This window comes from Odontesthes bonariensis, chromosome 5 (assembly GCF_027942865.1).
Source record: "Odontesthes bonariensis isolate fOdoBon6 chromosome 5, fOdoBon6.hap1, whole genome shotgun sequence".
Classification (NCBI taxonomy): Eukaryota; Metazoa; Chordata; class Actinopteri; order Atheriniformes; family Atherinopsidae; genus Odontesthes; species Odontesthes bonariensis.
The window spans coordinates 35,038,428-35,182,606 of NC_134510.1; the positions used below are offsets into that span (position 1 = coordinate 35,038,428).

The following is a 144,179-nucleotide window of genomic DNA, read 5'->3' on the forward strand; positions in this document are numbered from 1 at the left end:
CTCTTTTTAGGCTGGGAACACATTTAATATGGAAATGGATGATTTCCTTATCAGCATAACATTAACAAAAAAAAACAAGAATTATAAAGTCAGTGATTTAAAAAAGAAAAGAAAAATAATAATTTAAAGAAGAATTAAAAGACATAAAGCACACAGCTGGATGGCGCAGCAAAACTGTATATAATGTGCATAAAAGACTAATTATCAGTGTACCTGATGGCTCAGTTTAAAAGCAGAAACCTGGATATGTGATGCTTTGTAAGTCATGAGTAGAAGGTCTGACTGGATTCTAAGACAGTAGGTTAAAATAAGGGAGAGTGAGATAGCAGAGTTTGGTGAAACAGGTACGTAAGTCCTTAAAGGAATTGACAGGAAGCACCAAAAACTGAGAAAACCTCTTGAGAGTCAGTCCCTATGGGCGGGGTTCTTACATGCAAACAGGATTGGATGTAACTGTGATTGGTAATCACAAGACTGGAGTAAACTTCCTTAAAAAAACAAACAAAAAAAATACTGATAAAATAGATGGTTTTGAGCAGTGGTCCCCAAACCTTTTCTAAAGAGGGCCGGCTCGCTCTGCATGGCTCTTTGAGAGATTTTCCATGTAAATTACAGTAAATATGCCGACTGTATACAACAGATCCATCTTAGCTGAATTTTAGCCCATTCAATGTAAGCTATTGTTATTGTTTATGTTAGGCAACTATTATGTTAAAATAATATAGCATAGTCTTAATCGGGGGGAGGTTCAAGTAAAATATAAAATCAAAACATAACCTTTAAGATGTGCATTAAACAAAGAAAATGCTATTTTTTTAAATTTTATTAAAAGAATCATGTACATAAAATGAGAATCATGTACATTAAAAAAAACTTTTTAGTCAGAAACAACAAAGATTCTTTGTTTCCAGCTGCTCTGGTGGGGGAATTTGGTGCCTTTCTGTAATTTTAAATCTCTAAGATCATTAAATGGGTTTGGACCATTCGCCTTAATTATTGCAAAAATGCATTTTCACAATTTTCTGATTCATTCACCGAATACATCCTATTTCTTATATACAGTATGTTTACACTGTTTAAAATGACTCTTTGGTAAGGATATAAAATGTAATTTGCATGATTTTACAGGCGATGACAATGAGGCCCAGTGTGTGTGTGTGCATTTAAATATTTCAGCTCCTGTGTGGATCAATAACTTCACCTAGCTTGGCCATTCATACTAGACCACTGTTAACATACATAGCATAGAGTCAAGTCAAGTCAAATTTATTTGTATGGCACATTTCATGTACAAAACAATTCAAAGTGCTTTATATAAAATAAAAGTAAACAAATAAAATGATTAAAATGAATTCAAATGATTAAAAACAAGCAGAGAGAGATCCACGACTCGACCCTTAAAAGGCCTTTAAGAAGACAGAAGCTAAAACAACATTTCAGAAGGGATAAAAGTGTGCTCTTTGGCTCCCCCTACATTTGTGCGCTGTAACACCACAATCATATAAACAAATGTCCATGTGAGCCCTGCACATGTACTAGCCTGGCTGAGCGTCCACCATCTCATCGAGATGGTGGTCTGGGAACTAGGTGTGCATTTTCTCATATTTGAGGCGTGGTTTACGAATGCTTAGAGCCATTTATTGGGCGCTACGAATGTCTATCAAATGACGTCAGATTCTTCCCATGCTGCTTTGCGCACGATTGATAGCCAGTTGTATCACTTATACCAGATGACGACAGAAATTCGACGAAGAAGAAGAAGAAAAAAAAGTAAAATAAAAGTAAACTTGCGCTCTAAGTTACTTAAAACACTTTCTAAGGCTGCATTGAACGGTAACGTTGTGTCCGCTGCCATGTTGGATTAACACTCTACAAGCTTCGGTGTAGCGCATAGACGTCGTCAACATCTTGCTGCCCCCCCCCCCCCCCCCCCCCAAACTCAGGCAAAAATAAGGGCGGTGCTTTCCAGGCTGACTTTGCAGTGAGAATGAAATTGCGCGCAAAGCAGCATGGGAATTCCCAGGCTACACATGTACAGCATTTTATATGGATGTATTGTCACATTAAAGAGGCCACAAAGATGCCATCAGAAGCCAACCAAGATTTTTGTTCTTCTGATTGTGGATTTGGGTTATTTTGTCAGTTTGTTTATTCCATTACTCCCCAGCTTTATGCCTTGCAAACATGTAGGAGATGGACTTACTAAAAGTAAGTTCAAAATGATGTTGCTTCTGATGCTGGGAGGGTGGGCGGACAGCAATTCAGCCACGAAGTGGTCGGCCATGTAAAATGACAGAGCGGGGTCAGCGGATGCTGAGGCACACAGTGCGCAGAGGTCGCCGACTTTCTGCAGAGTCAATCGCTGCAGACGTCCAACCTTCATGTGGCCTTCAGATTAGCTCAAGAACAGCGCGTAGAGAGCTTCATGGAATGGGTTTCCATGGCAACTGCATCCAAGCCATACATCACCAAGTGCAATGCAAAGCGTCGGATGCAGCGGTGTAAAGCACGCAGCCGCTGGACTCTAGAGCAGTGGAGACGCGTTCTCTGCAGTGACGAATCACGCTTCTCCATCTGGCAATCTGATGGAGGAGTCTGGGTTTGGCGGTTACCAGGGAAACGGTACTTGTCTGACTGCATTGTGCCAAGTGTGAAGTTTGGTGGAGGGGGATTATGGTGTGGGGTTGTTGTTCAGGAGCTGGGCATGGCCCCTTAGATCCAGTGAAAGGAACTCTGTCTGCCTTCTGTACAGTCCAACATCAGTGTCTGACCTCACAGATGAGCTTCTGGAAGAACGGCCAAAAAATGATAAACACATGCCTAATCATTGTGGAAAGCTTCCCAGAAGAGTTGAAGCTGTTATAGCTGCAAAGGGTGGGCCGGCGTCATATTAAACCCTCTGGATTAAGAATGGGATGTTACTTAAGTTCATCTGCGTGTAAGTCCTTTGCTGCATGCCTTCCCCACACTCTCTGGGCCCTTTAGCGTGTACCTACTGTTGAATGAAAGCTATTTCTGCCCTTAAAGAGAAAGAGAACCTTTGAGGTCAATCTTTGCATATGGAAATAGTGGTAGGAGCAGTGCGCTCCGACTGTACGTCTATTTGCATATGTCTTTCATAATATGAAATTGTGGTTTTGTAGGAGCAAACAAAAGCAAATGAAGAATGAATGGTTCATGTGTCCAACACGTTTGGCTTATTGTGAAAATTTGGAAATATTTGCAAATAGATAGCCATGTAGAAGCTTTACAGCTGGTTTTATGTCACATTGTCTTCTTGTTTGCAGTAAACATAAAAAATGGATGGGTTCATGATGATGATGGCTGCTCTGTTCTTTGGTAAGAGCATTAATGTTTCAGCATTATCGAGGAAATAAATGAGTGTTTCTCTTTTTCAATCATACCACATCGACAGGTGGTGACAGAAGACAGTTTTCTTCTATTGAAACACAGACAAAGGGATAAAAAAACTAACAGTATTATTTCCAGTAAACCGTAACTGACTTTATTCAGTAAACAATAAACTACAACCCTAACCCAAGCCAATCCCGAAAATAAAGTCTCCTATTGGCCCTAAAATTACCTTTTTCCACACAATAATCAGTTTTACAGAGACTGTATTGATCTCTAAGCAGTGGAAGGACAGCCCACAAAAAATAACTTCCCCAAAGGAAAACTTTGCATATGAAAATTACACCAAGAATTTTTTATACAGTTACATCTCTGACTTCACATATATACCAGTTCAATTCATACCGGACTTCAGAACCTCCGGCTGTTGCACTCAGACTTGTAAGTAACTTTAATATTTCCAATGTACTTATCAGATGAATAGAGTATCAAACCTTTACAATGTGACTGAAAGACTCACATGGAGCTAGTTTTTAAATCATACAGTCAACTTTTAGTTGAGTTTCAATTGGTAAAAATCTTCTTTCTCGATGACAAAATCAAAACCTTTGATGGTTTATAGCTGTGAACAAGTACAGACTAAGTTAGTTACTGAGTTTACATATAAATTTGACCATCAGTCAACAGGAAACTAATCAGGCAATATACTAAAAATCATTCATTTCTTTTGGGCTCATCTTCATAAAGAACCACAAACTTTCTTTTGTTGCAATCTGTTTTTTCTTGGTTATTTTAATGATTGTAAGCTGGATAAATTTGAGAATAATTTTGGATTATTCCAGTTTTCAACCAGTAGAGATCTCACTCAGGCAGAATAAAGTCAACAAGTATTTATTTGGAAATATTTGCAAATAAATAGTCATGCAGAAGCTTTACAGCTGGTTTTGTGTCACATTATCTTCTTGTTTGCAGTAAACATCAAAAATGGATGGGTTCATGATGATGATGACTGCTCTCTTCTTTGGTAAGAGCATTAATGTTTCAGCATTATCGATGAAATAAATGAGTGTTTCTCTTTTTCAATCATACCACATCGACAGGTGATGACAGAAGACAGTTTTCTTCTATTGAAACACAGAAAAAGGAGATAAAATCTAACAGTATTTTACCAGTAAACAGTAACTGACTTTATTAATTAAACAAAACAGTGTTTATACCAACATTTTCTGCCCCATAATACAAAAAGAAAAAAGAGTGTTCATATTTGAGCACTCTGATCTAAGCTTTAAAGGAATAATTGCTGCGAGTTTTAAGAACTTCACCATAATTTAGTTTAATTTGTTTAAATGATTCAGTAAACACTAACTACATCCTCCATCTGTATGTAGGACTTGACCTCAGCTCCTGCTCACAGTACCCCGCGCGTCATTACCACTATGTTAACTTACCAATGAATTGGGCCGACGCTCAACAGTACTGCAGAGACAAATACACTGACTTGGCCACCTTCGAAAGCATGGATGATATAAGCAGGCTGAAAGCTGATTTCTCTTATTCCTATGCGTGGATCGGACTCTGGGATGACCCCAAGTCCTGGAAAACTTCCATGGGCAATGACACCAACTCTTGGAGATGGTCAACGACCGGGGAAACGAGCAAAACCGGTTTCCAGATGTGGGATTCTGGTCAACCAGATTACATATGGGCAAAGGAAACGTGTGTAGCGATGGACACCAGAGGACCATGGTTTGATGTGGATTGTTACATGACCAGATACTTTATTTGCTACAATGGTAAGTCATGTTTTATAGATTTAATCCAGTGATTTTTAAAAGATTTTTTAATAAATAGTATTAAAAGGTGTCTCCTCCAGTGCAGCAATGCTTCTCTTTATGCCTCTTACTATGGAAGACCCTGAGTGCCAAGTACATAAAACTTTACGCACGTCTTAGTAACTATAACTATAATAGATTCTATTTAAATAAGCAAACGTATACATTCATATGATGCTCTTTGTATGTGGCAGCAGTCACTAAGCCTTATTATTAGCATACAAAAGGAGTTTATTTTAAAAGCCATGCTGATATTGACATGAAAATGCTACATGAAAGAAAGTTATGATGAAAGTTCAATAGCCATAGCTGTTAACATTAGGGGAAACTTGCATCTTACAGCACATGTCTGAAAAACATCTGAAAGATTCTTGCAACCAAAAACAATGTGGTTCTTTGTTCCCCCTGACTGTTGTGGGAACTAAGATTATTTCTGTGCTGGTAAGGCATCTTTGTCCTTAAATGTGGCAGACCAACTTAATTTTCAGGATATTTTATGGGAAAATGTTACCCATGAAGAAAAACCTAGCTACACTTAGGAGAACCACAAGCTGGCAGGTTTCCAGTAAATAGTTCTTGTTGGCTTCTATCTAAGCACTTGGGAACAGCTGAGCAGTTGTTATCAATATCTTCATCATTGTGCAAAAACAAACTGAAATGCAGCACAAGAGGAATAATTGAACTTCCACTGGTTTATTTTCTGTTGCAGTAACAAAGCAAAACAAGAAAAACTATGTGTACATCTCACAAGGGGAAACATGGAAGTCTGCTCAAGAGTACTGCAGGAAACACTACACGGACTTAGCAATGATTGAAAATGAGGAAGAAAACGCTGAGGCTTTCAGGATAAAACCATCTGGATATGCACTTTGGATCGGTCTGTACAGAGTTCCATGGACTTGGTCCGACAAGAGCAAAAGCTCCTTCACCAACTGGGACCCTGAAGACAATGCTTATAATCAACACTGTGTGTTAGAACATAATTTGCATCAGTGGCATGATGGGGTCTGTAGTTTCAAGTATCCATTTATCTGCCATCAAGGTGATTATTCATAACATTATAAAGAAATACATTTTCTTTTCAGTTAAAATGTGTCCCATTATTTCTGACTCAGTGTTTATGTTCAGTTCCAAGGAGGATCACCACTTTCAAGATAACGACTGAGACTGATGCTGACCTGACTGATCCAGCTGTTTACAGCCAGGTCCTCCAGCAGGTAAAACTTTCTGTCCCCGTTTTTATTTCAGTATAAATTATGGTTATGTCGGTGACTGCTTATTTAATTCCTCTTCAGATGAACGACTTGCTGACACGTCAGGGATTGACTGACTTCAAACTGCGATGGAAGAGTCCACCCAAAAAACTGAAAAAAAAGACTGAGAGGAATTCACAAAACCCAGTGAATTAAATCAGGGAACAATCATGTCCTCAACTGTTCTTAATGCCGTTTTGATTGTCTCTCTTCACTGTGGTGAACTGTACTTAAGCTTTTATGTAGTTTGACTTGAGTGGTATTTGATTTATAACCAAATCACATACGCATATATATTTGTGTGGCTTTTATTCAGCTCCAGCTCTACTTTAGTTGGAACACCAAACCCTGAAGTACATGATGATTTTACCTGTGCACAACTCACATTTTCTAAACAGTATCACGTCTGCAACCGTAATGTCTCACGTGGAGGCTCAGAAACCGACAGCAGCAACTCGAGGACAAAATGAGAGACGGGACTGATAGATTTTTAAGTTTCTTTTTCTTTCTTTTGCTCTAATTTAAGTGACAGATTGAACCAAAGTGACACTTTTACCAACAACTAATCATATGATATGCATTTATAACAGAGCTTCATTAGATAAGGGCCATGATTTCTGTGCTTGTTTGTTGTTTTATTCTTTTTAATAATTACTTAAGTTCAATTAATTTTTTTAAAAACTCTGTGTTTTTATTTCTCACTGAGTGATTTTATTACTGTCATCAGCAGATAAGATAACCTGGAACATATTTTAAGATAAATAAAGATAGTCTGAATAATAATGAGCTTGTTTTCTGATTTTTCAACCAATAAAACTCTGAACATGTCTTTATATTCCCAAGAGATCTCAAAGTTTAAAGCAATGACAGCCGCTGCTTATTATAAAACAATTTCAAATCCATCAGTGTTTTTACTAATGACTTTTCCCTTCAATTTTATGATCATTTGTATTTCTACAAGACATGTTTTCTGCAAAGAGACCATGTCTATACTCAGATTAAACATGTGTCCCTGATTAGTGTCTGTCTGATTATGCCTGTGCAGTTTTATCTGTGCTGCATGTGTATATATTCATGGTAACATTACGTGACCACTGCATCAGCAGCATCTGATGTCATTTTCTATATTCAGATTACACATTCAAGGTTTAAGTTCATCGTTATTGTCACCGGGGGGGCATTTAGTGTGCAGCAGCAGAAACAGTCAGCCAAAAACAGTTGTCTTAAACTTATTTTGATGGTTATTTCTTCATATGATGATTCAGTTACAGAATAAGGCTTTTATCAGTGCAGATAACAGTCTTGTATTGCTTTGATTTGACATGTGGTCTTAATGGGCTGCTTTTAAGTCACAGATTCAGACTCTCTCTCTAACGAAAAATTACCTTTTTCCTCACTATAATCAGTTTTACAGAGACTGTATTGATCTCTAAGCAGTGGAAGGACAGCCCACAAAAAATAACTTCCCCAAAGGAAAATATTGCATATGAAAATTACACCAAGAATTTTTTGATTTTTCCCAAACGAGGGCCGGCTCTCTCTGCATGGCTCTTTGAGAGGGCCGGAGATTTTCCATGTAAATAACAGGAAATATGCCTTCTGCATATTGTGGGGGGGGTTAAAGTAAAATATGAAATCAAAATATAACCTTTTATATGTGCATTTGATAAAGAAAATGCTGTTTTTTTATTAAAAGACTCATGTACATAAAATGAGAACAAAAATAATCTCTTTTGTGGGTCAGAAACCACAAAGATTCTTTGTTTCCAGCTGCTCTGGTGGGAGAATTTGGTGCTTTTCTGTAATTTTAAATCTCTATAATCAATAAATGGGGTTTGGACCCTTAGCCTTAATTATTGCAAAAGGCATTTTCACTATTTTGTGAAAATTCATTCACCAAATACATCTTATTTCTTATATCCAGTATGTGTGCACCATTTAAAATGGCTCTCCTCTTTGGTAAGGACATAAAATGGAATTTGCATGATTTTAAAGGCGATGACTATGAGGCCCAGTGTGTGTGTGCATTTATATGTGCATGCAAACACGCACATTTATTGGCCCATTTGCATGCTTGCTATGCAGTTGCTGTGTTGTCCTGTGGTTTCGGGCCATCTGTATTCACGGTTGTGTTGCATGTGCTTGCTGCTGGTGTTGTTGCTACTTGTGCTTTCTTTTTTCTTTTTTCTTTGTTGTTGTTGTTGTTGTTGTTGTTTTGTTTCTCAGTTTTTTCAACTTACAGGTGCTCATGGTGGTTTTTCCGCCTGGATTCCCCACAGAGGCCACAGGATATCTTCCGTTTGGTTTCTTGTGACATGAACCACCTAATTTGCAATGATAATTATAGCACAAGACTTTTTACTCTGTGCTGTGTGTTCAACCCAGTCTCAAAGCTATTTGTTTGTGTTTAGACACAATTTTCACTGTTTTTATCTGCTATGGGACACAATAACTTCACAGAGGAATGCAGTGTCATATCATTTTGTATAATAGTCACGAAACCATTGATGCATCACATTTAACAGGCAGCAAGGTCCACATTTGGAGGTCGAACAGACTGAACTACCGGAGCTACCGACACACTGTCCAGCAGGAGAGCCATGTTCAATTACCGTCCTATTTTGTTGTTTTACACATTACAAACTACTTGGTTAACCTTTTCCATTAGAAATACATGGTTAGATATAATATAATAATTGTACTGCATCAAAATATCCTTTTCTTGGATTACTGGCTGATGAGTCCTGCTCTCTCAGCTTTTTTTATATAAACATATATTTAACAATCTAATAAAACATATGTCTACTTTCTGTGTTGGTGATCTGATTGATGAGTTAAACCAAGCATCGCCATTGGTTACTCAGCAAGGTGAGGTAAAAAAGTGTGACACAAGTTTTGTCCTTGCAGAATTGACTCGTATCTTCAGACTCAGTGGCGGCTCCTGACAAATTTCTCAGGCCGGGCAATATTAGCGATGATGACTAAAGTGACCCGTTCAATGGGTAAATTAATAAGTAACAAGTCAGTTGTCACTATTTATATTTTTCTGGTCAACTCACATTCTTCTATTGGTCCTGAAATGACTTTTTTCCTCACTATAGTCAGTTTTATAGAGACTGTATTGATCTCTAAGCAGTGGAAGGACAGCCCACAAAAAATAACTTCCCCAAAGGAAAATATTGCATATGAAAATTACACCAAGAATTTCTCAATTTTTCCCAAACGAGGGCCGGCTCTCTCTGCATGGCTCTTTGAGAGGGCCGGAGAATTTCCATGTAAATAACAGGAAATATGCCTACTGCATATTGTGGGGGGGTTAGAGTAAAATATGAAATAAAAACATAACCTTTTAGATGTGCATTTGACAAAGAAAATGCTGTTTTTTATTAAAAGACTCATGTACATAAAATGAGAACAAAAATAATCTCTTTTGTGGGTCAGAAACCACAAAGATTCTTTGTTTCCAGCTGCTCTGGTGGGAGAATTTGGTGCTTTTCTGTAATTTTGAATATCTAAGATCAATAAATGGGGTTTGGACAATAGGCCTTAATTATTGCAAAAGGCATTTTCACTATTTTGTGAAAATTCATTCACCAAGTACATCTTATTTCTTATATCCAGTATGTGTGCACCATTTAAAATGGCTCTCCTCTTTAGTATGGACATAAAATGGAATTTGCATGATTTTAAAGGCTCTGACTATGGGGCCCAGTGTGTGTGTGTGCATTTATATGTGCATGCAAACACGCACATTTATTGGCCCAGTCGCATGCTTGCAATGCAGTTGCTGTGTTGTCCTGTGGTTTCGGGCCATCTGTATCCACGGTTGTGTTGCATGTGCTTGCTGCTGGTGTTGTTGCTACTTGTGCTTTCTTTTTTCTTTGTTGTTGTTGTTTTTTTTCTCAGTTTTTTCAACTTACAGGTGCTCCTTGTGGTTCTCTGCCTGGATTCCCCATAGAGGCCACAGGATATCTTCCGTTTGGTTTCTTGTGACATTAACGACCTAATTTGCAATGATAATTATACCACAAGACGTTTTACTCTGTGCTATGTGTTCAACCCAGTCTCAAAGCTATTGGTTTGTGTTTAGACACAATTTTCACTGTTTTTATCTGCTATGGGACACAATAACTTTAAAGATGAACGCAGTGTCATATCATTTTGTATAATAGTCATGAAACCGCTGATGCATCACATTTAACAGTTAACAAGGTCCAGATTTGGAGGTCGAACAGACTGAACTACCGGAGCTACCGACACACTGTCCAGCAGGACAGCCATGTTCAATTACCGTCCTGTTTTGTTGTTTTACACATTACAAACTACTTGGTTAACCTTTTCCATTAGAAATACATGGTTAGATATAATATAATAATTGTACTGCATCAAAATATCCTTTTCTTGGATTACTGGCTGATGAGTCCTGCTCCCTCAGCTTTTTTTATATAAACATATATTTAACAATCTAATAAAACATATGTCTACTTTCTGTGTTGGTGATCTGATTGATGAGTTAAACCAAGCATCGCCATTGGTTACTCAGCAAGGTGAGGTAAAAAAGTGTGACACAAGTTTTGTCCTTGCAGAATTGACTCGTATCTTCAGACTCAGTGGCGGCTCCTGACAAATTTCTCAGGCCGGGCAATATTAGCGATGATGACTAAAGTGACCCGTTCAATGGGTAAATTAATAAGTAACAAGTCAGTTGTCACTATTTATATTTTTCTGGTCAACTCACATTCTTCTATTGGTCCTGAAATGACTTTTTTCCTCACTATAGTCAGTTTTATAGAGACTGTATTGATCTCTAAGCAGTGGAAGGACAGCCCACAAAAAATAACTTCCCCAAAGGAAAATATTGCATATGAAAATTACACCAAGAATTTCTCAATTTTTCCCAAACTTTTTCTAAAGAAGGCCGGCTCGCTCTGCATGGCTCTTTGAGAGGGCCGGAGAATTTCCATGTAAATAACAGGAAATATGCCTACTGCATATTGTGGGGGGGTTAGAGTAAAATATGAAATAAAAACATAACCTTTTAGATGTGCATTTGACAAAGAAAATGCTGTTTTTTTTTTATTAAAAGACTCATGTACATAAAATGAGAACAAAAATAATCTCTTTTGTGGGTCAGAAACCACAAAGATTCTTTGTTTCCAGCTGCTCTGGTGGGAGAATTTGGTGCTTTTCTGTAATTTTGAATATCTAAGATCAATAAATGGGGTTTGGACCCTTAGCCTTAATTATTGCAAAAGGCATTTTCACTATTTTGTGAAAATTCATTCACCAAATACATCTTATTTCTTAAATCCAGTATGTGTGCACCATTTAAAATGGCTCTCCTCTTTGGTAAGGACATAAAATGGAATTTGCATGATTTTAAAGGTTCTGACTATGGGGCCCAGTGTGTGTGTGTGCATTTATATGTGCATGCAAACACGCACATTTATTGGCCCAGTCGCATGCTTGCAATGCAGTTGCTGTGTTGTCCTGTGGTTTCGGGCCATCTGTATCCACGGTTGTGTTGCATGTGCTTGCTGCTGGTGTTGTTGCTACTTGTGCTTTCTTTTTTCTTTGTTGTTGTTGTTTTGTTTTTTTCTCTGTTTTTTCAAGTTAAAGGTGCTCCTGGTGGTTTTTCCGCCTGGATTCCCCACAGAGGCCACGGGATGTCTTCCGTTTGGTTTCTTGTGACATTAACGACCTAATTTGCAATGATAATTATACCACAAGACGTTTTACTCTGTGCTATGTGTTCAACCCAGTCTCAAAGCTATTGGTTTGTGTTTAGACACAATTTTCACTGTTTTTATCTGCTATGGGACACAATAACTTTAAAGATGAACGCAGTGTCATATCATTTTGTATAATAGTCATGAAACCGCTGATGCATCACATTTAACAGTTAACAAGGTCCAGATTTGGAGGTCGAACAGACTGAACTACCGGAGCTACCGCTACTGCCTGATGAGTCCTGCTCCCTCAGCTTTTTTTTATATATATATATATATATATATATATATATATACACATACACACACATACACAAGTTTTGTCCTTGCAGAATTGACTCGTATCTTCAGACTCAGTGGCGGCTTCTGACAAATTTCTCTGGGCGGGCAATGGTAGCGATATGACTTAAGTGACCCATTCAATGGGTAAATTAATAAGTAACAAGTCAGTTGTCACTATTTATATTTTTCTGGTCAACTCACATTCTTCTATAGGGCTCGGGCACACGCGTTGCATTCTGGGATATGGTCGCCATATTGGAGGCACAATCTCGTAAACAAACCCTGAGGCAAGACGGAGATCAAGGACCAAACAGTGAGAGAAAAGTGAGAGAAAAGCATGTTAAAATCGAAGGAAGGATGTGGGATATACCGGGATACATTACAGAAGGAAGCCAGAGATCGGTACATGCAGAAGATTGGCGTTATAAACGGACTGGACCCTTATGAAATACCGAGCAAGGAATGGATTGTCGACGAAGATTTACTTCCTAAGTTCACCCTTTCGGACATAATTGCGTATATAGTATGTGGTGTCAGTGCTTATACTTTGCAACAGTTTCAATTCTAATGACACTTTACACTTTTGTCATTTTACTCTACTTGTAAATAAATAATGAAACACACACACTTGGCTGTATCTCAAAGCATATTTATTTCAGACGACTTCAACTTTGCACAAGACTCCTGCTCATGGTGGTCAGAGTACAACATACAGACACAATCTTGTCAAAGAATGTTTTGTCTTCACCTTCGCATGGCAAAACTATGTTGATAGGTACTTTTGCTGACAAAAAGGTGTATTGTTTCTGACAGTTCCAATCACCCTTTCCATGTGAATTTGGAGATGGGCAATTTTCCTTGTATTTTCCACATTAAATTAAGATTAAGATCAGATTTATTGTCATGTATACATGCATACACACGAAATTTGTCCTCCGCTTTTAACCCATTGAGACATCCCTTGCTTCCAACTGACAGTGTCCTCTTGTGAAGGCGGGGATCTTTACCTCAGCACACAAAAGTCTGTAACTTACCAGAATGAAAATGCAGAGAACACACTCTCATCGACACCGGGATTGAATGGAAAGTTATGCTTGGTCGTCTTACAGCAGCGATCCATGCTAGTCGACGACGCTTTGTTATCTCGGACACTTGGTCTCCGTGGGTGTGCCTCCAAGCAGGAAACCGTTAAAAAGATAAACCATTTACGATTTCCCCCCCATTCCTGTCACGGCTTACGCTATTGCACCCCACGACACAGCAACGTGCGACCATAGTGGCAAAGACAATAAGTAAAATAGATAAACCAACGAAGAAAGTTCCGAGACCAGGCGGGAGTACGTCTGCTTGCAGTGGAAAACAATGTAAACAAAACAGTTCTGAGCCTCCAGTATGGCCGCCGCTCACGTAGTGACGTCACGTGCCCGAGCCCTATAGGTCCTGAAATGACATCTTTTCCTCACTATAGTCAGTTTTACAGAGACTGTGTTGATCTCTAAGCAGTGGAAGGACAGCCCACAAAAAAAAACTTGCCCAAAGGAAAACTTTGCATATGAAAATTACACCAAGAACTCCTTATACAGTTACACGTCTGACTTTCAGTTTAATTCATACCGGACTTCGTAACCTCCAGACGTTGTACTCAGACTTGTAAGTAACTTTAATATTTCCAATGTACTTATCAGATGAATAGAGTATCAAACCTTTACAATGTGACTGAAAGACTCACATGGAGCTAGTTTTTAAATCATACAGTCAACTTTTAGTTGAGTTTCATTTGGTAAAAATCTTCTTTATCGATGACAAAATCAAAACCTTTGATGGTTTATAGCTGTGAACAAGTACAGACTAAGTTAGTTACTGAGTTTACATATAAATTTGACCATCAGTCAACAGGAAACTAATCAGGCAATATACTAACAATGATAAATTTATTTTGGGCTCATCTTCGTAAAGAACCACAAACTTTCTTTTGTTGCAATCTGTTTTTTCTTGGTTATTTTGTTTGTTTTAATGATTGTAAGCTGGATAAATTTTAGCGTACATAATTTTGGATGATTCAAGTTTTCAACCAGTAGAGATCTCACTCAGGCAGAACAAACCAAGAGTCAACAAGTATTTATTTGGAAATATTTGCAAATAAATAGTCATGCAGAAGCTTTACAGCTGGTTTTATGTCACATTATCTTCTTGTTTGCAGTAAACATCAAAATGGATGGGTTCATGATGATGATGACTGCTCTGTTCTTTGGTAAGAGCATTAATGTTTCAGCATTATCGAGGAAATAAATGAGTGTTTCTCTTTTTCAATCATACCACATCGACAGGTGGTGACAGAAGACAGTTTTCTTCTATTGAAACAGAAAAAGGGGATAAAATCTAACAGTATTTTACCAGTAAACAGTAACTGACTTTGTTAATTAAACAAAACACTGTTTATACCAACATTTTCTGCCCCATAATACAAAAAGAAAAAAGAGTGTTCATATTTGAGCACTCTGATCTAAGCTTTAAAGGAATAATTGCTGTGAGTTTTAAGGACTTCACCATAATTTAGTTTAATTTGTTTAAATGATTCAATAAACACTAACTACATCCTCCATCTGTATGTAGGACTTGACCTCAGCTCCTGCTCACAGTGCCCCGCGCGTCATTACCACTATGTTAACTTACCAATGAATTGGACCGACGCTCAACAGTACTGCAGAGACAAATACACCGACTTGGCCACCTTCGAAAGCATGGATGATATAAGCAGGCTGAAAGCTGATTTCTCTTATTCCTATGCGTGGATCGGACTCTGGGATGACCCCAAGTCCTGGAAAACTTCCATGGGCAATGACACCAACTCTTGGAGATGGTCAACCACCGGGGAAACGAGCAAAACCGGTTTCCAGATGTGGGATTTTTCTCAACCAAATTACGAAGGGGCAAAGGAAACGTGTGGATCGATGGACTATAAAGGAATATGGTTTGATATGGATTGTTCCCAGATCAGAAACTTTATTTGCTACAATGGTAAGTCATGTTTTATAGATTTAATCCAATGATTTTTAAAAGATTTTTTAATAAATAGTAATAAAAGGTGTCTCCTCCGGTGCAGCAATGCTTCTCTTTATGCCTCTTACTATGGAAGACCCTGAGTGCCAAGTATATAAAACTTTACGCACGTCTTACTAACTATAACTATAATAGATTCTATTTAAATGAGAAAACATATACATTCATATGATGCATGTTCAATTTTCAGGAGATTTGAAGAAAAACCTGTCTTCAGTCCTGAATAATTAAACAGTCTGAAATACAGTTAAACTGATACAAAACTTACACTTGTCAATCTCTGCACAATAATCTTGGAACATTCTTATTGTCGAGTTCAAAAATACCAAAATTCAGCCAACTGGAGAACAATGGGCCTCATGCAAGAACATTTTCGAATTTTTATTCTAAATTTCTCTTATTTTTTTCGTCCGAACACGCCATGTCAGACTCAACAAACGCTCTTAAGGCGAGACACTACAGGTGAATAGGGTAATATTTTGAAATAATAGACATCACCATGAAACTTCCTCAGTTGATTACTTATACAAGTATGAAAAAAAATGTATACCAAGTTTTAGAAATTTGTTTAGTTCTGCAAATTAGGCAATATCTCATTAAATATGCGCAAATTTGCATATATTTCCGGAAGCTAGATCTGAACGTATGAGAAAGCCAGGTGAAAAATTATTTTTTCATTTTGTTTACACACAAAATGAAAAGAAAATAACAGAAGGATTTCAGGATATCTGCTTTTATTTCCTAGGAAATCAAAATATACTGTCCATAGCCCAAAAAACATAGATTTTCGCCATACTTTTTATTATAATGTCACATAAATCAGGTCAGGAATTATTTATCAACAAATCCTTCTGTAAATATCTTCAGAATACTGCTAAGTGTACAACTGGAAAGTTTGGTGTCAGTAGGTGCTCCAAAGGCTGAGATATTGATACTGGAAAAATACAAAAAACTGATTTTGAGAAAACGGCATTTAAAGATTCAAATAGGGGAATTCAATATATTTGTAATAGAAACAATTGCTAAAAAACAGAAGAAATGTTCAGGCCCTTAATAATACTAATATTGAATAAAATAGTATTATTAATAAAGAATACAAGCTCAATAAAATACAATAAAAGATCTTTTTCTTTGAAAGTTGTGGTGTTTTGGGGCATTTTCGGAGCGTCAGAGTCCACCACGTGATGCGTCTGAGCGAATCACGTTAGCAGAAACGAGCAGCAGCCAATGAGATTTCGTCATGAGCTATAAATCCGCCTTTAGACATTCACGATTGGTTACTGATAGAAAGGAAGTGCCGTTATTTGGGTGACATATCATTGTGCAGCAGACTCGGAGCTTTCCAAAGATACGGGTCATGACAGACTTCAATATGCGCCAAAACAACAACAAATCTGCTTTAAAGTCTAAAGTGCGACCTTTGTTTACTGAAGAAGCATGGATGCCTTGAGAACTGTGGTTATTATTATTTTGCAGGCGCTGTTTACTGCCTTGATTTTACACGCCCAAGTCGTACTCCCAGAGGAATAGCGTGACAATTTCGCAAGTCCCGGTCCTCACTCCTGTCGCTGTCGGAATTATTACGTCCTCATATCGAGGGGCAGTCCACTGTCATGCGATCACCTGTCAGTGTGCTCAAAAAAGTTGCGTTCACACTTTATTATTTAGTTGACGAGGGCAGATTGCGCAAAAGAGCAAATGCATTTGGGTTGTCAAGACAGGTGAAAACGCAGATGTTCGATAATGTGTGGAAGGTGTTTTTTTCGAAAACGAGGTAATGTGGATACAGATTATTTTATAAACGGAAGGGGGGAAATATTCGGTTTTAAAAATACCCGGCTACGTGTGTACAAAGCCTCAAGTTCTGCTTTCAGAGATCAAAAATGGAAAATATGTCATTTTTAGCAGTGTCAGCAGTGGAATTACGGAACCTGCTAAAGCGAAGAAATGGGAAGTAGTTACGAGTGCTGTTAATTCCGTGTCACCTGTAGATTGTAATGTCACCAAAATAAAGAAGAAATGGTTTGATATGAAAATGGCTTAAAAAAAAAAACGTCTCGCCATGACCGCTCGATGACTGCAACTAAAGCCGTGCAATCAGTTGTTGCCTCATCATGATGGCACTTTGATGGGACGGTCCATGAGGGGGGTCTTCTGGCACCACACCTTCTGGTCTGCCTGGGCTAGTTCAGGTAGTGGGAGACCCTCGTTCATGGCAATATTGTGCAAAATGCAGCATGCCTTCTCTGGGCTATAGAGCAGTTTGCCCCGTGCTGTATAGAGACGCACCCACCTGGCCTTCAGCTTATGGGTGCTTTTATGTGTATATGTGTGCAGTCTTTTACTCCGATTATAAACTGATGATAGTTTTGATGACCAAGGGGAGCGCACGACTCCAATCTCCCTCTGAAAGGTTCCTGTGGCCAAAAATCCAAAGGTGGTGAGGACCTGGACGTGTGGTGGAATTGGGTTTGATGGGCGTGTTTCTCTCTGGAGTTGTGGCTCTAGCAAGCTGCATATTTGCAGCAGCACAGTCCTTGGCAGTCTTAATCGCGATATCAGCCATTTGTCTGTCTCTGCAAGGACATCGACACGTTCTCTTCAAGAGCCTGAGTCTCATCCAAAAGCAACAAGTCAGCCGCTGGTTACACTTCCCATTGACCTTGTTATATACAGAGTCAAATTAACAGAACAGAATAATGTCAGCATCATTATGGGGTATAATATATTGATTTATGTTTGCTTCAAAGTAATTAAATATACAATCTTTTGACCTTTAGTCAAGCAAACTTGATTGGAATAACAGCGGACTATTTTACGAAACTCCTACGACAGGTCTGGATCACTCGTGAATTCTGTTCGTACCTGAAAGAAAACGTAAAATAAGAAAAAATTGGTGAATGCGCAAATTCTTTAAAATCACTCATACGGACAACTTAAGAACAAATCTGTTCGTATGAACGGTTGTTGCATGAGGCCCATTAAGTGAAGAATGCAATGCACCACTGAGAGAACGTTGGAGTCTTTAGTTATCTAAATGTAGAGGGAGCTGCTATTTCATGACCTTGTGCGAATGTTCTCTAAATTATAATTCATGGCTCAACAGGCTACCCTTAGGAGAACCACAAGCTGGCAGGTTTCCAGTAAATAGTTCTTGTTGGCTTCTATCTAAGCACTTGGGAACAGCTGAGCAGTTGTTATCAATATCTTCATCATTGTGCAAAAACAAACTGAAATGCAGCAGAAGAGGAATAATTGAACTTCCACTGGTTTATTTTCTGTTGCAGTTACAAAGCAAAACAAGAAAAACTATGTGTACATCTCACAAGGGGAAACATGGAAGTCTGCTCAAGAGTACTGCAGGAAACACTACACGGACTTAGCAATGATTGAAAATGAGGAAGAAAACACTGAGGCTTTCAGGACAAAACCATCTGCAAATGCACCTTGGATCGGTCTGTACAGAGTTCCATGGACTTGGTCCGACAAGAGCAAAAGCTCCTTCACCAACTGGGACCCTAACAACTCCGCTGGTGATAACGAACACTGTGTGATGGAAAATAATTTGCACAAGTGGCATGATGCGGTCTGTAGTTACAAGAATCCATTCATCTGCCATCAAGGTGATTATTCATTACGTTATAAAGAAATACATTTTCTTTTCAGTTAAAATGTGTCCCATTATTTCTGACTCAGTGTTTATGTTCAGTTTCAAGGATGACCTCCACTTTCAAGATAACGACTGAGACTGATGCTGACCTGACTGATCCAGCTGTTTACAGCCAGGTCCTCCAGCAGGTAAAACTTTCTGTCCCCGTTTTTATTTCAGTATAATTTATGGTTATGTCGGTGACTGCTTATTTAATTCCTCTTCAGATGAACGACTTGCTGACACGTCAGGGATTGACTGACTTCAAACTGCGATGGAAGAGTCCACCCAAAAAACTGAAAAAAAAGACTGAGAGGAATTCACAAAACTCAGTGATTTAAATCAAGGAAACAATCATGTACTCAACTGTTCTTAATGCCGTTTTGATTGTCTCTCTTCACTGTGGTGAACTGTACTTAAGCTTTTATGTAGTTTGACTTGAGTGGTATTTGATTTATAACCAAATCACATACACATATATATTTGTGTGGATAGGGATTTTCACTGGTACAACTTAAAACTGAATGCCATTAGATTTTAGTACCGGGTGATGTGGTAAAAGCCATGGTTACCTTGGCAGCAGCAAGTTTTATTAAGCATCTTATTAAATTATTAGGTCAGTCTAATTAAACATAAGAAGGAATTTAGAAACGTATGCAGATCAGAAGATTCTTTTTCTTTCTTTTGCATGAATATAAGTGACAGATTGAACCAAAGTGGCACTTTTACAAACAACTAATCATATGATATGCATTTTCAACAGAGCTTCGTAAAATAATGACTTAAGTTCAATTCATATTTTTAAACACTGTTCAACTTTGATGTGTTTTTATTTACTGAGTGATTTGACTTTATTACTGTCATCAGCAGATAAGATAACCTGGAACATGTTTTAAGATGAATAAAGATAATCTGAATAATAATGAGCTTGTTTTCTGATTTATCAACAAAAATAGAAAAAAAATATCCCAGCTCATCTGCGCCCAGTTGTGTAGTCCAGGGTATACGCAGGTATACGGCATATACCTACTTATTTGTCAGTCAGCATTGCGTGTACCCACTTCTAAATCCCCCCTGGTGCGGCCGGTACTCGCTGCCAGCGCCTTCACTGATTACAGCAGTTAATTTTAGGCACGAGGACTGGTGAGCTAATCAGTGGGGCGGGAGATGTGCTGGCCACTTCTGGATCCTGATTGGACAACTCAGGTGCCACTCCAGTTGATTGACAGGCATGTCTCTTAGAAAGATGCACGATGCGAATGAGAAACGTGGCGTCTTTGAAATGAGTGGCAGCCCTGTCATGTTGAGTATACCCACTTCTCCAGGAACCACTACACCACTGTCTGCGCTGTACACCTTCGCCTCTCCCTGGAACAAGCGCCGAAGAAAACGAGGGAAACGGGGCGGTGTGCTGGTGAAATCAAGGCTTGCCTGTCATCTTCCTGAGTGTCTGATCCTCGCCTCCTTCGTGAGGGTTTTTGTTATTCCTCTGCTGTCAGATGCTCACTGCAGCTCAGGAGTCCCTGGATATGAGCTGTAGCTCCCAGCCCTCCTGCTGGTGCTTCCGAGCTGACGTTGCCTCCCGGCCCGCAAATGGTATCTGTACCGCTGGCCCTGCCGTCGATGCAGAGCTACTTTTCTCCCGGTCTGAGTCTGGTGCCCAGTCCGCTGCTTCTCCCTGCCGCTTTTCTGGGACCCCTGATGGTTCCTACCTTCCTTGACCTGACGACGGTGACACCACCAAGAGCGCAGAGGTGGCGTTGCACACAGTAACCTCCGCCCGCTGAGACATGCCGCGGCATCGACCACCGGGACTCCCCAATTCACACTGAAGATAGTGTAACGTGGAGCTGGAGGGAAGCTTAGCCACGGATGTTATTAGCATAGTTCCAGCATGAAATAAAGTTGTGAGGCAGGAGACGAAGTGGAGGGACTTTCCACAGTGTACATTCATTCACAAATACGGGCCATGCAAGCCAGGTCTCACGGCATAAACTATAGTTCTCAACAAATAGTACAAGGATAAAAACGTTTGTGGCCTGCAGCCTTCACCAGGGTCCACATTACTGAAGTCAAGGAAGTCGACTTGGGGAGAAGCAAGGGTGATACCACATGACTAAACAAAGGGAGGCACCACCGTGTGGCGTCAACTGGCAATGCTCTGTTATACTCTGGCTGTTACATATCCCCCCCTGGTAATAACAAGGCTTTCCTCAGCCATACACAGTTGAAGAAGCAACCAAGCCACACTTACACCTTGTCATACATGAACTTGATGAAAAGTTAGCCGTTACACACAGAGAAAGACATAATGACCAGCCTAATGATATACATATCAATGAACAGAGTACACAATGAAACAGAAACATCCAGTAAACACATCAGGTGGACGACTACAGTGAAATATCCCATTTTTATAGTTATTAGTTATGTTCTTTATTTATGGTGGTCTATAAAAACCTGAACCACACAGCAAAAATGAGGAGATAAAGACCTTAGAAAGACCCTGCAAGGAAATATGAAGTTTGGCGAAACCTATACCACCAAGGCAGGATACACAATGTAAACAGAAGGTATGCAAAAATATTAAAAATTGCATTGTAACTTAATCTTCAACACATACTCGACATAACAAACCAATTGCCTATTACAGGTCAAGTCTTTCAGTATGTTAAGAGTTTGTCCATCTGCTGGCCGACCAACCAGATGTGATTCTGGGGCGACGACTCGGTCTGAGGTCGTATCGGTCAGTGTTACCATGCCCGTCAAAGCATATGTCTGCAGCAGGGAGGTCAGTCTGGCTGCCCATCTGGATGATGGGCTCATTGTCGTCCAGAGCCCAGGCATCCGTTTGCTCCTCAGCCACAGGCACAGCGCGTCTGCTGGGGGAAACAGAGTCCCAAGTGTGGAAACGTTGCAAGTTAACCACATGAAAGACTCCAGCATCCACACCGGTGTCCAGCCTAGTCAGTCTGTAGTTGACATCCCCCAGCTTCTGACTAACACAGAGCGGGCCTGTGAACAGGGGTGCTGGTTTAGCTGTAAAGTTGGACTGTGCTTCAGACCTAGGATGGGTCTTAACCCTAAGAAGGTCACTAACAGCATAGGAGGCCAGACGACGTCTCAAGTCATAATAGTGCTTTCGTCTGTTGTAGCAGGCTCAGGAACCTGACAAGGGGAGGAAATCACTAAACCCCCTCTTGTCTTCTTTCCCTCCTCCAAAAACAGACCACCTAAAACATATAACCTAAGAATGCCTGTAGAGTAACCCTTTTTCTTTCATGAGGATTATTTAAGACAAAGGTGCCATATACGTGCCCCCAAAGCGGCCTGCTGGGAATATGCAAAGGCTCACCCTTGTTCACCAAAGCGGGGGAGAAACCATCCCAGGACACAGCCCTGTTGTTATCTGTGAGGTGTAAATTAAAACCTGACACCGGCAAGGATGAAAGAATCCAGACTCAAATTCCAACCCCTGGGAATTTAACCAAAAAACTCTCAGCACCCAATTCATATGGATTAATAGAACAGCAACAGACTGGTGTCATAGTTGCTGAACAGTGTGGAAACTCAGTCTTAGGATACTGTGTGTTTCTTCCATTTTCATGCCTACAAGTTGACATTTAGTTGGATTAAAATATACATGTAATCACCAAATTACATCTTGTGCTGATCATTAGAAATGACGTCATGTGAAGAAGACACCTCTTTTAACTCATTGGCTGCCAGCCATTTTCAGTGCAGAGAGACCCATACTGCCAAGTGTTTTACAGTATTTTGACTGATTTTCCAAGACCCACAGAAAAGTGTGTCTTATGACTATGTACACACCGAAATTACCAAAAGAAAGAGTAGACTCTCTTCTTTCATCAGGAAAAAAAAGTTTGTTTCTACCATTTTCAGTCCTTTAGCAATAGACAGTAGAACATAGGTTGGTTTCACCCAAAACAGCTGTTTTTGACCAAAAAATTGAGAAAACAAGCTTTTTTTTGTGCAAAGTGGCACTGCTGCCACCTAGCGGGTAATTTTGCCAGTATATTCTCTGTTTAGTGTTTACAAGCCTAAGATTTAGTGACAAACTCCGCTAGATTGTTCCCCAGCCCGCTACATTAAAAAACGCAATTGACGGAAGCAACCGTCGAAGGCATTGAATGAGTTAAAGGAAGTCTTGTATGTGTATTATAACGTTAAACAGTTTTCCTCTCAAAACTATAAACTGGAAGGTGGTGCCCTGCAAAGGTAAAATTTTGGATTTTTAATTCATTTCACATGTAGAGAACGCTACACTCTGGTCAAGAGTTGCTCTGGCGTGGTTGTGAGCTTCCTGTAGGGAGGCCCTGAGAGTCTCTGGGTATGGCACACCAGGCTTATCCATGCCGTCACTGGAAGGGTTTGTTGTAAGGTTGAGTGGAGTCCTCCCACCGTACTCCCAGGGCTTTTGGGGCGAGATGGGAACCATGAGGCCAGCTGGTCTCCTCTGGTTTAGTGAACTGACAGACCGAGCAGGACATTACAAACCGCTTGACATCTGCTGCCATCTTGGGCCAAAAAAAATCTGAACCGCAGCCTTGCTAATGTCTTTGAAAAACCGAGATGACCTGCAGTAGGGTGGTCATGATAATAGGAGAGCAAAGTGCCAGTGATTGATGTGGGAGCGTAAAGCTTCAATTCTTTCAGAGGATGCAAACCACATCTGGCTTTTGGGTCTGAGTAGAAAAGCAGACTGTCATGAACAACAAACGGGACGCTGTTTTTGTCTGAGTCACTATGCGGATTCGCCTCCAGATCTCTGAGAAGCTGGCCAATGTCTGGGCCTGGATCTGCTAAAAGCACGGGGGGCAAAGCGCGGAGGTCCAAACTGCCGATAACAGCGTACTCGGGCAACAGGTCCATGGGAGCGTCATCGGTCAGAGGCAGAGGGTTGCGAGATAGAGCATCTGGCACAGTGTTGCGAGCAGCAGGCTTATGCACAATTGAGAAGTGAAAGTCTTGGAGTCGTAGTGACCAGCGGGCTTGCCGGTCAGAGGGCTTTGGGTAGGATATGAGCCACCTGTAGTGGTCTGTGAAAATGGTTATGTGGAGGCCCTCTACGTAAGGTCTGAAATGCTCAAGAGCCCAAATTACAGCTAAACACTCTTTTTCTGGGGTGGGGTGGGATATGGCTTTTAGGCTTTGTGAAGAGAGTGACTTGCATAAGCCACAACAATCTCTCACCCGTCCAAGTCTTTCTGCATCAGTGCGGCCACCGAGCCCAAGGTCACAGGCGTCAGTGTGAATGAAAAAAGCTCTTGTGAAGTCAGGGAATCTTAAGACTGGTGCAGATGTGACGCACTCTTTCAAAGTTTTCGTGGATTCCCGACATTTGTCATCCCATCGGAAGACAGCATCTTTCCTTGTGAGTGCATGGAGGGGCTCTGCATGGCAAGCGTAGTTTGGGACAAACCGCCAGTAGTATCCAGTCAGTCCGAGGAACTATCAAACATGTTTTACGGTGGAAGGGGCCTGGAACCCTGTCACTGCCAGTCTCTGTGACGCCTACAGCTTGTGCAAAATGCTGCTGCTCGGCTTTTAACGGGTACAAAGAGACGGGAACATATAACCCCAGTTCTGGCCACTCTGCACTGTCCGCTTCAGAATTGATTTTAAGAGCCTGATGTTTGTTTTTAAAATTTTGAACGGTTTGGCCCCTCAGTTTTTTTTTATCTGAACTCATACATGTTCAAAGACCAATCAGAGCAACAAATGTTGTCTTTGTGTGTCAATTGTTTTTATCTTTTGCTGAAATTGTTTGTTAAATTTATCTGTTGGATTTTATTGCTATTTGTAGCGTAGTCACAGCCACTGCGGGTTCCTCCAGCTGGGAAAGTACGACTGAGATCGTTGGTTAAGTTGTAATACTTTATTTTTATTCACTCTTTCAGTGATCCTTTCAGCTCGGCTTCCCTCCTGCGCTTCCTGCGCTGTCTGCCGGCTTGTTCTCCTCCTCTTCCCTGGTTCCAGCACGCTACTGTGTTTATAAAGGAGAGTGATTAGACAAGTGGATGCTGGTGTACTAATCACTCACCTGGTGCTGCTCCCCTGAGCTCTCTCCACACCTCTCTCCTGCAGCTGATGCACCACGCCCCCTCCACACTATTTATTTATGTAAAGCACTTTGGTCAACCCAGGTTGTTATAAGGTGCTCTATAAATAAATGCAGGGCTCTAAAGTCTCACGCAATGAGCGTGAGACACACGCATTTCAACAAGTTCACACGCTCACACGCCACACATGCCATTTCTCACGCTGAGAAATGATCAAATTCGTCGCACAGAAATTCTAATGGCCTATACTATAAACGAGTCAATGGTAGGTTACTGTGCGCTCGTACAGCAGAACTATAGCTCTGGTACAGTCTTGATTTAGCAACCCATCGGCAAATCACAAAATAGAATTTCTCAGCCAATCAGAAAACAGAATTTCTTGTTGCCGGGCGAGGTCTGAAATAGCTTTCAGCTGCAAGCACGTGTGCAGAAGTTGTAGACGAGCTGGAAGTGGAAGAGAACCGTCAGGATCATCAGCAGGTCATATCTTCATTTATTTGAATCTTTTATTAGTTACTATAGTTTTCCTACTCTTTGTAAAAGACCAATACCTGCCGATTAAAGTGTTCGTTGGAGTAGTAGACCTAAATATTCAGCACACACCCTTTGACATGAGCAACTTAATGAAAAATGAAAAATATGTAGGAGTGTAATTAGGCTTCCGTGGTTCATTTTTTTCCAAGGTGACTGGTATGAGCAGATTCCCAAGGCTTTCTACAATTGCCAGTATTACAATTGTAGTATTACAACTGGTATTAGTTCTGCCACACTGAAATGCTGATGCAGAGAGGGTTTTTTCCATGGTGGGGCTCAATAAAACCAAGACCAGGAACACGTTGGCTCTGAATGGAACTCTGTCATCCATCATGACTGTGAAAATGGCTGACATTGAGCCACAGTGCTTTAAATGGGAACCCCCAATATCAGTCATCAAGCATCAAAATTAAACACTTACAACAACCCTCATAAATTTTTTTTGTTTGTTAAGACTTTGCATACCTAAAACAATTTATTTTAAAATATAGCAGAAACCCCCCTGCGCACACGGCCCGTCCCCTGCCCCGCCCGAATCTCACTCCAAGCAAACTTGAAAACTTGAGAGCCCTGTAAACGTGACCTTGGTTTCGGGCCATCTGCATCCACGGTTGTGTTGTGTGTGCTTGCTGCTGCTGTTGTTGCTGTTTGTGCTTTCTTTTTTCTTTGTTGTTGTTGTTTTGTTTTTTTACTCTGTTTGTCTGCTGACAGGTGCTCATGGTGGTTGCCCGCCTGGATTCCCTACGGAGGCCACAGGATTTCTTCTGTTTGGTTTCTTGTGACATGAACCACCTAATTTGCAATGATAATTATACCACAAGACATTTTACTCTGTGCTGTGTGTTCAACCCAGTCTCAAAGCTATTGGTTTGTGTTCAGACACAATTTTCAATGTTTTTATCTTCTACGGGACACAATAACTTGATAGAGGAATGCAGTGTCATATCATTTTGTATAATAGTCACGAAACCACTGATGCGTTACATTTAACAGGCAACAAGGTCCACATTTGGAGGTCGGACAGACTGAACTACCGGAGCTACCGACACACTGTCCAGCAGGAGAGCCATGTTCAATTACCGTCCTATTTTGTTGTTTTACACATTTCAAACTACTTGGTTAACCTTCTCCATTAGAAATACATGGTTACATATAATATAATAATTGTACTTCATCAAAATATCCTTTTCTTTGATTTCTGCCTGACGAGTCCTGCTCCCTCTGCTTTTTTTTTATGTACATATATTTAACAATCTAATAAAACATTAGATTGTATATGTAAATGTACAATATGAATATATGTATATATTTAACATATATTGTTAAATATATGTTTGTACCTACTGTTGAATGAAGGCTATTACTGCTCAAACTACCCTTAAAGAGAAAGAGAGCTTTTGACGTCAATCTTTGCATATGAAAATAGTGGTAGGAGGAGTAAGCTCCTACTGTGCGTCTATTTTCATATGTTTTTCATATTGAAATTGTGGTTTTGTCGGAGCAAAGGAAGAATGAAGCAGAGATTTAAACTAAAGTTTTTTAAATCTATTTCTTTGATACCAACATACATGAATGCCCTCAGAGTTTTGTCTCTGTGAAGCCTTATCTTCACAAATAATTTTTTTTCATGCCACCCCAGTGATCTATTTCAGTAGGATGAGTGGTTTATGTGTCCAACACATTTAGTTTATTTTGCCATTGTGGTGTGACTCAGCAGTTATAATCCAGGAGAATTATATTTGATGCGATACGTTATTACAGTGTCTGTTTTAATGCAAACCTTAGTCATGTTGTTGATAATATCTAAATCATAACCATGTAGGTGGTAATGTGTCAAACCACATCTTAAAATGCAGGCAAACTTAAAGGGGAATTCCTGTATTTTCAACATTAAGCCTCTTTTCTGAGTCGTCTGCAATGTTTTAGAACCCCCCTCACCGCTTTTTTGATGTTTACTGCTATCTCTGGTATTTGCCTAATTTTGATTCTTTTCAACCTGCTTCAGAACGGCTAGTCATGTGCATGTCTTAAAAGGTCCGTAAAAGCACAATAAATAATGCAATACACCTAGCAGCATTTCTGGTGCGAGAGAACTACAAACATGTCCGCTATCGACGAACATCCAGTCTTCAATACAACTCAATGGGATTTACAATATGTCAAATAAAACACGACAGAAGCAACTTTTCGCTACGAAATTTGATATGGATTACCAGTGCACACCAGTAACCACTCCGGTGAGTTGATGATATTGAAAACGGACGTTTATTGTGCTTTTACGGACCTTTTAAGACATGCACATGACTAGCCGTTCTGAAGCAGGTTGAGAAGAATCAAAATTAGGCAAATACCAGAGACAGCAGTAAACATCAAAAAAGCGGTGAGGGGGGTTCTAAAACATTGCAGACGACTCAGAAAAGAGGCTTAATGTTGAAAATACAGGAATTCCCCTTTAATTAAGCCAAGTACAAATTCAAAAAGTAATTCAAACTTGTACATTTAATGCACAGATGCAATGTTCAAAAGATTAATAAAAGTTTTAAGGATGCTCCAATCAGAACTTTAAGGGTTAATCACAGATCTGTAGCTGCTGAAGAAAAGAACTGATTGATGGCCAGAGGATGGAATGGCCTTCCTGCAGTCCTGACCTCAACCCAGTTATACATGAACAAATCAATCTATCGATCTATATGTGTGGATCGATACATATATATAAAGGCATATGGTCAGAGGTTTGAAATGAAAGGTAAGGGATTTTTTTAATACCTAAAATGGTGAATCGAAATTAAAAATTCTTCTCTTGGTCCTGAAATGACTTTTTTCCTCACTGTAGTCAGTTTGACAGAGACTGTATTGCTCTCTAAGCAGTGGAAGGACAGCCCACAAAAAAGACTTGACTTGAAGGAAAACTTTGCATATGAAAATTACACCAAGAACTGTTTATACAGTAACACGTCTAACTTCACATATATACCAGTTCAATTCATACCGGACTTCAGAACCTCCGGCCGTTGAACTCAGACTTGTAAGTAACTTTAATATTTCCAATGTACTTGTCAGATGAATAGAGTATCAAACCTTTACAATGTGACCAAAAGAGTAAGTAAATAATGACAGGATAAATCTTAAATGTAAACTCTGATGTGTGAAATTTATGAATAATATCAAATGAAAGTGAGCTGGGAGAGGCTGACAGCTTCACATCGAGCTAATTTTTAAATCATACAGTCAACTTTTAGTTAAGTTTCATTTGGTAAAAATCTTTTTTCTCGATGAAAAAATCAAAACCTTTGATGGTTTATAGCTGTGAACAAGTACAGACTAAGTTAGTTACTGAGTTTACATATAAATTTGACCATCAGTCAACAGGAAACTAATCAGGCAATACACAAACAATCATTAATATCTTTTGGGCTCATCGTCGTAAAGAACCACAAACTTTCTTTCGTTGCAATCTGTTTTTTCTTGATTATTTTGTTTGTTTTAATGATTGTAAGCTGGATAAATTTGAGCGTACATCATTTTGGATTATTCCAGTTTTACACCAGTAGAGATCTCACTCAGGCAGAACAAACCAAGAGTCAACAAGTATTTATTTGTTAATATTTGCAAATAAATAGTCATGCAGAAGCTTTACAGCTGGTTTTGTGTCACATTATCTTCTTGTTTGCAGTAAACATCAAAATGGATGGGTTCATGATGATGATGACTGCTCTGTTCTTTGGTAAGAGCATTAATGTTTCAGCATTATCGAGGAAATAAATGAGTGTTTCTCTTTTTTTAATCATACCATATTGACAGGTGATGACAGAAGACAGTTTTCTTCTATTGAAACAGAAAAAGGGGATAAAATCTAACAGTAGTTTACCAGTAAACAGTAACTGACTTTGTTAATTAAACAAAACACTGTTTATACCAACATTTTCTGCCCTGTAGTACAAATTTAGTTTAATTTGTTTAAATGATTCAATAAACACTAACTACATCCTCCATCTATCTGTAGGACTTGACCTCAGCTGCTGCTCACATTACCCCGCGCGTCATTACCACTATGTTAACTTACAAATGAATTGGGCCGACGCTCAACAGTACTGCAGAGACAAATACACCGACTTGGCCACCTTCGAAAGCATGGATGATATAAGCAGGCTGAAAGCTGATTTCTCTTATTCCTTTGCGTGGATCGGACTCTGGGATGACCCCAAGTCCTGGAAAACTTCCATGGGCAATGACACCAACTCTTGGAGATGGTCAACCACCGGGGAAACCAACAAAACCGGTTTCCAGATGTGGGATTCTGGTCAACCAGATTACTATTTGAGAGTGGAAACGTGTGGAGTGATGAACACCGCAGGACTATGGTTTGATACGGATTGTTCCCAGACCAGAGACTTTATTTGCTACAATGGTAAGTCATGTTTTATAGATTTAATCAAATGATTTTTAAAAGATTTTTTAATAAATAGTAATAAAAGGTGTCTCCTCCGGTGGAGCAATGCTTCTCTTTATGCCTCTTACTATGGAAGACCCTGAGTGCCAAGTATATAAAACTTTACGCACGTCTTACTAACTATAACTATAATAGATTCTATTTAAATGAGAAAACATATACATTCATATGATGCACGTTCAATTTTCAGGAGATTTTAAGAAAAACCTGTCTTCAGTCCTGAATAATTAAACAGTCTGAAATACAGTTAAACTGATACAAAACTTAAACTTGTCAATCTCTGCAAAATAATCTTGGAACATTCTTATTGTTGAGTTCAAAAATACCAAAATTCAGCCAACTGGAGAACAATGGGCCTCATGCAAGAACATTTTTGAATTTTTATTCTAAATTTCTCTTATTTTTTTCATACGAACACTCCATGTCAGACTCAACAAACGCTCTTAACTTGGGAAAAAGTGTGTAAACGACCTGCGTAAACGATGAATTCCACCCGTGCGTATTTAAGTGCACGTGGATGAGGATAGTAAATTTGCATACTCCACGCCCATCATAATACCATATAAGGCTGTGCTTCCTCTCTCCTGTGCTAGGAAGTGTTGAGTGTTGAGTCATGAGAATGGCATCAAGGTGCGAAAAGAACAACTTTAGGGGCTCTGAGACTGAAGTTCTGCTTTCAGAGATCAAAAATGGAAAATCTGTCATTTTTAGCGGTGTCAGCAGTGGAATTACGGAACCTGTTAAAGCGGAGAAATGGGAAGTAGTTACGAGTGCTGTTAATTCCGTGTCACCTGTAGATCGTAATGTCACCAAAATAAAGAAGAAATGGTTTGATATGAAATTGGCTTAAAAAAAACGTCTCGCCATGACCGCTCGATGACTGCAACTAAAGCCGTGCAATCAGTTGTTGCCTCATCATGATGGCTCTTTGATGGGACGGTCCATGAGGGGGGTCTTCTGGCACCACACCTTCTGGTCTGCCTGGGCTAGTTCAGGTAGTGGGAGACCCTCGTTCATGGCAATATTGTGCAAAATGCAGCTTATGGGTGCTTTTATGTGTATATGTGTGCAGTCTTTTACTCCGATTATGTTTGGAAGTCCGGTCATGGCATGAAAGTCCCTCTTAATTTGTACTTGTTGGACAGCAGTGTATGGGAATTGGATGTACCATGGGTTATAAACTGATGATAGTTTTGATGACCAAGGGGAGCGCACGACTCCAATCTGCCTCTGAAAGGTTCCTGTGGCCAAAAATCCAAAGGTGGTGAGGACCTGGACGTGTGGTGGAATTGGGTTTGATGGGCGTGTTTCTCTCTGGAGTTGTGGCTCTAGCAAGCTGCATATTTGCAGCAGCACAGTCCTTGGCAGTCTTAATCGCGATATCAGCCATTTGTCTGTCTCTGCAAGGACATCGACACGGTCTCTTCAAGAGCCTGAGTCTCATCCAAAAGCATCAAGTCAGCCGCTGGTTACACTTCCCATTGACCTTGTTATATACAGAGTCAAATTAACATCATTAGTTTATAATTTAAGTCAAACAGAATAATGTCAGCATGATTATGGGGTATAATGTATTTATTTATGTTTGCTTCAAAGTAATTAAAGGGACACTATGTAATAAATTAAGTCATTTATTAGCTCAAATCAACATATTCATTTATAAGTTAGTCCTCATTGGTGTAAAATGATCTCTGTCAAAAATCTCATTTATCCTCCTGAGTGAAGAATAACTAGTCTGTATCTACATAGAGCAGGTAAGCTCTATGGAGGCTGCCATGTCCTTCCGGTCTATGAAAAACGACGAAGGGCCGAGAGGGACATAAAGCACTTCGAATCGCGATTTCCCCACCAGGCCTACAAGCGGAAATGACGTCATTGTGACGTCATTTCCGCCAAATGGCTTGTTACAGCCGCTAATGCTAAATAGATTTTATTCCTTGGCACATATGTCTTTGTGTTCATTAGCTTTCTTTTTGTAAGTGCATCATCTTCTTCTTTTTATTATTATTCCTATGCTCCCCCTGGCTATCTTCTTTTTGGCGTTATGCTCACATTTGTAAACTGTTATTTTGTTGATTTACTAATAAAGTTTAAAAAAAAAAAATGCTAAATAGATTTTATCTCGTAAATGATCCCACTAATAATGCATTGATTGTTACCAAACTTCTGCCGTAGTATACATAGGCTCTTAACTCACAAAACGAGGCATTAGAAAGTTTGTAAGTTTAGCGGGAGTTTATTTACCGCTGCTAATGCTCCTATTGCTAACGCTGCTAATGCTAACGCTGCGTCGACGTCACTTCCGGTAACTCCCGGAATATGACTAATTGCATTGCTTGCACACCAAAGGAGATGTTATGTTATCTGACATGTTTTCTGTCATGTTATCTGTCATCTGTATTCATAGTGTTGTTGTATGTGTGTTATGTAATCCTTTGTACTGTGTGTCTTGATTTCTTTTCGTTTGTATGGACCTTGAGTCTGAAGCTATAGCTTCTTGAATCTTGACACATTCCGCTTGCCGTAGTTCAAGAAGTTGCAGCGCACATTTGAAAACGTGAGGCGCTAGAGAGCAAATTCATTTGACTTTGCAAAATAAAATTGCACCACTAGATGGGGGAAGAAACTACATAATGTCCCTTTAAATATACAATCTTTTGACCTTTAGTCAAGCAAACTTGATTGGAATAACAGCGGACTATTTTACGAAACTCCTACGACAGGTCTGGATCACTCGTAAATTCCGTTCGTACCTGAAAGAAAACGTAAAATGTGAAAAAATTGGTGAATGCGCAAATTCTTTAAAATCACTCATACGCACATCTTGAGAACAAATCTGTTCGTATGAACGGTTGTTGCATGAGGCCCTTTAAGTGAAGAATGCAATGCACCACTGAGAGAACGTTGGAGTCTTTAGTTATCTAAATGTAGAGGGAGCTGCTAATTCATGACCTTGTGTAAACGTCCTCTAAATTATAATTCAAGGCTCAACAAGCTACCCTTAGGAGAACCACAAGCTAGCAGGTTTCCAGTAAATAGTTCTTGTTGGCTTCTATCTAAGCACTTGGGAACAGCTGAGCAGTTGTTATCAATATCATCATCATTGTGCAAAAACAAACTGAAATGCAGCACAAGAGGAATAATTGAACTTCCACTGGTTTATTTTCTGTTGCAGTTACAAAGCAAAACAAGAAAAACTATGTGTACATCTTACATTGGAAAACATGGAAGTCTGCTCAAGAGTACTGCAGGAAACACTACACGGACTTAGCAATGATTGAAAATGAGGAAGAAAACGCTGAGGCTTTCAGGACAAAACCATCTGGAACTACAACTTGGATCGGTCTGTACAGAGTTCCATGGACTTGGTCCGACAAGAGCAAAAGCTCCTTCACCAACTGGGACCCTAATGACTACAGGAACTATGGTGGTAATCAACACTGTGTGTTAGAACATAATTCGCATCAGTGGCATGATGAGTTCTGTAGTTCCAAGTATCCATTCATCTGCCATCAAGGTGCTTATTCATTACGTTATAAAGATATTAATTTTTTTCAGTTAAAATGTGTCCCATTATTTCTGACTCAGTGTTTATGTTCAGTTTCAAGGATGACCTCCACTTTCAAGATAACGACTGAGACTGATGCTGACCTGACTGATCCAGCTATTTACAGCCAGGTCCTCCAGCAGGTAAAACTTTCTGTCCCCGTTTTTATTTCAGTGTAAATTATGGTTATGTCGGTGACTGCTTATTTAATTCCTCCTCAGATGAACGACTTGCTGACACGTCAGGGATTGACTGACTTCAAACTGCGATGGAAGAGTCCACCCAAAAAAACTGAAAAAAAAGACTGAGAGGAATTCACAAAACTCAGTGATTTAAATCAGGGAACAATCATGCACTCAACTGTTCTTAATGCCGTTTTGATTGTCTCTCTTCACTGTGGTGAACTGTACTTAAGCTTTTATGTAGTTTGACTTGAGTGGTATTTGATTTATAACCAAATCACATACGCATATATATTTGTTCGGATAGGGATTTTCACTGGTACAACTTAAAACTGAATGCCATTAGATTTTAGTCCCGGGTGATGTGGTAAAAGCCATGGTTACCTTGGCAGCAGCAAGTTTTATTAAGCATCTTATTCAATTATTAGGTCAGTCCAATTAAACATAAGAAGGAATTTAGAAACGTATGCAGATCAGAAGTTTCTTTTTCTTTCTTTTGCACGAATATAAGTGACAGATTGAACCAAAGTGGCACTTTTACCAACAACTAATCATATGATATGCATTTTCAACAGAGCTTCGTAAAATACGGGCCATGATTTCTGTGCTTGTTAGTTGTTTTATTCTTTTTAATAATTACTTAAGTTCAATTCATATTTTTAAACACTGTTCAACTTTGATGTGTTTTTATTTACTGAGTGATTTGAGTTTTTTTTTACTGTCATCAGCAGATAAGATAACCTGGAACATGTTTTAAGATGAATAAAGATAATCTGAATAATTATGAGCTTGTTTTCTGAAATAGAAAAAAAGATAGAAAAAAATAGATTTCCCTGGTATTGGGAGGGACCTCTGATGGGGGTTTGGTGTTTCTCGGACTCGTGGGGCCCGGGTACGGCACTCGACCTGTGTCTGGTTGGCAGGGACTTGGCAGGGCCGGTGGGCTGTCGCCCCTGATTCCTGGGAGGCCTCTTGTGGTCATGGAGGTTCTGTCCTGGGGCATCCTCAGCAGTCTTTTGGCTGGATGCATGGTTGTCCCTGGGGTGGGCTTCCCGGGTTCTGTGCTCCGTGGGAGCTGCTGGTGGCCTGGGTCTTGGGGTCCTCACTGCCTGCTTCTGATTGCTCGGGGGGAGGGCGGTGGCCTTAATTTTATTTTATTTATTTATCTAATTTTTATTTAACCTTTCTTTAACCAGGAAATGGTCCCATTGAGTTACAATAACTCTTCTTCCAGGGAGTCCTGGCCAAGAAGGCGGCTTAAAAAAGTTAAATTACAATAAAACACAAGAGACTAGACAAAACCACTACTACATCACATCTAAACAGAAGTAAACATATTAAAAACTGAGTATACACTGACACTAAAAAACAGACAGCGAACAAGGTATGAAATTAAAAACAATTGCAGTGGTCAGTTAATGATAATTTTAAAAGGTCTTTAAAAGAATTTATGGATGGAAAAACTTCAAGATTTAGAGTAGCTTGAAGTTCATTCCAAGCTTTTGGTGCATATGATGAAAAGGCTGTTTTCCCAAGTTCAGTTCTTGTAAGTGGAATATGTAAAAGTATTTTTTCTGATGACCTCGTCCTGTAAACACTATTTTGAAAAGAAAACAAATTAAAAATGTACAAAGGTAGTTTACCCATTAGGGCTTTAGGAACAAAAGTCAGCCGAGGGTTTTTCTTCGAATGGAGAGAGAAGACCATTGTACAGTTTTATAAAGAGTGCAGTGATGACACCTGGCTGTAGCACCTGTGATGAAACGTAAGGCTGAGTGGTACAACACATCCAGTTTTTTAAGAAAGAATAACCTGGAGTGCATATACAGTATATCCCCATAATCAAGCACTGACAGGAATGTGCTCTGAACTAACCTTTTCCTTGCAGCATAAGGAAAGCACTTCCTCATTCTAAAGAAAAACCCCAACTTTGTTCCAAGTTTCTTCCAGAGGCTCTCTTTATGGACACCGAGAGACATCTTATCATCCAACCAGATCCCTAAATACTTGTAAGACGATACTCTTTCTATTTCAGTGCCATCTAGTGTTGACACACCAATGTTAGGTGAAGAGTGTGATTGTGTAAAAGACATAATTTTTGTTTTTTTAGCATTCAGTACCAACTTTAAGTCAATAAGAAATGTTTGTACATGATTAAAAGCAGACTGCAATTGTGTAAATGCAGCATTCACTGATGAAGCTGTGGTGTACAAAATAGTGTTGCCTGCATAAAGATGCACTTTTGCTTCCTTCAGGTCCCTACCCAAGTCATTTATATAAATAGAAAATAAAATTGGGCCCAAAACCGACCCTTGTGGGACCCCCTTTCTAACTTCTAATGATGTTGAGGTACAGTTATCAATAACAGTACACTGTGTTCTACCACTGAGGTAGCTTGAAAACCACCTTAATACAGTACCACTAAAACCTATACTTTGTAATCGCTTCAAAGAAGATCATGGTCCACCGTATCAAACGCTATAGAAAGATCAATGAATATTGCAGCACAGGACTTCTTATTATCCAAGGCATTTAAAATATAATTTGTGACTACAGTTACAGCTGTGACTGTGCTATGGCCTTGTCGGAAGCCAGACTGCATTGGGTTTAAAATGGAGTTCTCGGTTAGAAATTGTTTAAGTTGCTCATTTATAAGAGATTCAAAGAGTTTGGCCAGCACTGATAATTTAGAGATTGGGCGATAGTTGTCCAAAATATAAGGGTCTCCATTTTTCAAAAGTGGGAGGACAAAAGCAGACTTCCAAGATTTAGGAATAGAACCACTGTATAAACTAACATTGAAAATGGAGGCAATAGGGTCAGCAATCGAGTTCGCAGCAGTCTTAAGGAAGTAAGGCTCGATCTGGTCAGGGCCAGCAGACTTTTTACAGTCTAGTCCTCGCAAAGCCCTCTGAACTTCATAGGCAGAAACAGAACGGAAATTAAAACTATTTAGACTATTATTTGGATCTGGAACAGTCGTTATACTTTTAGTAAAATTGGTTGGGAGAGTTGACAATTCCAGCACTAATAAAGTGCATGTTAAAAGTATCTACCATATTTTGTTTATCCCTAATTTCTCCCTGGCTAGTTACAATATATTCAGGGATAGTGGGAGGTGGCACATCACCTGATGGTGATTTAATTGCTTTCCAGAATTTCTTAGGGTCATTGAGATTTTCTTTTATTAGATTAAGGTAATGCTCATTTTTTGTACTTTTTATTAATCTTGTACATTTATTTCTTAATACCCTGTAGTTCAACCAGCATGCATCACTATTATTTTTTTTTGCTTTTACCCATGCCTCATTACGTTCTCTAATGGCAGTCGCAATACAATCATTAAACCAGGGATTGTCCCTGTCCCTCACTCTATATCTTCTAAAAGGGGCGTGTTTATCAATGATGGCTAAGAAAGTTTTCTTAAAAATATAGCTGCAAGCAGCGATATGGGGGCCTAGCAGAATGGCACAATAAGCAAGGCTTGGGCTGCTCAGGAAGGGGTCATGAGTCCATGCACCAAGTTTGGCATTGATACATCAATGCATCGCAGAGATACGGCCAAATGTCCCGTTTGATGAGCAAAAATGCATTTTTGCTACATATAGCGCCACCTATAGGCCGAACGTCACCAAACTTCTTGGGCCTCTTACCGTCATAGTCTTGAGTCTGTGTTATAAGTTTGACGTCAAAACATCAAATGGTTGCCAAGATATGGCCTCACTTCCGGTTTGGCGGCGTCAACCTCGAGTTTGATTGGCTTTTATGGAAAATCAGAAGCCTAATTAAAAATTACACTCTATAACTTTTGTGCGGCTTGGTCTGAAGATTCTATGTGCCAAGTTTCGTGACGATTGGACAATCTGTGTGACCTGAAATGCTTTTTTAAGTTTTTTGATAAAATTCAAAATGGCGGAAAATCTAGGCATACTCAAATTGGACGTCATAGTGTGCGTTGGACTCGTCATGATCCAAGGATTCCAATGATGTCTCATTTGTGAAATTTAGACCAAGTAGTCATAAGTTGTTAGGCTGAATGCACTTTGAACTTTGACGTGTTGGTGGCGCTAGAGAGTAAGCTCTTTGGGCTTGAAAATTCTTGACTTTGTGATTGGCACTTGGCTAATTACGTGTGCCAAATTTCACAACTTTTTACCATAGCGTTCATGGGGCTGCCATCATGGGCGTCAGTTTGATTTCAGAAGTGCTGGGGACAATTACTAGAAACCTGAATAAGGTTTGAAAAGTGCTGGGGACAATTACAAGCTAGGCCCATTACTTCCGAATTGAGGTTTCATGATAAATAATAGGCATTGCATTAGATGATGCGTATTGACGCGATATTGTCCCCATATTAAAAGTTAAAAGCCATCTGCGCGGTCTTGTTTAGGCCGTCGGAAACATCCTGTTCGGTTATTACACAGCCCTTGACACACCAACAAATCTCAGACAAACCTCTACCAAGCAAGAGCGCATCAGGAGACGTAGCCTGGCTACAAACAGCCCTTGCCCTGACAAAGTTTTCAAACATTGCCAGGCTATGAAACGACGGGCAAGAGTGAACGAGCAGCAACCCCTTTGTGAAATAAGTTTTCATTCATTGTCTATCTCGCCTGATATGCATCATAAACACTGACGAATCTTCACCTGCAACACCAGCGACGTCTTTCATCGCTCGTTCCACTGTAACAGACTGCAGACCGCAAGCACAGTGTGTGGGAGCCAGTGACGGACTGGGGTAAAAAAAACGGCCCTGGCATTTTGCAACCACAAGCGGCCCCGTAGACCAGCATTTGCCAAAAGCCGCCCCCCCCCCCCACCACACACACACACACACACTTCACCACATGACGCATACTGTAAGCATTTATTGACGCGCAATGTCATACTACATAAATAGGCAAAGAAGATGGAATGATGCGGCGATTCGCAGTAGTAATTACTTGCAACACACAGACATATAGAAAAATGGTGACGCGCACCTTCAATAGAAACATTGGTGACAGCGCACCACATCCACATCTAAACTCAAGTTTCAGAAACCGAAATTAAGCTTCAAACTAGAAAAAACAGGCACCGGGCATCAAACTTGCCTGCACGCACGCACAGACAGACAGACAGACACACACACACACTCGTCCACTTGTTTTTTATGTCCACTTCGCTCCTGTACCCTGTGTTTATATCCAAAAGTCCCTTCTTTAGATCGCTGTCCACTCGAGAGAGACCCAGCTAATACTTCATGACAAGACAGTTATGGTAGTCCAACTTCTATGCTAACCAGCCCAGATCTAAATACAAAGCAACATGGAGATACTGTAAAATTGTCAGCTAGACAAGCCGTTAAATCGAGAACCCATTACCAAGTCATGAAGATAGGAATAATAACAACTACAACAGCCCTGCCATAGATTACCAGGCAGTTACCACCATGCGCGTCGAGAGACCTGGTCATTCGGGGCTTCAGCCCCGAATCTCCGGGCTTCAGCCCCGAATCTCTCTGGACTGACATAAAGAAAAATATGTATAATAATAATAAGAAGAAGAACGAAGAAGAAGAAAAAGAAGGAGAGCTCCGTCACGGGACCACACTTTGAGCGGTGATAGACTACCGCGGCGCTGCTGTCATCATGCAACTTTGTAACCAGCTCAGACCGCAGGATTCTGACATGCCCAAATATGGACATGTGTTGATTCATTTTGTCGCGAAAATAACAAATAAAGGTTTCCCATCATGCAGAAGGGGTTTATTCTACATTGGTTTGCCATTTTGTCTGAGGGTGACATTGAAAGTAATAGCCTAAGATGGACATCAGGAATTTTTTCAGGGGAAAGGGGGCAGAGAGACAAGTGGAGGCTGAGAGCGTTACCTGCTCTGAGGAGGAGTGAGTGGGGTGGGGGCGGCGGGGGCGGGGGCAGCGCCAGCGCCAGCGCCAGACCAGCGATTTCTTCTCCTGCCTGGGGTTGAACGGAGGTTGATTTTACTCTATATCGCCACCTCCTGGCCAGAAAAACTGCCGGTCCGGCGCTATCAGTTAGCCTGCTAATTCTGCAGTAAAACTCAGCTATGCTGCGTATAAACTTTGGTTAGGACATGCCAGTAGGATTATTTCTGCACACTCTTATGGTATGTATAGGTCTTTTTTGTATGCAATACACTTCAAAATGACATAAAAATCGCACATTGTGCCTTTAATAGGAGGGTTTCACTTGACGTCACTTCCGTATTTTTCTACCCAGGTGGTGGGCAACCTGAGCTGGAGCCCATTGAAAACACTGTGTTTTGTCTGCCACTTTTTGCCCAAAATACCTCAGTTTTGTGCCGTTTTTGGATGTAGCAATCGGTCTAACCGAGAGAAGGGAAAGGGTTACTATCGGGTACCGAAGGTAATCGCCCATAGAGGTGGGAAATGGAAAAAAAACTCACAGAACAACGCCGCAAAAAGTGGATAGTTAACCTACGTTTACAGACTGGAGGAGCTGAATTTGCAAATGCTCATGTCTGCGGTGACCACTTTTCAAAGGTATGTGGGAAATCTAACAGTTTTGTAGTAGTGCAGTAAAGTATTATGTTGCTAAATGCCAATCAACAGTAATGTAATACGGGCTACGTTTGGGCTTTGTTTTGAAGGCTGCCCCAGCGCGTTGTTAGCTACTGTAGGTGGACTGGGCTCCGACGGTCAAGCTGGGTTACCAAAACACAGAGCTAAGACACCGCCATCGGTGTTTCATGTGATCTCTGAGAGTGGTTGATCTAAACAAAACAAATTTGTCACGTCGTCACAATCTTCACGTTTCAGTAGTATCCACGAAGTGCTTAAGTGCTAACAGCGCACATTAGCTCCCAGGTTCTTGACAACAGAATCGCTCGCTCTCTCTCTCTTGTGCATTAGGCTAACAAAGACACAATGTCAGCATTTGGATATATGGATCTCGGCATTTTATCAAAACATGAATGCCAACATTCACAGCTCGGCATTCAACATGTTAAGCAGCTGGTCATGAACTGTGTTAAATTTTCATTTTAACACCCCCTTTTTTTTAAAAAAATCCCGGGGGAAAAACCCCCTGACCCCCGTTAAAAATTATTTTCATGTCTAGGCTACAGCCCCGAATGTTTGCTCAAGCTACAGACGCCCCTGGTTACCACAAGCTAAACAGGTTTACACATCGTGAAAAGCGTGCCTTGTATTACTCTTTAGGTTAGCCAGACTAGCCACAGACTAGCTTATGACAGTAGGCTACACACTGATTTAGAAAAGACAGACCCTACGTGAAGGAGATGAGATGAAATATTAAAAAAAATAGTGCCACGGCGGACACAATGATTAGTGGAAATCCTTCGGCCCCTACCTTGTCTTGTTCGTAGCGTCTGTGCAACACATCTTGTTAATATCCATATTTGTGTAGTTGCTATCCCATTGTGAACATATTTCTTGGCGATTGCAGAGACAAATCTGTTCAATTTGTCCCTCTTTTTCTCCGCTCTCCCCTTCTGTCGTTTAATACCTCCTCCTGGTCCTCGATTCATTTTTTAAAATTGTTGTAAGTAATCCATCCGCAACATCTACCGTCCCCGTTTATCTCTTACTTTGACCAACAAGCTACAGAATGTTAAAGCTGCAGTCTGCAACTCTTTTTCAAGCATAATGCCTGGAACTGTCCGGGGATTCTGAAAGTAGTACATTAAATACCCCAATACAAAAAAAAAAAAAGAGTTCTCTAGGTACCCTATATGTCCCGCTAGGTCCCTCCAAAGCCAGCAGGTTTGTTTACAAAATTGCAGACCGGACCGGTAAAAGGTAACCAATCAGGTTTACGAGCTGGGCTCTGCTGCCTGTCAATCACCAATTGTGCATGCGCGATGCAAGGTAGGATCTTGAACTTCATTACGGGCTAGTCTACTTACTGTGTCTTCCATGATCGCAAATGACAGGTGAGTTGATGAATGAGGAGTCGTGTACGCGCATCTGGCGTGCACGTAGACGTGCACGAGTTCTCATGTGTTTTGATGGGGCGGGAAAGGAAGTTGAATAACTTTTTATTTTTCGGTTAAAAAATAAGCATTTCTTGCATTTTGCGACTACGGAGGTCACCGTTTTCAACTTCAAGCGTTCTGATAGATCATGTAAACTCTTAAAATGCCAAAAATTAGGACTTTACGTATGACAACAACAAATCCTGCAGACTGCAGCTTTAAATCTTCTACGTTCTATTTTTTTTTTGGCGGGAGCCGGTAAATGAAATTCCCACAAGGCAGTGCTTTACTCCAGTTGTCTCAAACACATACAAAATATAGATAGATATACATTTATTTTATTTTAAACATTTTTACAGCGTACGAAGATATATTCAGATAAAATAAAATAATGTAATGTAAATGAACCATAATAAAACACATCATCAAGGTCCCACCGTCAGTGTGTAATGTATAGCGATTTCAGTGGTATATATAGCGAAAAGGTGCCATTGAAACGTCAGTAAGAAGGAACTTTTTAGAGTGACGAGGGAGCGTGATGACCGACCGTGACTGCTCAGTCCGTGCCTGGTGGGAGCGGAGCGGATTCAACATAGTTGCTATTCAGCAATGGGGGCTGATCGCACGCAGAGCGGATCAAATAGTCTTTGGTTAGGAAAATGCCATGATATAAAATGATAGTTTTTAGCAAAAGCGGCGTTTGCACTTTCTCTACTTTTTTAAAGTGGTGGGGACAAATCTGCTCGTCAGACAAATGACGCGCCTGGCTGCCATAGACTTACATTGCAGCGGAAAGTAGAAGAATAAATATAGCTGCAAGCAGTGATGTGGGGGCCTAGCAGAACGGCACAATAGGCAAGGCTTGGGCTGCTCAGGAATGCGTTGTGAGTCCATGCACCAAGTTTGGCATCGATACATCAATGCATCGCAAAGATTTGGCCAAATGTCACGTTTGCGCGTCGGCGTAGAGTTTGATTGGCTGTCACGGGCAAACTAAAGTGAAATAAGAAAATCCACATGGTAACTTTTGTGTGGCTTGGTCTGAAGATTCTACGTTACAAGTCCCGTGGAATTTAAAGCAATGTGCTTTTTGAAGTTCATGATGTAGGGTGCAGGAAACAGAAAGAATGGTATATCAGAAATTCAATAATCATGAAATCATGAAGGACCTTTTAGTGACAATGAGAGACATTCTATTTAATGGAGTGACAATATACTCCTCATTAATCCTCCAAGTATTCATCTAAATCTGGATCATCTAAAGGGAATAGAAAATTTGTGTGAAATCAACCCCTAATTTCTCTGGGGGATACACAAGCTGTTATTATGAATCACTAAAACACCAGTTATCCACACGAGCATCAGAGGTAAGTTATCATCTTGTTGCAGTTTCTTCTGACATGCCCCATTTACCTAATTTATCATTCCTTGGCAGGGCTGCAGTTCCCTGTATTCACGAGACTTGCAACCTTTCAGTTTTACTGGAGCATCACCAGAGGGCCAACAACAGAGTTCACATGTCCAGCCTTTGAATCTCCAAGTAAACCCTGCTCAGCCTTCTTGCTCAGTTTCCTTTTCCACCCAGCAGAGGCAGTCTTCCTCTTTAATGCTTCAAACCTTTACATGTTCTAGCCAGGAACCGAGGTCTGCCGCTCCCCCTCCAGGCAGGACACATGTGTACAAGCTTGAGGGCCCTTCTATTCCAACCTTACGAGAGAGCATGAAATGCAGTATAGAATGCAGCGGATGGCATTTAGCAATCTACTTGAATCTAATGAAACAGTGCTTTTCATTTGGAGACATCATATTTCTCCAGTTTTAGCTTTTCTTAATTGGCTACCTGTTACATTTAGTATACAATTTAAGATTCTTCTCCTTACATTTAAAGTTCTTCATGACCGACCTCCATCATATCTTAAAGATCTCATTGTAAGATATTTTCCTAACAGAGCATTTTGGTCTCAGACTGCAGGTTTACTTGAGGTTCCCAGAGTTTCTAAAAGTAGAATGGGAGGCAGAGCCTTCAGTTATCAGGCCCCTCTCTGTGGAATAAGCTGCCAGTAAATGTCCGGGAAGCAGACACCCTTTCCACTTTTAAGACCAGGCTTAAAACTTTCCTTTCTGATAAAGCTTATAGTTAGGGATGGCTCAGGTGATCCTGAAACATCCCATAGTTAAGCTGCTATAGGCCTAGCCTGCTGGGAGGCCTCATCTGTCACACCTTTCCTCACTTTACTCTCTTTTTCCCCTGTTTAATTTCTCAAATGATATTATGTACATGTGACATTATTGTGGTCATTAACTCATGTTTCCCTGTTCCAACAGCTATCCTTTGAATGGTGTTACAGTGGGTGTTTTCCCCTCTTTTCTGTCCTCTCAAACCCCAGCTGGTGGAGGCGGATGGCCACCCTTCCTGGTTCTGGTTCTGCCAGAGGTTTCTTCCTGTTCAAAGGGAGTTGTTCCTCTCCACAGTCGCCTCAGGCACGCTCAGGACGGGAGATTGGACTGAAGACAAGTTTCAGTGCAATCTATTGGTTTCCTTAGCTGGGAAATAGTTTTTGAATTGGCTCTATATGAATGGATTGGATTATTTTAAAAATAATTAGGATTACAATGAATTCAATTCTAATTGGCTTCAATTGGACTTTATTATTTAAGTGCCTTGAGATGACATTTGTTGTAATTTGGCGCTATATAAATAAAACTGAACTGAATTGAAAACTACCCTTTGGACGGATTCAACAACTGTACTCCACTGGCTCCAACCAGACTCTTGCCGCTTCAAGTTATTTGTAGGAGCAAGGGTATCAGAGATCCAAAATATGACAAACAGTCAAGACTGGAGATATATTAAGTTAGCCAATAACCCTGCAGATGACGTGACAAGAGGCAAATCCTTGTCAGATCTCCTCAGTCCAAACAGATGGACTAATGGTCCAATGTTCTTATACGGACCTCTAGATAAGTGGCCCAAGCTGACTTATTGTGAACTTAAACGTGATAAAATGGAGCCGAGAAAACTTGTTTTCTGTGGTGTCATCAATCCTATTGCTAATGGTTCAAACACCAACAACTTTAAATCTTACTTGGGTCTGGGAACGTGAGATCTGGTCTAGTACTGTATTATCCCACTATAGTAGTATTGTATTATCCCACTATAGTGTATTCACTCGTATTGTATTTATCTCATACTACCTCATTCCATTTATTCCATACTACCTCACTGTGTAACTCAATGTAATTATTCCAATCTACCTTTTCATCTATATTTGTATTTATTCACCACTTCACTTTACATATGCACATACTCTGCACTTTAACTGCTTTTTGCATTTATTCACTACTACACTTTACTTTACATATGCACATACTCTGCACTTTAACTGCTTTTTGATCTTCTGGTTAGATGCTAAACTGCATTTCGTTGTCTCAGTACCTGTACTCTGTACAATGACAATACAGTTTAATCTAATCTAATCTAATCTAATCTAAAGAATCCTCTAAAGCAGGGGTATGAAGCTAATCCATGAAAGGGCTGTGTGGGTGCAAGTTTTTGTTCCAACCCTGTAACAGGACAGCTGACTTGTTTCATTCAATCAACTGAACTGTCTGCACTGAAGGTCTTAACAGTTTAGTTGATTGAAAAAAACAAGTCAGCTGTGCTGCTGCAGAGTTGGAAGAAAAATCTGTCTCTCTGTCTATTTTTCGTTTTTTTATGGCTGTTGGCAAACAACATATGGAAGCATTACCGCCACCAACTGGTAAGGAGTGTGGATTACATGACAACTACCCAAGTGTATATATATATAAATAAATATATATACACACATTTACATACATACAAATACATAGACCGTATTCATATACACACATTTATATACTCTTACATATTTACATAAACTAAATTGTATCATGCAACTTGCACTGTCTTAAAAAATAACCTGATATCCTCTGCTTCCAGAGGTCCGTTTCATAAAGCAGATTTAGTGAAAACTCTGAGTTTATTAACCATGCAATGGGGGAAACTGAGTTTTCCGTTTCACAAAGGGGCGTAACTCAAACCAGAGAAAGAGGGGTAACTCTAGCCTGTTTCACAACTCTCGCTCAGTTACCGCAGTAACAGACTATGAACCTAACCTGGTCTATGGAAGCAAATCGTGATCAAAATTCAAATTCAAATGCATTATCAGAAATGCTTTTTCATTTTAAGAATGTGGCTGCATTATTTGACTCATAAATAAAATTACTAATCAATCATCCTGTTTTCATTTCAATTTTCTTCTTTAAGACTGCACATTCTATGCCATAATCAAAAAGAAAACAAAGCGGACATTGCTTTTTTCGTTTTCGGCCATTACTGAGGGAGCAGCCATTAATGAGGCTGAGACAGACATTGCGAACAGGAGTCGGGGGATTACCTTTCACAGGTAGGATTCAACATTATTATTTGTTGTATTTTGTCAATAGACTATTATTGTACTGTATTTGTGTCTGCCGGCGAAATCGTTTTATCACTTAAAAACGTGGCACAAAGTGCAATATGAAGAGTGTGTGAAACTGCGCGCTGCAGAAGCCACAGGCACAAGCCGTCCCCAACCTGACAAAGCTCACTGCAAGCTTCATTTTCCTGCTGTGTGCCGTATGAGAAGAAAAGCGACAAGTGTCCTTTCACATTGCCAAAGACATGGTCCCTGTTGCAACAGTGGAACAGGTCGGGTTCAAAAAGCTGGGCCCGAGATACGAGCTTCCCAGTCGCAACTATTTTGCACGAGAAGCACTGCCACAAATGTATAGTGAAGTCAGACAGAACGTTGCGGACCGGCTCGCTAACGTCACCCATTTTGCGTTGACCAGCGATACGTGGTCAAGCAGAACCTGTGCGAACCTTATATGAGCGTGACAGTTCACTTCATGCAAGACTGGGAGATGAAAACAGCTTGGCAACTGGTTGAGACTGTTCAGATAAGATATTAAATTAACAAAAATAAACAGGTAATCTCAAGCTGATGTTTCAAAACGTTTTTCTTAAACTGAGCACTTTATTTTGTTATCTCTTTATATATAAATGCTGCCATCAGAAAAAGATTTACCTATTTTATTTTGTAGGCTAATTTTATTTAAGATATTTTTTTTATTTAAATGTGCACCTTACGGAGCTTTGTTATACAGTGTTTACATTTTATAGTGAGTTTTCAATAAAACTACTCGTATTTGGCTTTGACTTTGACTGAGCATTTCATATCACAGCTCTCACTTTGCGGAAAAAAATATCGGGATATATATCGTATATCGATATTCAACCTAAATATATCGAGATATGACTTTTGGTCCATATCGCCCAGCCCTAAGTGGAGTCCTGCATAGTCCCAGGGCTTTTGGGGCGAGATGGGAACCATGAGGCCAGCTGGTCTCCTCTGGTTTAGTGAACTGACAGACCGAGCAGGACATTACAAACCGCTTGACATCTGCTGCCATCTTGGGCCAAAAAAACCTGAACCGCAGCCTTGCTAATGTCTTTGAAAAACCGAGATGACCTGCAGTAGGGTGGTCATGATAATAGGAGAGCAAAGTGCCAGTGATTGATGTGGGAGCGTAAAGCTTCAATTCTTTCAGAGGATGCAAACCACATCTGGCTTTTGGGTCTGAGTAGAAAAGCAGACTGTCATGAACAACAAACTGTGGGACGCTGTTTCTAAAAGCACGGGGGCAAAGCGCGGAGGTCCAAACTGCCGATAACAGCGTACTCGGGCAACAGGTCCATGGGAGCGTCATCGGTAAGGGGCAGAGGGTTGCGAGATAGAGCATCTGGCACAGTGTTGCGAGCGCCAGGCTTATGCACTTTTGAGAAGTCAAAGTCTTGGAGTCGTAGTGACCAGCGGGCTTGCCGGTCAGAGAGGTTTGGGTAGGATATGAGCCACCTGTTGTGGTCTGTGAAAATGGTTATGTGGAGGCCCTCTACGTAAGGTCTGAAATGCTCAAGAGCCCAAATTACAGCTAAACACTCTTTTTCTGGGGTCGGGTATGGCTTTTCGGCTTTGTGAAGAGAGTGACTTGCATAAGCCACAACAATCTCTCGCCCGTCCAAGTCTTTCTGTATCAGTGCGGCCACCGAGCCCAAGGTCACAGGCGTCAGTGTGAATGAAAAAAGGTCTTGTGAAGTCAAGGAAATTTAAGACTGGTGATAGATAGATACATAGATAGAAACTTTATTGATCCCGAAGGAAATTCAAGCATCCAGTAGAAAGTAGAAAGATAGTAAAAATGTTTATACAATAATAAACACTTTAAAAACAATCTAAGAATTTAAAAATGATGTGACGCACTCTTTCAAAGTTTTCATGGATTCCCGACATTTGTCATCCCAGCGGAAGACAGCATCTTTCCTCGTGAGTGCATGGAGGGGCTCTGCACGGCGAGCATAGTTTGGGACAAACCGCCGGTAGTATCCGGTCAGTCGGAACTATCAAACATGTTTTACGGTGGAAGGGGCCTGGAACCCTGTCACCGCTTTCATTTTGTCCTCATCGGGTTTTATTCCAGAGGGTGTGATGCGGTAGCCCAGGAATATGAGCTCACTCAGACAGAACTGACATTTCTTAAGCTTCAATGAGAGGCCCAGCGGTTTTGAGTCTTTTGAGCACCTCCTCCAGGTCCTGTAGTCAAAAGTGCCTTTTTCCAGCTGCGACTTCTGGCCAGGGTAAAACCTTACCTCTCTCCTAGAGACCTGGAGATGGTGATTCATGCTTTTATTTTTTCGAGACTGGATTATTGCAACTCGTTGTATGTTGGTTTAGACCAGCGCTCTCTGTGACGCCTACAGCTTGTGCAAAATACTGCTGCTCCGCTTTTAACGGGTACAAAGAGACGGGAACATATAACCCTAGTTCTGGCCACTCTGCACTGTCTACGTCAGACTTGATTTTAATACCCTGATGTTTGTTTTTAAAATTTTGAACGGTTTGGCCCCTGAGTTTTTTTTATCTGAACTCATACATGTTCAAAGACCAATCAGAGCGCTGAGGTCGGCAAACAAACTATACCCGGATGTGCCTAAATGCAGGCTAAAAGCTAAAGGCGATCAAGCTTTTGCAGTGGTTGCCCTAAGCTGGTGAATGGGTTACCGCTGCATATCCGTTCGTCAGAAACTCTGGACATTTTTAAAACTTCTCTTAAAACCCACCTTTTCTCCCAGGCTTTCGGACCTGGGTGAAACAAATGTCGTCTTTGTGTGTCAATTGTTTTTATCTTTTGCTGAAATTGTTTGTTAAATTTATTTTTTGGATTTTATTGTTATTTATTTATGTAAAGCACTTTGGTCAACCCAGGTTGTTATAAGGTGCTCTATAAATAAACGTGACCTTGGTTTCGGGCCATCTGTATCCACGGTTGTGTTGTGTGTGCTTGCTGCTGCTGTTGTTGCTGTTTGTGCTTTCTTTTTTCTTTGTTCTTGTTGTTTTGTTTTTTTACTCTGTTTGTCTGCTGACAGGTGCTCATGGTGGTTGTCCATCTGGATTCCCTACAGAGTTCACGGGATTTCTTCTGTTTGGTTTCTTGTGACATTAACAACCTTAGTTGCAATGATAATTATACCACAAGACTTTTTACTCTGTGCTGTGTGTTCAACCCAGTCTCAAAGCTATTGGTTTGTGTTCAGACACAATTTTCACTGTTTTTATCTGCTACGGGACACAATAACTTCACAGAGGAACGCAGTGTCATATCATTTTGTATGATAGTCACAAAACCATTGATGCGTTACATTTAACAGGCAACAAGGTCCACATTTGGAGGTCGGACGAACTAAACTACCGGAGCTACCGACACACTGTCCAGCAGGAGAGCCATGTTCAATTACCGTCCTATTTTGTTGTCTTACAAATTACAAACTACTTGGTTAACCTTTTCCATTAGAAATACATGGTTAGATATAATATAATAATTGTACTGCATCAAAATATCCTTTTCTTGGATTACTGCCTGACGACTTCTGCTCCCTCAGCTTTTTTTAATTTTTTATGTACATATATTTAACAATCTAATAAAACATTAGATTGTTAATGTAAATATACAATAAGAATATATGTATATAATTAACATATATTGTTAAATATATGTGTGTACCTACTGTTGAATGAAGGCTATTACTGCCCAAAATAGTCTGCTCAAGAGTACTGCAGGAAACACTACACGGACTTAGCAATGATTGAAAATGAGGAAGAAAACGCTGAGGCTAACAGGACAAAGCCATCTGGAACTACACCTTGGATCGGTCTGTACAGAGTTCCATGGACTTGGTCCGACAAGAACAAAAGCTCCTTCACCAACTGGGACCCTAATGACGAAAGGAACAGTGAGGGTAAACAACACTGTGTGGTAGAAAAAAATTTGGCAAAAAAGTGGCATGATGAGACTTGTAGTTACAAGAGGCCATTCATCTGCCATCAAGGTGATTATTCATAACGTTATAAAGAATTTTTTTTTTTTTTCAGTTAAAATGTGTCCCATTATTTCTGACTCAGTGGTTGTTCAGTTCCAAGGAGGACCTCCACTTTCAAGATAACGACTGAGACTGATGCTGACCTGACTGATCCAGCTATTTACAGCCAGGTCCTCCAGCAGGTAAAACTTTCTGTCCCCGTTTTTATTTCAGTATAAATTATGGTTATGTCGGTGACTGCTTATTTAATTCCTCTTCAGATGAACGACTTGCTGACACGTCAGGGATTGACTGACTTCAAACTGCGATGGAAGAGTCCACCCAAAAAACTGAAAAAAAAGACTGAGAGGAATTCACAAAACTCAGTGAATTAAATCAGGGAACAATCATGTACTCAACTGTTCTTAATGCCGTTTTGATTGTCTCTCTTCACTGTGGTGAACTGTACTTAAGCTTTTATGTAGTTTGACTTGAGTGGTATTTGATTTATAACCAAATCACATACGCATATATATTTGTGTGGATTTTCACTGGTACAACTTAAAACTGAATGCCATTAGATTTTAGTCCCGGGTGATGTGGTAAAAGCCATGGTTACCTTGGCAGCAGCAAGTTTTATTAAGCATCTTATTCAAATATTAGGTCAGTCTCATTGAACATAAGAAGGAATTTAGAAACATACGCAGATCAGAAGTTTTTCCTCCATCTTTCAAGTTCAAGTAGTCATCAACATGGTGATATAATGTGCATTTACATTTGATCATTTAGCAGACGCCTGTATGAAAATTAGGTAAGCAACATTTAAGCCCCATCTTGTCAGAAACCCTGCTAACATCTGCTTACATCTGGCTCTGAAATGCATGTGAAAATGTTTAATTGGTGTTTTGTTCTGTGAGAAATGATTCTGCAGCAGACGTGGCTTTTATTCAGCTCCAGCTCTACTTCAGTTGGAACACAAAACCCTGAAGTACATGATGATTTTACCTGTGCACAACTCACATTTTCTAAACAGTATCACGTCTGCAACCGTAATGTCTCACATGGAGGCTCAGAAACCGACAGCAGCAACTCGTGGACAAAATGAGAGACGGGACTGATAGATTTTTAAGTTTCTTTTTCTTTCTTTTGCACTAATTTAAGTGACAGATTGAACCAAAGTGACACTTTTACCAACAACTAATCATATGATATGCATTTTTAACATAGCTTCATTAGATAAGGGCCATGATTTCTGTGCTTGTTTGTTGTTTTATTCTATTTAATAATTACTTAAGTTCAATTCATATTTTTAAAAACTGTGTGTTTTTATTTCTCACTGAGTGACTTTATTACTGTCATCAGCAGATAATTTACCTGGAACATGTTTTAAGATAAATAAAGATAGTCTGAATAATAATGAGCTTGTTTTCTGATTTTTCAACCAATAAAACTCTGAGCATGTCTTTATATTTGTCAGGATCTGGATTTTCAGTTATTTTTTTGTGACTTAGTTATTGGTGTTATTTTTATTCAGTACTTTGTGTTTTCTGTATTTAGATTCAGTCTTTGTTTCACCTTAGTTCTGTTTAATTACTCTTTGTGTATTGCTCTCTCGCCCCCTGTGCCATCTCTCTCTCTCTCTCCTCAGTCTGTCTCCCGCCCTCTGCTCTCATTCACTCACCTGCAACCCGTTACCAATCAGCCACCTGTTCCTACTCCAGTAATCAGCTCCCCAGTATATATGTCTGTCTTGTTCCACCACTCCTCGCCGGATCCTCGTCAATACCTTGATCTTGTCTCGTCTTACGCTAGGCGTCCATTGTTCCGTCACGTCAACTTAACTCGCCGGATTGGATGCCTAGTGTCGCCGTGTTGCTACTACAGTGGGCGTGTATACGAAGTTGTAGATAGAACTTACGGTAGAATGGCTCCGGGGGAAAGTAAATAACTTGTGATTTTAACCAACTGAAGTTTCTCCCTCTAAAAAAGAATTTAATGCACTGGATTGAACCTGTATTCCTTGATGGTCATTACTTTACTGCAAAAGTGGAGATGCTCACACAATTGCCTGATGTTTTAGGTGTGTTTATTCGCCTACAATCGTTTTAGCACAGCCATTCTGGCCACTGCTGCTGTTCATTTTGCCAGCAATAGCAATGACATGAGCAATACCCGAAACATTCAGGGGTGAATAAACAAAGGGAAAAAAACTGAGTGATGCCCTTATTTCATTCATTATTTTACTATACATAATATAACATATCTAGCTCATCACCACGAAGACAACCAGGGGAATGACCTAGCCATTTACATTAGCATACATTACTGGCCATGATGTTTGCAAGGTGTTCATGTAATTTTGTACAGTTCACACAGATGTCAACCCACCAGGGACACCCACAATCTCCGCCACCTTCCTCCACGCCTCGTCTTTAATGTTGGTATCCCTGTATGACGGCAGGGATAGGTCAAATAAAACGGGGAATCTGCTAACCGCAGTAATTAAACACTCCATCTTTTTTTTTTTCTGCGATGCTTTCTTCACGACAAACCTATCATGACACGCCTACATGATCTACTGTCATTGGGTAACGCACTCCGTCTGCCGTGGCAAATTTGCATAAACTTCGAGCGAGCCCAACTTTTTGACGTGCCGGAGGTCCCCCGCTCGCCGTGCCGGAATCCCAGCATGCTTTGCGAGCACGGCGACAACGATCAGCCGGATTTCATTGAAAATGAACTGAATGCGTTGGATAAGGCTTGCGTTGACGGAACAATGGACGCCGAGCGTCATACCCGTCTATACCTTGGTCTGTCGCCACCGACGTGACCACGTGGCACCTCCGGCGAGCTGGACCGACGCTTCCTCAGCCTTCACGGTGAGTAATGATGGCAAAACGAGGCTTCATGAACCAATGAGGCTTTCCAGCCCAAAGGTTCGCCAAAAGATTCATTACCCGAAGCCTCATTCAAACAGTCTCTCTAGTGACACCTGCTGTGCTAAAGGAATATATGACAGACTAAATTAACCCTGAGTTAGAGCATCCTGCAATATAAAATAAACAATTGTTGTCACTGTGTCTCAATGAAAATAAATGTGTGAAAACTGCATATATGGAAGTATTATTGAGTGCTATGGTGTTGATCACTCAAATGAAATATATCAATGATGTACACTGACTACAGTGCTTATGGGACTGGGAGTCAGGAATAAACTGCAACCGAGCAGTAAGGGCAACAAGACAAATATAAGTTATTGTTTTTTATTTAAAAAAATGTGTGTCAATAACGTTGCGGTTTAATATGCCCAGAAGAAAAAAAAGCGACAACAACTACCGATAACTATGTTCTTCTCTCGAAAAAACACACCTGCACCGCGGGCTTTAGAAGAAAAAAACCGCTACAGAGCGGAGTCAGGATGCAGCGGCTCAGTCAGATGAGCAGTGAAATACACGTGAGTCACTATATGTCCTACTGTAATTTGTATTTTTTTCATAATCATTTTTCATTTACTCCCGTTCTAATCCAATGACTCGGGTCGCGGTGGGGCGTTGCTGATCTCCGCAATTTGAAGCCTTCAGTTTGTATTGATGATTAAAATTATTATTTTACAGTACAGTAGTTATTTGTAAAAAAAATAAAGGTTACTACTTCACGGATTTCGCCTATCACGGGTTCTTTTTGGAACGTAACCCCCGCGAAAAATGAGGGTTCACTGTATATCCTATATAACTATTCTAACCTAATTACGATATATTCTAATGCAGTATAATAACAATAATGGATGATATGACTGATATAATAACTGAACTTAACCACTAACTCTGATACAACCAACGCACACTCTACCTCTCACCAATACCAAACGCCAACTCAAAACCTTCAAAGTGCCGCAAGGTTCAAACCCTTTTTATGCGATGGTGACGCTCAAAATGAATCAGTGACGTGTACACTGAATCCGAGGCCTCGTTTGTCATCAGTCACGTGATTTTTATGGAAACGATACAAGCCTCGAACCAACGCTTCATCTGGTTTCGCCCCTTTTTGCTCGACACATGCTCCGAGGCCTCGCTTCAAACGCCACATCACTAACGGTGAGTCGTTCCGACGCCACCGCCTCAGCCTTCCCGGTGGGTCTGTCCGACACCTCCTTGTGTCACCCGTTGGGTGAACACGACGCTTCCTCGTCTCCTCTGGCTTATGCAGCAGCAGACAATTCATTTGTGGACTCCTTTACTGAAGCAGATTTTGAGATGCTGTTTCGACAGTACAAAGATGACTCTTTTCTTTTGCAAGCTGCTTTTGAACTATATGACTCATTCGTCCAGAGGAGACGAACCCGTTGCCACCAGACCTCCGAGCCAGCTAGCGTCCCTGTGGCCGAGCCAGCTAGCGTTCCCGCGGCCGAGCCAGCTCCTATCCTTTCAGAGTCTCCTAGCATTTCAGAGTCTCCTAGCCTCCCCGAGTTTTTTGGGAACAAACAAACAATTAGGTTGCTCATTACCTGGGATTAAAGGAGAGGGCCTCCTTAACCTGCCGCTCAACCTCCCAATGGGCTGCTCCCACAAAGCAGCTAGCAGGAAGAACAGGCTCAGGTGGATCATTGGATGGCTGTCACGCCCATGGGGTTTTCCCCATGTTTTTAGTTTTATGTTTTAGGTTGTCATGTCTTGGTTTTTGAGTTCATGTCTTGTATTTAGTTTGCCATTGTCTTCCCCACAGTTTCCGTTTGCTCATTAGTTCACTCACATCACCTGTTCATTGTCCCCAGCTGCACTCATTCACAATCACCCAGTTCAATATTTAGTTCCCAGGCTCCCCTGTCTTTGTGAGATCTTTTTTCTGATTTTCACCCCTCATGCCATGAAGCCATGAACCTAAAGTTAAGTATTTTTCAATATCATGCCAAGTCTTTAGTTTCCTTTAGTCATGTAGCAACCCTTGGATTCCAAAAGAGAGTCTCGACAGATGCTCAAGGTGTCTTTTATTTTTGTTGCAGCAGAATCATCAGGTTCACTTTAGCACCGGGAAAACTGTGTGTTGGGGTATACAAACAAAACACCAAATCACCATACAGTCTTCACAGTACAATTGTCATATTTTGTTCATCAATATTAAAAACATCAAAGGCATTCATTTACTCAAATGTTATTTAGGCCTAGTCAAATACATACACACTGATAAAAAGTTAAACAGATACAATGTTTCAATGAAAGCAAACAACAAACATACCTCACTGCGCTCACCAAGGATGCTTAATAATCTTTTCTTCTGTTGTTTAAAACAGGCGTCAAAAGTCCCTTTTTGTGTGTGCAAATGAAGCAAGTTAAGCTGGAGCCTGGAGATCAAACTTTGTGGCTCAGGCTCAAACAAAGCAAAGCAGCTCCTTCATTACCTACACCTGTTTGGCTACCTTTACAGATCTCCCTTTTGTGGAGCTATGGTGTCAGGCAAAGGACAAAATTCAATCTCCAAAATCCATTCAAGATTCACACACATACAAGATCACTCACAACTTCACACACCAGTCATTTTAAAGCACATACAAAAATAGAAATATTTTGATTAAGTGTTATATTTGTAGAAAAATATGGAATGTAAACAAACACATTTAGGTCGTTTTACTCAGACAAACAAAAACATACAAGGACTAGTGTGGTCCTTTACAAGTCATGTTCATGTTTTTTGTTCCACAGTTTAGTTTTATGTCATCCGGCTCAGCCGCGCCTTTTGTTTAACTTTGTTTTGTGAATAAAACCCTTTTTTTTGCCTTACACCTCCGCATCCGTGTCCTGCCAACCCACCCGACGTGACAGAAAGATCTCACCAAAAATGGACGCGGCGGACTCCGACCGGTTCTGGGACCTGTATGAAGAATTCTGGCGCTGCTTGGAGCGGGACATCACCTCATGTCAGAGACTTCAGGTGACTAATGAACTCCTGAACTGACGTGACAATGGCTGGCTCTCTGTTTGGTGGGATAGGGCATCAGGCTTACCATTACGGGAACCGGGTCTGTAAGAAAGTGTAAAGTTAAATCGACCCACAAAAAGTGCCCATTTAGCCTATCTGGAATTGAGACGCTTAGTACTCTGAAGATAGGCGAGGTTTTTGTGGTCGGTCCAAACTATAAAAGGGGTCTCAGATCCCTCCAGCCAGTGCCTCCACTTTTCCAAAGCAAGGACGACCGCCAACAGCTTACGATTACCCACATCATAATTACGCTCTGCTGGGGAAAAACGACGTGAAAAGTAGGCACAGGGATGTAATCTCTGGTTGGAGTACTGAGAGAGCACCGCTCCCACACCATTGTCCGAGGCATTCACCTCCACAACGAACTGTTTTGTGGTGTCAGGGTGAATGAGGACAGGTGCAGATGTAAACAGTGTCTTGAGTCTCTGGAAAGCCCGTGCTGCCTCTGGAGACCAAGCAAACCCTTAAAGAGAAAGAGAGCTTTTGAGGTCAATCTTTGCATTTGAAAATAGTGGTAGGAGGAGTGTGCTCCTACTGTACGTCTATTTTCATATGTTTTTCATATCGAAATTGTTGTTTTGTCGGAGCAAACAAAAGCAAAGGAAGAATGAAGCAGAGATTTAAACTAAAGCTTTTTAAATATATTTCATTGTAAGAGATAAATGATACCAACATACATGAATGCCCTCAGAGTTTTGTCTCTGTGAAGCCTGATCTTCACAAATGATTTTTTTTTCATGCCACTCCAGTGATCTATTTCAGTAGGATGAGTGGTTTATGTGTCCAACACATTTAGTTTATTTTGCCATTGTGGTGTGACTCAGCAGTTATAATCCAGGAGAATTATATTTGATGCGATACGTTATTACAGTGTCTGTTTTAATGCAAACCTTAGTCATGTTGTTGTTAATATCTAAATCATAACCAAGAAGGTGGTAATGTGTCAAACAATGACTTAAAATTTAGGTAAACTTAATTAAGCCAGGTACAAATTCAATAAGTAATTCATACAATGTTCAAAAGATTAATAAAAGTTTTAAGGATACTCCAATCAGAACTTTAAGGGCTAATCACAGATCTGTAGCTGTTGAAGAAAATAACTAATTGATGGCCTTCCTGCAGTCCTGACCTCAACCCCGTTATACATGAACATATCAATCTATCGATCTATATGTGTGGATCGATACATACATATAAAGGCATATGGTCAGAGGTTTGAAATGAAAAATCTGAAAGATGTTTTTCAATACCCAAAATGGTGAATATAAATGAAATAAACAAAGCAAATAAAAAAAAAAAAGAAAGCTGCCAGCAGTCTAGTGTGGTACCGAGCCTGTGCGCAGTTCGGGGCACGCGCTGGACGCCATAGTCGCGCAGCTTTGCCCACTCACACGATACCCTCTGCATACGTACGAGCACATAATAATGCGGAGGGGTATTTGCACATTTCTAGGGGGCGTCACTGAGCCATTTATCTCCGCCCACACATGATACCCTTTACATATGTACGAGGTCGTCAGGGTGGACGTGTGGGCCAAGTTTCATGATCTTGCGATGATGATGATAAGGCTTTCAAACCACAAACGCCATCACACGATTTTCACCGCCTGGCGACGCCCACACTGTTCAGAGTTAGGAAAAGGACCATTTTTAAGTATCATAGGGGGCGCTACGGAGCCAATGAGCGATTCCCAAAAAAATAAAGTCCAGATTTTTTTCATGTCGTCGACTGGCAGGTGTGCTTGCAAAATTTCATGAGTTTTCGAGCACCTTTTGCAAAGAATAAGAATAACTCTTACGGATACAATAGGGTCCTTGCAGTTTCACTGCTCGGTCCCCAATAAAGTCTCCTATTGGTCCTAAAATGACTTTTTTCCTCACAGTAGTCAGTTTTATAGAGACTGTATTGATCTCTAAGCAGTGGAAGGACAGCCCACAAAAAATAACTTCCCCAAAGGAAAGTATTGCATATGCAAATTACACCAAGAATTTTTCTATTTTTTATTTTTTTCCCCAAACGAGGGCCGGCTCTCTCTGCATGGCTCTTTGAGAGGGCCAGAGATTTTCCATGTAAATAACAGTAAATATGCCTACTGCATATTGTGGGGGGGTTAGAGTAAAATATGAAATCAAAACATAACCTTTTAGATGTGCATTTGACAAAGAAAATGCTGTTTTTTTATTAAAAGACTCATGTACATAAAATGAGAACAAAAATAATCTCTTTTGTGGGTCAGAAACCACAAAGATTCTTTGTTTCCAGCTGTTCTGGTGGGAGAATTTTGTTCTTTTCTGTCATTTTAAATCTCTAAGATCAATAAATGGGGTTTGGACCACTAGCCTTAATTATTGCCAAAGGCATTTTCACTATTTTGTGACAATTCATTCACCAAATACATCTTATTTCTTATATCCAGTATGTGTGCACCATTTAAAATGGCTCTCCTCTTTGGTAAGGACATAAAATGGAATTTGCATGATTTTAAAGGCGATGACTATGAGGCCCAGTGTGTGTGTGCATTTATATGTGCATGCAAACACGCACATTTATTGGCCCAGTCGCATGCTTGCTATGCAGTTGCTGTGTTGTCCTGTGGTTTCGGGCCATCTGTATCCACGGTTGTGTTGTGTGTGCTTGCTGCTGGTGTTGTTGCTGCTTGTGCTTTCTTTTTTTCTTTGTTGTTGTTGTTTTGTTTTGATTTTTTTCACTGTTTTTTCAACTTACAGGTGCTCATGGTGGTTTTTCCGCCTGGATTCCCCACAGAGGCCACAGGATGTCTTCAGTTTGGTTTCTTGTGACATTAACGACCTAATTTGCAATGATAATTATACCACAAGAGTTTTACTTTGTGCTGTGTGTTCAACCCAGTCTCAAAGCTATTGGTTTGTGTTCAGACACAATTTTCGCTGTTTTTATCTGCTATGGGACACAATAACTTTAAAGATGAATGCAGTGTCATATCATTTTGTATAATAGTCACAAAACCATTGATGCATCACATTTAACAGGCAACAAGGTCCACATTTGGAGGTCGAACAGACTGAACTACCGGAGCTACCGACACACTGTCCAGCAGGAGAGCCATGTTCAATTACCGTCCTATTTTGTTGTCTTACACATTACAAACTACTTGGTTAACCTTTTCCATTAGAAATACATGGTTAGATATAATATAATAATTGTACTGCATCAAAATATCCTTTTCTTGGATTACTGCCTGATGAGTCCTGCTCCCTCATTTTTTTTTATAAATATATATACTGTACACATATTTAACAATCTAATAAAACATATGTCTACTTTCTGTGTTGGTGATCTGATTGGTGAGTTAAACCAAGCATCGCCATTGGTTACTCAGCAAGGTGAGGTAAAAAAGTGTGACACAAGTTTTGTCCTTGCAGAATTGACTCGTATCTTCAGACTCAGTGGGGGCTCCTGACAAATTTCTCTGGGCGAGCAATAGTAGCGATGATGACTAAAGTGACCCGTTCAATGGGTAAATTAATAAGTAACAAGTCAGTTGTCACTATTTATATTTTTCTGGTAAACTCACATTCTTCTATTGGTCCTGAAATGACTTTTTTCCTCACTATAGTCAGTTTTATAGAGACTGTATTGATCTCTAAGCAGTGGAAGGACAGCCCACAAGAAATAACTTCCCCAAAGGAAAATATTGCATATGAAAATTACACCAAGAATTTCTCAATTTTTCCCAAACTTTTTCTAAAGAAGGCCGGCTCGCTCTGCATGGCTCTTTAAGAGGGCCGGAGAATTTCCATGTAAATAACAGTAAATATGCCTACTGCATATGGTGGGGGGGTCAAAGTAAAATATGAAATCAAAACATAACCTTTTTGATGTGCATTTGACAAAGAAAATGCTGTTTTTTTTTTATTAAAAGACTCATGTACATAAAATGAGAACAAAAATAATCTCTTTTGTGGGTCAGAAACCACAAAGATTCTTTGTTTCCAGCTGCTCTGGTGGGAGAATTTTGTTCTTTTCTGTCATTTTAAATCTCTAAGATCAATAAATGGGGTTTGGACAATAGGCCTTAATTATTGCAAAAGGCATTTTCACTATTTTGTGACAATTCATTCACCAAGTACATCTTATTTCTTATATCCAGTATGTGTGCACCATTTAAAATGGCTCTCCTCTTTGGTAAGGACATAAAATGGAATTTGCATGATTTTAAAGGCTCTGACTATGGGGCCCAGTGTGTGTGTGCATTTATATGTGCATGCAAACACGCACATTTATTGGCCCAGTCGCATGCTTGCTATGCAGTTGCTGTGTTGTCCTGTGGTTTCGGGCCATCTGTATCCACGGTTGTGTTGCATGTGCTTGCTGCTGGTGTTGTTGCTGCTTGTGCTTTCTTTTTTTCTTTGTTGTTGTTTTGTTTTGATTTTTTTCACTGTTTTTTCAACTTACAGGTGCTCATGGTGGTTTTTCCGCCTGGATTCCCCACAGAGGCCACAGGATATCTTCTGTTTGGTTTCTTGTGACATTAACGACCTAATTTGCAATGATAATTATACCACTCTGTGCTGTGTGTTCAACCCAGTCTCAAAGCTATTGGTTTGTGTTTAGACACAATTTTCACTGTTTTTATCTGCTATGGGACACAATAACTTTAAAGATGAATGCAGTGTCATATCATTTTGTATAATAGTCACAAAACCATTGATGCATCACATTTAACAGGCAACAAGGTCCACATTTGGAGGTCGAACAGACTGAACTACCGGAGCTACCGACACACTGTCCAGCAGGAGAGCCATGTTCAATTACCGTCCTATTTTGTTGTTTTACACATTACAAACTACTTGGTTAACCTTTTCCATTAGAAATACATGGTTAGATATAATATAATATAATAATTGTACTGCTTCAAAATATCCTTTTCTTGGATTACTGCCTGATGAGTCCTGCTCCCTCAGCTTTTTATATATATATATATACTGTACACATAATTAACAATCTAATAAAACATATATCTACTTTCTGTGTTGGTGATCTGATTGAGTTAAACCAAGCATCGCCATTGGTTACTCAGCAAGGTGAGGTAAAAAAGTGTGACACAAGTTTTGTCCTTGCAGAATTGACTCGTATCTTCAGACTCAGTGGCGGCTCCTGACAAATTTCTCTGGGCGAGCAATAGTAGCGATGATGACTAAAGTGACCCGTTCAATGGGTAAATTAATAAGTAACAATTCAGTTGTCACTATTTATATTTTTCTAGTAAACTCACATTCTTCTATTGGTCCTGAAATGACTTTTTTCCTCACTATAGTCAGTTTTATAGAGACTGTATTGATCTCTAAGCAGTGGAAGGACAGCCCACAAGAAAAGACATGCCCAAAGGAAAACTTTGCATATGAAAATTACACCAAGAACTCCTTATACAGTTACACGTCTGACTTCAATTCAGTTTAATTCATACCGGACTTCATAACCTCCAGACGTTGTACTCAGACTTGTAAGTAACTTTAATATTTCCAATGTACTTATCAGATGAATAGAGTATCAAACCTTTACAATGTGACTGAAAGACTCACATGGAGCTAGTTTTTAAATCATATAGTCAACTTTTAGTTGAGTTTCATTTGGTAAAAATCTTCTTTCTCGATGACAAAATCAAAACCTTTGATGGTTTATAGCTGTGAACAAGTACAGACTAAGTTAGTTACTGAGTTTACATATAAATTTGACCATCAGTCAACAGGAAACTAATCAGGCAATATACTAACAATCATTAATATCTTTTGGGCTCATCTTCATAAAGAACCACAAACTTTCTTTTGTTGCAATCTGTTTTTTCTTGGTTATTTTGTTTGTTTTAATGATTGTAAGCTGGATAAATTTGAGCGTACATCATTTTGGATTATTCCAGTTGTTAACCAGTAGAGATCTCACTCAGGCAGAACAAACCAAGAGTCAACAAGTATTCATTTGGAAATATTTGCAAATAAATCGTCATGTAGAAGTTTTACAGCTGGTTTTATGTCACATTATCTTCTTGTTTGCAGGAAACAAAAAAAAATGGATGGGTTCATGATGATGATGGCTGCTCTGTTCTTTGGTAAGAGCATTAATGTTTCAAGATTATCGATGAAATAAATGAGTGTTTCTCTTTTTCAATCATACCACATCGACAGGTGATGACAGAAGACAGTTTTCTTCTATTGAAACACAGAAAAAGGGGATAAAATCTAACAGTATTTTTTCCAGAAAACAGTAACTGACTTTATTAATTAAACAAAACACTACAACAGTACACCTCTGTTTATACCAACATTTTCTGTCCTGTAGTACAAATTTAGTTTCATTTGTTTAAATTATTCAATAAACACTAACTACATCCTCCATCTGTATGTAGGACTTGACCTCAGCTCCTGCTCACAGTACCCCGCGCGTCATTACCACTATGTTAACTTACAAATGAATTGGACCGACGCTCAACAGTACTGCAGAGACAAATACACCGACTTGGCCACCTTCGAAAGCATGGATGATATAAGCAGGCTGAAAGCTGATTTTTCTTATTCCTATGCGTGGATCGGACTCTGGGATGACCCCAAGTCCTGGAAAACTTCCATGGGCAATGACACCAACTCTTGGAGATGGTCAACCACCGGGGAAACGAGCAAAACCGGTTTCCAGATGTGGGATTCTGATGAACCAGATTACAATTTGAGAAATGAAGAGTGTGGAGTGATGGACTTCGCAGGACTATGGTTTGATATGGATTGTTCCCAGATCAGAGACTTTATTTGCTACAATGGTAAGTCGTGTTTTATAGATTTAATCCAATGATTTTTAAAAGATTTTTTAATAAATAGTAATAAAAGGTGTCTCCTCCGGTGCAGCAATGCTTCTCTTGATGCCTCTTACTATGGAAGACCCTGAGTGCCAAGTACATAAAACTTTACGCACGTCTTACGAACTATAACTATGATTCTTTTTAAATAAGGAAACATACATTCATATGATGCTCCTTGTATGTGGCAGTCATGAAGCCTTATTATCAGCATACAAAAGGAGTTTATTTTAAAAGCCTGCTGTGTCACGTTGGGTGAGATGCGAGGCGTGGAGAATTGGACACGGATGCAGATACTACCAAACAAAACTTGATTTATTTACAAGAAAAAACAAAAAGCGCGGCTGAGCCGGAATACAAAACTAAGGACTATGAAAAAGGACTGACTTGACTTGACTTGACTTGACTATGGGTGACGGTGAGGATCTGGTGCTGGTGCATTGGAAACCTTGAAACTAAATACTGAGGGAGTGATTGGTGAGTGAGTGAGGGGAAAAACACAGGTGGCATGAATGAAGGTCTTGGCAGGGCAACAGAAACTGAGAAACATGGCAAAACTAAATACAAGACCTAAATTGAAAAAACCAAGGCATGAGATAAACTTAAAACATGGCAAAACTAAACAACAACATCGCAAAAACTAATAACATCGCAAAAAACAACAACACAGACATGACATGCTGATATTGACATGAAAATGTTACATGAAAGAAAGTTATGATTAAAGTTCGATAGCCTTAGATGTTAACATTAGGGGAAACTTGCATCTTACAGGTCATGTCTGAAAAACGTCTGAAAGATTCTTGCAACCAAACACATTCAGTGGGGTAACATGGCATTGTAAAAATCGGATTAAGGGCTAAATTACAATAAAACTGAGTTATTAAATTCATTTATACACCTAAATCTGACAAGAAATTGGACCGGATCGGTTTACTCGCGGTCGGATAAAGACCCCAATATAACTCGGTTGAAAGTCACACTAAACCTGCTTGTAGATGGTGAAGCACGTGGTGAATTGGACTTTGCGTTCTGCGCATGCTCAAGATTTTTTCCAGGGGTCGTGAACCGGAAGTCAAAGGAGACGAAATTACTGTTGTTGTCGCCGCTGTCAGAAAGAAATAAACAACGCAATGGAGAATGCTCCGTTGGGCATCGCGTTTGTGCAATAAGCAGCTCATTAAAAAAGAAAATGTAGAGGGACGTAGCTTCATCTTGCTTATCGTTCGCCATCTTTCTCCAAAGCCTGAGTTTGTTGTTGTTGGTGGTGAAGAGGTCAACAGGAAGTGGCTCTATTAGCAACAGTTGGAATGGGTACAGCGCCACCTATCATACCGGGGTATGACATGCTTTGTGCCTCTGATTTGATTCATTCAATTCAATTCAATTCAATTCAAAAATACTTTATTTATCCCAGAGGGAAATTAAATGTTGATGTAGCTCAATTAAATCAAGGAGTTATTATAGATGCTGATGGCTGTGCAGGAAAGATTTCCTGTAGCGGTCCGTTTTGCATCCAAACTGAAGAAGCCTTTGACTGAAGAGACTCTGTTTTCCGATAACAGTCTCATGGAGAGGATGTTCAGGGTTGTCCATATTCACCGTCATATATCCAAGGATAATTACCCTTGCTCAAATGAGGAGAATAATCCAACTATAGCTAAAATCGAATTAATCTCATCATGTAGACCCACTGATTGTTGTGGGAACTAAGATTATTTAGCTGGTATGACCTCTTTGTGCTTAAATGTGGCAGAGAAACTTCAATTTTCAGGAGATTTTGTGGAAAAAATGTTTGTTACCCATGAAGAAAAACCTGTCTTCAGTACTGAATAATTAAACAGTCTGAACTATAGTTAAACTAATACAAAACTCAAACTTGTCAGTCTCTGGACAAAATTATTGAAAGATTCTTATGGTCGAGTTCAGAAATACCAAGATTCAGCCAACTGGAGAACATGTGAAGAATGCAATGCACATCTGAGAGAACGTTGGAGTCTTTAGTTATCTAAATGTAGAGGGAGCTGCCATTTATTGACCTTGTGTAAACGTCCTCTAAATCATAATTCATGGCTCAACAAGCTACCCTTAGGAGAACCCCAAGCTGGCAGGTTTCCAGTAAATAGTTCTTGTTGGCTTCTATCTAAGCACTTGGGAACAGCTGAGCAGTTGTTATCAATATCTTCATCATTGTGCAAAAACAAACTGTAATGCAGCACAAGAGGAATAATTGAACTTCCACTGGTTTATTTTCTGTTGCAGTTACAAAGCAAAACAAGAAAAACTATGTGTACATCTTACATTGGAAAACATGGAAGTCTGCTCAAGAGTACTGCAGGAAACACTACACGGACTTAGCAATGATTGAAAATGAGGAAGAAAACGCTGAGGCTTTCAGGACAAAACCATCTGGAACTACAACTTGGATCGGTCTGTACAGAGTTCCATGGACTTGGTCCGACAAGAACAAAAGCTCCTTCACCAACTGGGACCCTGAAGACGAAAGGAACAGTGGGGGTAAACAACACTGTGTGGTAGAAAAAAATTTGCATCAGTGGCATGATGAGACTTGTAGTTACAAGAGGCCATTCATCTGCCATCAAGGTGATTATTCATAACGTTATAAAGAAATACATTTTCTTTTCAGTTAAAATGTGTCCCATTATTTCTGACTCAGTGTTTATGTTCAGTTTCAAGGATGACCTCCACTTTCAAGATAACGACTGAGACTGATGCTGACCTGACTGATCCAGCTATTTACAGCCAGGTCCTCCAGCAGGTAAAACTTTCTGTCCCCGTTTTTATTTCAGTATAAATTATGGTTATGTCGGTGACTGCTTATTTAATTCCTCTTCAGATGAACGACTTGCTGACACGTCAGGGATTGACTGACTTCAAACTGCGATGGAAGAGTCCACCCAAAAAAACTGAAAAAAAAGACTGAGAGGAATTCACAAAACTCAGTGATTTAAATCAGGGAACAATCATGTACTCAACTGTTCTTAATGCCGTTTTGATTGTCTCTCTTCACTGTGGTGAACTGTACTTAAGCTTTTATGTAGTTTGACTTGAGTGGTATTTGATTTATAACCAAATCACATACGCATATATATTTGTGTGGATAGGGATTTTCACTGGTACAACTTAAAACTGAATGCCATTAGATTTTAGTCCCAGGTGATGTGGTAAAAGCCATGGTTACCTTGGCAGCAGCAAGTTTTATTAAGCATCTTATTCAATTATTAGGTCAGTCTCATTGAACATAAGAAGGAATTTAGAAACGTATGCAGATCAGAAGATTCTTTTTCTTTCTTTTGCACGAATATAAGTGACAGATTGAACCAAAGTGGCACTTTTACCAACAACTAATCATATAATATGCATTTTTAACAGAGCTTCATTAGATAAGGGCCATGATTTCTGTGCTTGTTAGTTGTTTTATTCTTTTTAATAATTACTTAAGTTCAATTCATATTTTTAAAGACTGTTCAACTTTGATGTGTTTTTATTTACTGAGTGATTTGACTTTATTACTGTCATCAGCAGATAAGATAACCTGGAACATGTTTTAAGATCAATAAAGATAATCTGAATAATAATGAGCTTGTTTTCTGATTTATCAACAAAAATAGAAAAAAAAATAGATTTCTCTGGTATTGGGAGGGACCTCTGATGGTGGTTTGGTGGTTCTCGGACTCGTGGGGCCCGGGTACGGCACTCGACCTGTGTCTGGTTGGCAGGGACCTGGCGGGGCTGGTGGGCTGTCGCCCCTGATTCCCGGGAGGCCTCTTGTGGTCATGGGGGTTCTGTCCTGGGGCTTCCTCAGCAGTCTTCCTGCTGGATGCGTGGTTGCCCCTGGGCTTCCCGGGTTCTGTGCTCCGTGGGGGCTGCTGGTGGCCTGGGTCTTGGGGTCCTCCCTGCCTGCTTCTGATTGATTGGGGGGGAGGGCGGTGGCCCTATACACTCATAACTGAGCACGGTTCATGTGGGACCTATGCCGTGTGTATTACATTTGCACACAAACCCATTTATTGGCCCATTTGCATGCTTGCTATGCAGTTGCTGTCTCGTCCTGTGGATTGATCTGATCCAAGATGGCGCCAGTATGTTTGGCAGCTCGTCGGTCGCGTCAAACTGATTTTATTGTTTGCTTGTGCTCTATTCATCTGTGTCTGCTGTCCGAATGCTTCAATTCTAATTGTATATGATCGCAAAACTCTTTTCAACATCTGAGTCTCTGCTGAGACGGAACTTAGCATACATGTTCTAGTGGATTGGACCGAAAGTCTCCCTCCCTTGCTGGCGGATATCCCAGCTCATCTGCGCTGTACACCTTCGCCTCTCCCTGGAACAAGCGCCGAAGAAAACGAGGGAAACGGGGCGGTGTGCTGGTGAAATTCAAGGCTTGCCTGTCATCTTCCTGCGTGTCTGATCCTCGCCTTCTTCGTGAGGGTTTTTGTTATTCCTCTGCTGTCAGATGCTCACTGCAGCTCAGGAGTCCCTGGATATGAGCTGTAGCTCCCAGCCCTCCTGCTGGTGCCTCCGAGCTGACGTTGCCTCCCGGCCCGCAAATGGTATCTGTACCGCTGGCCCTGCCGTCGATGCAGAGCTACTTTTCTCCCGGTCTGAGTCTGGCGCCCAGTCCGCTGCTTCTCCCTGCCGCTTTTCTGGGACCCCTGATGGTTCCTACCTTCCTTGACCTGACGACGGTGACACCACCAAGAGCGCAGAGGTGGCGTTGCACACATTAACGTCCGCCCGCTGAGACGTGCAGTGGCATCGACCACCGGGACTCCCCAATTCACACTGAAGATAGTGTAACGTGGAGCTGGAGGGAAGCTTAGCCACGGATGTTATTAGCATAGTTCCAGCATGAAATAAAGTTGTGAGGCAGGAGACGAAGTGGAGGGACTTTCCACAGTGTACATTCATTCACAGATACGGGCCATGCAAGCCAGGTCTCACGGCATAAACTATAGTTCTCAACAAATAATACAAGGATAAAAATGTTCATGGCCCGCAGCCTTCACCAGCGTCCACATTACTGAAGTCAAGGAAGTCGACTTGGGGAGAAGCAAGGGTGATACCACATGACAAAACAAAGGGAGGCACCACCGTGTGGCGTCAACTGGCAATGCTCTGTTATACTCTGGCTGTTACATATCCCCCCCTGGTAATAACAAGGCTTTCCTCAGCCGTACACAGTTGAAGAAGCAACCAAGCCACACTTAACACCTTGTCATACATGAACTTGATGAAAAGTTAGCCGTTACACACAGAGAAAGACATAATGACCAGCCTAATGATATACATATCAATGAACAGAGTACACAATGAAACAGAAACATCCAGTAAACACATCAGGTGGACGACTACAGTGAAATATCCCATTTTTATAGTTATTAGTTATGTTCTTTATTTATGGTGGTCTATAAAAACCTGAACCACACAGCAAAAATGAGGAGATAAAGACCTTAGAAAGACCCTGCAAAGAAATATGAAGTTTGGCAAAACCTATACCACCAAGGCAGGATACACAATGTAAACAGAAGGTATGCAAAAATATTACTGTAGCAGCATAGATGCATGAACAGTTCCCTCACCTGCCTGTAGGGCATGCTGTCAATTATTCTATCAGAGGAGTAGCAGTATAAAAGGAGCCCTCCCTCCTGCTTTCCCTGCTTCCATCGAATTGTCTGCTTCCGGGTTAGGGGTCATTTTCCCCACAAGGTATGCCTGCTGCTGCCGCGGCATGTTCACATTTTGGTCTCCCCGGTGTGCTGATTGTTTGTTGTTGCTGCAGTGGTGGCCGTCGTGCATCCCTGGCTCCAGTGGCTCTCGGGGTGCTGTCTCCCCTCGCGGTGGTTGATCTCTCTCGGTGTCTCCGTATATACGCTACATTTTAGGGCTAACGCTAGTATGCTCAGTTAACAGGTGGACTGCCGCCTGGGTCGCTCTCCTCCTCTCCTCTCCTCTCCTCCTCCGGAGCGTGTGTCTGTGCGTGTCATCATAAGTGACAAGAGGTGTAGGTGTGAGAAGGACACGGATGCGATTTATTTAGATTTATTTTTACAAAAAACAAAGTAGCAACACAAAGCGCGGCTAAGCCGGTTTCAAACCTAAACTGTGACTAAAATTAAAAAAAACATTAACAAGACTATGAGAAAACAAAGAACTTGGCATGGCGTGGATAAATACTTATCTTTGACTTTGACGTGGCGTGAAGGTGTACATGTAAGGTGCAAGGATCTCACCAAGACTGAAGGAAAACAGGGAACTTAAATACTGTGGGGAACTGATGAGTGCAGCTGATGGAAATGAGTGCAGGTGACGTGAATGAAACTAATTACAGGGAAACTAAAACATGGGAAAACTAAGAACTAAACTAAGGCATGACTAAAACGTGATCTAAAACCAAACATGACCTAAAACATTAGTCCATGGCATGACAATAAGGTGCCGTTGTAATTTTGGTCGCACTGACCGGTAGGCTGGAGACACTGCTGCTCTGCACGAAGCTTCTTATCCTGTTTTGCTGACTGACCATTCATCCAACCTGCTCGGAGTTTTTATCCACGCGGCTCAAATTGGAAGCTGTTAAATGATCACACTGCTGCGCCGAGACGTATTGCCTGAAAAAGGCCTTGCTTGTGATTCAATGTTTTATTGGGGCCTGCCATAGCATTGCATAGGAGAGCACTGCATAGCATTGCGAAGCTATGCTATGCAGGTGCCTCCATGCAAATGCATGGCAAGGCACCTATTACTATTCCGTTGGCAAAAGTCTATGGGATTTAACATTGAAAACGTGTCTCTTTATAGGCTATATATATTTATATATTTATTCTTCCGTCCACATTAATGCGGGCCCTATGGGCCCGCACATCCCAACAATATGTATATCAAAACGACCGGCTCGATGAGTTTTCGCGGGCTATTACTTTTATTGAAGATTGGAGATATGGCGACGTAATAAGCAAAAAACAGCCCCCCAAAGCCCCCCTAGGAATAAACAGGGGGATGACCTGGAAAAATCATAAAATCCTAAATTTTGAGCAGTTACTGTGTCATCATGCATTAACCTAGAAACGCCATTCAAATGTCAGTTTGTAGATACGTCCGTGCTGTGTTCAGAAGTGAAGACGCCATGTCGATACCTGGCCTATTTCCCACAGCATGCCTCCAAGCGACCCAAAGTTTTGGCCAAAATCTGAAAAATTTGAATTTTTAGAGCACAACTGCCATTTCATTAGTGTGGGAAGAGCAAGATTTCTGACCTCTGATTCATTTTCGAATCGCCCTCACGCCTACAAATATCGCTCCAATGCCATTATGTACTGTCATGATATAGGCACGCATGTTGGGATTCATAAAATGTTGTCATATTTCATCTAGGGCTGACCGTTTGCTCTCAGAGCCCCTCAGAGCAAAGTGATGTCGGGGCTCAAAGACCTCAAATCCCCATTTTAATTCATCCAATTCTCAGAATCTCAGCAGCTCCTGCAGCCCTTCTTTCTCTCATCCGTGCTTTCACTGTGAATGTTCTACAGATCTGAAACGCGTGAATTTTGAAGTCCAAAGGCGTCCCTCGCTCATTCTGCGAGAATTTTTTCCGTAGCTCTTACGGTTTCCGAATGGGAAGCATCTGTTCGTAGAGGTTTTTTGGCTCTGAGAAGCCTGAGTCTCATATAATTGGTGTAGCAGGAGCTGGGGCAGTTTAACTGTCAGTTAAATGAGGGAGATTAATTACCATAGAAACAAGGCTATTAGTGGCCCAGCCAGTCCTTTGAAGTTTCAACAGCACAATTAACCGCTTTAAAGGGACAGTTCGCCGCTTTAAAGGGACAGTTCACCTCTTTGAAGGGACAGTTCGCCTTTTTAAAGGGACAGTTCGCCGCTTTAAATTTTTAAATTTAAACGGCTTTGATGCCGTTTAGGCTTGAATGCTTCTTCTTTAGGCCTTGCGAACCATTCCTGAGCAGCCGTGATTGGTTGAGCGATACGCACACTTTGGCAGGCCCCTTCTAAATTTCTTCAGAAATTTTCTAGTTATTGTTATCGTCTAGTGCTTCAGCCTTAACGGCTGCGCCCGGCGCCGACGGACGGCAGTCTGTGCGCTGTGCCTGACGCATGGAGGGTCTCTGGTAGTTTTAATTGATTTCGAGGTTACACTCCCTTAGTTTCTGTTTTGTTTTCTTTGTTAGTTTCCGTTAGCTACTTTAAGATAATTTGTATACCGTTTTCATTTGAAGTACATTTGTATTTTGGTTTTGTTCATTTCTTTCTCAGTTGCTAATTTGACTTCATTAATTTTGTTGAGTTATGTTAATTTGTGTATTTGTGGTTTAAGTGTGACCCTTACTAATCTTTGTTTTATCTCCTTCTCAGTGCTGGAGTCTGGTGGCTGGGTGCTGGTGGTCCGGGTGGGGGTCTTCCCCCTTTTTGCTGTGTTTCCTTGGGATTTGAATTTTCTCACATTTGGGTGCCTCTAGAGGGTTTGTTGTTTCTTTATATTTTTTGGTTAGGATTCTGCCCCCCCTTCTCACTAGCCCCTGTTTCCCCAGTCACGCTCAGCACTGTTAAGGTCTTCTCTTCTTTTCCTGTATGAATGTTTTAAATCATGTTATAAAAAAAGGCAACTATTGTAATAAAAGCTATATCTCTTTGTATAAACATCGAACTACGTCTCCACATTCATCGTATCTTAAACCTGCGTGTCCTTCAACCTAAACTTAATAATTATCTGGGTGAAATTCCTGGAGTGGCGTTGTTGGATCACACCGAAAACCATTTGAGCTTAAAGGAACATTCCACCAGTGGAGACATGAATATGTATTGAAAGTGGGCCATATATGTAGTAGAATAGTAGCATAAATTTTTAATTTGGTGCCTTCTTGACCGAGAAAAGGCAGAAAATGACTTTTTTGTGCATGTGGATTAAAGACAACAATCCCCATAGTGCATTGCAATGCTCAAGATCCGCAGCCCACTCCCCCGAGAGTGTAGTAGCTCCTCCACCCGACTCTACGCTACCTGGAAATCATGTCACTGCCTTACCTGTTTGCACTTCCATCGAGCACCTTACTGTGTACTCAATCACAGGGTCAATACCTCTTTTTTTATAGTGTGGATAATGTTGTTTGTGTGTCTTTATGTTCATGACAATTCTTATTTTGTGAATTAAAAAACAAAATGTCACTCCTTCTCTCCTGTCTGCCTTCAACAAAGTTTAGAATAGCATCATAAACTTGGAAGGAGGTAACTGATTTGCAACAAACTTATAATGCAATGTATACTTGTAATGCTTCATAATTTATAGTAATTATAGGTAGGCTATGATCACAATTCTGTCGTTTTGTCATCTGAGGTAACAGTAGCTAGGTAGTTCCCGTTCTGAAATGTTGGTCGTTCAATAACTCGAATACACTTGGAGCAACATTACTAAGAAAGAACCACAACAACGTACATTTTAACCATTTAATTAAATAACTATACAAACAATACAACTGTTGAATGAATATAAAACAAGGAAACTATAGCTTCTCCTGAGCGTCCTCCACTTGCCCGCAGTACTGGCCGTCTGGAGCTGGGTAGTTCTGGCGGATAGCCTGCACGAAACGAGGCCCTCTGCCCAATCTCTCTCCTTGCAGGACCCACTCAAGAAAGTGCCGGTAGGCTGTTAGACGAAATTGTCTAGACAAAACATTGATCACAAAGTGAGTGATGGCATTTGAGCCTAGCGTGCCACAGTAGCTTGCATAACTGCAAGCTATTTTGTGCAATGAACATGCCACGTTAGCGTGTTAGCAAGAGTACTCCTTGACATAGTAACAAAGAAAACAAACTTACTTTACAGAAAGACGTCAATTTGGCCCTGTAGGCTTTGGCTGTCGTTTCCAGTTGACTTTAGGTATTCTAAAGTTGGTCTCCAGGACGCCACCAATTCGCCCCAGCTCGATATCTTCTTCAAAATCCCAGTCCAGTCCTCCGTGTTAGCTGCAGCTCTCTCTCTATTTCGTTTTTTTTATTGGCGGTTGGCAAACAACTTAAAGCAGCATTACCGCCACCAACTGGTAAGGAGTGTGGATCTCATGACAATTATATATACCTATATATATATCAATATAGTTAGCTGCAGCTCTCTGCCAGTCTAAGCACTGGCACTGATCTGTGATAGGTCTGTTAGCGCATTAGGTCCAACCCCCCTATGGGCGGTGTTGAAGGGTGGGAACTAGCGCTTGTAGTCTCAACAGAAATCCACCCGTCTTACACTTCCTCCTACAATGACGCAAAATGACGATTTTTGCGTCATTGTAGGAGGAAGTGTAAAGAGGTGAATACGGATTTCTCCCGTCTCAGGGGGAAATGAGAGAGTGTTGCATGACCATTCAAAAGTATGACTGGGTTTCTAACAATGCAAAGCCTAATGCAAATGGGTGGAGTGTCCCTTTAACCTAGTCTGCTCGGCTGCCACTCCGAACTGTAAAAATTGCATTGTACCTCAATTTTCAACACATACTCAACATAACAAACCAATTGCCTATTACAGGTCAAGTCTTTCAGTATGTTAAGAGTTTGTCCATCTGCTGGCCGACCAACCAGATGTGATTCTGGGGCGACGACTCGGTCTGAGGTCGTATCGGTCAGTGTTACCATGCCCGTCAAAGCATATGTCTGCAGCAGGGAGGTCAGTCTGGCTGCCCATCTGGATGATGGGCTCATTGTCGTCCAGAGCCCAGGCGTCCGTTTGCTCCTCAGCCACAGGCACAGCGCGTCTGCTGGGGGAAACAGAGTCCCAAGTGTGGAAACGTTGCAAGTTAACCACATGAAAGACTCCAGCATCCACACCGGTGTCCAGCCTAGTCCATCCTCCAGCTTCTGACTAACACAGAGCGGGCCTGTGAACAGGGGTGCTGGTTTAGCTGTAAAGTTGGACTGTGCTTCAGACCTAGGATGGGTCTTAACCCTAAGAAGGTCACTAACAGCATAGGAGGCCAGGCGACGTCTCAAGTCATAATAGTGCTTTTGTCTGTTGTAGCAGGCTCAGGAACCTGACAAGGGGAGGAAATCACTAAACCCCCTCTTGTCTTCTTTCCCTCCTCCAAAAACAGACCACCTAAAACATATAACCTAAGAATGCCTGTAGAGTAACCCTTTTTCTTTCATGAGGATTATTTAAGACAAGGTGCCATATACGTGCCCCCAAAGTGGCCTGCTGGGAATATGCAAAGGCTCACCCTTGTTCACCAAAGCGGGGGAGAAACCGTCCCAGGACACAGCCCTGTTGTTATCTGTGAGGTGTAAATTAAAACCTGACACCGGCAAGGATGAAAGAATCCAGACTCAAATTCCAACCCCTGGGAATTTAACCAAAAAACTCTCAGCACCCAATTCATATGGATTAATAGAACAGCAACAGACTGGTGTCATAGCTGCTGAACAGTGTGGAAACTCAGTCTTGGATACTGTGTGTTTCTTCCATTTTCATGCCAACAAGTTGACATTTAGTTGGATTAAAATATACATGTAATCACCAAATTACATCTGGTGCTGATCATTAGAAATGACGTCATGTGAAGACGACACCTCTTTTAAAGGAAGTCTTGTATGTGTATTTTAACGTTAAACAGTTTTCCTCTCAAAACTATAAACTGGAAGGTGGTGCCCTGCAAAGGTAAAATTTTGGATTTTTAATTAATTTCACGTGTAGAGAACGCTACACTCTGGTCAAGAGTTGCTCTGGCGTGGTTGTGAGCTTCCTGTAGGGAGGCCCTGAGAGTCTCTGGATATGGCACACCAGGCTTATCCATGCCGTCACTGGAAGGGTTTGTTATAAGGTTGAGTGGAGTCCTGCGTACTCCCAGGGCCTTTGGGGCGAGATGGGAACCATGAGGCCAGCTGGTCTCCTCTGGCTTGGTTTAGTGAACTGACAGACCGAGCAGGGCATTACAAACAGCTTGACATCTGCTGCCATCTTGGGCCAAAAAAACCTGAACCGCAGCCTTGCTAATGTCTTTGAAAAACCGAGATGACCTGCAGTAGGGTGGTCATGATAATAGGAGAGCAAAGTGCCAGTGATTGATGTGGGAGCGTAAAGCTTCAATTCTTTCAGAGGATGCAAACCACATCTGGCTTTTGGGTCTGAGTAGAAAAGCAGACTGTCATGAACAACAAACTGTGGGACGTTGTTTTTGTCTGAGTCACTATGCGGATTTGCCTCCTGGCAAATCTTTCCTCGTGAGTGCATAGAGGGGCTCTGCACGGCGAGCGTAGTTTGGCACAAACCGCCGGTAGTATCCGGTCAGTCCGAGGAACTATCAGACATGTTTTACGGTGGAAGGGGCCTGGAACCCTGTCACCGCTTTTATTTTGTCCTCATCAGGTTTTATTCCAGAGGGTGTGATGCGGTAGCCCAGGAATCAGTGTTAATTTCAACAGCTTTTTTTTAATTTAGTCTTAGTCTTAGTCAACACTGTACATAATAGAACTTCTCCACACACGGCGACATGATCAATCATTATCATGCAGGTTGTTTTGTTGTCCTTCGCGTTGTAAACGAAATGGCTCCATACATCCAGGCGTTGTTTTCGCCCAGCTCCAACAAACCGTACACCGGTATCCGAGCCCGACGCCATGACTGGACTGCAAAGTTGAACTAGCTACGGTTAAGTTATAGTTAGCTACCGGCTACGTTACTTGACATGGGAAGGGCCTAAACTCAACTGAACTCGACTCACTGAACTACTACGGATTGAGCTGCGCGAGGCACTGTGGGACAGGCGCGGTGCAGGGACAAACAGGGCAACAGCGCGTAATCTTCTATGAAGTTCAAGAAACACTTATATTAACAATTACAAATTACAAATTAAAAATAAACAATTACATTTTTTAATGTCCATTCGTCCATGGCTTGTAAATTTCGTCTTGTCTTAGTCTCGTTAACGAAAATCATTTTTTATTCTCGTCATATTTTTATTTTCTGGAAGCAGTTTTGTGCTTCATCGTCTCGTCATTGTCGCGGGAAAAAGGGGCGTTAACGAAATATTTTCGTCATCGTCCTGGTTGACGAAATTAACACTGCCAGGAATGTGAGCTCACTCAGACAGAACTGACATTTCTTAAGCTTCAATGAGAGGCCCAGCGGTTTTGAGTCTTTTGAGCACCTCCTCCAGGTCCTGTAGTCAAAAGTGCCTTTTTCCAGCTGCGACTTCTGGCCAGGGTAAAACCTTACCTCTCTCCTAGAGACCTGGAGATGGTGATTCATGCTTTTATTTTTTCGAGACTGGATTATTGCAACTCGTTGTATGTAGGTTTAGACCAGCGCTCTCTGTGACACCTACAGCTTGTGCAAAATGCTGCTGCTCGGCTTTTAACGGGTACAAAGAGACGGGAACATATAACCCCAGTTCTGGCCACTCTGCACTGTCCGGTTCAAAATTGATTTTAAGAACCTGATGTTTGTTTTTAAAATTTTGAACGGTTTGGCCCCTCAGTTTTTTTTATCTGAACTCATACATGTTCAAAGACCAATCAGAGCTCTGAGGTCGGCAAACAAACTATACCCGGATGTGCCTAAATGCAGGCTAAAAGCTAAAGGCAATCAAGCTTTTGCAGTGGTTGCCTCTAAGCTGTGGAATGGGTTACCGCTGCATATCCGTTCGTCAGAAACTCTGGAAATTTTTAAAACTTCTCTTAAAACCCACCTTTTCTCCCAGGCTTTCGGACCTGGGTGAAACAAATGTTGTCTTTGTGTGTCAATTGTTTTTATCTTTTGCTGAAATTGTTTGTTAAATTAATCTGTTGGATTTTATTGCTATTTATTTATGTAAAGCACTTTGGTCAACCCAGGTTAGTTATAAGTTGCTCTATAAATAAACGCAGGGCTCTAAAGTCTCACGCAATGAGCGTGAGACACACGCATTTCAACAAGTTCACACGCTCACACGCCACACATGCCATTTCTCACGCTGAGAAATGATCAAATTCGTCGCACAGAAATTCTAATGGCCTATACTATAAACGAGTCAATGGCAGGTTACTGTGCGCTCGTACAGCAGAACTATAGCTCTGGTACAGTCTTGATTTAGCAACCCATTGGCAAATCACAAAATAGAATTTCTCAGCCAATCAGAAAACAGAATTTCTTGTTGCCGGGTGAGGTCTGAAATAGCTTTCAGCTGCAAGCACGCGTGCAGAAGTTGTAGACGAGCTGGAGGTGGAAGAGAACCGTCAGGATCATCAGCAGGTCATATCTTCATTTATTTGAATCTTTTATTAGTTACTATAGTTTTCCTACTCTTTGTAAAAGACCAATACCTGCCGATTAAAGTGTTCGTTGGAGTAGTAGACCTAAATATTCAGCACACACCCTTTGACATGAGCAACTTAATGAAAAATGAAAAATATGTAGGAGTGTAATTAGGCTTCCATGGTTCATTTTTTTCAAAGGTGACTGGTATGAGCAGATTCCCAAGGCTTTCTACAATTGCCAAACTGGTATTAGTTCTGCCACACTGAAATGCTGATGCAGAGAGGGTTTTTTCCATGGTGGGGCTCAATAAAACCAAGACCAGGAACACGTTGGCTCTGAATGGAACTCTGTCATCCATCATGACTGTGAAAATGGCTGACATTGGGAGCCCCCAATATCAGTCATCAAGCATCAAAATTAAACACACAACAACAGTCATGAATTTTTTTTGTTTAAGACTTTGCATACCTAAAAAAATTTATTTTAAAATATAGCAGAAACCCCCCCCCGTGCACACGGCCCGTCCCCTGCCCCGCCCGAATCTCACTCCAAGCAAATTTGAAAACTTGAGAGCCCTGTAAACGTGACCTTGGTTTCGGGCCATCTGTATCCACGGTTGTGTTGTGTGTGCTTGCTGCTGCTGCTGTTGTTGCTGTTTGTGCTTTCTTTTTTCTTTGTTGTTGTTGTTTTGTTTTTTTTACTCTGTTTGTCTGCTGACAGGTGCTCATGGTGGTTGCCCGCCTGGATTCCCTACGGAGGCCACAGGATTTCTTCTGTTTGGTTTCTTGTGACATGAACCACCTAATTTGCAATGATAATTATACCACAAGACTTTTTACTCTGTGCTGTGTGTTCAACCCAGTCTCAAAGCTATTGGTTTGTGTTCAGACACAATTTACACTGTTTTTATCTTCTACGGGACACAATAACTTGACAGAGGAATGCAGTGTCATATCATTTTGTATGATAGTCACGAAACCATTGATGCATCACATTTAACAGTTAACAAGGTCCAGATTTAGAGGTCGAACAGACTGAACTACCGGAGCTACCGACACACTGTCCAGCAGGAGAGCCATGTTCAATTACCGTCCTGTTTTGTTGTTTTACACATTACAAACTACTTGGTTAACCTTTTCCATTACAAATACATGGTAAGATATAATATAATAATTGTACTTCATCAAAATATCCTTTTCTTTGATTTCTGCCTGACGAGTCCTGCTCCCTCAGCTTTTTTATATATATATATATATATATATATATAACAATCTAATAAAACATTAGATTGTATATGTAAATGTACAATATGAATATATGTATATATTTAACATATATTGTTAAATATATGTTTGTACCTACTGTTGAATGAAGGCTATTACTGCCCAAACTACCCTTAAAGAGAAAGAGAGCTTTTGAGGTCAATCTTTGCATATGAAAATAGTGGTAGGAGGAGTAAGCTCCTACTGTGCGTCTATTTTCATATGCTTTTCATATTGAAATTGTGGTTTTGTCGGAGCAAACGAAAGCAAAGGAAGAATGAAGCAGAGATTTAAACTAAAGCTTTTTAAATATATTTCTTTGTAAGAGATAAATGATACCAACATACATGAATGCCCTCAGAGTTTTGTCTCTGTGAAGCCTGATCTTCACAAATGATTTTTTTTCATGCCACCCCAGTGATCTATTTCAGTAGGATGAGTGGTTTATGTGTCCAACACATTTAGTTTATTTTGCCATTGTGGTGTGACTCAGCAGTTATAATCCAGGAGAATTATATTTGATGCGATACGTTATTACAGTGTCTGTTTTAATGCAAACCTTAGTCATGTTGTTGTTAATATCTAAATCATAACCAAGAAGGTGGTAATGTGTCAAACCACGACATAAAATGCAGGCAAACTTAATTAAGCCAGGTACAAATTCAATAAGTAATTCAAACGTGTACATTTAATGCACAGATGCAATGTTCAAAAGATTAAGTAAAGTTTTTTAGGATGCTCCAATCAGAACTTTAAGGGCTAATCACAGATCTGTAGCTGCTGAAGAAAAGGACTAATTGATGGCCAGAGGATGAAATGGCCTTCCTGCAGTCCTGATCTCAACCCCGTTATACATGAACATTTCAATCTATCGATCTATATGTGTGGATCGATATATACATACATATAAAGACATATGGTCAGAGGTTTGAAATGAAAGGTAAGGGATTTTTTTAATACCTAAAATGGTGAATCGAAATTAAAAATTCTTCTCTTGGTCCTGAAATGACTTTTTTCCTCACTGTAGTCAGTTTGACAGAGACTGTATTGATCTCTAAGCAGTGGAAGGACAGCCCACAAAAAGAGACTTGACCAAAGGAAAACTTTGCATATGAAAATTACACCAAGAACTGTTTATACAGTTACACGTCTAACTTCATATATATACCAGTTCAATTCATACCGGACTTCAGAACCTCCGGCTGTTGTACTCAGACTTGTAAGTAACTTTAATATTTCCAATGTACTTATCAGATGAATAGAGTATCAAACCTTTACAATGTGACCAAAAGAGTAAGTAAATAATGACAGGAAAAATCTTAAATGTAAACTCTGATGTGTGAAGTTTATGAATAATATCAAATGAAAGTGAGCTGGGAGAGGCTGACAGCTTCACATGGAGCTAGTTTTTAAATCATACAGTCAACTTTTAGTTGAGTTTCATTTGGTAAAAATCTTCTTTCTCGATGACAAAATCAAAACCTTTGATGGTTTATAGCTGTGAACAAGTACAGACTAAGTTAGTTACTTAGTTTACATATAAATTTGACCATCAGTCAACAGGAAACTAATCAGGCAATATACTAAAAATCATTCATTTCTTTTGGGCTCATCTTGGTAAAGAACCACAAACTTAATTTGTTTCAATCTGTTTTTTCTTGGTTATTTTGTTCGTTTTAATGATTGTAAGCTGGATAAATTTGAGTGTACATCATTTTGGATTATTCCAGTTTTACACCAGTAGAGATCTCACTCAGGCAGAACAAACCAAGAGTCAACAAGTATTTATTTGGAAATATTTGCAAATAAATCGTCATGCAGAAGCTTTACAGCTGGTTTTGTGTCACATTATCTTCTTGTTTTCAGTAAACATCAAAAATGCATGGGTTCATGATGATGATGACTGCTCTGTTCTTTGGTAAGAGCATTAATGTTTCAGCATTATTGATTAAATAAATGAGTGTTTCTCTTTTTCAATAATACCACATCGACAGGTGATGACAGAAGACAGTTTTCTTCTATTGAATCACAGAAAAAGGGGATAAAATCTAACAGTATTTTTTCCAGAAAACAGTAACTGACTTTATTAATTAAACAAAACACTACAACAATACACCTCTGTTTATACCAACATTTTCTGTCCTGTAGTACAAATTTAGTTTAATTTGTTTAAATGATTCAATAAACACTAACTACATCCTCCATCTGTATGTAGGACTTGACCTCAGCTCCTGCTCACAGTGCCCCGCGCGTCATTACCACTATGTTAACTTACCAATGAATTGGACCGACGCTCAACAGTACTGCAGAGACAAATACACCGACTTGGCCACCATCGAAAGCATGGATGATATAAGCAGGCTGAAAGCTGATTTCCCTTATTCCTATGCGTGGATCGGACTCCGGGATGACCCCAAGTCCTGGAAAACTTCCATGGGCAATGACACCAACTCTTGGAGATGGTCAACGACCGGGGAAACGAGCAAAACCGGTTTCCAGATGTGGGATTCTGGTCAACCAGATTACAGATTGAGAAAGGAAACGTGTGGAGTGATGTACACCGCAGGAGTATGGTTTGATATGGATTGTTCCCAGATCAGATACTTTATTTGCTACAATGGTAAGTCATGTTTTATAGATTTAATCCAATGATTTGTAAAAGATTTTTTTTAATAAATAGTAACAAAAGGTGTCTCCTCTGGTGCAGCTATGCCTCTTACTATGGAAGACCCTTAGTGCCAAATATATAAAACTTTACGCACGTCTTACTAACTATAACTATAATAGATTCTATTTAAATGAGAAAACATATACATTCATATGAGGCACATTCAATTTTCAGGAGATTTTGTGGAAAAAATATTTGTTACCCATGAAGAAAAACCTGTCTTCAGTCCTGAATAATTAAACAGTCTGAAATACAGTTAAACTGATACAAAACTTAAACTTGTCAATCTCTGCACAATAATCTTAGAACATTCTTATTGTCAAGTTCAAAAATACCAAAATTCAGCCAACTGAAGAACAATGGGCCTCATGCAAGAACATTTTCGTATTTTAATTCTAAATTTCTCTTACTTTTTTCGTACAAACACGCCACGTCAGATTCAACAAACTCTCTTAACTTGGGAAAAAGTGTGTAAACGACCTGCGTAAATGATGAATTCCACCCGTGCATATTTAAGTGCACGTGCATGAGGATAGTAAATTTGCATACTCCATGCCCATCATAATACCATATAAGGCTGTGCTTCCTCTCTCCTGTGCTAGGAAGTGTTGAGTCATGAGAATGGCATCAAGGTGCGAAAAGAACAACTTTAGGGGCTCTGAGACTGAAGTTCTGCTTTCAGAGATCAAAAATGGAAAATCTGCCATTTTTAGCGGTGTCAGCAGTGGAATTACGGAACTTGCGAAAGCGGAGAAATGGGAAGTAGTTACGAGTGCTGTTAATTCCGTGTCACCTGTAGATTGTAATGTCACCAAAATAAAGAAGAAATGGTTTGATATGAAAATGGCTTTAAAAAAAAACCGTCTCGCCATGACCGCTCGATGACTGCAACTAAAGCCGTGCAATCAGTTGTTGCCTCATCATGATGGCTCTTTGATGGGACGGTCTATGAGGGGGGTCTTCTGGCACCACACCTTCTGGTCTGCCTGGCCTAGTTCAGGTAGTGGGAGACCCTCGTTCATGGCAATATTGTGCAAAATGCAGCATGCCTTCTCTGGGCTATAGAGCAGTTTGCCCCGTGCTGTATAGAGACGCACCCACCTGGCCTTCAGCTTATGGGTGCTTTTATGTGTATATGTGTGCAGTCTTTTACTCCGATTATGTTTGGAAGTCCAGCCATGGCAAGAAAGTCCCTCTTAATTTGTACTTTTTGGACAGCGGTGTATGGGAATTTGATGGGTTATAAACTGATGAGAGTTTTGATGACCAAGGGGAGCGCACGACTCCAATCTCCCTCTGAAAGGTTCCTGTGGCCAAAAATCCAAAGGTGGTGAGGACCTGGACGTGTGGTGGAATTGGGTTTGATCGGCGTGTTTCTCTCTGGAGTTGTGGCTCTAGCAAGCTGCATATTTGCAGCAGCACAGTCCTTGGCAGTCTTAATCGCGATATCAGCCATTTGTCTGTCTCTGCAAGGACATCGACACGGTCTCTTCAAGAGCCTGAGTCTCATCCAAAAGCAACAAGTCAGCCGCTGGTTACACTTCCCATTGACCTTGTTATATACAGAGTCAAATTAACAGAACAGAATAATGTCAGGATCATTATGGGGTATAATATATTGATTTATGTTTGCTTCAAAGTAATTAAATATACAATCTTTTGACCTTTAGTCAAGCAAACTTGATTGGAATAACAGCGGACTATTTTACGAAACTCCTACGACAGGTCTGGATCACTCGTAAATTCTGTTCGTACCTGAAAGAAAACGTAAAATACGAAAAGATTGGTGAATGCGCAAATTCTTTAAAATCACTCATACGCACATCTTGAGAACAAATCTGTTCGTATGAACGGTTGTTGCATGAGGCCCATTAAGTGAAGAATGCAATACACCACTGAGAGAACGTTGGAGTCCTTAGTTATCTAAATGTAGAGGCAGCTGCTATTTCATGACCTTGTGTAAATGTTCTCTAAATTATAATTCAAGGCTCAACAAGCTACCCTTAGGAGAACCACAAGCTGGCAGGTTTCCAGTAAATAGTTCTTGTTGGCTTCTATCTAAGCACTTGGGAACAGCTGAGCAGTTGTTATCAATATCTTCATCATTGTGCAAAAACAAACTGAAATGCAGCACCAGAGGAATAATTGAACTTCCACTGGTTTATTTTCTGTTGCAGTTACAAAGCAAAACAAGAAAAACTATGTGTACATCTCACAAGGGGAAACATGGAAGTCTGCTCAAGAGTACTGCAGGAAACACTACACGGACTTAGCAATGATTGAAAATGAGGAAGAAAACGCTGAGGCTTTCAGGACAAAACCATCTGGAGCTGCACCTTGGATCGGTCTGTACAGAGTTCCATGGACTTGGTCCGACAAGAGCAAAAGCTCCTTCACCAACTGGGACCCTAACGACTACTATGCTGATAATCAACACTGTGTGTTAGAAAATAATTTGCATCAGCGGCATGATAACCCTTGTAGTTACAAGTGGCCATTCATCTGCCATCAAGGTGATTATTCATAACGTTATAAAGAAATTAATTTTTTTTTCAGTTAAAATGTGTCCCATTATTTCTGACTCAGTGGTTATGTTCAGTTTCAAGGATGACCTCCACTTTCAAGATAACGACTGAGACTGATGCTGACCTGACTGATCCAGCTATTTACAGCCAGGTCCTCCAGCAGGTAAAACTTTCTGTCCCCGTTTTTATTTCAGTATAAATTATGGTTATGTCGGTGACTGCTTATTTAATTCCTCTTCAGATGAACGACTTGCTGACACGTCAGGGATTGACTGACTTCAAACTGCGATGGAAGAGTCCACCCAAAAAAACTGAAAAAAAAGACTGAGAGGAATTCACAAAACTCAGTGATTTAAATCAGGGAACAATCATGTACTCAACTGTTCTTAATGCCGTTTTGATTGTCTCTCTTCACTGTGGTGAACTGTACTTAAGCTTTTATGTAGTTTGACTTGAGTAGTATTGGATTTATAACCAAATCACATACGCATATATATTTGTGTGGATTTTCACTGGTACAACTTAAAACTGAATGCCATTAGATTTTAGTCCCGGGTGATGTGGTAAAAGCCATGGTTACCTTGGCAGCAGCAAGTTTTATTAAGCATCTTATTCAATTATTAGGTCAGTCTCATTGAACATAAGAAGGAATTTAGAAACGTATGCAGATCAGAAGTTTCTTTTTCTTTCTTTTGCACGAATATAAGTGACAGATTGAACCAAAGTGGCACTTTTACCAACAACTAATCATATGATATGCATTTTCAACAACTTCGTAAAATAAGGGCCATGATTTCTGTGCTTGTTAGTTGTTTTATTCTTTTTAATAATTACTTAAGTTCAATTCATATTTTTAAACACTGTTCAACTTTGATGTGTTTTTATTTACTGAGTGATTTGAGTTTATTACTGTCATCAGCAGATAAGATAACCTGGAACATGTTTTAAGATGAATAAAGATATCTGAATAATAATGAGCTTGTTTTCTGATTTATCAACAAAAAATAGAAAAAAAATAGATTTCTCTGGTATTGGGAGGGACCTCTGATGGTGGTTTGGTGTTTCTTGGACTCGTGGGGCCCGGGTACGGCACTCGACCTGTGTCTGGTTGGCAGGGACCTGGCTGTGGCTACTCTGGCTGTTACATATTCCCCCCTGGTAATAACAAGGCTTTCCTCAGCCGTACACAGTTGAAGAAGCAACCAAGCCACACTTAACACCTTGTCATACATGAACTTGATGAAAAGTTAGCCGTTACACACAGAGAAAGACATAATGACCAGCCTAATGATATACATATCAATGAACAGAGTACACAATGAAACAGAAACATCCAGTAAACACATCAGGTGGACGACTACAGTGAAATATCCCATTTTTATAGTTATTAGTTATGTTCTTTATTTATGGTGGTCTATAAAAACCTGAACCACACAGCAAAAATGAGGAGATAAAGACCTTAGAAAGACCCTGCAAGGAAATATGAAGTTTGGCGAAACCTATACCACCAATGCAGGATACACAATGTAAACAGAAGGTATGCAAAAATATTACCATAACTCCGAACTGTAAAAATTGCATTGTACCTCAATTTTCAACACATACTCGACATAACAAACCAATTGCCTATTACAGGTCAAGTCTTTCAGTATGTTAAGAGTTTGTCCATCTGCTGGCCGACCAACCAGATGTGATTCTGGGGCGTCGACTCGGTCTGAGGTCGTATTGGTCAGTGTTACCATGCCCGTCAAAGCATATGTCTGCAGCAGGGAGGTCAGTCTGGCTGCCCATCTGGATGATGGGCTCATTGTCGTCCAGAGCCCAGGCGTCCGTTTGCTCCTCAGCCACAGGCACAGCGCGTCTGCTGGGGGAAACAGAGTCCCAAGTGTGGAAACATTGCAAGTTAACCACATGAAAGACTCCAGCATCCACACCGGTGTCCAGCCTAGTCAGTCTGTAGTTGACATCCCCCAGCTTCTGACTAACACAGAGTGGGCCTGTGAACAGGGGTGCTGGTTTAGCTGTAAAGTTGGACTGTGCTTCAGACCTGGGATGGGTCTTAACCCTAAGAAGGTCACTAACAGCATAGGAGGTGTAGCGTGCTCTCAGGAAAGACAGAGAACGGAGATGTTTACATTAACCTTCCCCCCTTTTTCAAATGTCTTGACATCGAAAACATTTCACTGTTTATGACCCTTTCAACGGATTACCCAAAGGAGATAAGGACCCAGATGTGAATTCTAACCTACTGGAGTTCCTTTGTGAGATTCTCTCCTCCACGCCAGCCACGCATAATAAATTATGCAAACTGACACCCTCTGACAGAGAAACAGACCAGGCTTGCTCTTCTTTCCTGGTCTGTTACAAGGAATGTTCAACTCTCCACTTTTTCTTAGAAGAATAGAATCAACCCTAATCATCCCTTTTCTTGACATAAAACTGTTGAAATCGGAACTGCATAAATCTACAGATCATTTTGAAACATTCGCCATTCTTTTACATGAAGTATTTACCAAGTTATGGAATATTGGATTTAATAGAAATTCTTCCGTGGAACCACAGCGCCACCCAAAGGACACGGATAACGGACACTTTTCACTATGTCAGCCTAATGACCATGGACAATTTCAACTATGGATGTTTAATGTTCTCATTATGTGCAATGCATAACCCAATAGTGTTTAATTCCACAGGTATTGCCCAAACAGCTGCAGATCATTCTAATTAACAGTAACCAAAAGTTGTCATACTATTTCTATCATGATAATGTGAAGTATTGTATGCTGATAACTGTTCCATGCTCATATGTGTGTTTATGCCTGCTCGTATGCAACATTATTGTCTGTTAGGAACATTATATTATCTAAAATCAATGTCATATGAGTTAAATACGGTATAAGGAAGAAGCAGGAATTCTCCCTCTTTTTCCTCATAAATTCAGCGTGGTCAACCCCCCTTTTTTCCGTTGGGTCAAAAGCCAGCTGAACTCTGATTGGACGAAAGCTGACATGTGATCTCCAGCTTAAAAGAGAGGCGCGCATGAAATCAGTCTCTTATCATTTTCTCTTTTATCCCTTACGCAACTCTTTTGTCCTCTCTCTCTGTAACTATTAATTACCATTTTTTTAGACTTCCCCTTTCTTTTGTATAAAAGTCTGGTCCAATACACGCGAGTGTGTGCCAACTCATACAGCCCGGCCAAGCCGCCACTTTCCATCCAAGGACGAAGAATAAAGAAGAAGTCGATTCTACGTCATCCCGCTGGTTACCACGGGAACACCGCCTTCGACACAAACTCATCAGAAGGAAAGAACCACGGGATCTCTTACGCTACTACGACAAAGTAAGGTGCTGGTTTGAGATCTTTTGAAGCCGTGGATAAAATGAAAACTTTCTCTGAAAGCGACGAATGAACAGACCTCCGCCGGCAGAAGACAGTTGGCACAATATCCGTGTTACAAACCAGATTTTGTCACATTTTTGATAGGTAACCCTGTTAGTGAACTGCTTCTTTCTTCCCTTATATGCCCTTCTGAGTATTACCAATAATTCTAATTTCTGTCTCTTTATCAATTGTTTATACACCTATATACCTGTGCAATGTTGAATAAATGTTTGTATTACTCCATTTAAGAGCGTCACGGACAGTTACTAAGTCGACTATCACTTCAAACAGAACGTACGAATCAGAATGAGATTGATTATTAATTGATTATTAATTAATAATCAAGTCATAATAGTGCTTTCGTCTGTTGTAGCAGGCTCAGGAACCTGACAAGGGGAGGAAATCACTAAACCCCCTCTTGTCTTCTTTCCCTCCTCCAAAAACAGACCACCTAAAACATATAACCTAAGAATGCCTGTAGAGTAACCCTTTTACTTTCATGAGGATTATTTAAGACAAAGGTGCCATATACGTGCCCCCAAAGCGGCCTGCTGGGAATATGCAAAGGCTCACCCTTGTTCACCAAAGCGGGGGAGAAACCGTCCCAGGACACAGCCCTGTTGTTATCTGTGAGGTGTAAATTAAAACCTGACACCGGCAAGGATGAAAGAATCCTGACTCAAATTCCAACCCCTGGGAATTTAACCAAAAAACTCTCAGCACCCAATTCATATGGATTAATAGAACAGCAACAGACTGGTGTCATAGCTGCTGAACAGTGTGGAAACTCAGTCTTGGATACTGTGTGTTTCTTCCATTTTCATGCCCACAACTTGACATTTAGTATTTGTAATCACCAAACTACATCTGGTGCTGATCATTAGAAATGACGTCATGTGAAGACGACACCTCTTTTAAAGGAAGTCTTGTATGCGTATTTTAACGTTAAACAGTTTTCCTCTCAAAACTATAAACTGGAAGGTGGTGCCCTGCAAAGGTAAAATTTTGGATTTTTAATTCATTTCACATGTAGAGAACGCTACACTCTGGTCAAGAGTTGCTCTGGCGTGGTTGTGAGCTTCCTGTAGGGAGGCCCTGAGAGTCTCTGGGTATGGCACACCAGGCTTATCCATGCCGTCACTGGAAGGGTTTGTTATAAGGTTGAGTGGAGTCCTGCGTACTCCCAGGGCTTTTGGGGCGAGATGGGAACCACGAGGCCAGCTGGTCTCCTCTGGCTTGGTTTAGTGAACTGACAGACCGAGCAGGACATTACAAACCGCTTGACATCTGCTGCCATCTTGGGCCGAAAAAACCTGAACCGCACCCTTGCTAATGTCTTTGAAAAACCGAGATGACCTGCAGTAGGGTGGTCATGATAATAGGAGAGCAAAGTGCCAGTGATTGATGTGGGAGCGTAAAGCTTCAATTCTTTCAGAGGATGCAAACCACATCTGGCTTTTGGGTCTGAGTAGAAAAGCAGACTGTCATGAACAACAAACTGTGGGACGCTGTTTCTAAAAGCACGGGGGGCAAAGCGCGGAGGTCAGAACTGCCGATAACAGCGTACTCGGGCAACAGGTCCATGGGAGCGTCATCGGTCAGAGGCAGAGGGTTGCGAGATAGAGCATCTGGCACAGTGTTGCGAGCGCCAGGCTTATGCACTATTGAGAAGTCAAAGTCTTGGAGTCGTAGTGACCAGCGGGCTTGCCGGTCAGAGGGCTTTGGGTAGGATATGAGCCACCTGTAGTTGTCTGTGAAAATGGTTATGTGGAGGCCCTCTACGTAAGGTCTGAAATGCTCAAGAGCCCAAATTACAGCTAAACACTCTTTTTCTGGGGTGGGGTGGGATATGGCTTTTAGGCTTTGTGAAGAGAGTGACTTGCATAAGCCACAACAATCTCTCACCCGTCCAAGTCTTTCTGCAATAGTGCGGCCACCGAGCTCAAGGTCACAGGCGTCAGTGTGAATGAAAAAAGCTCTTGTGAAGTCAGGGAATCTTAAGACTGGTGCAGATGTGACGCACTCTTTCAAAGTTTTCGTGGATTCCCAACATTTGTCATCCCATCGGAAGACAGCATTTCCTTGTGAGTGCATGGAGGGGCTCTGCACGGCGAGCGTAGTTTGGGACAAACCGCCGGTAGTATCCAGTCAGTCCGAGGAACTATCAAACATGTTTTACGGTGAAAGGGGCCTGGAACCCTGTCACTGCCAGTCTCTGTGACGCCTACAGCTTGTGCAAAATGCTGCTGCTCGGCTTTTAACGGGTACAAAGAGACAGGAACATATAACCCCAGTTCTGGCCACTCTGCACTGTCCGCTTCAGAATTGATTTTAAGAGCCTGATGTTTGTTTTTAAAATTTTGAACAGTTTGGCCCCTCAGTTTTTTTTTATCTGAACTCATACATGTTCAAAGACCAATCAGAGCTCTGAGGTCGGCAAACAAACTATACCCGGATGTGCCTAAATGCAGGCTAAAAGCTAAAGGCGATCAAGCTTTTGCAGTGGTTGCCTCTAAGCTGTGGAATGGGTTACCGCTGCATATCCGTTCATCAGAAACTCTGGACATTTTTAAAACTTCTCTTAAAACCCACCTTTTCTCCCAGGCTTTCGGACCTGGGTGAAACAAATGTTGTCTTTGTGTGTCAATTGTTTTTATCTTTTGCTGAAATTGTTTGTTAAATTTATCTTTTGGATTTTATTGTTATTTATTTATGTAAAGAACTTTGGTCAACCCAGGTTGTTATAAGGTTACCTGACTCCCGCCCTCTGGTATTCACATACCATCTGGGACGATGACATGATTTCAAATGGGGCTATTTTTTCTAAAACTCGTGCATGTGATTGGATGAAGAATCTGTCCGTCATCTTGACTGACACGTCACTTCAGCCACTCCCAATGACTCAACCCTTGACGTAGCTCAGAGCTTACCTGACTCCCGCCCTCTGGAGTTTGAATGGGCGGCCATAACGCGGCCATTCATCCAAAGTCCCACCCAGCGATTAATGATTGACTCTGATTATTTTCTAATCGGACGAAACACATATGACTCCCAGGCTCCTCAGATGGTTGTGTGAGGAAAGGGAACGCCCCCGCGTGTAGTTGGTGAACGCAGCCAGATGACGTGAGTCAGGTTAGTTATAAGGTGCTCTATAAATAAACGCAGGGCTCTCAAGTCTCACGCAATGAGCGTGAGACACGCATTTCAACAAGTTCACACGCTCACACGCCACACATGCCATTTCTCACGCTGAGAAATGATCAAATTCGTCGCACAGAAATTCTAATGGCCTATACTATAAACGAGTCAATGGCAGGTTACTGTGCGCTCGTACAGCAGAACTATAGCTCTGGTACAGTCTTGATTTAGCAACCCATCGGCAAATCACAAAATAGAATTTCTCAGCCAATCAGAAAACAGAATTTCTTGTTGCCGGGTGAGGTCTGAAATAGCTTTCAGCTGCAAAATATGTAGGAGTGTAATTAGGCTTCCGTGGTTAATTTTTTTCAAAGGTGACTGGTATGAGCAGATTCCCAAGGCTATCTACAATTGCCAAACTGGTATTAGTTCTGCCACACTGAAATGCTGATGCAGAGAGGGTTTTTTTCCATGGTGGGGTTCAATAAAACCAAGACCAGGAACACGTTGGCTCTGAATGGAACTCTGTCATCCATCATGTCTGTGAAAATGGCTGACATTGAGCCACAGTGCTTTAAATGGGAGCCCCCAATATCAGTCATCAAGCATCAAAATTAAACACTTACAACAACACTCATAACATTTTTTTGTTTGTTAAAGGGATACAAGGTAGTTTAGCGGCAGTATAGCGATCTCTATTGGTCAAACTGAAATTCTACACTGTCGTAAAAATGCCCACCTGTACACACCCACTAACTAACCATCGTGGCGAATGCTGCCATTGTGTTATTTAGTCAGTGCAGTTATGTCATCTGATTCACAAGTGTAGACTGCCCACGTAAGATACTATAATCAGAGATTTTCTGAAGAGAGAACTCAAGATAATATTTTATAATCCTGTTGCTGGAGGAAGTGGCCGGGGACAGGGACGTCTGGGTTTCTCTGCTCAGGCTGCTGCCCCCGCGACCCGATCCCCGGACAAGCGGCAGATAATGGATGTATGGATGGACTGTTGCTGATCTTGAATGGGATTCTTCCCTCATCATGGTGTATTCGTGGAGTGATTCCTTTGTATTAGCAGACACTTACAAAAGTTACATCTTAGACAGATGCGCGCAAGCACTACCAACACACGCCGCAATAAACGCAGACTAGCTCTACACTATTCCGATTACAATCACAAATTAATCAATTTTCATTTGTAGATAACAATTCTTGTTCGGATCAAAACGCTATTCTTATTCTAATCAGGTCAGTCCGTGTATTTCTGAAGCTAGGCTACGTCTCGAACTCAGGAGGAATTAGAGCACCGTCATCACCTGTCTCTTTGCTATCTAAAACGCAGATCACTATGGTAGATGAACAAGATCACGCTTGGAGAAATTTCACAAATGGGAAGTGCCAACATCGAACGTTTCATATTCAGTCTGTGAAAGGCAGATTATGAAACGCTTGGTGTTGGCTCTTCAACGCAAGCGAACACATAGCTACAACTACAGCTAGCATACAGTACCTAGCTAAGTGCCGTAAACACAAACGACTCTTCTCGCGCATCACGACACTTCAGAAGCGGGTCGCTCCTGCCGAAGTTACATATGGGATTTTCAGCATACAGACCCCTGTTGGGAGCGAGACAGGCTTCATTCGCTTACTATTGACTTGTTTAGCCTTTGTTAAACTCCTGAAGGCTATAATTTTAGGTGAAAATGCTACCTAGTGCCCCTTTAAGACTTTGCATACCTAAAACAATTTATTTTAAAATATAGCAGAAACCCCCCCGCGCACACGGCCCGTCCCCTGCCCCGCCCGAATCTCACTCCAAGCAAACTTGAAAACTTGAGAGCCCTGTAAACGTGACCTTGGTTTCGGGCCATCTGTATCCACAGTTGTGTTGTGTGTGCTTGCTGCTGCTGTTGTTGCAGTTTGTGCTTTCTTTTTTCTTTGTTGTTGTTGTTTTGTTTTTTTACTCTGTTTGTCTGCTGACAGGTGCTCATGGTGGTTGTCCGCCAGGGGGGTATTCCTAGAAGCTGGCTTAGTGGAAAGCCTGGCTTATTTAGCTACTTCTGGCTAAATTTAGCGAGAGTTCCGTTCCATAAAGGTGGCTTATTTGAACGCCCGCTGAGTAACCATGGTAGTTTATGCTGCTGAACTAGCCTGCTCCCGGGCAGGCTAAAGTTGAAGCTTAGCTTAGCTGCAACTCAAAAAATGTCCAAACGGCAGAAACGGACTCCGGAAAGAAATGTTCACCTAGAATTCTGCGCTCCCGCAACTCATGTCTTGTCTAAAAAACGAAGCAAAAACTGTGGTTATCATATCACCACTTTCACTGTCTCGAAAAATCAATCAGTCGGTGCCAGTGCAACTAAAGAAACGCAACTATACACACGTGAGCATGAAATTAAATGAGAGAGAACATGGTATTCATTAAAACTAATCAATACCTAACAAACATCCGATCTACACTCACGTAGAAGAAGGCAATAAAATCATTCCAAAAAACAAAAAAATCATTAATTAATTAATTTAAAAGTGAAGAGTGCAGATAAAATACTTTCAGGTGTCATATGCACATCTAAATAGAACTGTTTTCAGTCTGGATTTAAACATTGTCACATTGTCCAGGCCCCTGTTGGACCCGTGGAGGCTGACTATGTAAACCGAAAATTTTTCCATATCCTAAATGTACAGGTACACTTGGGGATAATTGTCCATAGTCTCTGAACTGGATTTCTCATTTTGAAAAATACCACATCAACCCCTTTGAGTAATGCTGAGCAATGTTACATTTATGCCCTGTGAAACCTCATCATTGACTCCTATCCTCCGTGCATACAGATGATCTGTGATGGAGGTCATTTCATTTCCAACATTGAGGCTAAATGGCCGGGATCAGTTCATGATTCTTGGATCTTCCGAGCATCCTCACTGGCACAGAGGTTTGCACAAGGCGTGTGAATTTTACTGACCTGAAGGAGTGTACTTTTGAAGTAAGGTGTAGCATAGGCAGAATTTTGGTAATGTAATGAGAGGTCAGGTGTAGAGGTCATCTTAAGAAATTTAAAGTGCTCGTCATACTTTATCATAGATAGCCATATAAGGCACATATTGCATCAAATTGCCAAGTCTTAACACATGTATATCCATCCAACATTTCTCTTATCCTGCAGGAGAGTTCAATGGTGTCCTGCTTGGGAACAGAGGCTATGCATGCTGGCCGTACCTCCTCACTCAGTGGTGTAGTCTACGTTGAACGCAGGTATACGGCGTATACCCACCTCTTTTTTTGGGGGATTTCCGTATACTCACCTAAAATGCTCAGTATACCCACCTAAAATTCGTTTTTCAATATTTAGAATAGCACAGCCACGTTTCATCAACTACCACTTCTCATGGAAGCCTTGTTATAATTTAACAATACAACGACAACACTTCAGAATTGCATTCATTCGGAAACTGCAGCAGTCTCCAACCAATCAGACGCGGTTTTTATGTCTCGCTGTCAGCCAAAACAAAAATCTAGCATGGGGTGCGTACGTAGGTGCTTATTGGCTAAGGAAAGGACTTTGTAAAGTCGAGGCTTCTACGAAAAGTCATTGTACATCTGTAATGGGCTGATACGATATGTTCTCCATGTTCTCACCATTCTGATCGGATTGTGGAATTATCATCTCATCATCTCAACCCGAGAGTTTGCATTTCCAGGGCACACTTTTCCATGGCTGTTGACAGGTATGGTAGTGATTTATTAACACGTTGTTTAACTTTCGTGAACATATTGTAATGACTTCACGGAGGCTCTGAGACCGGCGGTTGCCGAACGGCTCTTTATTAAGTTATTACAAGCAGTAACATCACAGAACACGGGTGACTCTCAGACCCTGCTCTGCAACCAACCCCAGGAGAAAACCAGACCTTCACACAGACTGGCCCACGCCCACTCCTCTCCCCCAATCACCAGCCCACACCTGAGTGATGACCTGCGGTCCAGTGATTGACAGGGAGAGGAGGAAACAAGCCAGTCCGTGTGCTTTTACCCTCATTCTGGGTCGTTACAATATATTATTATTATGATGATGATCATTATTATTTGAAAAGCCTCAATGCGTGATGAAAACATGCCAGTGAATTTCGCTAGGTAGTCGACCGCGAGCTGCCAGGTTAAACAAAGCAGCAGCGTTCCAGGTTTTTAGTTGGGGATGACGAGGATCATGGCCAGGCGCAAGGGACAGCAAGACCTTAGGAACTTTTTTAATAAGGTTGCCCGACCTGACGTTTCCGAAAGTAAGTTAAGTTGAGTCAAAAACATAATTCACGCTTTTTATGAGACTAGTATTGCTACCAAGTTACCCTTCTAGGTTGTTTAATTTGTGGACATAACACGGCAATAACACAGGCTAGTCATGCTGTAGTCTAGCTTTCGTTCTTCTCTCAATACTAGCAAGCTAGCTACTCTGATCCACGTTTGCCTACTTAGTTTAAAATTCTGGCCGTTTGTTTATCTGGGATTCTTCTTTGGAAAAACTCCTAATCGCCATACCTGTCTGTATATGGTCTACATGATGATGTGTACAGTGGCTGTCTGGATTAAGTAATTTATCTATCATAAACTAAACTTTATTTACTAGCCAGAACCATGCTATCTCCATGGTATGCATGGATGGGGAGATGTATCTGTACTTAGGCAATGGTAATTACATTATCTACTACACTGTTACTGCGATATAATGTCAGATGCAAAAACCTTTAGTGCATATTTCTATAGGCCTACATTTAAAAATCAGTTCATCTCATTTTGTTTGGGCTTGACTTGCTGTACTTGATAGTAACATTTTTGATTGTCATAGATGAAAATGCTTAAAAATGAAACTTTACATTGGCCTATTTTTTGTCATAGCTTTTAGAGGGCTTTTCATCTGAACTGTGTTATGTCATAGTATTGTAGTACTATGGTACTTATTACTTTTCAATGACTATTACAGCGCGCCACTGGAGGTACGGCGTGCATTAAGGGGCTACTATTGGTTCCGAGGGGTCCCGAGTCCCGACCCCTAGTTTGGTACCACGGGCCAATGACTGCCCAACTATACAGTATACCCACCTCAAAAAGTTAGACTACACCACTGCGCCATATCCTGATCCAGGAACAAGGGCATGCACATGCACATGCACATGCTAAAACAAGGGCACGGATAGAAATGACCTTTGGCCAAATTAAATACAGGTTCATTGCTTAAACTTCTCAGGCACCATGGCTGACTTCTGACAGAGCCATCTTAAATTAATAGTATACTTCATATTTTATACATTTTGTCTTGTGGACAACTTTTCAGGCTCAAGTCTTTTCTTCGTTGAGTTCCAGTGCCTGAAAGGACTCAGGGTTTCTCCTGACAGTGAGGGACCTGTACAGGGACACATATTTCCTTTGATCCTTATTGTTGTGACCTTTGAGTCAGAACTTCTTTTCATAATTTAGCATTGACACAGTAGCAGTTTAAGTCAGAGCAAGTGTAAGAAGGCTAAATGGACAGAGATGATTTATAACTTTCCACACGTTTAGGTCATGGCACCCCACTGTGAATATAAATGTAAAAAACACATTTCTAACACGTTGCATGAACCGCACAATAATGACAAGTTTGAGTTCAAGTTGTGTTGAATTGTTTAATTATTATTACATGTTTCTCAAGCTGTGGAGAGAAAACAGAAGTAAATACAGTTCACAACACGAAATTCTCCTTTATCTGAATTTATACTAACATCCCTCTCCAGTTTCATAATCTCTAGCTTGATCTTTTTTATTTTCAGTTTCTTGTATCTAGTTTGGCGCTCTATTTATTGGACAAACACATTTCTTCAAAGGCTACTTACCACTCTGAAATATTTTCCTGTACTTTAACTTCACCTGCTGCCAGGTACGCTTTTGGCTGTTAAGATTGATCCTGCTCAGATGTAACAGTGAAAAATTAATATGTGGGTCACACACTCACGATATTATAGTCATAAAGTATGATGATGCGTGTCGATTATTGGGTTATTAATAAACTGAGCAGGGCCAGTATATGTGTGCAGTACATGTCATACAGAGACAATTCAGCATGCTTTATGTAAACAAATTATAACACAAAGAGGAGAGCATAAATACATGAGGACAGTAAAATAAATGTCAATGGTATGAAACTTTCATAACTTACGCATTTAGTCTGTCAGCAGTTGTTAGTCATGCCGTTTCTTCGCTTTATTGATCGCAGCTGTATTACCATTTCTGGTGATGACACTTTTAAAATCCTCATACAGCTCCATCAGCATTATTTGTTCAGCTGCCGAAAAAATAACAGCTCTTGTCTCGCTCTCATTTTCACACAGATCTCGGTTTTTCCACCATCCACTCGTCAGGGCTTCTTACGTTCCTCGTGCACTTGCACTAAGCTAGGCTATGTAAGCCTCGCTTGGATTAGCCTCACCGAGATGCAGCTAAAATATCTTTGAGGAACGACTTAAAGGGGAACTCCGGGGCATTTGAAGCGCATTTCCATTGCTAGAGGTTGTCAAATACTGACGGTAGGACACAGACCAGTGCAAATCTGCGCTCCCTGTGCTGCGATTGCGCTGTTTGCGCAGCCTGTCATGCTAACCAAATACGTGGTGGCTAAGGGGCAAGAGCTAAACCTTCCACGTAAAACAACAACTTGCACACTGCAGAAACGTCACACCACTTTATAAACCATCCGACAATAAAGTCACAAGCCTTACCATCAAAACCATATGCATGGTTCTCACATTACTGGCATGGGGACGTTACAAAACAACTTTATAAACAGCATGTCACTTACCTCTTGTCGGTATGCTCGCGCATGTGAAAGCCCAAAAGAGTCAATGGACGATAATCCCATATACAAAACAATTATCTTCTCTAGAAAAACTGCGTTCAAGTATTTAAAACATTACAACAATACATGCCCAGTAATATTGTTGTAATGTTTTAAATACTTGAACGCAGTTTTTCTAGAGAAGATAATTGTTTTGTATATGAGATTATCGTCCATAGACTCTTTTGGGCTTTCACATGCGCGAGCCTACCGACAACCGGTAAGTGACATGCTGTTTATAAAGTTGTTTTGTAACGTCCCCATGCCAGTAATGTGAGAACCATGCATATGGTTTTGATGGTAAGGCTTGTGACTTTATTGTCGGATGGTTTAAAGTGGTGTGACGTTTCTGCAGTGTGCAAGTTGTTGTTTTACGTGGAAGGTTTAGCTCTTGCCCCTTAGCCACCACGTATTTGGTTAGCATGACAGGCTGCGCAAACAGCGCAATCGCAGCACAGGGAGCGCCGATTTGCACCGGTCTGTGTCCTACCGTCAATATTTGACAACCTCTAGCAATGGAAATGCGCTTCAAATGCCCCGGAGTTCCCCTTTAAGGCTTAAATGGGAGATGGCGCTAGTTCAAGCGACGCTTACCGGCTATAGCCTGGCTTACTTTAGCTACTTTCTAGGAATACCCCCCTGGATTCCCTACGGAGGCCACAGGATTTCTTCTGTTTGGTTTCTTGTGACATGAACCACCTAATTTGCAATGATAATTATACCACAAGACTTTTTACTCTGTGCTGTGTGTTCAACCCAGTCTCAAAGCTATTGGTTTGTGTTCAGACACAATTTTCAATGTTTTTATCTTCTACGGGACCCAATAACTTGACAGAGCAATGCAGTGTCATATCATTTTGTATGATAGTCACGAAACCATTGATGCATCACATTTAACAGTTAACAAGGTCCAGATTTAGAGGTCGGACAGACTGAACTACCGGAGCTACCGACACATTGTCCAGCAGGAGAGCCATGTTCAATTACCGTCCTATTTTGTTGTTTTACACATTACAAACTACTTGGTTAACCTTTTCCATTAGAAATACATGGTAAGATATAATATAATAATTGTACTGCATCAAAATATCCTTTTCTTTGATTACTGCCTGACGAGTCCTGCTCCCTCTGCTTTTTTTTTATGTACATATATTTAACAATATAATAAAACATTAGATTGTATATGTAAATATACAGTATGAATACATGTATATATTTAACATATATTGTTAAATATATGTTTGTACCTACTGTTGAATGAAGGCTATTACTGCCCAAACTACCCTTAAAGAGAAAGAGAGCTTTTGAGGTCAATCTTTGCATATGAAAATAGTGGTAGGAGGAGTAAGCTCCTACTGTGCGTCTATTTTCATATGTTTTTCATATTGAAATTGTTGTTTTGTCGGAGCAAATGAAAGCAAAGGAAGAATGAAGCAGAGATTTAAACTAAAGCTTTTTAAATATATTTCTTTGATACCAACATACATGAATGCCCTCAGAGTTTTGTCTCTGTGAAGCCTGATCTTCACAAATAATTTTTTTTCATGCCACCCCAGTGATCTATTTCAGTAGGATGAGTGGTTTATGTGTCCAACACATTTAGTTTATTTTGCCATTGTGGTGTGACTCAGCAGTTATAATCCAGGAGAATTATATTTGATGCGATACGTTATTACAGTGTCTGTTTTAATGCAAACCTTAGTCATGTTGTTGTTAATATCTAAATCATAACCAAGTAGGTGGTAATGTGTCAAACCATGACTTAAAATGCAGGCAAACTTAATTAAGCCAGGTACAAATTCAATAAGTAATTCAAACGTGTACATTTAATGCACAGATGCAATGTTCAAAAGATTAATAAAAGTTTTAAGGATGCTCCAATCAGAACTTTAAGGGCTAATCACAGATCTGTAGCTGCTGAAGAAAAGAACTGATTGATGGCCAGAGGATGGAATGGCCTTCCTGCAGTCCTGACCTCAACCCCGTTATACATGAACATTTCAATCTATCGATCTATATGTGTGGATCGATACATACATGCATACATATAAAGGCATATGGTCAGAGGTTTGAAATGAAAGGTAAGGGATTTTTTTAATACCTAAAATGGTGAATCGAAATTAAAAATTGTTCTCTTGGTCCTGAAATGACTTTTTTCCTCACTGTAGTCAGTTTGACAGAGACTGTATTGATCTCTAAGCAGTGGAAGGACAGCCCACAAAAAGAGACTTGACCAAAGGAAAACTTTGCATATGAAAATTACACCAAGAACTGTTTATACAGTTACACGTCTAACTTCATATATATACCAGTTCAATTCAAACCGGACTTCAGAACCTCCGGCTGTTGTACTCAGACTTGTAAGTAACTTTAATATTTCCAATGTACTTATCAGATGAATAGAGTATCAAACCTTTACAATGTGACCAAAAGAGTAAGTAAATAATGACAGGAAAAATCTTAAATGTAAACTCTGATGTGTGAAGTTTATGAATAATATCAAATGAAATTGAGCTGGGAGAGGCTGACAGCTTCACATGGAGCTAGTTTTTAAATCATACAGTCAACTTTTAGTTGAGTTTCATTTGGTAAAAATCTTCTTTCTCGATGACAAAATCAAAACCTTTGATGGTTTATAGCTGTGAACAAGTACAGACTAAGTTAGTTACTGAGTTTACATATAAATTTGACCATCAGTCAACAGGAAACTAATCAGGCAATATACTAACAATCATTAATATCTTTTGGGCTCATCGTCGTAAAGAACCACAAACTTTGTTTCGTTGCAATCTGTTTTTTCTTGGTTATTTTGTTTGTTTTAATGATTGTAAGCTGGATAAATTTGAGTGTACATCATTTTGGATTATTCCAGTTTTTCACCAGTAGAGATCTCACTCAGGCAGAATAAACCAAGAGTCAACAAGTATTTATTTGGAAATATTTGCAAATAAATCGTCATGCAGAAGCTTTACAGCTGGTTTTGTGTCACATTATCTTCTTGTTTGCAGGAAACAAAAAAAATGGATGGGTTCATGATGATGATGACTGCTCTGTTCTTTGGTAAGAGCATTAATGTTTCAGCATTATCGATGAAATAAATGAGTTTTCTCTTTTTCAATCATACCACATCGACAGGTGGTGACAGAAGACAGTTTTCTTCTATTGAAACACAGAAAAAGGGGATAAAATCTAACAGTATTTTTTCCAGTAAACAGTAACTGACTTTATTAATTAAACAAAACACTACAACAATACACCTCTGTTTATACCAACATTTTCTGCCCTGTAGTACAAATTTAGTTTCATTTGTTTAAATGATTCAATAAACACTAACTACATCCTCCATCTGTATGTAGGACTTGACCTCAGCTCCTGCTCACATTACCCCGCGCGTCATTACCACTATGTTAACTTACCAATGAATTGGACCGACGCTCAACAGTACTGCAGAGACAAATACACCGACTTGGCCACCTTCGAAAGCATGGATGATATAAGCAGGCTGAAAGCTGATTTCTCTTATTCCTGGGCGTGGATCGGACTCTGGGATGACCCCAAGTCCTGGAAAACTTCCATGGGCAATGACACCAACTCTTGGAGATGGTCAACCACCGGGGAAACCAACAAAACCGGTTTCCAGATGTGGTATTCTGGTCAACCAGATTACAAAGGGGCAAAGGAAACGTGTGGAGTGATGTACATCACAGGACTATGGTTTGATGTGGATTGTTCCCAGATCAGAGACTTTATTTGCTACAATGGTAAGTCATGTTTTATAGATTTAATCCAATGATTTTTAAAAGATTTTTTTAATAAATATTAACAAAAGGTGTCTCCTCCCGTGCAGCAATGCTTCTCTTTATGCCTCTCGCTATGGAAGACCCTGAGTACCAAGTACATAAAACTTTACGCACGTCTTACTAACTATAACTATAATAGATTCTATTTAAATGAGAAAAGATATACATTCAATTTTCAGGAGATTTTGTGGAAAAAATATTTGTTACCCATGAAGAAAAACCTGTCTTCAGTCCTGAATAATTAAACAGTCTGAAATACAGTTAAACTGATACAAAACTTAAACTTGTCAATCTCTGCACAATAATCTTGGAACGTTCTTATTGTCGAGTTCAAAAATACCAAAATTCAGCCAACTGGAGAACAATGGGCCTCATGCAAGAACATTTTCGTATTTTAATTCTAAATTTCTCTTACTTTTTTCGTACGAACACGCCACGTCAGATTAAACAAACGCTCTTAACTTGGGAAAAAGTGTGTAAACGACCTGCGTAAATGATGAATTCCACCCGTGCATATTTAAGTGCACGTGGATGAGGATAGTAAATTTGCATACTCCACGCCCATCATAATACCATATAAGGCTGTGCTTCCTCTCTCCTGTGCTAGGAAGTGTTGAGTGTTGACTCTTTACCCCTCTTCAAATCAAAACTCAAAACCCATCTGTTTCAAGCTGCATTCTCCCTCTAGCCTCTTTTTTAACTTGTGTTATTTTATTTATTGTGTTTTTTTAATGTGTTGTAAAGTGTCCTTGAGCGTTGAGAAAGGCGCTTTTTTAAAATTAAATGTATTATTATTATTATTATTGAGTCATGAGAATGGCATCAAGGCGCGAAAAGAACAACTTTAGGGGCTCTGAGACTGAAGTTCTGCTTTCAGAGATCAAAAATGGAAAATCTGCCATTTTTAGCGGTGTCAGCAGTGGAATTACGGAACCTGCGAAAGCGAAGAAATGGGAAGTAGTTACGAGTGCTGTTAATACCGTGTCACCTGTAGATCGTAATGTCACCGAAATAAAGAAGAAATGGTTTGATATGAAAATGGCTTAAAAAAAAAAAACGTCTCGCCATGACCGCTCGATGACTGCAACTAAAGCCGTGCAATCAGTTGTTGCCTCATCATGATGGCTCTTTGATGGGACGGTCCATGAGGGGGGTCTTCTGGCACCACACCTTCTGGTCTGCCTGGGCTAGTTCAGGTAGTGGGAGACCCTCGTTCATGGCAATATTGTGCAAAATGCAGCATGCCTTCTCTGGGCTATAGAGCAGTTTGCCCCGTGCTGTATAGAGACGCACCCACCTGGCCTTCAGCTTATGGGTGCTTTTATGTGTATATGTGTGCAGTCTTTTACTCCGATTATATTTGGAAGTCCAGCCATGGCATGAAAGTCCCTCTTAATTTGTACTTGTTGGACAGCGGTGTATGGGAATTGGATGTACCATGGGTTATAAACTGATGAGAGTTTTGATGACCAAGGGGAGCGCACGACTCCAATCTCCCTCTGAAAGGTTCCTGTGGCCAAAAATCCAAAGGTGGTGAGGACCTGGATGTGTGGTGGAATTGGGTTTGATGGGCATGTTTCTCTCTGGAGTTGTGGCTCTAGCAAGCTGCATATTTGCAGCAGCACAGTCCTTGGCAGTCTTAATCCTGATATCAGCCATTTGTCTGTCTCTGCAAGGACATCGACACGGCCTCTTCCAAGAGCCTGAGTCTCATCCAAAAGCAACAAGTCAGCCGCTGGTTACACTTCCCATTGACCTTGTTATATACAGAGTCAAATTAACAGAACAGAATAAAGTCAGCATCATTATGGGGTATAATATATTGATTTATGTTTGCTTCAAAGTAATTAAATATACAATCTTTTGACCTTTAGTCAAGCAAACTTGATTGGAATAACAGCGGACTATTTTACGAAACTCCTACGACAGGTGTGGATCCCTCGTAAATTCTGTTCGTACCTGAAAGAAAACGTAAAATATGAAAAGATTGGTGAATGCGCAAATTCTTTAAAATCACTCATACGCACATCTTGAGAACAAATCTGTTCGTATGAACGGTTGTTGCATGAGGCCCATTAAGTGAAGAATGTGACACTTAGAGAATGGAGGACGCAGATGCAGGAGATGTAATTCCAATACTTTTATTCGGAGGGCAGCAGATCCACAAGTTCCTCGTTAGAGAAGCTAAACGGGCTATGAAATATTAATCTGATAATATACTTTTCCAAAATGGAAAAGTATATCTATAAAATTTATCAAACTCAAAATCACTCCTATAGCGCAGGAAAAACAAAAGACCATGAAACTTTAATGTTAACTAAATATCACTCCTACTGCGGAGGAAAAAACAAAAAGCCTCTCCTGAAAGTCGGAGGAAATAGACTAGGATAAGATTTACAAACAAAAGACCACTCCACCTGGGAGGGAAAACAAGAAGGCTATAAACAAGACTAACACTGTAACTCTTACAGGTTCTAATTTACAAAAACTCACTATGAGAAACAAAAAACACTCTTACGAGGATAAATACCACTTGGAAATTTGGAAACAGGCTTAGTAAAAGGGCTTGGCAATAACGCGAGAATGATGCACTTCACAGGGACAGATACAACACACTGGCACAAGACAGGGGGAGACGCAGACTCTTAAGCACACCGAGGTAATGGGAAAGAGGTGGAATCATTCATACCACAATCAGACTGGAGCACGAGAGGAAGGGCAAGTGATCTGAAACGAGAGAGTTAATCTTTCAAAATAAAACAGGAAATGACGAAACAATACATGAAACGAGACAAAAACCCAAATTAACCTCACCGCGGTGTGACAAAGAATGCAATGCACCACTAAGAGAACGTTGGAGTCTTTAGTTATCTAAATGTAGAGGGAGCTGCTATTTCATGACCTTGTGTAAACGTCCTCTAAATTATAATTCATGGCTCAACAAGCTATCCTTAGGAGAACCCCAAGCTGGCAGGTTTCCAGTAAATAGTTCTTGTTGGTTTCTATCTAAGCACTTGGGAACAGCTGAGCAGTTGTTATCAATATCTTCATCATTGTGCAAAAACAAACTGTAATGCAGCACAAGAGGAATAATTGAACTTCCACTGGTTTATTTTCTGTTGCAGTTACAAAGCAAAACAAGAAAAACTATGTGTACATCTCACTTTGGAAAACATGGAAGTCTGCTCAAGAGTACTGCAGGAAACACTACACGGACTTAGCAATGATTGAAAATGAGGAAGAAAACGCTGAGGCTAACAGGAAAAAAACATCTGGAGCTGCACCTTGGATCGGTCTGTACAGAGTTCCATGGACTTGGTCCGACAAGAGCAAAAGCTCCTTCACCAACTGGGACCCTAACAACCCCGCTGGTGATAACGAACACTGTGTTGTAGAAGGTCCTTTGCATCAGTGGCATGATGCGGTCTGTAATTACAAGTATCCATTCATCTGCCATCAAGGTGATTATTCACAACGTTATAAAGAAATACATTTTCTTTTCAGTTAAAATGTGTCCCATTATTTCTGACTCAGTGTTTATGTTCAGTTTCAAGGATGACCTCCACTTTCAAGATAACGACTGAGACTGATGCTGACCTGACTGATCCAGCTGTTTACAGCCAAGTCCTCCAGCAGGTAAAACTTTCTGTCCCCGTTTTTATTTCAGTATAAATTATGGTTATGTCGGTGACTGCTTATTTAATTCCTCTTCAGATGAACGACTTGCTGACACGTCAGGGATTGACTGACTTCAAACTGCGATGGAAGAGTCCACCCAAAAAAACTGAAAAAAAAGACTGAGAGGAATTCACAAAACTCAGTGATTTAAATCAGGGAACAATCATGTACTCAACTGTTCTTAATGCCGTTTTGATTGTCTCTCTTCACTGTGGTGAACTGTACTTAAGCTTTTATGGAGTTTGACTTGAGTGGTATTTGATTTATAACCAAATCACATACGCATATATATTTGTGTGGATAGGGATTTTCACTGGTACAACTTAAAACTGAATGCCATTAGATTTTAGTACCGGGTGATGTGGTAAAAGCCATGGTTACCTTGGCAGCAGCAAGTTTTATTAAAGGCGGGGTAGGGGATCTTTTTCTGGAACATTTTTTTACATATTGCTTGAAATACTCTTCACACCCCCATTGCAACCAATTAATTAAAAGTTTTGACACAAAAATGAAAAGTTTTAGTGGCCTCTTGAACGTACAATCTAGGAAAAACACTATCCAATCATACTGAACGGACCGTTCACAATGATTGGATACTGATGCCGTCTATCAAACTGCAATCTGCTCCTCCCTCCCCCTCCTTCTCCCTGTGCGCGTACCCTGCTCCGTGAACGTCCAGAAGCTTGGCAGGAAGCTAAACTAGAGCCAGCTTGGCTAGCACCTAGCATTATTAAACGTATAGTTAGCATAAACTAAATACTAAATACTAAATACGGCAACGATCGATGCTTGCTGTCAGAACAGCGCTCGTGCACCTTCGTGCTCGTGCGCGTTCATGTACTCTAGAGGCGTGCCTTCGGGGGGAAAGTGAAGAAAAGGGTTGGGACTTTTTACCTGTGTATTTTCAAAATGCAGCTTCGCTGGACTCAAAATCCAGGATCTCCTACCCTACCTTTAAGGATCTTATTCAATTATTAGCTCATTGAACATAAGAAGGAATTTAGAAACATACGCAGATCAGTAGTTTTTCCTCCATCTTTCAGTTCAAGTAGTCATCAACATGGTGATATAATGTGCATTTACATTTGATCATTTAGCAGACGCCTGTATGAAAATTAGGTAAGCAACATTTAAGCCCCATCTTGTCAGAAACCCTGCTAACATCTGCTTACATCTGGCTCTGAAATGCATGTGAAAATGTTTAATTGGTGTTTTGTTCTGTGAGAAATGATTCTGCAGCAGACGTGGCTTTTATTCAGCTCCAGCTCTACTTCAGTTGGAACACCAAACCCTGAAGTACATGATGATTTTACCTGTGCATAACTCACATTTTCTAAACAGTAACACGTCTTTACGGTAACACGTTTTTAAGTTAATTTTTCTTTCTTTTGCTCTAATTTAAGAGACAGATTGAACCAAAGTGGCACTTTTACCAACAACTAATCATATGAGATGCATTTATAACAGAGCTTCATTAGATAAGGGCCATGATTTCTGTGCTTGTTAGTTGTTTTATTCTTTTTAATAATTACTTAAGTTCAATTCAGTTTTTATTTCTCACTGAGTGATTTTATTACTGTCATCAGCAGATAAGATAACCTGGAACATGTTTTAAGATAAATAAAGATAGTCTGAATAATAATGAGCTTGTTTTCTGATTTTTCAACCAATAAAACTCTGAGCATGTCTTTATATTTATCAGGATCTGGATTTTCAGTAATTTTTTGTGACTTAGTTATTGGTGTTATTTTTATTCAGTACTTTGTGTTTTCTGTATTTAGATTCAGTCTTTGTTTCACCTTAGTTCTGTTTATCAGTATTCAGTTATGTTTTATTACTCCTTGTGTATTGCTCTCTCGCCCCCTGTGCCATCTCTCTCTCTCTCTCCTCAGTCTGTCTCCCGCCCTCTGCTCTCATTCACTCACCTGCAACCCGTTACAAATCAGCCACCTGTTCCTACTCCAGTAATCACCTCCCCAGTATATATGTCTGTCTTGTTCGACCGATCCTCGTCAATACCTTGATCTTGTCTCGTCGTGTACCCGTCTATACCTTGGTCTGTCGCCACAGACGTGACCACGTGGACCACGTGGCCAGGCGCGCAGATAGAGGGTGGGACGGGTGTGTCTCGACACACCCAGATTTTGATTCACTTGGATCCGTCCCCCTCACTTTTATGGAGAAACACATCTCTGCTTTCTTTCTTCGCATTTTGCAATGTGCGAAATAGCGCCTCCCCGGACCCGTATGGGCTAAGTGGCGAGAAACGGTATTACACTCCTGTATTCGGTTGTTGAGGTGGGCAGTCGTCTCGAGCCTGGTTGCCATAGTTACCCAGAACGCGTATGACAGGCATCAGTTGGACAGCTCCTAGTTCACGACCCCATAACCTACCAACACGGCATGCAAGATGAGGCCAGCCAAACCGAAAAAGCAGAAAACCATTGCATCCTTTTTTCAAAAAGCATCAACTGTAAGTAAACTGTGCCACGTTATCATATCATAAGTTGTTACATTTTCAACAGCGATTGCTAACGTCATCATTTTAAACCGTGAACTGATATTTTAGTTACTAACACTCAGTCAGATATGACTGATATTAGCTGAACTGGACATGGACGGTAATATACAATCATTTAGATTCAATTTAAGGTGAATCAGTGTTAGTGTTTGACACAACCCGCCAACCCGCCAAATGCGGGTGAAAGTTATTTTTGGCGTGTATTAAAAAAAACTCACTAGCCGGTTTGGCCGATGATAAATGAGGAATTTTACCATCTATTTCGCGGGATTATTATATGCGCGGGACGCGCGAGCGCAGTTTCTATGGGAACGCATCTGCCGAGGCTGCCGTTCTAGGGGAATGGGTCACTCTTGGTTTGGAAATACGATAGACGCCGGTGTTCAGTCGATTTCTCCTGCTTGTCGAGAATTGCTACTTTGTGCATGCGCCGAGCTGATTTTCTAAGTTTCGTTTTCACGCCCATAATGTTTTGCTACCCTGCGTCTGATTATTTTCTCTTTTGGAAGACATGCAAAGTAATAAAATACTTATCAGTTGCAGTTAGCTTATCATGCACAAATGGGGTGTCATTCACCATTTGATTTTTGTATTTGGGACACTTCTGTCTTTATTTAGGTGACTCTGCTCTATCATTGTGCATTATTTGACAGCGTGTTATTGGTACAAATACAGACGCAAACACTAACAAAATGTGGCGATGGTTGGGACAGCCGGCCGTGAAGAGAAAAGATATGCCTGCCAAAGGAGGGGAGGAGGATGATATTTTGAATATATTGAATCTGGCATGGTGACAGTTTGCGCACACGCCGGCCACACTTTGTGAGAAAAGGGAAAAATGGAACTGATTTTGATGGATCCGAAGACAGTTCAGAGAGCTCGGACGATGTTTAAGCATTTCACAGTATCCATAATTCCACAATTAGTCTCTGCACATAGTTTTGTGTTTAATTTTGTGCATTATCTGCACTAAAACATGGTTAGAAAGTTGTTAAATATTTCCATTTTTGTAGATTCAGGGTTCACATGAATATAGATCAGTTTTAAAGTTATTTTTTTATGTACAAAAAATGTGACCCTGAATAGTATGTGAGGGCTGAGGAGTAATGGAATGTTAGAATAGGTTTTGTATGTACATAAGTTTAATTATTGTAATTATTTTAATTGGATATACATTCCCAATTTCACTGTAAAATGAATTTAAAGCTTTAGTTAATAAATTGATCAAATTAATTCAGTGGGTCTCACCTGTCTGTGGAAATTCTGATTGGCTGGTAACTTCAGAAACTTACTAGCCACATTGGCTGGTGATCAAAAAAGTTAATTTAGAGCCCACATCACCTCCATTGAATTTGAATGACTGAGCCTGTTAGCTTGTTATCTCGCCTTACAGACACAGTTAATTATTTTTTAGAGTCCAGAATCGAACTTTGTAGGCATTACTAACCATTATAGACAAAAATGCACTACACAAAATAACATATATTTTATTATTTTAAGCTTATTAAAATAAAATGCTTGTAATGTGATGTTGGTTGACACTCATTTATCCATAGCAACACATTATATTGGCATATCCCTATAGAATCTTACAATCTTTAGTAGAGATATGCCTTCTGGGACTGGTAGCCTCTGTGGTATTCTGTAGGTATGCCCATGTTAAATTACTGTCAATGGCACTAATGCCTTAAAGCAGTTATAATGTTTATGCTATGTTAAAATGTTATCATGGTCCTGGCCTGCAGGTAGTTCCTGAAGATGGCAGTGAGGGAGGTGAAACTGAAAGCGATCCACAGGAGGGTAGCAGCAGTAGTAGTGCATTAGGTCTACAGCTTGAAGAGGCAGAAGGGAGAGAGGGAGAAGAGGCAGGAACAGAAGAAAGAGAGAGAGAAGGAGGGTCAGAAGAAGGATGGACAGGAGACGGGACGGCAAGGCCAGAGGCAAATGGAGGAAAGGGAGAGGAGTTTGACATAATGACATACACAAAACCAAATCAACCTGACCCTAAATTTGTGAAAAAGCAAGTGATGAAGGACCGTACTCTGTCATTCCAGAAAGCATGGTATGAAAAGCATCCCTGGCTGCATGTCAATCCTGGCATCGATGGTGTTCTGTGTTTTCAGTGCTCTAAATATTACAGAAGTGGAAAACCAGCTCAAGCCAAGAGCATAGACCCAGCTTTTGTAAGCTCCGGCTTTAAAAACTGGAGGAGAGCTCTAGAAAAATTCTCTGTCCACGAGAAATCAGCTGGTCACAAAGTGGCTGTCACAACAGCTGCATATGAGAGCAAACCTGTCACCACACAGTTGAGCAGTGCAGTCAGTGCGCAACAGGCAGAAAGCAGAGAAAGCCTGATAAAAATAATAGGGGGTGTTATGCTCCTGGCAAGGCAGGGAGTGGCCTTTAGGGGGCATGAACATCATCAAGGCAACTTTAATCAGCTCCTGAAATACAAAGCTGAAGGGGATCCAGCTTTTACAAGATGGTTGTCTGGAAAGAGGGGAGTGCACACATCTTGGGATTGCCAAAATGAGATGTTAGATTTGATGAGTACATCAATCCTCAGGGAAATTACACATGAGATACAGTCCCTCCCAGTTTTACAGTATGCCATCATAATGGATGGGACAAGGGATATCTCAGGTGTGGAGCAGGAGGCCCTGTGTCTACGTTACGTGGACAAAGATTTGATGGTGCATGAGGAGTTCATTGGTTTGTATGAGGCAACTTCAACAACAGGCGAAAATCTCGCCAGAATAATTTTGGATGTGCTGCTAAGATTGAATCTCCCAATATCGGGCCTTAGAGGTCAGGCATATGATGGTGCTTCAAATATGTCTGGCAAATATGCAGGTGCACAGGCAGTCATACAAAGAAGCCAGCCCTTAGCACCATTTATACATTGTGGTGCACACTGTGTAAATTTGGTCACACAACGAGCTTGCACAGCCTCCCCTTTCATCAGAAATGCCCTTGACTGGGTACATGACCTTGGCACATTTTTTGGTCAGTCTGGCAAGCTGAAAGACCAATTTAAAGCCATTGCCGTATCTGGAGGAGAGGGGCCAGTGCAGTCCATCAGGCCTTTATGTCCCACAAGGTGGACAGTACGCGCACCTGCTATCCGTGCTGTTCTCGGGCAATATGGCACAGTGCTGCAATCACTAGATCAGATGTCTGCAAGCAATTCGGAATCTGCAAGTCGGGCAGAGGGCCTACATGTTAGGCTGCAACAAGGCAATGTTGTACTGGGGCTCATGCTGGCCTTAGATGTGATTAGTGAACTGGAAGTGCTAAATGCATCTCTCCAGAAAAGCACCCAGACAGTGGAGGGCATGGTCTCTGCAGTCTCTGTTGTCCAAGAGAGTTTAAGATCGAAAAGAAAGTCGGACCACTTTGAGGCAGTCTTTAAGGAAGCAGAAGATATGGTTGAGAAGCTGTCTCTGGAGCCCATTGCTTTACCTCGCACACATAGGCCCCCTAAGAGATATTCTGGGCCAGCACCTGCACACAGGCTTGCATCTGCTGTGGAGTTCCACAGAGTGGAGTTCTACCAAGTCCTGGACACAGTAGATGCACAAATTACTGACAGGTTTATGCAACCAGGAATACAAGCACTGAAGGAATTGGAGGCCTTGCTGCTGACCCCCACTGCAAGCAATGTAGCAGAGAAATACCCTGAGCTGCAGTGGGAAGATTTGAAAATTCAGATAGCCATGTTCAAGAGCAGGTACAGTTTCAAAACCACTGCAGATGCAGCACAGATATTAAGAGCAATGCCCGTTGAAGTTCGTGCCCTTTTTGAGCAAGTTGAGGCACTTGTCAGATTGATAATGGTAGTGCCCGCATCGTCTGCTGAGGCAGAACGAAGTTTCAGTGGCTTGCGGAGGCTTAAAACGTGGTTGCGGTCCACCATGACCCAAAAAAGGCTGAATGGAATGTCAGTGTGCCACATCCATCAAGAAAGGCTGGACAATCTGAACAGGAAAGACATTGCCCAACAGTTTATTCAGGGCAAGGATCGGAGGAGAGAGGTTTTTGGATCCTTCACTTAATCTGTTTGCATTTGAGGCCATTTATTGAAAACTTATGTCGAGTACTTGTTTACAAATTTATTTGTGTATATATGTAGGCTATGCTGTTTGTGAGTTTGAATTACATTTTGTGTTTTTTTTTACACCCTGCTCTTTTGGTTTTCTTAAAGAATCAGTGTGCTTAAAATCAGTTAATGTTTAAATAAAACAGTTTTTGCATACAGCATATGGCTTGCTTGTTGAGTGATTGGAAGCAGTGCCACAATCAATACACTTTATTTCTTGCAATTGAGTTTGATGGGTTATGTCATGGCTGTATAGTGTTACGCACAACACATGGTTGGGGGGGGGGTGCTGGCAGCTTTGTCCCCCCCAGTTCCAAAAACCTATCTGCGCCCCTGCACGTGGCCCCTCTGGCGAGCTGGACCGACGCTTCCTCAGCCTTCACGGGGAGTAATGATTAGTGATGGCAAAACGAGGCTTTTTGAAGCATTGAATCATTTTGAACCATTGTGTCATAAAGTGGTTCACTACTCGAAGCTTCATTCAATTACCTTGGGTGACACCTACTGGCGTAGCGATTGTTGCACCATATGAAGCCCTGCCAATGTGATGCATATAATAACACGATAATAACACGTATGTATGTGTGTTGTACATATGGGTTTGTAGTACCTCATTAAAGATTGATTAATTTACCCATGAAATAATAATTTGCCCTCTCCGGGTCAGGAATGAGATCCTTCCCCAAGTGGAGGAGTTCAAGTAACTCTGGGTCTTGTTCAAGAGTGAGGGACAAATGGAGCGGGAGGTTGACAGGCGGATCGGTGCGCCATCAGCTGAGCCAGAAGGAGAAGCTCTCGATTTACCGGTCAATCTATGTTCCTACCCTCACCTATGGTCACGAGCTGTGGTAGTGACCGAGAGAATGAGATCGCCAATACAAGCGGCCAAAATGAGTGTCCTCCGCAGGGTGTCTGGGCTCTCCCTTAAGGCTGAGTTAAGCCTGGTTTAACTGCCCTTGCGCTTGCGTCTTGCGCTTGTGTTAATGGCTCGAGACGTTAATGCTTTATTTTGCTTTGCCGGAGGTTGCGTGTGCTGCGTGGCGATTCACCGCCAGGACAGTAGGTGGATAGAGTGAGAAGCTCGGTCATCCGGGAGGGGCTCGGAGTAGAACCGCTGCTCCTCCGCATCCAGAGGAGTCAGATGAGGTGGCTCGGGCATCTGGTTAGGATGCCTCCTGGACGCCTGGTGAGACACGTCCCACTGGGAGGAGGCCCCGGGGAAGACCCCGGACACGTTGGATCTCTGGCCTGGGAACGCCTCGGGGTCCCCCCAGAAGAGCTGGACGAAGTGGCCGGGGACAGGGACGCCTGGGTTTCTCTGCTCAAGCTGCTGCCCCCGCACCCGACCCCCGGAGAAGCGGAAGATGATGGATGGATGGATGGATGGAATAATAATTTAAAAACAATGTGAAAATTTTTGGTTTGTCATTTATATTTTCTTTGGGAGTGTGCTTGGTGTAATAAAGAGGGTGCCTGTGTTACTTCAGGTGTTTTAATTCAAGAAAAGTAGTTTTTGCACAGTAGAAAGACTCAAACGGTTTCTTTTTTTTTTTTTGAGTCAATTTCTCCAGCTTTGGAAAATACTCTGTCACAGGGAACAGAGGAGGCTGGTGTGCTGAAGGAACTGTTTGGGTCGAAATATTCCCACACTTTAGAACGCTTCCTCGATGGTTGCTCCATGAGAGAATAATCCAAAACTCCGAATATCAAAAAACGAGAGCTGTTCGTAACGTATAATACGTGTAGAACGGGGACATGAACCGGGGCTTCAGCCATCTTGAATACACTGAATCGCGGCAAATGTTCAAAGCTCCGCACATCAACTCGAAGCAGTCAGCTGACTCAGTCTGAATGAAGCAGTGAAGTGGTTCAAACGTCATCAGTGACGTCACATGAAGCAAGCTCCGGCCCACTGCTTCACTATAACTACCCTGTCGAGTTTGAAGCGTGCTTCGGAGCTTCGGTGTTGGAGGTAACATCACTAGTAATGATGGCAAAACGAGGCTTCATGAACCAATGAGGCTTTCCAGCCCAAAGGTTCGCCAAAAGATTCATTACCCGAAGCCTCATTCAAACGGTCTCTCTAGTGACACCTGCTGTGCAAAAGGAATATATGACAGACTAAATTAACCCTGAGTTAGAGCATCCTGCAATATAAAATAAACAATTATTGTCACTGTGTCTCAATGAAAATAAATGTGTGAAAACTGCATATATGGAAGTATTATTGAGTGCTATGGTGTTGATCACTCAAATGAAATATATCAATGATGTACACTGACTACAGTGCTTATGGGACCGGGAGTCAGGAATAAACTGCAACCGAGCAGTAAGGGCAACAAGACAAATATAGGTTATTGGTTTTTATTTTAAAAAATGTGTGTCAATAACGTTGCGGTTTAATATGCCCAGAAGAAAAAAGAGCGACAACAACTACCGATAACTATGTTCTTCTCTCGAAAAAACACACCTGCACCGCGGGCTTTAGAAGAAAAAAAACGCTACAGAGCGGAGTCAGGATGCAGCGGCTCAGTCAGAATACACGTCTAACACACTCAAATATCTGCACACATTGCACAGATAACACTCCTGATAATTATGCACACGCTTTATGGTTTTGTGCGCCTGTCCAGAAGTTCTGGCTTGAGGTCTGTGAGGGTCTATCAACATGGCTAAAGTGTAGTATTCCTGCATGCCCCACACTGTGCATACTGGGTGACTTGGACAACATCAACATGGAAATTAACTCGGCACACATGGTCCTCACAGTGCTATGTATCGCAAAGAAAACTATTCTCATAAACTGGAAAGCAAAGAGGAATCTGTGTATTAACCAGTTTAGAAATTTTCTTTTAGATTATATTAGCATGGAAACAATGTCTGCCTCCTCAAAAGATCAACTGGCTGAATTTCATTCTCTTTGGTCCCCGCTGATTAGCTTTATCACATAGTGGGGGTGGTGTGTTGCTGTCCCGCCGCTCTGGGCGGTCGGTTGTGTGCTGGGGGGGGCTGTGTGGCTTCGGGTTTCTGGTGGTCTCTCGGGTTGTGGGGGCCGGGTTGATCATTGCTGGGGGGGACTGTGTGTCTGGCCTGGTTGACAGTTTGGGGGACTTGTGGGTGGAGCTGTCTTGCGGTGTTGGGGGTGGTCTCTTGGTGGGCATGGGGGGGTGGTCGCTGGCTCTGAGTCGGGTGGCCGCGCCGCTCCGGCGTGGGTTGTAGTGCTGGGCCTGGGTCCTGGTGTCTGGGCGCTGCCTTGCGCCCCGGGGGGTGCCCTGCCTGTGCCCGGGGGGGTCTAGTTGCCCTGGGCACGCCGCCGTGAAGGTGGGTCGGTGCGGGTCCTGGTGTCGGGCTGGTTGCTCTGGGGTCTCTGATGTGCCTGCAGGCTGTTCTTTGTTAGGGTGGGGTGGCGTGCAGTGTGGTGTGGCTGTGCTTCTCCCCTGTTGGGGGCGGTTTGGGTGGGCCTGGGTGATGGTGGGTCTCAGGCCCGGGCTGTTATGACTGGAGTGATTGTGTGGTTTGTTTGTTGTTTATTTGTTTTTGTTTGTTGTGTTGTGTTTTGTTGTTTTCTTTTCTTTATGTGTAGGGGCCGTCTGGGGTGGGGCGGGTGGGTGCCTTCGGGTTGCCAAGTGGCTCCCCGAATACACTGCGGGCCCCGGACCTGGTGAACATCGGGCCCTCCTGCTCTGTGGCGGATCCCAGGAAACGGGGGTGCCTATTGCAGCCATTCCTTGGCTGCCCTCTCCGGGGGAGCCTCTCTCCCCTGGTCTTCTAAGCAAGGCAAGGCAAGGCATCTTTATTTATATAGCTCATTTCATACCACAGGCAACTCAATGTGCTTTACATAAAGACAAGGCATTTAAAAGAACAGCATAAAGCAGCAATTTAAAGAGAAAAAAAAATAGAATAAAAATTAAAAACACAGTTAAAAGCATTTAAAGAAGAGGGGGAAAAGAAAGATATAAACTCAACCATAAGCACACCGAAAGAGAAAGGTTTTTAACCTGGACTTAAAAGTGCTTACAGTTGGGGCTGATTTCAGTTCTGCTGGTAGTTTGTTCCAGTTGTGTGCAGCATAAACGCTAAAAGCTGCTTCATCGTGTCTAGTTTGAACTCTGGGCTCCACTATCTGACCTGAGTCAGCAGATCTCAGAGCTCTGCTGGGTTTATACTCAGCTAGCATGTCATTCATGTATTCTGGACCTAAACCATTCTGTGATTTGTAGACGAGTAGCAGAACTTTAAAATCTATTCTGTATCTGACCGGGAGCCGATGTAAAGACTTGAGAACTGGGGTGATGTGATCTCTTTGTTCTGGTTAAAACTCGGGCTGCAGCGTTCTGAATGAGCTGCAGCTGTTTGAGACTCTTTTGGGGGAGTCCAGTCAGAAGACCGTTACAGTAGTCCAGTCTGCTGGAGATGAAAGCATGAATCAGCTTCTCCTGATCTGTTTGGGACATGAAACCCTTAATTCTGGATATGTTCTTAAGTTGATAAAAGGCTGATTTGGTGACTGATTTGATATGATTGTTGAAGGTCAGGTCTGAGTCTATCAGCACGCCGAGGTTCCGGACTTGGTCTTTTAGTTTCTAGAGACAGTGACTCAAGATGTTTACTGACAGCAAACCTCTTCTCTTTGTTGCCAAACACAATGACCTCAGTTTTTTCTTGATTTAACTGAAGGAAATTTTGTTTCATCCACTTTTCGACTTGCTCGAAGCAGTCGCACAATGACTCTATAGGACTGCAGTCATCTGGAGACAGTGCCAGATATATCTGTGTCATCTGCATAGCTGTGGTAGTTGACTTTAGAGTTCTTCAGAATTTGACCCAGAGGCAGCATGTATAGAGTGAACAGAAGGGGTCCAAGAACTGACCCCTGAGGAACTCCACATGTCATAGCCACTCGATCAGATAGATTACTTCCAATGGTCACAAAATAACTCCGCTCCTCCAAGTAGGACCTGAACCATTCTAGGACTGTCCCGCTGAGTCCTGCCCAGGTTTCCAACCTGTTCAGCAGTATACTGTGATCCACAGTGTCAAATGCAGCACTGAGATCCAACAATACCAGAACTGACACCTTGCCTGAGTCAGTGTTCAACCTTATGTCATTTAACACTTTAATAAGAGCCGTTTCTGTACTGTGGTGAGGTCGGAAGCCTGACTGAAATTTGTCAAGGAGTCCACTGGAGTTCAAGAAGTTACTGAGTTGATTTAAAACCACTTTCTCAACAATCTTGGCTATAAAAGGAAGATTTGAGATGGGTCTGTAGTTGGTTAAAATGGAAGCATCCAATGTTCTCTTTTTTAGGAGTGGCTTGATGGCAGCTACTTTTAAGGGTTTAGGAAACGTGCCTGATTGAAGTGAGCAGTTTATTATTTGCTGCAAATCTGTTTGGACAGAGCTTACAATAGTTTTAAAGAAGTCATTTGGCATTGTGTCAAGACAGGATGTCGATGGTTTAAGATGCTGGACTGTTTCTTCTATGGTTTTTTGGTCAACTGTATTGAATTCTGACATCATAGTTGATTGATTCCTAGGTGGTTTTAAGGATTGCGTCATTTTATTATTTTGCTCATTTATGTTGATATTTAGCCTTATAGATTTGATTTTTTTCATTGAAAAAAACAAGCAAATTCATTGCATTTTTCTGTGGAACAGAGTTCTGAAACTATCTGTTTTGGGGGGGTTGTCAGCTTATTAACCATAGCAAACAGAGCACGAGTGTTGTTGATGTTCTTATTAATCATTTCAGATAAGTGTTGCTGTCTAGCCCGGAGTAACCCGTGGTTAAAATTACAAAGACTTTGTTTGTAGAGGTCATGGTGAATTTGAAGTTTAGTTTTTCGCCATTTACGCTCTGCTTTCCTGCATTCTGTTTTCAAGGCCTTTACCATAATAGTGTTCCTCCACGGTGTTCGCTTTCTGCTCAAGATCATCTTATTTTGAACAGGTGCAACAGTATCCATGACATTTGAGAGTTTCAAGTTAAAGTTATCTAAGAGTTCATCAACTGTCTCTGCACTCGCAGTTGATGACATAGCTATAACTTCCATAAACTTAGCACTGGTATTCTCATTTATGTACCTTTTTCTAACAGACACACGGGTTAACTGAATGTTTGGAGTTAACTGTAAGTCAGAGAACACACAGAAATGATCAGAGAGCGCCAAGTCCTTGATATCAACAGAAGAAATGTCAACACCTTTAGAGATAACCAGATCCAGTGTGTGGCCTCGAGTATGTGTGGGTCCATTCACATGTTGAAGGAGGCCAAAAGTGTCAAGTAGAGAGCAGAGTTCTTTGGCATTAGTGTCCATGTTATTGTCCATGTGAATGTTAAAATCCCCTGTTATGATAAAAAAGTTATAGTCAGTGCAGATAACTGACAGCAGTTCAGCAAACTCATCAAAGAAAGTTCCTTGGTATCTTGGTGGTCTATAAATGATTAGGAAGATAACTTTTGGATCCCCCTTTACTAAAAAACAGAGATATTCAAAAGAGCTAAAATCACCAAGTAAAATTTCTTTGCACTGAAAGACTAATTTAAAAATGGCGGCAAATCCCCCGCCCTTCTTACCACTTCGACACTTATTGATAAGACTGAAATTTGTTGGTGCTGCCTCATTGAGAATGGTATCACAGCTACATTCAGTCAGCCATGTTTCACTAAGAAATAAAAAGTCTAGATTATAGGTCATGATCATGTCATTTACTAAGAAGGATTTGTTGGCTAGTGATCTGATATTGAGTAGGGCTAATCTCGTGGAGACAACAGGTGATACTGGTGTGTTTCGGGGTTGACACACTATATTCAATAGATTGGTAGATTTAACTGAACCTTTTTTATTTCTCACCAGTTTGACCACTTTTCTGTTACCTGTCATCACAGGGATTGAAAAGGCTGTCTGAACTCCATAGGGCCCTGACTTTATCTGGGGAAGAGCATTCTTGATATCAGTATTACAGCCTGGACCCGGCACATATCAGTCAGACTCACAGATATTATGATTCAGAGGAGGTGGGGGGGCTTGGTCACTTCTGTTTGAGGGTTGTTTCCAACGTGATGGACGTGGTGGAATGGGAGGGGCTGGATGAGGTGGGATGTTAGGGGGGAAGAATATGGGATTTTGGCGTGGTGTCAATTGTATTCCAATATTGAGAAAGCTCTTCATCCTGTCCGGGAAATCCAGAAGTGAGGAGTACAGACTGAGTGGAGAGTGCTGGGGGCTGGGTGGGGTCCGGGGGGGCGAAGGCTGGGGGTTTCCCACTGGGGCTGGGGGAGACTCCGCCTGTTGGACTGCCGGGGCTGGTGAAGACTCCACTTGTTGGGCTGTTGGGGCTGGTGAATACTCCTTATCTTGGGGTGAGGATGATGATGTTGCAGACTTATTATCTTGGGGTGAGGATGATGACGTTGCAGGTTCTTTCTGGATCCGCTGTCCTTCATGGTCAGTCCTTGTCTCAGCGCCCTCACCAGAGCATTGTCCTATCTGTCGTTTTGGATCGTTTTGTCCTGTCTCGTCCTTGATAGGGGCTGCTGGTGTGTGACGCAGAGAGTAAAAAATGTTGGAGCTTAGCAACTGAACTCCTGACTTGTTAAGGTAAAATCCATCTGCCTTAAAGAGGTGCCTGCGTCCCCAAAAGATGTTGAAATTGTCAATAAAGTTCATTGAATGAGCAGGACACATGTCTTTGAGCCATCTGTTTAGCATCATCAGTCTGCTGAATCTCTCATCTCCTTTCCAAACTGTTGGTAGAGGTCCACTGAAAAACACCTCTGTACTTGTGCATCGAACTTTGTTTACCAGGTCCATAAAGTCTTGTTTTAATACCTCCGATTGTTTCTTCACAACATCGAGGGCTCCTGTGTGTATGATGAGAGATTTCAGTGTCGGATGCTCATCAACAATGTCCAGGATCTTCTTTGAGATATCAGACACCATGTCGTTACTAAAACAGAGTATTTTGGTCTTTTTCTTGCTGCAAAAACGTTTTATCTCATTCACAGCCCCGTCACCCACTATCAGAGTTTGAGGCCCAGTGGTTAGCTCTTTCTGTGGCCTTGTAGCATATAATTTAGCCTCGTACCTTTCTCCGGTCTTGGGAGATGAGCGTTCTTTTGGAGAGTCAGGATTTTGAGAAAGTGGAGCAAATCTGTTCTCTAGCAGAATTCCTGTGTCTTGTGGCAATTTGCTCCTGGTTTTGGTGGTGGTCTCGGTCCATCGTTGCTTTTTCTAGATCCCCATACCCCTCTCCCTTCTGGCTCCTGTACACAGCACACATTCACACACGTAGGGTTTGAGGGCGGGTGTGTTCTGTGGGGGGCAGTGGATGGGTCCACGTAGGTGGTCCCATTTGCTGCACTCTGCAGCCCCCAGCCCTTGTTTTAATTACACCTTAGACATTACTAATCATGAGACACACACACACACACATTAGGTTTTGGGGGGCGATAGCACTGAGTGGTATCTGGTGGGCGGGGCTCTTTGGGTATGTAGGCTGCCCGGAGGGCCACGCTCCCAGTTCCACAAGGTTGCTTGCCCCTCAATTTTAAATGCTCACTATTAGAAAATATCAAAGAGCCAGAGGGGAGGGGTCTTCCCACACCCCTGTTGCCTGGTTGCTGCCTGGGGCGGGGGGGCCAGGAGGAAGAGTTGTCCTGCTGGTTCGGGGGCTGTGGCGGCTGGGGGGCTGCCGGCCCCCGGATGTGCCCGCTACGCCACACTCCAGCGGAGGTGGGGGATGGATGCATGTGCTGTGCGAGTGTTTGTGGATGTGTTGTTTTTTTTTTTGTTTGTTTGTTTTTTCTCTTATATGATTTATGGCGTGACTGGGTCTGGGTCTGGGTCCTGCTGTCCTCTGGCCTGCTTGTGCTGTTCCTGATTGGGGGGGGCATTGCTTCTCCCCGCTGCTCGCGGCCTCACCCACTTGTGGGCACGTCTTGACTCCCGGGGCGCTTGCCCAGGGGCACTGGGGCAGGCGCTGGCCCACTGCGGTTGGCTGTCTGGGGCGCCTGGCCCTCTCGGGTGTTGGGCGGGGCCCCTGCCGGGGGGTTTTGGTGGCGCTCGGGCTCGCGGGGGCCGGTTCCGGTGCGCGGCCCATGTCTGGGTGACGGGGGCCTGGCGGGGCTGGTAGGCTGCCGCCTCTGGTCGCCGGGGGGGCTCTGCCCGATGCTTGTGGGGGCTCTGTCTGGGAGCTTCCTCTGCTGTCTTCTTGGAGGATGCATGGTTGTCCCTATGGTGGGCTTACCGGGTTCTGTGCTCCTTAGGGGCTGTTGGTGGCCTGGGTCTGGGGGCCCTCTCGGCCTGCTTCGGATTGCTGGGGGGGGGGGGATTTTGCCACTATACACTGATATTTAAGCATGGTTATTATGTGGGACCATCTACGTGTATTGCATGTTCATGCACACACACTCACACTCACATTCATTAGCCCAGTACCATGTTGTGCTGTCCTGTGGTTTAAGGTCACCTGTGTATCATATGAGATTGCTGCTGCTTGTTTGTGTTTTTTTTTTTTTTTTTTTGTGTGTTTGTTCTCTGCTTGTCTGCTTACAGGTGCTCCTGGTGCTTCTAAGGTTGGATTCCCCACAAAAGCCGTGAATCGTCTTCAGTTTTGTTTTTACAGGTGTAGCAGATGGTTGTCGGAATTTTCATTGTTTTTTATGTTTGTCTCTTAATGTTTCTGTTCTATTTTTCTCTTCTTCGCTTTCCCTCTTTCTCTGTACCCCGGTCCGGTTCGGCACTATTATCATATCATGTTAAATATTGTAACAAAAATAAATAAATAAAAATGAAGAGTTGATGGGCATCAAGGGGAGCTTTACATTCATAAAGCTTCCCTTGGCATAGCAAATGTGTTTAGCATAAACGGTATTCAGATTACAATTCTGCTGCCATAATGCTGGACAGGACAAGGAAAAAAAAAAAGGATACACGTGAGTCACTATTTGTCCTACTGTAATTTGTATTTTTTTTCATAATCATTTTTCATTTTCTCCCGTTCTAATCCAATGACTCGGGTCGCGGTGGGGCGGTGCTGATCTCCGCAATTTGAAGCCTTCAGTTCGTATTGATCATTAAAATTATTATTTTACAGTACAGTAGTTATTTGTAAAAAAAATAAAGGTTACTACTTCACAGATTTCGCCTATCACGGGTTCTTTATGGAACGTAACCCCCGCGAAAAATGAGGGTTCACTGTATATCCTGTATAACTATTCTAACCTAATTACGATATATTCTAATGCAGTATAATAATAATAATGGATGATATGACTGATATAATAACTGAACTTAACCACTAACTCTGATACAACCAACGCACACTCTACCTCTCACCAATACCAAACGCCAACTCAAAACCCTCGAAGTGCCGCAAGGTTCAAACCCTTTTTATGCGATGGTGACGCTCAAAATGAATCAGTGACGTGTACACTGAATCCGAGGCCTCGTTTGTCATCAGTCACGTGATTTTTATGGAAACGATACAAGCCTCGAACCAACGCTTCATCTGGCTCGCCCCTTTTTGCTCGACACATGCTCCGAGGCCTCGCTTCAAACGCCACATCACTAACGGTGAGTCGTTCCGACGCCACCGCCTCATCCTTCCCGGTGAGTCGTTCCGACGCCTTTTATGTTTTAGAGCCGTTCAGACGCCGCCTCAGCCTTCCCGACGGGTCCGTCCGACACCTCCTTGTGTCACCCGTTGGGTGAACACGACGCTTCCTCGTCTCCTCTGGCTTATAAAGCAGCAGACAATTCATTTGTGGACTCCTTTACTGAAGCAGATTTTGAGATGCTATTTCGACAGTACAGAAATGACTCTTTTCTTTTGCAAGCTGCTTTCGAACTATATGACTCATTCGTCCAGAGGAGACGAGCCCGTTGCCACCAGACCTCCGAGCCAGCTAGCGTCCCTGTGGCCGAGCCAGCTAGCGTTCCCGCGGCCGAGCCAGCTCCTATCCTTTCAGAGTCTCCTAGCATTTCAGAGTCTCCTAGCCTCCCCGAGTTTTTTGGGAACAAACAAACAATTAGGTTGCTCATTACCTGGGATTAAAGGAGAGGGCCTCCTTAACCTGCCGCTCAACCTCCCAATGGGCTGCTCCCACAAAGCAGCTAGCAGGAAGAACAGGCTCAGGTGGATCATTGGATGGCTGTCACGACCCATGGGGTTTTCCCCATGTTTTTAGTTTTAGGTTGTCATGTCTTGGTTTTTGAGTTCATGTCTTGTATTTAGTTTGCCATTGTTTTCCCCACAGTTTCCGTTTGCTCATTAGTTCACTCACATCACCTGTTCATTGTCCCCAGCTGCACTCATTCACAATCACCCAGTTCAATATTTAGTTCCCAGGCTCCCCTGTCTTTGTGAGATCTTTTTTCTGATTTTCACCCCTCATGCCATGAAGCCACGAACCTAAAGTAAAGTATTTTTCAATATCATGCCAAGTCTTTTGTTTCCTTTTTTTAATTTTTTTTTATTTCAGAGAACAAACACAAAAACGCAAGCAGCAGCAGCAGCAGCAATCTCATATAATACACAGGTGACCTTAAACCACAGGACAGCACAACAACTGCTTAGTGAGCATAGTGAGCATGCTACTGGGCTAATGAATGTGTGAGTGTGAGTGTGTGTGCATGAACATGCAATACACATAGATGGTCCCACATAATAACCATGCTTAAATATCAGTGTATAGTGTCACAATCCCCCCCTCCATTAATCAGAAGCAGGCCGAGAGGGCCCCCAGACCCAGGCCACCAACAGCCCCCAAGGAGCACAGAACCCGGGAAGCCCACCATAGGGAAAACCACGCATCCCCCCAGAAGACAGCAGAGGAAGCTCCCGTACAGAGCCCCCCCGGCGACCAGAGGCGGCAGCCTACCAGCCCCGCCAGGCCCCCGCCACCCAGACACGGGCTGCGCGCCGGAACCGGCCCCTGCGAGCCCGAGCGCCACCAAAACCCCCCAGCAGGAGCCCCGTCCAACACCCGAGAGGGCCAGGCGCCCCAGACAGCCAACCGCGAGCAGCGGGGAGAAGCAATGCCCCCCCCCATCAGGAACAGCACAAGCAGGCCAGAGGACAGCAGGACCCAGACCCAGTCACCCCATAAATCATATGAGAAAAAAAATTAAATAAATAATAATAAAATAAATAAATACATACATACATAAAGAAAAAAAAAACACATCCACAAACACTCGCACAGCACATGCATCCATCCCCCACTTCCGCTGGAGTGTGGCGTAGCGGGCACATCCCGGGGCCAGCAGCCCCCCAGCCACCACAGACCCCGAACCAGCAGGACAACTCCTCCTCCTGGCCCCCCCGCCCCAGGCAGCAACCAGGCAACAGGGGTGCGGGAAGACCCCTCCCCTCTCCCCTCTGGCTCTTTGATATTATCTAAGAGTGAGCATTTAAAATTGAGGGGCAAGCAACCTTGTGGAACTGGGAGCGTGGCCCTCCGGGCAGCCTACATACCCAAAGTCTTTTGTTTCCTTTAGTCATGTTCATGTTTTTTATTCCACAGTTTAGTTTTTTGTCATCCGGCTCAGCCGCGCCTTTTGTTTAACTTTGTTTTGTGAATAAAACCCTTTTTTTTGCCTTACACCTCTGAGTCCGCATCCGTGTCCTGCCAACCCACCCGACGTGACAGAAAGATCTCACCAAAAATGGACGTGGCGGACTCTGACCGGTTCTGGGACCTATATGAAGAATTCTGGCGCTGCTTGGGGCGGGACATCACCTCATGTCAGAGACTTCAGGTGACTAATGAACTCCTGAACTGACGTGACAATGGCTGGCTCTCTGTTTGGTGGGATAGGGCATCAGGCTTACCATTACGGGAACCCACATAAAGTGCCCATTTAGCCTTTCTGGAATTGAGACGCTTAGTACTTTGAAGATAGTCAAGGTTTTTGTGGTCGGTCCAAACTATAAAAGGGTTTTTTCTTGGATTACTACCTGACGAGTCCTGCTCCCTTCAGCTTTGTTTTTGATAAACATATATTTAACAACATAGTAAAACGTATATCTACTTTCTGTGTTGGTGATCTGATTGGTGAGTTAAACCAAGCATTGGTTACTCAGTAAGGTGAGGAAAAAAAAACCGACAAAAGTTTTGTCCTTGTTAAAAAAGTTACAAAACTTAAGCCTCCATTCTTGCTCCATAGCAGTTAAGACTTTAAATTACAGTCCATGAAATTAAGTATGAAACCCTGTACATGAATAAATTCTAAATCGAGCTTCTTTATGACTTGATTACTGACAGCCTTGGCAAAAGATGTGACATCTGAGTCTTAACATGTACAAAAATACTTTTGCCTGATTTTTCCACAAAGAATGCAATGCTATCAAACACTGCAACAAAGCACCATTATGTACAGAGGCTGCAGTTCCTCGACACAGCCAGCCAAGCCCGAGCCCCTTTGCTGCATGCCTTCCCCACACTCTCTGGGCCATTTTGTGTGTACCTACTGTTGAATGAAGGCTATTACTGCACAAACTACCCTTAAAGAGAAAGAGAGCTTTTGAGGTCAATCTTTGCATATGAAAATAGTGGTAGGAGGAGTGTGCTCCTACTGTGTGTCTATTTTCATATGTTTTTCATATTGAAATTGTTGTTTTGTCGGCGCAAACGAAAGCAAAGGAAGAATGCAGCAGAGATTTAAACTAAAGCTTTTTAAATATATTTCTTTGTGAGATATAAATGATACCTACATACATGAATGCCCTCAGAGTTTTGTCTCTGTGAAGCCTGATATTCACAAATTATTCTTTTTCATGCCACTCCAGTGATCTATTTCAGTAGGATGAGTGGTTTATGTGTCCAACACATTTAGTTTTTGCTATTGTGGTGTGACTCAGCAGTTATAATCCAAGAGAATTATATTTGATGTGATTCGTTATTACAGTGTCTGTTTTAATGTAAACCTTAGTCATGTTGTTGTTAATATCTAATAATAATAATAATAATAATAATAATAACTTGGACTTATATAGCGCCTTTCAAGGTACCCAAGGTCGCTTTAACAAAAGAAAAGAAGGGGGGAAGGGTAGGGCCGGAGGGGTGGGTTTTAAGAAGAGTAGGACATGGAGAAGAGATGTGTTTTTACATTCTTTTTGAACTGTAGTAGAGAGGGGGCAGAACAGATGTGAAGTGGCAGATTGTTCCATAGGGTTGGGGCAGCTGAACAGGCCCTATCTCCATATGTTTTCAGCCTGGTACGAGGAACGGAAAGTAGGTCCTTGTCTGAGGAGCGCAGAAGCCGCGACTGGGAGTAGGGGTGGAGGAGATCAGAGATGTACTTAGGTGCAAGTGAGTGGAGAGATTTGTAGGTCAAGAGAAGGATTTTATAGGTGATGCGTGCTTTGACTGGGAGCCAGTGAAGTTGCTTTAGGATGGGGGTGATGTGCTGCCAGGGCTTGGTGTGAGTTAGCACCCTGGCAGCTGAGTTTTGGACATACTGCAACCTGTCAAGGGCCTTACTGGGTAGCCCAGACAGGACACCATTGCAGTAGTCCAGGCGTGAGGAGATAAATGAGTGGATGAGGGTCTCTGTTACTGAGTCAGATAATGAGGGCCGGAGTCTTGAGATGTTTCTGAGGTGAAAAAAGGCAGATTTAGTGATGCTCTTGATGTGGGACCGAAATTAGAGAGTGGAGTCCAGGATGACACCCAGGTTCCGTACCTCTGGTGATGGAGAGATGGAACAGCCATCTATGACCAGGGCCAGATCACCAACCTTCTTCAGCAGGGGTGCCGGGGCCACCACCATGAGCTCCGTTTTGCTGCTGTTTAGTTTGAGAAGGTTAGAGGTCAACCAAGCTTTAATTTGCTGCAGGCAGTTGTTGAGTTGCATGGGTGGGAGCTGAGAGGAGGGGTTTGTGCTGATGTACATCTGAGTGTCATCAGCATAGCAGTGAAAACTGAGTCCATGGTTTCGGATAATTTGTCCTAGGGGGAGCATGTAAATGGTGAAAAGAAGGGGACCCAGGACAGACCCCTGGGGGACGCCATGGTTAACTACTGCAGTGATGGAGTTGGAACCTTTCAGAGTGATGTATTGTTTCCTGCTTGAGAGGTAAGACTAGAACCAAGAGAGTGCTGTGCCAGTGAGGCCAATGAGTTTAGAGAGACGGGTTAGGAGGATAGTGTGGGAGACAGTATCAAAGGCTGCAGACAGGTCTAGGAGGATGAGGATGGTGATAAGACCATTATCTGCGGCAACCAGGAGGTCATTGGTGATTTTGATGAGGGCAGTTTCAGTACTGTGGTGGATTCTGAAACCGGACTGGAGGGGTTCGAAGAGCTCATGGTGGGACATGTGGTGTTGGAGCTGGGCAGCCACTGCTCTTTCCAAGATCTCACTCAGGAAGGGGAGGTTGGAGATCGGGCGATAGTTGTTAGGGTCATCTGGGTCCAGTCCAGGCTTTTTGAGGGTTGGAATCACAGCTGCCGTTTTGAAGCTGAGTGGTACCACGCCAGAGCTGAGTGATGCATTGATGATGGTCACCACTAAGGGGCAGAGGGTGGAGAGACAGGCCTTCACCAGGGTCACAGGCTGTGGGTCTAGACTGCTGGATGAAGTCCTGGCTTTGGTGATGAGGTCGGAGGCTTGGTTGGCTTCAAACAGGGAAAAAGAGGAGAAGCAGCACAGTGGAAAACAGACAGATGGGTGGTTGGAATCCTCCTGCCGATGTAGCGTGGGCAGTGGGGGGGAAGTAGTCATCAGGAGCTGCTGATGGATGGTATCCACTTTTTCCTGGAAAAAAATCCAGGAATCTGGAGCAGAGGTCAGCAGCATCAGAAGGTTGGGGGGCATCGGGAGGGTCAAGAAGGCGGTTGATGGTAGAGAAAAGCATTTTGGGATTGTTTTGTTGATGAGTGTGAAGTAGTATTGTGTTTTTGTCCGGGAGAGAGCCTCTTTATAGCTCTGAACATGGTCCCTGTAGGCTTCAAGATGGACAGTGAGACCAGATCTTTTGAAGAGCCTCTCGAGCCGGTGCCCAGTAGCCTTCAACCTCCGGAGCTCTTGGGTAAACCAGGGGGCAGGGCGGGCAAAGGAGACAGATCTGGTGATGAGAGGGCAACGGAGTCCAGGCTAAGGGTGAGATAACCAATCATAACCAAGTAGGTGGTAATGTGTCAAACCATGACTTAAAATGCAGGCAAACTTAATTAAGCCAAGTACAAATTCAATAAGTAATTCATACAATGTTAAAACGATGAATAAAAATTTTAAGGATGCTCCAATCAGAACTTTAAGGGCTAATCACAGATCTGTAGCTGCTGAAGAACAGAACTAATTGATGGCCAGAGGATGGAATGGCCTTCCTGCAGTCCTGACCTCAACCCCGTTATACATGAACATATCAATCTATCGATCTATATGTGTGGATCGATACATACATACATATAAAGGCATATGGTCAGAGGTTTGAAAGATTTTTTTCAATACCCAAAATGGTGAATTGAAATGAAATAAATAAAGCAAATAAAATAAAAAAAATGAAAGCTGCCAGCAGTCTAGTGTGGTACCGAGCCTGTGCGCAGTTTGGGGCACACGCTGGACCCCGTAGTCGCACAGCTTTGCCCACACACACGATACCCCCTGCATACGTACGAGCACATAATAATGCGGAGGGGTATTTGAAAATTTCTAGGGGGCGCCACTGAGCCACTTATCTCCGCCCACACATGATACCCTTTACATATGTACGAGGTCGTCAGGGTGGACGTGTGGGCCAAGTTTCATGATCTTGCGATGATGATGATAAGGCTTTCAAACCACAAACGCCATCACACGATTTTCACCGCCTGGCGACGCCCACACTGTTCAGAGTTAGGAAAAGGACCATTTTTAAGTATCATAGGGGGCGCTACGGAGCCAATGAGCGATTCCCAAAAAATAAAGTCCAGATTTTTTCATGTCGTCGACTGGCAGGTGTGCTTGCAAAATTTCGTGAGTTTTCGAGCACCTTTTGCAAAGAATAAGAATAACTCTTACGGATACAATAGGGTCCTTGCAGTTTCACTGCTCGGTCCCTAATAAAGTCTCCTATTGGTCCTAAAATGACTTTTTTCCTCACTGTAGTCAGTTTTATAGAGACTGTATTGATCTCTAAGCAGTGGAAGGACAGCCAACAAAAAATAACTTCCCCGAAGGAAAATATTGCATATGCAAATTACACCAAGAATTTTTAGATTTTTCCCAAATTAGGGCAGGCTCTCTCTGCATGGCTCTTTGAGAGGGCCAGAGATTTTTCATGTAAATTACAGTAAATATCTCTACTGCATATGGTGGGGGGGTAGCCTAGAAATCTTGACGCCCCTAGCGGCTGCAAATGGAATTTGCTCTGGGGCTAGTCTAGTCACTTGTGGTCGTTTTGCAACGTTCCAAATCGAAACTTAATCGAGCCAATCAAATCGTGGGGAGCGGGGTCGGAGGCCGGGCTACCTCGTGACGACAGAGGTGCGACGTTTCAGTGTGTAGTTCCAGAGAGAGGTAAAAAAAAGCTTTAGCTAGCTCTCTTTCGATTTATAGGGAAATGAAGTAAACTTACATCTGAGAGCAATCCCCAGTCAATTGCGAGCATTATGTACCAAAGACAGCGGGCCGATCTTCGTCTCAGAGCTGACAAAACTCTCCGGTAAGGCATTTGAACGGTCAAATTCCGCTAACGGGATGAGAGTAGTCAAAACGGCAAAACCGGAAGTGCGTTGCTCACTGCGGCTAGCTTTAGCAGCGCCGAATTCGTGGGAACAAAATTGTAAATAGCCGGTAATTTGTCAGATTTTCAACACGTTGGGGATCTAAACGACTACTTTCTCGCCTGAAAATGTTTCAAATGTTGCTAAAGTTTACAGAGTTTAGAGCTTAAGAGAAATCAGCTTTTCAGGCCATAGACTACTGACCACAATGTACATTCCATCGCGTTGACTACGTAAAACTTCTTCATCAGTTTTCCTTTGAAGAGAAAGAGAGCTTTTGAGGTCAATCTTTGCATATGAAAATAGTGGTAGGAGGAGTGTGCTCCTACTGTGTGTCTATTTTCATATGTTTTTCATATTGAAATTGTGGTTTTGTCGGAGCAAAGGAAGAATGAAGCAGAAATTTAAACTAAAGTTTTTTTAAATATATTTCTTTGTGAGATATAAATGATACCAACACACATGAATGCCCTCAGAGTTGTGTCTCTGTGAAGCCTGATCTTCACAAATGATTTTTTTTCATGCCACCCCAGTGATCTATTTCAGTAGGATGAGTGGTTTATGTTACCAACACATTTTTTTTTTTTTTTTTTTTTTTGCCATTGTGGTGTGACTCAGCAGTTATAATCCAGGAGAATTATATTTGATGCGATATGTTAATACAGTGTCTGTTTCAATGCAAACCTTAGTCATGTTGTTGTTAATATCTAAATCATAACCATGTAGGTGGTAATGTGTCAAACCACATCTTAAAATGCAGATAAACTTAACCCTCCTGTTGTCCTCATTTTCTGTATACACCCCGTGTCGTCCGGGTCAAAATGACCCGTCTTCACTAAACCCCCAATATTTACATAGTCAGCCTCCACGGGTCCAGCAGGCAGGGGCAGGGGCCTGGACAATGTGACAATGTTTAAATCCAGACTGAAAACAGTTCTATTTAGATGTGCATATGACACCTGAAAGTATTTTATCTGCACTCTTCACTTTTAAATTAATTAATTAAGGATTTTTTTTGTTTGTTTTTTGGAATGATTTTATTGCCTTCTTGTGATTTTATGTAGCTGTAAAGCACTTGCCTTGAATTGCCTTGTGTATGAATTGTGCTCTACAAATTGCCCCCCCCTCCGATATTCGCAATAACGACACTCACCCTCTGTTTAAGTCTCAACTCAAAACCCATCCGTTTAACTTTGCTTACCTCCATTGATTGCTCCGTTCTGTGTATTTTTAATATGGTATGATATTTTAATTCCTGCGTTTTATCTAATATCTTATTTGTACAGTGTCCTTGACTGTTTTGAAAGGAGCTTTCAATAATTTGTATCATTAATATTATTACCTGTCCCCCATTTTTCTGAGTCTGGTCCTACGTGGGTGTAGATCGGATGTTTGTTAGGTATTGATTAGTTTTAATGAATACCATGTTCTCTCTCATTTAATTTCATGCTCACGTGTGTATAGTTGCGTTTCTTTAGTTGCACTGGCACCGACTGATTGATTTTTCGAGACAGTGAAAGTGGTGATATGATAACCACAGTTTTTGTTTCGTTTTTTTAGACAAGACATGAGTTGCGGGAGCGCAGAATTCTAGGTGAACATTTCTTTCGGGAGTCTGTTTCAGCCGGTCAGACATTTTTTGAGTTGCAGCTAAGCTAAGCTTCAACTTTAGCCTGCCCGCGACCAGGCTAGTTCAGCAGCATAAATTACCATGGTTACTCAGCGGGCGTTCAAATAAGCCACCTTTATGGAACAGAACTCTCGCTAAATTTAGTCAGAAGTAGCGAAATAAGCCAGGCTTTCCGCTAAGCCATCCAAGTACCCCTGACTGCAGACCGCAGATCGGGGCGGAGATCAACGTTGAGGGGGCGGAGCTCAATGACTCCTTTGCAGGTGCCATCTGGTGGCGGAGACCATGCAGCACATTCACAAACAGCAAGCAGCACCGAGTTGCCTAAAATAAGGAATCAATTATAACTGTATATAAAACAATTATAATAATATATATTAGATATATAATTATATATATGAAACAATTATGTATATTAGATAGATAATTATATATATATAAGCACACAGTTTGACCAATCAACTATCTGCAGACTGAGATCAGCTGATTATCTGAGTCAAGACTGTCGTACTGTTGCCTGTTTGGGACGAAAACCTGCAGCTGTTGATGGAAATTGAATCATTTTGAACCATTGTCTCATAAAGTGGTTCACTACCCGAACCTTCTTTCAATTCCCTTGGGTTACATATATTGGCAGTAGCGATTGTTGCACCAAGTAAAGCAAACATGATACATCTCTTCTGTATATAATAACACAATAATTTAAAAACAATGTGAAAAATTTTGGTTTTTCATTCATATTTTCTTTGGGAGTGTGCTTGGTGTAATAAAGAGGGTGCTTGTGTTACTTCACGTGTTTTTATTCAAGAAAAGTAGTTTTTGCACAGTAGAAGGGCTCAAACGGTTTCTTTTTTTTTTTAGACAATTTCTCAAGCGAGTTTGAAGCATGCTTCGAAGCTTCGGTGTTATTTATTTAAAAAAAAAACGAGTGTAGGGGCATAGTACTATAAATTATTTTATGAGACAGATCTCTCTTTTTTAAAATAAAAAATTGACAGTTCTCGTTTATTTTTGAAAACCGGAAGTTACCACTTGCTGTTGAAAGTTAGCGCTGAGTTTCTCAGCCGTCTCCGTGGTGTAAGATAATAACTAAGCTAATAACTAAGAACATAGTGTATCGTCACAGAGAGCATAGCATATTTTAAAATGAAAAAAATGTTACTTTCTTCCTTGTCTGTCACAAATATTGTAAAATAGCACATTAAAAAACGAATCTACTTCTTCGGTTCAATGTGTTGTTCTATGTTGAGCATCAACGTTGAGCACCGCCACCAGATGGCACCCGCAAAGGAGTCATTGAGCTCCGCCCCCTCAACGTTCCGCCCCCTCAACGTTGATCTCCGCCCCGATCTGCGGTCTGCAGTCAGGGGCTACTCAAGCCATCTTCTAGGAATATCCCCTGATGTTCGGTGAGGAAAGGTTGAGGAAAATAAAGACCTTCGAAAGAGCAGTGGTGTGGTCTCCATACGTACAAGCCTTAACACAATGCAGAGGTTTCATACCGGTTACAATTATACCACAAGACTTTTTGCTCTGTGCTGTGTGTTCAACCCAGTCTCAAAGCTATTTGTTTGTGTTTAGACACAATTTTCACTGTTTTTATCTGCTATGGGACACAATAACTTCACAGAGGAATGCAGTGTCATATCCTTTTGTATAATAGTCACGAAACCGCTGATGCATCACATTTAACAGTTAACAAGGTCCAGATTTAGAGGTCGGACAGACTGAACTACCGGAGCTACCGACACAATGTCCAGCAGGAGAGCCATGTTCAATTACCGTCCTGTTTTGTTGTTTTACACATTACAAACTACTTGGTTAACCTTTTCCATTAGAAATACATGGTTAGATATAATATAATAATTGTACTGCATCAAAATATCCTTTTCTTGGATTACTGCCTGACGAGTCCTGCTCTCTCAGCTTTTTTTATATAAACATATATTTAACAATCTAATAAAACATATGTCTACTTTCTGTGTTGGTGATCTGATTGGTGAGTTAAATGAAGCATCGCCTTTGGTTACTCAGCAAGGTGAGGTAAAAAAGTGTGACACAAGTTTTGTCCCTGCAGAATTGACTCGTATCTTCAGACTTGTGAATTAAATTTTGTAACTTCTACTTGTTATTACAGATTCACATATAGTGATACTGTCACGCCCACGGGACTCTGCCATGTTTTTAGTTTTGTTTCATGTTTTAGGTTTCAGGTCTTGGTTTTGAGTTTTTAGTCTTGTCATTGTTTTTCTACCTCACTCCCATAATTAGTTAGTGTGGGAGAAGGATGTCATGACATGCTCATGACTTCTGGCCTAGTTACATCCTGGGCCTTGTTGACTGGTTCATATGAATATTGTTGATAGTTAGAATGAGCGTGTTTATGATAAACTGCGAAAGCTAGGCGCCTCCAGAGAGGGCCACGTACACTTGTTATGATAAAACGGTATAAAAAGGGTGTCCCAGAATGAGCTCGTCGGACATTTTGTACATTCTGTATGCACATTTGCTGTGACGGTTTGTTCAATAAACTCCCCAATGGACGGCTGACCAACGCGGGATTCGACTCTAATTTCTCCACAACATAATGGTGACCCCGAATTTGTGAGATTTTGCATCTGGATCCCGGCGGAGCGTGTCCTCTGTGCCCCGACAACCGACATCAGCTGTAACAAGCCGGCAGGTGGGATTTTGTTCCTACCATTACGCAGTTGATCTCTGTTAGTGGAGCACAGCTGACGGCTTCTTCCGGCTTCCCCAAATTTAAAAGAACACAGGAGAGAGACGGATCCTGCACACGGTAAGCCCTTCCATTGTTTACTTCTGCGCAGGGGGGCTGCTGAAATTGTTTGGGAAATTTTGGGCCAAGAGGTGCCATATGTGTGAATTGGGATAAAAATTGGGTAAACAGCAGCTTATGTGAGTTGTAAAGCAGACAGCTGTGGTCAGTTGGTCTGGCTTGTGTGGTTGTATTGTATTTTCTTTTTGTTGGTAATTAAGAAGGACTATAGTCGCTGCGCTCCGGCCAATTGTGAATCGGATGAATTCAAACTGGATTAATTAATAGCTGTAAAGAAGCGGGTAGGTCGTTGAGCGACCATCAATGGTACCTCTTGCATTCTATCAGCCATCCTTCAATGCATGGGGGGGAGGAACACTGACGGGAGTACGGGGCACACTAGACTCATTAAACATACGTGAAAATTATTTTCACTAGTCAAGGAGTAAAACGAATACTGATAATTGATTGACTGGCGAACATTAAAGTTCAACGATTGAATCAATCAGGCTTTCAAAAAAAACTCTGAAATGAAAAAATCCAGTTCTATGAGGAGCACATTTTAAGTATATATGTTTATATCATTTTATATATCTGCCTAGAACTCTTTGGAGTTATCCGAGACCTCAGTATAAAGACATTTTGAGAAGAAAATTCAAATTCGTTTATGAAATTGGCCACAGGAGATTATTATTGAGAGGTCACAGCGAAGCTGGTAAAGTACACGTCAGCATCTGTTGCTTTGGTCAAGAAACCATATCACAAGGCTTGTAGGGAAAACACATTTTGTATTCCATATATTGCCGACACACACATCTCCTGAAAAATTAAAAGTCTAAATGAAAGAAATTGATAATTTAAAAATGTTTTGAATGGTGACTGACAAAACTTTGATCGATCGACTTGGTGATCGACCGACTTGGTGTGAGTGCGTGGGACCGGTCTCTGTTTGTGTGTCAATGTGTGTGGAGTCCTGCTGGTTTGTGTGAATCAAGAAAGAGAAGAAAAGAAAAAAGGTTCTGACTCATATCATCCCTTGACTTTTGAGTATTCGTAGCATTTTAAGTTAAACTCAGATTTGCTTCATTGTTATAATTTGCCTCATTGTTATAATTTGCTTAATTGTTATAGTTGCCACATTAATAACTTGGGGAGATAAGGAGTTGTTGCAGTAATGTGCTGTGAGTTTTAAACGCTGAGTGTTTATTTCTTTAAGATTCTGTATTTTCGTTGCGTGCATCTTGTTATTATTGAATACTGCTGTGATTGGTGTTAAGTTTCTAAAGTTCTATTCTCAACAGGCGAGTGAAGGTGTTTGGCTTTCAGGGGGACAGAGGGTGCTGCGCGTTCACGAGGCCGGTGGGAAGGCGCGGGCTCTGTCCTTGAGAGTTTCCTGCTGCTTCAAATGTTCGTGTGTGATCACATTTTCTTTCCTTGTGTCTTCCAGGGGCACTTTATGGTTGAACTGTAATAATTATTAGTTTTCTTTAGGTAATGTGCTAATTGCAGAGTTGTTATCAGTCGAGTAATGAGGGTTTCGCAATTCTAGAGGAGAGTTTCTGTCTCTAGTCAAGTTGAATGTGACATTCCTGATAAAGAAAGTTTTTCGCTTATGCATTGTTTCTGTATCTTTTGATTTGTAGTTTCCCTGTCCACAGCGTGTTAAATTGTATTTCTTTCTCTTTCTTAACAAATGCCATTTCGAGGTGAAGAATAGTGCAACTGTTATTTCTGTGTTAAATTGTATTTCTTCTCTGTCCAGCTGAAAGTTTGTATTTCCTCCTTTTTCTCAACTTGTAACAAAAAGTGTGACAAACGCCATTTTGAGTTGGGGTGTGGTTCAATTGTTATGTCTGGTTCAATTGTTATGCTTGGGAGGAGTTAATAACAGTCTAGGAAGTAGATGTAATGGTGTGTTCATATTTGATTTGTTAGAAATTCACGTGGTGCATTGGAGGCAGGCTTAGAGGTGTGTTCATATTTTATTGGTTAGAAGTTACGTGTCTCAGATGTGTTTCATTGAAGATAGATTTAGAGGTGTGTTCAGATTTCATTGGTCAAAAAAAAAAAAAGTTTTGTTTCATTGGTCAGAATTGACGTAACTGTGACGTACATTGGATCATCTGGATTGGTGGAGGACATTGTGTGTGGATTGGATCGGCAACATCCGGATGTGAGCAAAGGTTGGGGCAACGCCTTTAGCCTGAGTCACTTCAAACAGAGTAAGCATTAACTGAGCTTTTGATTAGCAATAAATTAACATTGGGTAGCATTAGCAATACAGCAAGTATTGATTAGCAATAATTAGTATTAATTAGCAATAACTAGCATTGTTTAGCATTGATTAGCGTTGATTAGCAATCAATAGTATTGATTAGCAATAACTAGCATTGATTAGCAATCACTAGCGTTGAATAGCATAATTAGCATTCAATTAGCATTGGTCAACAAGGAAGCTAGTATTGATTAGCAATAAGTAGCATTGGTTAGCATTAGTAGCATGTGTTAGCATTTCGTTAGCCATAATTAGCATTGATCAGAAAGACAATTAGCATTGATTAGCAATAGCAATAAGGCAAATATTGGTTTAAATCTTAATTAGCAATAGGTTAGCATTTATTAGCAACAGCTAGGAAGCTAACATCAATTGGCATTGGTTAGAAGTCAAAAAGCTAAATTAGCCTAACATTGAATTAACATTGATTTAATTTAAAAAAACAACCTAGAGCATAAGCTTTCAAAGCTAACGTAGGCTAACCTTAACATTAGCATTGACAACATCCAATCCAATAATTAGCTGCATCTAAGCTAAATTTAGCCGAGCATTAAATTAGCATTGATTAGAGTTAAATAATTAAGTTAATTTAAATTGACTTTCAAAAAAAAAAAAAAAAAAAAGGGGGGAATTCGAATAATAAATAAGGAAAATTTAGAAAATAGATAAGTAAATAAAAAGAAAAAGTCAAAAGACAATAGAAGGGAACTAACTAGGTGAAACAATGGATGTAACACCAACAATAATCATCAGCGCCAAACATCCTGAACATTCCAAAGATATTAAAAAGATATCTCTAAAATGGGAAAAACGAACAAAAAATAACGTCTCACCCTGGCCAAAAGGTGGCACTTTCAATGTAACTACCTGTAAGATTATGGAACAAAGGATTAAAGCTTACAAACCAAAGGACAAAAGCAAAAAGAGACAGGAAAAAAGAGAGCTTGAATTAAAAGTTCTACATTTCTTTGAAAATGCAGAGCTATTTCCAACACTGCCGGGAGCAGCAAACATACAAGGAGATTCTGAAATAAAAGATCATAAAATATCTCATGAACGTCCAGAACTACAAATAGCTACATCAAGCAGTCATGGAGCTCCTGAGCCAGACGCCATCTGTAATTCAGATCAGGCAAGGGGACAGCTCCCACAAGATCAAAAATCACCCGAACTGGCACCACCAGTTCAAAAGGCATCCTCTGAAGAACATAAGAGTCCAACAGCGTCAGCACCGAGTTTGATAGAAATGACGCAGGGACAGTATGTGCCGTGGCAGACGCTCGACCTGGCGGGGCTGGTTGCTCGATTGCCGGACATTCACAGAGGTGCAAGTAGATGGATAAGAGCTTTTGAACAAGAGACTGTGCATAAACTGTTGTCTGTGGGACACATTAAGGCAGTGTGGGCACTGTGTTTTGGAACTTCTACCATGGAGGGCATTTTGAGACACAGTGAGAATGACTGGATGTTAAGCCACCGAGCTGATGGAACTGACTTTAATGCATATCGAGCTGCACTCTGGAGAGCGTTACGAGCTGAGTTTCCTGTGGGAGTGGACCTCGAAGCATTAAAGGGGGAGCCACTGTCAGGAACAGAGAGTCCGGCTGTGTACATTGCACAACAATTGAAGAAATGGAGACAAGAGTCTGAGGGAGAAATCGAGAAGAGCCCAGCTTGGGTGACATTGTTCAGAGTTTCCATCAAAGAGACTCTGCCTGCCCCAGTTCAGGGGAGGCTGGAGGATGTGGTGGGGTTGAATTCAATGTCACATGAACAATTCCGAGACCATGTGGTGCATGCAGTAAACAAATACAGAAAAGAACTGAAACGGAAGGAGCAGGAGGAGGATATGCAAAGGGAACTTGCACGGTTGCAGTTAGAAGAACTGCAAGCGAAGCAAGAAGTACGAGATGAGGCCATGACAGCGGGGGCCGCTGAACAGCCATCACAGGGGCAAGTCCATCGTCGACCCTGTCAAAGGTCAAGAAGAGGTGCACCTGGAGGACGAAGGTCCTCGGGGGCATGTTGGGCCTGTGGCGAGAGGGGACACTTTGTTTACAGCTGTCCGAGAGCACCGAGAAACCCGAGTGTTCGGCAGGACCGTGGCCAGTCCCTGGGGGGCGGAGCAAGTGGCCCGGCAGGTCCAAGGCGTTCCTCTGGCAGAGGAATCCCAGTATTGGTTTACATTGACATATAGAGGTAAGAAGTACACTTACATCGGACATACTCAAAAGGGTTTAAAAACCGCCCTCAGGTGTGTCATCATTACAAAACAAAACAAAGTTTTTAAGTTAAATGTATCACAACTACTAAGTTTCTAAAACTTGAATTTAGATAGGTCACTGTTACTAGGACACAACAAAACAAAGTTTCTGAATTTAAAATTTAAATGTGCCACTATTACAAAGTTCTAAAATTTGAACGGAACAAAGTTTCTAATTTAAATTTTAGCATTGATAGTCTGAATTAGAGTATCTATTTAGCCCATAGGGAATTACTGATATCTCTCCATCCCACTTGGAGGGAGTAAGAAAAGCGCCATGTCCAAAATAAATAAATAAATATCTAATGAATAAATAAGTAAGATTAAAATACAACAAGTATGATCTTCTTTTGGGAGGATTATGCAATAAAATGCGCTTCCTCTGGAAGGAATCATGAAAGATCCAAAGATCAAAGGTTGAAAGCACAACTGGAGAGGACAACCGAGGCTAAGTTAGCCTTTGAAAATTTGAAACGAAATTAGCAAAAGTTATCCAAAACAGCCAACACTAGTCTATGAGAAGCCATTTTTCTTATATGTCTCCAATAAAAACCATAAGATTTCAGAACTAATAAATCAGAGTAGGTATGTTGTGACTCGGGCAGGATGTTTGCAGGTTGTGCATCTTTTGACACATCCAGATGTGAATACAGAAGTGTACTACATCGGGATCTGCGGATGTCATTTCACGTGAGTTTGAAGGAGAACCACATGAGCGTGTGTCAGAAGCTGTGAGATACATTAGACTGAGACCTAACTTAGAAGCAACTTCACTTGTGCAGGCTGATGTCACTTATGTTGTGCATGGTTCATGTTGTGAGATCATTTGGGTGATCATGAGGTTTTACAGTTGTGAAACAGGAAGGTGGAAAACTTTGTGACGGTGAAAGCTGAGAAGTGTGAACGGCCATGTTCGGCACAGTTGGCTGAACTGAAGGCACTAACGTAAGCATGTTGACTGGTGAAAGGTAAGGTTACGAATGTGTACACAGTTTCTGCATATGCTCATGATATTTGCTATTTGTTTGAAGCAGTTTGGAAGCAGAGAGGGTTCAGGAGGTCAGACGGAAGTCCAGTGCGACAGGAGGTCCAAATGAAGGAGCGGATTGCAGTCATGAAAATTGAAAATTGGCAGTGATACAGTGTCAAATAATCGTAAAGGTAACAAAATGGTTGGTAAAGGTATCGCGGCTGATGAAGCAGCGAAAGTAGCATCAAAGTGCCAGCTTGCTGTTTTGGCACCAATGGTGTTACTGGAGCCAGAGGTCGCGCCATCACAAGGATATTGGTCATACATATTGGATAAATAGTCGTAAATTTTTTTTGGTAAGAGAATTGATTCATCTGTTTGTCATTCCATCAGAGATTAGCTCAAATAATGGTTAAGTGTTTGTTTATAAAAGTGCAAGAGGCATTCTGCAGCAGCTGCGAATCAAGCAGCGCTGTGGGGCCGTTTATCATCCACAGAGTCAGGGGATGGTTGAGAGGATCAAAGGAACCTGGAAAGTGAAATTGAATTGAATCTGTGCTTCAACTAAACTAACTAGATGCTTTGCCGCTTGCACTAATGAGCTTTCGTATGCAGACTCATAGAGTCATGCACTAACACCGCATAAAATGCTAACGGGTCGACCCATGCCGGCACCTCAGTTCCCACTTGAGCAGGTGCAAACAGAGTGGACAGCTTACATGAGGCAACTAACTGCAATCCACAGAACAATCTATCTACAGGAGGAGTTCAGAGACTTGAGTCTCAAACAGCTGGTTGAGAGACCAGTGGTGCCGGGCGACCAGGTGCACATCGAAGTGTTCCGGAGGAAGTGGCTTGTGCCAAGACGGAAAGGACCGTACACAATGGTGCGAGCAACATCAACAGCAGTTCAAGTGGAAGGTAGCAACACATGGTACCATTTGAATCACTGCACTAAGGTTCGAACTAAAGACACAGTCGGAGTCGAGTCCGAGGGAAAGGATGAACAAAAGGAAGAGGTTAAGATTTCTGACACTGTGAGCATCCAGGTGTGGGTGTTGGCCGACAGCATGGGCTCAGGAGAACGAAGCCTGGAGATGTTGGACGGGATCCCGCAGACAGGAGAGACTGGAAGGGTCCCGTGATGAAGCCACCCCGCAGGGAAGTAGCCAGCCTGGGTCAGATGAGTATGATGCAACAATACACACCCACTCAGACCATGCCACGCCACAAACTTTGCCAGCAATACACACTAGAGCTAGTTTTAGAAGAGGTATCTGCTAAGCTTGAATTTAAGTTCATGGAATAAACGATTTGAGGAGGGGTGGATCATGGGTCCGGTGGAGGAGACGACCAAATCACCGCCTCTGGACGCCACGACAAAGGGGCAATCTGGTAAGATCATGTCAGATCGGGTCAGAAGTAGTTGTTCACAATGGTTGTAAGAATAGAAAGATTTTTCGGGAAAGGCTAGGGGGATTTGATACCATTAGCACTACAGGACAGAATAATCATGTTAATCCAAGAACAGACGGAGTGTACATGCACAGGTGGAGTCAGGAAAACAGTGCAACTGTGGAAAATGGGTTAAGGCAGCACAGGATATGTGGTATAGATGGGCATGGTACACTACGAGGGAACTGACAGCGACGGAGTGTCTCGTATGTGCAGACGCTCCAGGAGCATTGCCTTGTTGTTCCAGAGCCACACACCTTCAGGGACTGTGCAGTGGTCCAGCAACGGGAATGCAGAGAAGGTAGGTTCACATCGGCAGAGGATGAATGGTTATTGTTTCCTATGTGTGGTATTAAGTGCAGATTGATGTTCGGGCCAAATAAATTACATAGTTATTTTAGAAATAAGGGAGGGCCACAAATTGGAGTCTTCTTGTGCTGAATTTAATCTGAGTACATCACAGGAAGGGCCTCCCACTGATTATAGAGTAGATTACGATGGTGAGTTTGAATGCTTTTGGAACTCGCGTAGGTAGTACTACTGTTAAATGAAAACAAGATTTATTGGGATTTATTTATTTGGATCAAAATGTGAAAATATAGAAATGATCATTTTAACTCTATATCTTTTTGGGGATCAGACACACCCAGTAGCTGAGAGTTACTGGATGTGTGGAGATGATGTTTTGTTAAATGTGCTACCCAACAGGGAGATAGGTTTTTGGGCACTGGTGAGGAGGAACACATCAGTTGTGTTAGTGTATGACAAGGTAAAAGAGATGCGAGGTTTGGTTGTGGAAAAAGGGAAAGTTAAAAGATCTAGTGATGGCTACATCAGGGATAAGCACGTTTACTTGGATGCAATAGGGCAGCCGAGAGGGATTCCTTTTGAGCTCAAAGCACGCAGGGAGGTTGGACTGGGAATGGACTAATAATACAACCAACAGGGAATTCTTAACTACACGAGTGAAGGGTTTGCAGGCTTTGGAGAACAACTACATGAGACGAGTATGATGGCTTGGTAGAACAGACAAGTTTTAGAATGTATATTAGAAGGGAAAATGGTGTGTGCCAGATGGTTGGGGAAAATGTTGTACATTTATACCCGGGAACACTGCAGCTGATAGAACGTTTACAACGGCCGTGAAGAAGATCAGAGAACGGAGAGAGGAGCTGACGTGTGATGCTGGTGGAGGTGAACGGTGGTGGTCTGGTCTGTTTGGGATTTTGGGAGAAGGGGGAGCGATGACAGTTAAGGCGGGAATAGCAATATTGTTGATAGTGAGGATGGTTTCCCTATTGGGGTGTTGCATTATACCCATTCTGAGAAGGTGTTTGCTGCAAGTGATGTTCAAACGAACAGTGGAAGGAATCAGGAGGCAGATGACCATGCGAGACCAGGTCTGAGGACCAACGCATGGAAGAGCTGGTCAACGAATGAAGGTTACCAACGGACGGTTCACAAGTTTCTTTCTTCGAGAGTGGAACCAAGTATAGTCTGACAGGGAGAAGAGATGCTGAAGATCTCTTTGATTGGGAGTGACGTACTGGCGACCTCTCCTCCCAGAGTTAGCTTATCAGTTCCAGACCCAGCCGGACGGATGTTCGGCCAGGAGCAGACAACACCAGAGTACAGGAGATGGGACGGGACTGGAGGAGCTGCATTACATTGCATTTTATTACTATTGTTGTGTGATAATCCATAATTTTATGTATTGTACTTGATACAAAACGGTGATTAACTGATTTGAAGGTGGTGTATTCAGTCTATGTGTATTATCAATCAAAACTGATCACTGATATGTCCATTGCCAATTGTGTCAGTCAACTGTTCGGAGTGCGACCTTGGTAAAGTGGTCGGTCGCCAGTGGGGGGGGCCGTAGGTGAATTTTCCCAAGATAAGAACATGAGTTACGAAAGTAGCAGCCGGTGGGTTTTTCGCACCTATGCACTGCGAACAGTGGACAAGTGTGATGGCAATGTAAAACTTGTAGTGTTGTTGAAATCAATATCGTGTAATTTAATTTAATCATTTAATGTGATTCGAGTACACACATATATATATTCCTTTTCATGTATTCAAAATGGTTCCGTTGATTGATATTGTAGAATTATTAGAATAATTTAGTGTTGATTATGTTAATTAATTCTTAATTAACTATGTGGGATGATTTTCTTTCATTTTAGATTATTTCTTTATTAAATCACTGATAAGTGATTTCAGGGGGGACTATGTGGGAGAAGGATGTCATGACATGCTCATGACTTCTGGCCTAGTTACATCCTGTGCCTTGTTGACTGGTTCATATGAATATTGTTGATAGTTAGAATGAGCGTGTTTATGATAAACTGCGAAAGCTAGGCGCCTCCAGAGAGGGCCACGTACACTTGTTATGATAAAACGGTATAAAAAGGGTGTCCCAGAATGAGCTCGTCGGACATTTTGTACATTCTGTATGCACATTTGCTGTGACGGTTTGTTCAATAAACTCCCCAATGGACGGCTGACCAACGCGGGATTCGACTCTAATTTCTCCACAACATAAGTCCACTGCACCTGTTACTCATTGTCACCAGCTGCACCCTGTCTCCAATCACTCCCAGCCCTCTATTTAGTTTCCAGGTTCCCCTGTTTCTTTGTGAGATTCTTGCCATACCTACCTACCCGTGTTGCCTGTGCTACCCGTGTTGCCTGTGCTACCCGTGTTGCCTGTGCTACCCGTGCTACTCATGTTATTCGTCACCTTCTTCAAGCTAAGTATTTATTGTATTCCATGCCGTGCCAAGTCTTTTGTTTGTTTTTCACAGTTAAGTTTTTGAATCCGGCTCAGCCGCGCTTTTTGTTTGAACTTTGTTATTTTTGTGAAATAAATCCAGTTTTCTTTTGAAAGTCCGCATCCGTGTCCTACTTCACCACCCCACCCTGACAGATACAAGTTACAAAACTTATGCCAGTTTTCAACCAGTAGAGATCCAAGATTTTCAATTACAGTCCATGAAATTAAGTATGAAACACTGTACTTGAATAAATTCTAAAAAAAGCTTATTTATGACTTGATTACTGACAGCCTTGTCAAAATATGTGACATCTGAGTCTTAACATGTACAAAAATACTTTTTCTATGACAACCTGCCTGATTTTTCCACAAAGAATGCAATGCTATCAAACACTGCAACAAAGCACCATTATGTACAGAGGCTGCAGTTCCTCGACACAGCCAGCCAAGCCCGAGGCCCTTTGCTGCATGCCTTCCCCACACTCTCTGGGCCATTTTGTGTGTACCTACTGTTGAATGAAGGCTATTACTGCACAAACTACCCTTAAAGAGAAAGAGAGCTTTTGAGGTCAATCTTTGCATATGAAAATAGTGGTAGGAGGAGTGTGCTCCTACTGTATGTCTATTTTCATATGTTTTTCATATTGAAATTGTTTTGTCAAAGAGAATGAAGCAGAGATTTAAACTAAAGCTTTTTAAATATAATTCTTTGTAAGAGATAAATTATACCAACATACATGAATGCCCTCAGAGTTGTGTCTCTGTGAAGCCTGATCTTCACAAATGACTTTTTTTTCTTGCCACCCCAGTGATCTATTTCAGTAGGATGAGTGGTTTATGTGTCCAACACATTTAGTTTTTTTTGCCATTGTGGTGTGACTCAGCAGTTATAATCCAGGAGAATTATATTTGATGCGATACGTTATTACAGTGTCTGTTTTAATGCAAACCTTAGTCATGTTGTTGTTAATATCTAAA

General features: G+C 41.5%; 1 protein-coding gene and 5 long non-coding RNA genes across 6 annotated transcripts; all 6 read left to right on the forward strand.

Moving 5' to 3' along the window:
- The first annotated feature begins 3,744 nt into the window (after nt 1-3,744).
- Nucleotides 3,745-18,905, forward strand: LOC142380879 (uncharacterized). The gene is made up of 4 exons (XR_012769879.1): nt 3,745-3,792; nt 14,648-14,698; nt 15,061-15,465; nt 18,795-18,905. It is a non-coding gene; the product is annotated as an uncharacterized LOC142380879 (long non-coding RNA).
- Nucleotides 5,898-7,188, forward strand: LOC142380878 (uncharacterized). The gene is made up of 3 exons (XR_012769878.1): nt 5,898-6,225; nt 6,312-6,400; nt 6,479-7,188. It is a non-coding gene; the product is annotated as an uncharacterized LOC142380878 (long non-coding RNA).
- A 115-nt stretch (nt 18,906-19,020) lies between the features above and the next one.
- On the forward strand, nt 19,021-19,640 carry LOC142380880 (uncharacterized). Its single transcript, XR_012769880.1, has 3 exons — nt 19,021-19,130; nt 19,217-19,305; nt 19,384-19,640. It is a non-coding gene; the product is annotated as an uncharacterized LOC142380880 (long non-coding RNA).
- Nucleotides 19,641-28,758: 9,118 nt separating this feature from the next.
- On the forward strand, nt 28,759-62,993 carry LOC142380883 (uncharacterized). Its single transcript, XR_012769882.1, has 3 exons — nt 28,759-28,798; nt 29,447-29,497; nt 62,703-62,993. It is a non-coding gene; the product is annotated as an uncharacterized LOC142380883 (long non-coding RNA).
- LOC142380882 (uncharacterized) lies at nt 33,689-34,108 on the forward strand. Its single transcript, XR_012769881.1, has 3 exons — nt 33,689-33,740; nt 33,825-33,913; nt 33,992-34,108. It is a non-coding gene; the product is annotated as an uncharacterized LOC142380882 (long non-coding RNA).
- A 16,830-nt stretch (nt 62,994-79,823) lies between the features above and the next one.
- On the forward strand, nt 79,824-84,500 carry LOC142380881 (putative C-type lectin domain family 20 member A). The gene is made up of 6 exons (XM_075466823.1): nt 79,824-79,875; nt 80,523-80,574; nt 80,872-81,276; nt 83,502-83,837; nt 83,924-84,012; nt 84,091-84,500. The coding sequence occupies exons 2-6, from the start codon at nt 80,535-80,537 to the stop codon at nt 84,175-84,177; spliced, it is 957 nt and encodes a 318-aa protein (XP_075322938.1). The 5' UTR covers nt 79,824-79,875; nt 80,523-80,534; the 3' UTR covers nt 84,178-84,500.
- Nucleotides 84,501-144,179: the final 59,679 nt, after the last annotated feature.

Bases quoted from the DNA above. Each gene is read 5' to 3' on its own strand.
- LOC142380881 (XM_075466823.1), top strand. From the start codon at position 80,535: ATGCATGGGTTCATGATGATGATGACTGCTCTGTTCTTTG. The intron at 83,838-83,923 runs GTGATTATTCAT...GGTTATGTTCAG, and splicing joins GCCATTCATCTGCCATCAAG to TTTCAAGGATGACCTCCACT. The intron at 84,013-84,090 runs GTAAAACTTTCT...ATTCCTCTTCAG, and splicing joins ACAGCCAGGTCCTCCAGCAG to ATGAACGACTTGCTGACACG.